The sequence below is a fragment of the Stigmatopora nigra genome, chromosome 6 (genome assembly GCF_051989575.1).
Source record: "Stigmatopora nigra isolate UIUO_SnigA chromosome 6, RoL_Snig_1.1, whole genome shotgun sequence".
In the NCBI taxonomy this organism is placed as follows: domain Eukaryota; kingdom Metazoa; phylum Chordata; class Actinopteri; order Syngnathiformes; family Syngnathidae; genus Stigmatopora; species Stigmatopora nigra.
The window spans coordinates 11,543,505-11,652,017 of NC_135513.1; the positions used below are offsets into that span (position 1 = coordinate 11,543,505).

Here is a 108,513-nt window from a genome sequence, read left to right on the forward strand (position 1 = left end):
CCTTTTCAAAGTCTTCATCTATTAATTATGCACTGGCCTTAGTAGAGAAAGTTCAATGATTAATACTCATGTCATGCACATAAACTTTGCTTCAATGTCAGTTTCCCAGCACACATTTTTTCCTCTTACATGTACAATGTAATATAAAAATATCCCCAAAACAATCCCTTTTTAAATTTCTATAATAAAAAGTGAACTGGCACTACTATTATCACAAAACTGTGATTTTGGATTCAGCACATTACTCAAGTAGACTAATGAGAACACAGTGAAGTAATATAAGCCCTGAAAAATCCTCTATAATTTATAGTTAGAGTAGTATAATATAGTCCAGGCTTTATAGTTGAAGTAGAACTTACTCATCTGAAATACATTTAAATTATACTGATAACTGTTATATGAATACTATATTGCTTCGGATTGTCTTAAACTTTGATCATCTGCTGTGTGGCTCCAGAGCACATTTTTAGGTCAAAATGCCAGCAGCGGGGTTAATGTACATAAAACTTGGGACTTAATTTTATTTTGGATTTATGTCTACAGTCGAGTAGTAATGGGATTTTTATGGAAAAGAAAGGTATTGGATAGAATGTGAGAGTGATGTGAAATGTGTGTCTGATGCCCAATGTGTGCAAGAACCTGGAACAAGCTCATACACGAATGGCAGCTCTCATTTGTCACGAGCTCTTGAATATGTTCCAGTTTCTTCTTGGAGAATTGCAAATCATATTTTCCTCAAGAATTTTGCCTATTCCAACCACCTCGTCGCCTGCCTTAATGTAGGACTGCATTGAAAAATGTCTTTGTTCATAGTACTATTTTCTGAAATCCAAATCAGAAACATTATGTTTGCATTAGTTTGACACCTAGTTTGGAACTCCAATCTTATTTTAAACTACTAATTGAAAAGCAGTCCTAGTTTGAAACTCTAATTAAAAGCATACAGCTGCTTGCTATCCTAATTTAAAAAAAAAAAAACAGATTAAAATTTCCTATAGACTTTAGTTTAAAAGTAATTTGCAACCCTAAATATAAGTTTTAACTCATTTTTTACTCCAACCAGTCCAAACCAATGTTGTGTATATATGTTAAGATTGTTGTTTAGTAATGTGCAATTAGTGCATACATTGGAACTAGCAAAGCGTATTTTGTATATGATTAACATCATACACAAACACTGCTTGAATGTCAAATAAGCAGTGTAAATGTCAGTGTAAGTTTAAAAAAACAACTTTGAAATGATTAGGAAATAAAATGTTTGTTTATCAAGTCATAATTGTGCCATGTACCACAGCTTTTCTGAGTAAGCTGTCGACAAAAGCCCATTTTGTCTGACATAAGTTGCTTTTTACTGCAGCCTGGAGAAAAACAAACCTACCTAGGATGAGTGGAGTGCAGCTATCACTCATGCTGAAGCACCACATTGTCACTGATGTGAGAGGGTTGATTCAAGGTCAGAATGTGGACAACTTTTTAATGTCCCAGAAAACTTTTTTTTACTTCCTCCAAGCCTAATCCATCCTGAATGGGTTTAGACCCACAATGCTCCTGGAACTAACTCTACAGTTAATTTATTAGTTGTATCTGCAACCAAAATCCAATCCCCAACCTTGTCTTAAAAAACCTATCCAGAGTTTTCTAGAATCAATGCTTTTCATCTTCAAGTGCAAAATAACTTTGCAGGGATGGAATTAGTAATGATATCGAAAGAAAACCAAAAAATAATTAAAAGATACAAATCTAATACGTAATTTGGGGAAGACCAGTAACAACATATTAACTACATTTTTCATTTTGGGCAGAAAAGAACGTGTTTTTTTCCCCTTAGATATCAATATTCTACTCCAGAATTTACATATTGCAGCCCTTTAAAAAGCATAAAATCAGTCAGAATTATTGTTCTCAGACTTGATTGACTTATCCAAAGTAGTTTTTCAAATGCCATAATTTTTACAGGCTTGCACACACACAAACATGCATATGCACATACGGACTAAATGTGTTGATTCCAATCAGGCTTATCTCCTGCTGAATAATTGAAGAGTCATTAATTAGAGTGCTCACTGGTCCCCGCATCAGTATTTTCCTCCAAAGAGGGTTAATGGCTGAGCTGCCTGATAACATTGCACACTGAAGGTTTGAGAGGGGATGTTAATACGACACACTGGAAAGGTAATGTGCTAAATGTGCATTTGGGTGTTTGGATGATTTTGGTGAAGACATTGTGCCAGCCAGCCATCTTTCACCGTTCTTGTTCCCTGTGTTGCATAATGTGTGTTCAAAGAAAAAATATGTGAAGGTATGCAACAAGATATTTAAAATTGTATGACAGTGGTACCTCAACTTTCGAACATCTCTACATCCGAAATACGTATTTGCTTACGAAAAGTTTTGTCTAAAGATATGTAAGAAAAACCATCTACTTTTGAACATCAGTACATCCAAAATACGTTTTTGATTACGAAAAGCTTCAATGAGAAGATTTTGTCTAAAGATATGTTAGAAAAACCATCTACTTTCGAATGTCTCTACATCCAAAATATGTTATTGGTTATAAAAAGCTTCAACGAGTAACTTTTGTCTAAACATGGGAAAGAAAAACCATGAAACGCAAAGTTCCAGATGCTAAATGCGACTCTGCTTACGAAAAAATTCAAGATACGAGTTCACTTCTGGAAGGAATAAATTTTGTAATCGAGGTGCCACTGTATAAAAAGCAGTGAGATGCGTAAAAGCAATTTGAAGGGATACGTCAATGCTTTGTGGGCTTTTAGTCGCAACTATGTCATATCTTCTAAGGCAAAAATTGATATGCTTTAGGCCTCTGTTTGCTCTCCATTAGCATTGGCATGAGTGCATAGCAGATGGTCCGGGTTCTCATGTGACATTCGTGTTTGAGTGTCAGGTGAGGCGCAAAATCAACGCAGAACACTTGGGCAATCCAAGTCTGCTAATGGGATTTAAAAAAATAAAAAATCACACTATCCACAACCATGGCTGGTCATAATAATGCCTACAAACTATGACATTATATGAAATTTCATGTAGTGTATTTCCATCTTATTCTGATGCTCAAATTTTGAGAGAAAACACTACACAGCTACTCCACTTGTTGAGAAAAAGAGATTAGAAAACTGCATCTTTATATTGATAGAAGAAAGTCACAGTATGTCATTCATATGAATTACAATACCATACTATATACAACCATATATAGTACCGGGCGTTCTGCGAATATATTTATATATATATTGTATATGTTTGGTGAAAATACAGGAAATCATGCAAATATAACACTTTATTTCAGTTATTCACCTCTAATTCTCTTCATAATATTCAGAATAACAATAATTACAATTGGCCATTGCACAATTCCCAACCGCCTAAAGTAAAATGAATACCACATTTCTCACTCTGTGCCAAACAAACACAGAGAGCTACGTACACAGAGGCTCAGTAGAAAAAAAACCAATACATTTTTTCCTACATTTTTGTACAAAATTCACAGATTTTTAAGTCAAGGCTGTAGCCAAACATCTGCAGAAAGAAACTGCATGTTATGTGACAGATTTTATTTTTTAAGAGGGTAAAAATGAGTTGAATTTTATGAGAATGGAGAGGGATTGAAATGGTAAAAGCAGCATAACATTGCAACTGCATGGGGGCCTTTCTCTCTCAGATCGTTGTCTTGGTTAATACGCACATTAGCAGATTAGCAGTGCCCTTGAATATATAATCTATTCACGGCACATGGCACACAAAGACTATGCAAACAATTTATCTCACTTATAAAACATTAAAGCAAAGACATGTCATTAATGCAATGCAAATGCATGTAATATTCATAAATCATCATTAACATAAAACCACCCAAATGCCTTCTTCCTATTGTGCACAACTATGGAAATACTATTGACACAAAAACCATAATAAATACATAGATACATAGTATCTAAAATAATAAAGCTGATAGGCTGCCCATGTAATACAATTGCATTTAAATTGTCCTGAATTAGTGGATTATTAATATATATATATATATATATATATATATATATATATATATATATATATATATATATATATATATATATATATATATATATATATATATATATATATATATATATATATATATATATATATATATATATATATATATTGGTAAATTTTGTATTAGTTTTAGAATGGGGTTGAAATCTTTCAAGAAAATATTAAAAAAATTGAAAATAGGAATTTTTCTGCATTATTAGAGAAGAAATTGGACTTACTTTACTTTTACTGAAAGATAAAATGTTGTAATAGTATCAGGGGTTTTCTATGTGATCAATTCTGACAAGGACGGTAGGTTATGGCGTGAGAAATGACGTCGCCTGGGAGGATTGTCATTCTAATAGCGGCGCAGTAGCGTGCTACCAAACCAGCTCATTAGGCCTCCACAATTTGGTGCATAGAGCTGGATAGATGAGCAGATAAGAGGCTTAGCAATTCATAGAACGATATCCACAATCTTTAGAAATGTCTCTCGCTTATTAAGATGGCGGCAATGTGAAGTGGACACCGAAATTGGACGCTGAGATTCTTAAGCCGAGCGGGATCATTTTGAAAATGGCTCTTGAAAATAAAGGTTAACTCCTCAACGGGATTGAGCACTTGGGTATCAATTGAAATCAACTTTTAAAAGGGGAGTAAATTGACTCCTGAAAATGAATAAAATACAACAAAACCACCTCACTTAAAACCCAAATCAGATATAATGCATCTTTTCAACCATGGCTTCTATCTATATGAATCTATCGACCCATGGATGTACTAAAATGCGTACTTTTAGTTACTCTGGTATGCTATTTACCAAGCGATCACTGAACTGAATAAAATAGCCCACTAGTGCCTAGTTTAGCAGGTTTTTGGTTCGGCTATGAAGTTTAAGGAGACAGCTTGTGCATTTAAATCTCTTCAATTGAGCATCAACCATTGAGACAGTCTAAGATTGTCACTAACATTCAGAAAACCATTTCTCTACTAATGAAGCCTTCCATTTCATAGTAAAAAAAAACAAAAATACTCCCACCAAAATGGACATGAGTATCCCAAGGCAATATTCACCATACTGGACTGTGGCCCACCATGAGATGCAATTAATGTGATCTTGTACCCTTATCTGCTTCCAAGCGACCTTGACTCTTACTCACTACCTCAGGCAACTACTGCCACTACCTGTAATCAATTGATCTGCTGGGAATATGCAAATGAAATCCCAACAAAGCATTCCAGATGTTTTTTTTGTGTTGTTGTTGCTGGAATAACAACAAAATAAGGAATGCTTGAAGCGAAATATGTACCGAAGCTTAAATTCTGAGTAGGGAGTCTAACATCTGACTGACTGAATTAAATAGAAAACAAGCAAAACATAGAACAGAAAATCAGTAGAATACAAAGCAAATGTAATAAAAATATTATAATAAACTATCAAATTGAGTGCCATAGCTTATTCGTTATGGTTAAAAATGTGAGTGAAATTCTAGAAGACATTTTTTTCACCTCATAATAACGCTAACTATTAATTCAGTTTGTCAGGAAGCGGTAAAGTATTTCATATATAGTCTATACAAGGAGTATTAAATGAAAATATTCCCAGTATGTGTGATATTATATCGATGTCAGATACTCTAATTGTCGTCTGAAATGAGACATTGGTTATTATTATCATGCTGATTGTGTTTACATGTGTGAATGTGAAACGACAACATGTAATTATATCTAGAAATGTGTGCGTCAACGTCAGTGTATATGTGAGTTTGATTGAAAAGCCCTTCTATCTGAAGGGCAGATAAATTAATGAGCTCCCTGTCTTCTTCACACCCACCCAATCAATTGCAAACCACACTTCCACAAGATTTGCCTCCTTAACAAGCACTATATCAATTGCAGGGCATATTTTCTATGCATCTGAATCCATATTATATAAAAGGAATGATAGATTGAGAAGCTCAAATGGTAGCATTTGCTTTAACATTCAATGTTTCATTTCATTATCAAATTCCAAATCTAGTACTTTGCAGCAGTTTATAGAAAAGACCTCAAGTGCTTTAAAAAAAAGTCAGAAATGCAATTGTAATTCATAGCAATGCCCATTGAGATTCACACTAGTTTTAATGATCTTAAAACTAAAGTCAATTAAACAGAAACTATTTTCTCTGGTCGTTAACCAATGAGATGTTAATTCTAGTTATTTAATAAAAAGCACCAAATCGAGAAATGTTTTATAAGGTCTTAAATTTGTGGAAATTTTGGACTATTTGGCGCAAATGGCTATAAAAAATGTTCCCAAAATTCATCATGAAAAGTCTATTTATGAACTGCAATGGACTATAAATCGTGTGGGTAAACATTGTGTTATGGGATATTTATACAACAAAACATGCATCTTATTAGTTAATAAAAAATCATAGATTAGGATAGGTTTATAGTCTGAAAATTAGGTTAATAATATACATAGAAGCTACTTTATAAATCATAAAACAAAGCCCATTAATCAAAAATTACTTTAGAAGATGGTAAGATGAAGAGAATGTTGATATATAAGCTTGTTTCATTGGTCCTAAAACAAATACTGAACATGTGCTACTTTCATACATCTAGAATCTCATTTTTAAAGTTCTAAACCAAAGCTCAAAAGGTGATGATGCACTTACCAAACTATTATTCATAGGCCACATTTGGATTGGAGAGATGACATGGGAAATGTGTCCAAATTTTTAGAGCTGAAAATGACAAACAAGCAAACATGATGGTCGGATGAAGGAGGTGAGGAGGATTCAAATTGAAGTAGGTAAGAGAACTTTTCAAAACTTGTGTTTCTACAGATGTTTGGCTCAATTCTGCCTTTGCAAAACGCAATGTTTTGGCACTTTTAAGACCATAAGTGTCTGTAAACGTGAATAGAAATATGCAGTCAACATTTGACGTAGGCAGGTGTAAATGCAGTACGCTTGTACAATATGTGTCGTCACACCTCGTCATTGTAGTGCCGTTACAGTGCAACTACTGTATAATCTAGTCAAGCACAAAGAGTTCTTTCTCTACGTACAGCACATGTGTATGTGTGTATATGTGTGTGTGTCACAGTTGACCTCCGGTACAAACTTATCTGTTTTTGATTGTGGATTTTGTCGGCATTTAGGCGAAAGCAAATCCATAGTCAATTGTCCTCAACAGCATACTGAGAAAATCCCATCATCCACTGTAAGTAGAGCAGGGATAATAGTCAGGGCAGGGCAGGCAGGCAGGCAACCTGCGTAATATTCGTTAACATCTTACTGTAAACCTTTCTGGACAGGCAGAGTCAATCGAGCAGAAAAAAAAAAAACAAGTAAAGGCACAAATAGCTTAGAATTTCCCAGAATGCTAAAAGAGAATTTTGGAAGTCTTAAGTCTTAAATAAAGGAAATTCATTTAGAAACTCATCTCTGATCTCATTAGGCCAATGACTATTGATATACAAACTAGTATTTATGTTCTAAGACCAAAGATCATATAGACAAGAGCTAGAAGCAATTAATTTTGATATTAAAAGCAAGCTTCAATGGTCTTAAAACAACAATGATTCAATTAGAATCTACAAATTGGGGTTTGATTAAAAAAGGTTAATGGTAATATCTTTTTTAAAGGCATAAACAAGGAGGAATTAGCTATTAAACCAATTGATACAGGACATTTAATTTTGTATTATCCTAAATGAAGAAGCCCGCATGGTAACATTGAAGAAAGCAACTCTACTGTAACATATGTGCTCAATAGAAAAGACATTTATCTTTACAATTCAGTAAGCAATAGGCCAAGCATGTAAACGTAATGTTAATGGCAATGCCTTTTGCCTACTCAAATGAACAATATAGGAAACAAACAGACTATGCAATCCATTAATGGAATCGAGTTCAGAGAGAGTAACAATTTTTTCTTCTGTTACAGTTCTTGATATTTGATTTTGCCTGTCCAGATAAAAGGCAAATTTGAAAGAAATCTGTGCAGCAAATTTTGAGCCAAATCTGTTAACATTTTTTCAGTTTTTAAAGTTGTTTTGTCAAGCATTTGATCAATTTGTACAAAAATTAACATAGAAAGTAAATGGATGATTATATTCCCATTCTGTTAAATAAATTGACCAAAATTCCAAAAGATCTGCATCAGATTTTTTCTATCCAAATCTTTTCCAAGGTCTCCCTTGAAAAAGCAGGATTGTTCCACCCTGTTCCACCCTGTCACATTGAGACAAGTCAATACTTGAAATCACAGCAATTCTCTAAAGTAAACCATCATAGTATTTTACATGTTGACAACAGAAACTGCAAATGCTGCCAATGCGGTACCGATCCCTTAAAACACATCATTTTAGTGGTATTCACAGTATTAGGTTGTTGTGGTCCATTGAAATCTGTTGGGGGGTAATCTGAAAAAAAGGGAGACATAATCTTCCCTGGCTTAAAATGTTCCTCAAAGTCATACTAAGCCAGTTTATGTCAATGTTTTACATCTTGAAAAAAAGAAGAGAAAATCAGCCTTCACAGTAAACCTTGTGTTTCAAATAAAATGGAGGGCAAGGAGGCCTCACTGATGTTTCCATCCAATCATCACAGGGTGATGACAACAACCCCAAAGGAGGCATTCAAGGTCCCTTAATCCTGGTGGGACCTTGGTGTTTTCAATAAGTGGAGAGTTTAGAAAGTACACAAGTATTGTACCCGGCCATACTCAAGTACTAATTGGTGCCGTAAATGATATTATAGTTCCTTTACTAATAAAACTGTCTAGGGTTTCCAGGCCCAAAGCAATCCACTAATAAAAGTTTACAACTAAAAATAATGTTGACTCAAAAGTTAAAGGTAATTTTACAAAGGGAACAAAGGGGTGCTAAAAGATTAAGAGTTCCTTTGGAGTAGATGACGCTTATGTCTAGATCAGATCAGATTATGTCGAGATGATAGTGACAAAAAAATGTCAAATTATAGCAAATTCAAGGCCTGTCATTTTTTGATTTGTATTAACAAAATAAATTAGAAAGAATTCAAGATTATCAACATTATTTATCCGAGTCGCTTTGACTGGCAACAGTTTTTTTGTGTTTTTGTGTGTGTTTTTTTTGTATAGCACTGATTTATTTTGTAGGAGAAAGGTTGATCTTGAACACTTTTTCAAGTTATCAATTCATAAATTCTACCAAAACATTTTTTCTTGATAATAAATATATTAACGCAGGATTTACAACTCCCCTGTGGACTGTTCACAGAGCAAGCTTTCGGCCTTGGAGAAGTCTTGCCTCAGATTAGATGGTGGCGTTTCATATTGTATGTCACAAAGTGACAAACGAGCGTCCATATTTGTTGAAAAGGTAAGGCTTACTTTGGCGGTGGCTATTGGCTCTAAGGGGAGGTTTGAGGGGGGGTTGTGGGGTCCTGATGGCTGGTGTTGGGAGGACTCCAGTGAGGACCTCCTGGCCAACCTGGATTACAAAACATTCATAAATTTCCCAGCATTTGTACTACAAAGTGAGCATGCTAAACAAAACAGAATGTTTACAAAAAGCTAATATGCCACCCATTGTGAATAAATCTGATGAAAATAATAGACAAATTGGGGGGATGTCACTTTTTCAGGAAAAGACAAAAATCAAGGTAAGGGAAAAACAAAAGTAAATGTGTTTCATATTCAATGCATAACTAGAAATTTGGAGACCTATTAAATACTGGAGTTGTTTTTAGTGGGTCAAATAGGGATGAGTACTTTAACAGATTATTTTTTGCCAATATCACATGGAAGTAATTTGGGGCAAATGTTTTACAGATAAATAATTTTTTAACAACTTATTTTTTATTTAATATAGTGCACTGATTTGAACAGTAGCTGTTATACTTCAAAAGAGACAGTTGGTTAGTTATAATCTAAATTCATTTTCACTCAATTAAGCAAACAAATTGCTGTAGTTTTTGATGGGATAGAAATCATCATACCCGTAAATTTATCCTACCATTGGCTGGCCACCAATTCAGTATGTCTCCCGCCTCTCAGCTGGGATAGGCTCCAGCACCCCAAGTGACCCTGGTGAGGATAAAGCAGTTCATAAAATGAGGTGAGATGAGGCACAACAACAGGCTCGGTGAATCGGAACAGAAAAAGTGACAATCCCCCCGAAAGCCAAAGTGATATTTAAGCATCCCTGAAAGCACTTTGGTCCGCAGCAGGTTTCTGGTATGTTGGAGGTAGAGTGATCCATACCTGTCAACCTCGAACCATTTGTGATCTTACCAAATTTTGTTTTCGCCCTTACATATATGTATAAATACATGGAAAATCTTACCACTTTACTTTTTTGTAAAAAATCACGAACAACAAGTGAAAATGAAAGTAAACATAAACAAGGGAACAGGAAACGGAAATCACATGGTGAAAGTGTTACAAAACGAAATGTTTATCATGATCTTTTTTTTTTAGCCAATCAGAGGCGCCGGTACATATATCACTTGGCAGACATGCGTTTCCGGGAAGAAACAATGGCGGATGGTGAAAAATGGCTAGAAAGTGCCTTAATTTATTTTTTTTTCTCAAAATCACCGTTTAGCGTACCATTTTCATGTGTACAGCGTACCAATATAAAAATGGGCTTTCAGTTGTACCAATTACGGCGAGAACGTACCAGTTGACAGGTATGGTGATCCCTTCGGCTTTCATGCCACTTGCGTTCATTTTTTACTCTGCTGTGCTTCAACTTGACAGGTTACCTTTTCCCCAAGTTGATACATGTTCAGGTGGAAAAATAAACATCTTTTTTTGTTTTAAATTGAATTTAAATTCAGGTGCTTTATCTAATATAACAGGACATCGATCTAGTTTACTGTCTTATCATTATTTATTAGAATTAGGCATCATAGCGACATGAATGATCATTAATTGTGAGCATTTGTTGTCTTGGTAATTGTGCTCAGAAGTGTGGAGGGATTTCTTTCAAATAGGATGCATGAATAATGAATTAATAGCCAAATTTGATCTTTTTTTTTTGATTATTTTGAAGCTTTTCCGTCAAATTCCAGGTTTTGTTCTCTCTATTTATGTGTGAACTAGTTAAGATCTTTAAATTAAGAAGATTATTTGCCTATGTCATCTTTCCGGGTGCAGCAGGACATAAAAAATGGAAAGTTATGATATTATTTTCTGGCCAAATTCATTGTTTTTATACAAACAGCTATACCCAGTGTATACCGAAAAAAATACCCAACCCAAGACCCCCAAACCAATCCCCCCCTCTCACACACACGCACGACAAGTACATGCAGTATGTCTCCCAAATCAATACCCATAATTAACTATCAGCAAGGAGAATCTCCCTGATAACTATCACCTGCCATCGTCTAGTTGTCACCGCATAAGAGTGAGCGACTACTCTAACAAACCGCCTAATTCTTCATCCCGTTCGCTTATTATCTCACTAAATGGTGCTTGTGGAAGAGGAGCAGGTGTTGGCGTTGCAGCGTAGCGATTGTTGTGTGAACTACGGTTTCACAGAATTAGAAGGGAAGCAAGAGCAAGAAAAAGGACAGCTGTTGGCAGAGAGATTGCTTGGCTTCACTGGCCTCTTGGTAATGAGGTAGTTTGTAACCCAAAAAAGAAGAAAAAAAAAACACTTTTGTTTAGCTCATAGGTGTCAAGCTTAAGTACTGGGACTAGATCTCACCCACTGGATCAGTTTAGCGATCTGTCTAGATAATACTTGCACTTAATGAATCTTGTTAAATAGGGATGTTATTATTCTGGCAAAAAAAAAAAAAGATCTACGCCTTGGTTATGTTTTTTTGCGGCTTTTAACTGTTTTTTTTAACCAAAACACTGTTTTGCCAAATTTCCATGTCCTTTGAATTTCAAATGTAATTTGTTCTCGATAATTAGAGTAACATTAATATATGCATATACACTATATTAAAAAGCAGCTATTTGTCCAAGTCCTGCCATGATTAGAGAAGCCCTGCCAGTCATGGAGATCCATACAAAAAGGCTTTGTAATTCATTACACGTCACCATATGGTGGCAAATTATTGTTTCTATGCGATGGCACAGAAACTGAGAAAAGGCCAGAAATCTGAAAATAGCTGAATTTGCCTTTTGTCGTGAATAGGCAACATTTTACTGTAAAAATGATTAGGTGATGAGTGTATTCCTTTATAAGGTTTTCACGGTGACCCTTAACTACCATCAGACCATAATGAAATGAGTTTGATACCCCTGATGAGTTTTCATTGAACCCTGCGAGGACCAAAGTGCCCAGTAGGAGGCAGGTGAATTCTTTAAAAATGTTTAACAAAAAAATAATATACACCCTTTCATCCCATGGGGAACTCAGAAGAAATCTGTCCTGCTACATCACACACATTGTTAGTCTGCTGTTGTCATCCAACTTTGTGTTTGATGCTAATTGAAACATATTACAGCTTCTGCTGGGCGGAAACTCCTTTCCAATAATCCAAAATGTCATGAAGGTCCTCGTCCTTGGCAAACTGCACCTTCTTGCGCAGGGCGTGTCCCGCCGCGATGTAAGAAGCTTCCTCTCGGGGGTTCTTCTTGTATGGGCGAAATCGCTCCCAGATTCGGAGTGTGCTCTCTGACGAGTACTCGGGACTGGAGGAGTACCCCGAATTGTAGTGGTGATGATGGCGGGCAGGTGACAGCTGAGAGTAGGCGCTGGAATCCCTCTTAGAGCGTCCTAGCGGTTTAAGGAAGGACGCCTTCTGGCCAGGTGAGGGTGACTCACTACCACCCTCGTAGTAGAGCGCAGGGAAGGAATGGCGGTGTTCGGAACTGTGGTAATCGGGTTGAACCTCAAGATGGTGTTGGTGCTGTTGCAGACCGTGACCAGATGCCCCACCTCGACCTCCACTTCCATTGCTACATGCCATGCCACCACCATTCATGCTTACACCGCCACCTCCATTAACGCTCCCCATACCATTACAGCCCCCTACTCCACTACCTACTGGGCTGCTTCTTTCTGATGGGTACTTGGGAGGGTCACTACGCTTTTCAGCAACATCCACATTAAAAACCCGGCCACTTTTGGCCGTTCCCCCGGTAGCAGGGACTCCACAACGGTTCTTGGTCACACTGGTGTCGGCACTCAATTGCCTCTGAAGGGGACGCACCGCATTGGCGGGTGGTGGGTCACGGTACGGAGGAGAAAGGAACCCACCTCCACTGATACCGGGTCGCTCTGACAGTGGCATCACCAAGGGCACTGGAGCCATGGAGGGAGGAAGAGCTTTCTGGTGTAGTTGAGGATGAGCTTGAGGGTGTGGAGGAGTTTGAGCTTGTGGAAGGGATTTGGGGTGAATCTTCGGGGAAGAGGCCATGATTTGATCTTCTGGACCAAGGGGCAGTAGGTTCCGTGGCTGGGATGCCATGCAACCAGTTTGCGTCGAAGCCAGGGCATTTGCATTCTCCACGTTATTAGAGGTGTCCAGTTTGAGGGCATCAATACAGTTGTTGATTATCTGGTTCACTTTGTCCACTTCCTTGGCAATGGTGGAGATCTCAGATGCAGACCCGCGCCCATCGTCATCCGAATCCTCCACCATGTCCGCTGCTTTTTCAGTTCCGCCACCTCTCATGTCCAACACTACCTCCCCACCTGCACCCACCGCTACCATTTCCCCCTCTCGGCTTTCCCCGGCTAATCCTGCAGTCCTCACATCCATGTAGCTCCCTTTGGCACCCATAGCCTCGGAAAATGCACTGGCCATTTTCTCCATCTGTGGTAAAGTGGAGAGGCGGGAGGATGTGGTGTTGGCTGAGCCGTGGAGCATTCCCGTACTGGAGGAGGCTGATGGGGGAAGCTTGCTGCCCGCTGTCCCTCCATGGTGGTGCTGATGGTGGGTTTGATCTTGGAGGCGTTGCATTGCAGCTGGGTCGTTGGCCACCGCGGCTGCCGCCTCCGGTCCATACCTGAGGGTTGACGATATTCCACTTCATGATTTTTATTTATAAAAATCCAATTTTGATTCTATAATGTGATATCATATCAGATTTTTTTAATTACTTTTGTACAAATGGTTGTCTATGGTTATTTGGAATCTCCATATATTATCAGTGTATTCTAGCTATAATTTACACAATATGCAAACATGGAGTTATTTGAATTTGTAAAATGTGTAACTGGTGATGAAGATAACAATGATTGTCACTGTCGCTTGAATGGTTCTCTTCAAGCCACTGATTATGTAGTGGTAGAAGATTTGTTTGACTTTGGCACAGGCAGTGAAGGATCAGTGAGACTCTGAATGTGTATGTGCCCTGTAACTGAATGATGACCAGTCTAGTGTGCAGTTCACCTTTTTTCTAAAATTCAACTGGGATAATCTCCAGCACCGCATGACAGAAAAATGCACTTGTTTCTGGAATTTCCTTTAAAACCATTAGCTTCTGTTTGGTTTAGAAAAGAAAACTACAACCAATATACATGCTTACTTCTGTGTGAGGGCTCTGCAAATTATACTGATCATCATTTTCAAATTTCCACCGAGCACTGACTTTTCAGTCTTAAATATTATGCATTCTTTCATACCTCATTTCCAGAATAGTTTTTTTCACACTCAAAGCTTTTTCTTTCTCCTCCTGGATACGTCGCCGTCTGAGGCAATAGTAGACACAGCCCAGGACGATGACCATGCCAAAGAGACATCCCAGAATAGTCATGATGTAGTGCGTGGTGGTGGATGGATTGCTGCGATGATCCACTAGACCCATAGCCCGTGTGGTGAAAGACAGGCAAGTGTGGTTGTAGCGTTGAGATTTCCCAACAGAAGCAACACAGTAGGTGTAGTTGGTGTGTGGCCGCAGCTTATCCAACATTACTACCTCCTTCTTGTTCTTCAATGGCATGACGTCTGTCACAAATGTATGATTGTACTGTGACATCACATACATTTTGCTGTAGGGTCGTGGTATCTGCACCACCACAACAGCACTGAAGAGTGACACAGTTTGGAGCTTCATTGAGAACTGGTGGTTATAGGTAGGATCAGGAGTGGATAAAATGTTTGGTTGAGGGTATAAGCCTGCATCTGGGTTATCCAAACCCATGCCAGACCCGTCTAATTCAGGCCCAACTGATGAAATACCTGGAATAATCACGCCATCTTGACACCGAGTGGAAAGAATAACTCGGGCATTCCTCCCATGTCCCGGGGAGGGTCCGAGAAGGGGGTAACCATTGAGTTCACGTGGAGTCTCACACTGGAGGCGGTCGTATGTGTGCGTTACATTATTGAAGGCTTCCAACCAGGTGAGAAAGCTGTAGAGCTCACAACCGCAGTGGAAAGGATTCCCGGCCAGCTCGCACACGAGGAGGCGGTTAAGAATAGTGAAGGTGGATGGATCCAGACGTGCTAGCTTGTTGGATGACAGGTCCAGGCTACTGAGGCTGGGGCTTTCCCAGAAGGCATTGTTGGAAATGACCTCGATGAGATTGTGTTGAAGGAAGAGGCACTGCATCCGACCCAGGCCTCGTAGCATGCCCTCTGTCAGGTTAGTCAGCTTGTTGTAACCAAGCTGGAGAACCTGAGAGAAACATAACCCAGAAATTACACATTTTTACAACATTAATGACACAATATTCATAAAAAGAATTATGTCAAACCTGAAGGTTCGCCTGTCCAGCAAAAGCTCCATCCTCAATGTAGCTGATCTCATTCTTTGTGAGGTTGAGGTCAGTAAGATTGGTGAATCGGTACATGGAGGTGAGAAGTACGGCCTTCAGCTTATTCTCATTCAGCCTTAGATCATGAACCTGTGAAATGAGTCCAATTATTGCCCATGAACTAAATGTGTTCTTCTTATTCAGTGATTTATGGATCTTCAATAGGTCCTAACAGAGCTTGTCTACTACTACTACTTGAGTTTGACCCTGGCCTAAACACAGCTGGGACTACCAATTGTATTTATAATTGGCGGTGCTCCATAAAGAGCGTCTGACCTTGCCCAAACCCCAGCTTTCTAATTTCTGGCTGGTAAGGCTTAAAGTCCTTGAATTAACTAGACATAATTGTATCACACATTTTTGGGGGTGGTTAAAAAGACATTTACCTAAAACAAAAAAAATATATATATAGTATTGGAGGATAGAAGAGAACTTTACTGACCGTGCTGTTGATGTGTTGGGGTATGGTTTCATATGGAGGCTGATTTTGACTGCAAATTGCCAGCCAAACATAGCCTTTGTCACCCTCAATAAGCCAGCAGTCCCCGCTGACCACAACGGGCAGTCGTAGGAACAGTAAAGCCGGAAGAAGTAGAAGATAGAGGGCCATCGTAAGGACAGAAGCACAGAAACAAAGATGAAGCTCAGCAGATTTTGCTGGGACTGCAGTGAGACACGATAGAGGTTTGTTGTGGTCTTCACGATGATCAGATATCGAGTTCCAGCATTGCCCCCATTTTAGGTGCTCCACATCGAAATGTTCTGGAGATGGTTCCACCAGCTGCTATTCATATCTCCAGCGCAGGTTCTTACGACCAACTTTGAGAGTCTTCAGCTGGTGAGCAGAAACTAAGGGAACATAACCAAAGAAAAATCCCATTAAAGTTAAGCATTTCCTGAAATAATGACAAATAATGATATAGCCAATATGTGCAAATGTGAATATAATACATATATATATATATATATATATATATATTTCCAGGGTCAGGGAAGTGAACCACTACATCATCAGGCGGCATGACTAAATATATTATTCATAATATGTAGTATATATAAAATTATTCAAATTAATGGAGTTCCATAGTTTCAAGCAATAGTGAGCGGAAAAAAGAATGAAACAAAAAATAATCCTCATATGCTAAATCCTTAGGAGTAATGCCAAATCCATTAGTGGCTACAAACGTGCAATTAAATCTCAATAAAGCCTTCAGGTAAAATCATTTTAATAGAAATTTGCCCTTTTATGAAGCACAAATCTCCTATAAAGGATCACAGACAAAGGTTTACATCCTTCATGGGAATAAAAATGCAACTGAAGAAGACTACAAGACATCATTTTTGACACCCCCCAAAAAAAATCTCAATCTAGGAGGACGGGCTAAATGGCAAGCAGAGAAGTATTCTTGTAATTTGCATGTTTTAACAGGACGCTTGCTGACATTTGGTTGTTTACCTATCTCGTGGGGATAAACCACGGATTAGCCACTAATCCGCTATAAAATATGATGAGCCTCATCTGGGTGTTGCAGGCTCCTTTAATAGTTTAGATGGCTTCCCGCAGTGGCATTGAATGACAGAAGGACGCGATGACGTCCCAGGGCTTTTAAGAATACTCAAAAAAACAAAACAAAATGACAGCTGATTCCAAATGATAATGTCGGATGTCTTTGGGTTTGTTATTTATTTGTAGCCTTACTGCTATACTTTAACATATTTCATCAAGGTCAATGACAACATTACCCTTAGAACGTTTACATGCTAAATTATACAACAGAGACTTACTAAAACAAGTCCAATTGAGCTAACTCAGAAAATTCTATTCATATAATGTATTTTTTTCTTTACTGTTTGGCCCAGTTGTGCATTTTTGAATAAAAAAACTAAAATCAATCAAATCCTTCAACCCAAACGTTTAACCCAAGCGTAGTCTACACCTTGTTATCAATTTATCAGTTTCATTTCATGATGACTGGATGAAACAATTCAATGTCAAGCAGAAAATATTGAGCTAGTGAGTGACATCATAAGTTGTTTTCCTTCCCCCTGATATGATAAAAGTGACATTTATTCCGCCTCGCTACCATGAATGATGAGTCCATTAAGCGCTCACTTGTTTACTGACTGACGTTTGCTCACCATGACGGTCATTAGTTTACTTGCATATCCAATCCATTCCACTGTAATGATGCTGACGGTATCCAGGAGTTATTTATTTATTTTTTTTAATCGCAGATGTTTTCTTTCTTGCAGCTTTGCATTGATTTTAGCCAACTTATCTGGCAGGATGTCAGCGAATCACAACTTGATGTGTTTTGTGCTACTCCCCCGCTGCTATTTGACCACACTTTTCTTGTCTAAATGAGCATCTCTTTGTATATAATCATTGTCAATCACGGTAGTAGTTTAATTAAAAGTTGTTGAAGTATTTATTTTTCACCTCACTCCCAAAAGTAGTTGTCAAGAGCATTTGATACAAGAAATATGTTTTTCTTTTGGGAAAACTGCTTGATAATTAGAATGTCAGATCTTATGAAGTATATTTTTTTGCTGACATGTGTCATCCATTCATTTTGCAAACAGCTGTCTTTATTGATGCCTATTTTAGAAGTCATATTGTATAGAGAGCTGGCAAAAATCTAAGTACCAAGGGAAATTTTTGACTCTATTACACGTCTGATAAAAACATGGTAGCTATGGCAATTTGAACTAAGTACTTCATCTTCCATTAGCACACCAATGTAGACAGGTAAAAAGGCAATGGTAAGAACTCAATCTGAAACCCATTAAAGATACCCTTATAGAAAGGAAGGAGATGAGTCATGGTAGCCAAAGAAAAAACATCAATATCGATATTTTTATGCTACAATTTGGCATCTCTAAACTTGTATTTACCAATATAACAGAAAATATATTGCTCAGCCCAAAACTGCAGGATTAACTCATCTTTTAGATTTCACTATATCCGACCTTGCCTTACTGAATTGTCTGAACTGTGAGATTCCACTGATATGACAATTTCTATTTATAACACTGCTAAACAACATATTAATTTCAATTGGATAAAAATGCATTTTGAAGTGTGCAAATAGAAAATGCACAAGTGAGGATGCCCTTTTATGACACGGATGTGGCTTCTGTTCCAAATGAACCAATTAAATTTAAATACATTTTAAATGAGAGTCAGGATACATCTGCCACCGTTTTGATGTGCCTCTGATAAATCAGATGAAGTTCATCTGTTCAAACAAAGTGCTACACAAGGGCAATAAATTAACCAAATGTTCACAAAACAAAGGTATTATAGCTAAGAAAATCAAATTAAAAAACTGGAATGTAAATCACAAAAGGGAAAAGCAACATTAACTGGGGGAAAAAAAATATGGCTACAAACAAGTCAACATCTGGCTCAGTTTTTCTTTCATATTCCATATCACAAAATCATAGAATTTAGACCAGGATCTGTTGATTTTTTTATATCCAATAACAAAGACGGTATTGTTTTTCAGGCAGAGTGAAATCAAATGAAGCCATTTTTTATGTTAATGAGATAATATGACACCCAAACCCTGAAAAACAAGAACCTGCTTCCTCATAAATGCTACAGAGGAAAGAAAGCAACTGTTTATAGACAAAAAAAAACATCCTAAATTAAATTTAAACTGCAATCTGTGCATTTATGCAAGTATGAGTACATTATTTTACCCAATCCAAACTTTTGCCACAGTTAAAATATGCAACTTTTTACATCAAGGCCAAAGACACAAGTAAATATAGTCCATCAAAGCACTTACTAAAATCCAATCAAATGTATATCAGCACGTTTTTTAGGAGGAATCTTTTGTTAACACGTTATTTTGTCTTTATTAAGACTTAGAAGCTCCCCCACTTCATAAGGCACTCAATCCCAGGAGATGGCACATGGGAATTCTGCCGAGTTCTCAGTTTCTTCCTGTCAACCCACTTGGTTCAAAGCAAAGTGTACGCACGCCATAAACGACATGTCGAGAACGGAGAACGCTCTGAGAAGGCGTGAAAGTGGTAAAAACGAGCCGGGAAAAGGAGCACGAAATTGGTTTTGAAGTTATAGCGTGAAAGCTTTTTGTGGAAAAGGATCACACGTACGGAGTGGAGTACTAACATGCTCGAATTCAAGCAACTTTCTGTTGTCAGCAGCTGTCATAATGAAAGACATATCAATCAAGAAGGTATTCAGTAAAGTCTGCATTGATGTGAAAAATAAACAAAACAGCAATACAACCTATATGTTATGTTACAAGATTGCAAACAGGAAATTCCGTTCTAAATTGTAGACTGTTATTTCCCAATAGGCAAAAGTCTGAAATTAACCGTAAAGGGAGTCCTCTCTACGTCACAAAAAAAGCATTGGAGCCGCCATTAATCACAGATGAAGGGAGTTGTGCCACTGCCTCAAATACATATCTATATCTATATAATCACAGTTGTACGCAGTAAAGGCGGTGCTGTGAATTGGGAAGAAAAAAGCGAAAGCAATTAATAAGGCCTTCACTTTCCCCAAGCTTTGAATTATTAACAGCAAAAAAAAAAATAGTGAAGTGATGATTTGCATATTTATACCAACAGGGACTCTGATTAGCATATTTGTCAGCATCATCACATGCAATTTTAAGCACCGCTGTTTCTCAATGGATATAATTTCATCGTACTTGCGTATAGGAGGCGGCATGGTGGAAGAGTGGTTAGCACATATCCGTCAATTCGAGAATCCTGTATAGAGTTTCTCACTGTTGGTTGAACACTACATTTTAAGTATGAACTTGAATGGTTTTCATCTCCTCCTGCCCTGCAATTGCTCTACATACTTGGCTGGGATAGGCTTCAGCACCCCCGCAAAGCTTGTGAAGAAAAACGGGATGGAAAATGAATGAATTCAGGATTTGAGCTCAGAAGTTCAGAATTTGCAATTTAATCAATTGAAATATATAAATTGGAAGGTTTTTTCAATTATATAACGATAAAGTCTTAAAGGTACAGTATGTATAAATGTAGATAAGATATACATATGTATGTAGATGTGTGTGTAAAGGCTCCTTGTTCATTAACAATCAGTTATTGTTTTCCCATAGAATAACAATAGTAACACCATAATATAAAGCCTGCAGGAAAGCCATTTAAAAAACTAATAGGTTCATTCAATTACATGTTTGTACTTGATAAAATGGTATAAATTAGGAAAAAAGGACTTATGTGAATAGGTACATAAGGGTTTGCCAGATAAATAAATGTATGACAGAATAATTGAGCTGTATGGAAAAGTCTTACCTGGATCCTTCCTTCATTACCAAGCTTGATATTTCAGTAAAACTAACATGCACAAGCAATTTCTGCTTTAATTATGTTATCGGCTAATGTGAAATGCCAATCGATTCCAGTAGAATCAAAGGCCAAATATGTGTCATGATCAAGAAATGTGGGTAAGTGATTATCACATCAGGAACAATTCTTAGACCCAAATTGATACAAATGTGTACAGAATGGCAACTAAGGCATCACCAGATGATAAAAAGTAAAATATAATATGTCTGAAGGTCATGCCAGTCCTACTTCCACCCTCTTTGCTTTTTCAATTTTGCTATTTTCTCACCGTATAGGTGTGAGATCTTCTTTGGGAAAGTAGCTCTCTCTCTCTCTATAAGCAGAAAATGCCAAAAGCAAGCAGCAGGGATCAAAGGAGCAAGAAGGAGCAAAAAGGGGTGGAGGAAAGGCGCCGTTGTAGCCTTAATTTATCGGTTTTAATTACTCCACTCCGCCTCAGAAGAACTTTGAATTTCTTTTTGAGGTTGACCTTTGCATAGAAATGAGAGCGAAGGGGATGATGAAGAGGAGCCGAGGAATGAACTCCACTTTAATCTTTAAACAGGCCTTGCAGAAGATCAAGAAACAACAGACTGTCTCCCTGATGAAAGTGGATTGCAGTGTTCAGGCCATATTTCCTAATATCCATGTCCAAATTTGACCATCATTTTACTATGGGAATTATTCATCTCAAATCTGGCATATAAAACCACAAATCCCATTTTGAACCATTGTAAAACTAGAAAACAGTCATATGTTCATGTTCTTCTTTGGCTGTTCAGTTGACTAGTATTTGAGCTGGCCATCAAGACCCCTGAGAAGCACTTTCACAACCTTTCAAGGGATATAAGATGAATGACTTGAAAGACCTGGTCTTTGTTCTCCAGGATATGAGAGCTACTTTGATGTTGTCCATTGGGAGATGATGACATGACATGGAAACAAATGAGGGAATAGTCATGTCTCTCGCCTCAATCTCCTCTAAAAGATAATTTAAGATGCAACTGCATTGAAATTTTAAAAAAATAATGCGAATGGATATACATGTATCCACTTTCTAAAGCCCCTATCCTGTGTAGGATTCCGAGGGAGAAAAACTTAACTACAGAACACTTTAGACAAAAAAATTAACTCATTCTAGACTATTCAATACTCAATCATAGTGCACAAGAAGCCTGAAATGCACCAACAAAAGCCCAGCAGCACTTAATTTAGAGCTTGAATCTCTGACCAACGGGATTATAGCTGATTTACATTTTATGCTAGGAAAAAAAAAAGCCCTTCTACCAATCTGAACACTGATGATACACAAAGTCCCACAGTAGGTGAGCAAATAACCTCCGTTAGCATCCACTTATTTGAACCTTTTCTGTCTGGATATTCAGCCAGAGGCCGTTAACCACCTCAGCTTCTCAAACACTCCATTAAGTAGGGAGCAGACGTGCTGTCCTCAGGGAGGACCGCATCCAAATAAGGAATCCGTCAACTTGACAACAGGAAAGAGTGAAATGGTGGTGCAAAGACGAAGGCTATCTGGATTGTGTTGATTCTGCAGTGGCTTGGAATTAACGAAAAAGGCGTATAGAACACACAAAAACAGCTAGTGAACAGTGCAGGAAAACAAATAATGAACTAACATGGTTCCACAATGGCGCACAATCTCTAACAATTGAGATATGACTTTTTAATTTGAATAAATCCATCCATTTAAAAGTTAAAAGTGGGTGTGCATATAACAGTAACAAGTTGTGGCATGCTTAGATGCCAAATGAGGTGATAAATTGTTAAAATGTAGTCTTTTGTCATTATGTTCATCTGAAGTATGTACTTCACTACAGCTATGCAACAATCCTATTAATTCTGTAATAAAAAAACTTAAAAATGTGGCAAGAATATGAATCTTAGAATTGTTTCTTTGGTTAAAGAAGGCTAAATGATGAAGGTTGCTTATCATAATTTCTGAGAATTTTCTGGCATTTCCATTCTTTCCAATGGCACAAAGTACTTTGAGTTACAAGTATTAACACGGAACAAATAAAGGTATTATCCAGAGGTACAGCAATATTGCTCGATGTCCAAGCAAGAGTGGTGGTGTTCCTTTTGTAGCACAATCACCACAGTCTTCTCAACCATGGTTACAGTGATATCATGTTTTACGGATTTCGGTGGTTCTAAATTGGCGAGCGTGACTGAGTCACATGTTCCCTTTGCTTTTAATTTCCCTGGAGGAGTTCATATCCGTGAAAGAGAAAGAGAGAGAAGGACAGAGAGACAAAGATAGAAAGAGAAAAACATAGACAGGGATAGAGAAAGAAAACAACCTTGCTAACTGATACACACAAAGTGCAAAACTGAGCAGCAGTCAACGGGACAAAGCCGGAATGTGCTCGTTCTGAGTTGCCCCATAAAAACAGGAAAGTTTTAATAGCCACGATTAAGCAGATGAGGATTTAATTTGCAGAGTGGAGTTGTCCACATTGTGGTCGTTGTTTAGAGCAATTCTCGGCAGAGCCTCTAAACATCAGGCAGGAAATAAACGCAAATTGCAGAACAAATATAACGCATGATGCAAAGTTTCATCATGATACCATGTGTCTATTGACGGGTTTGGCAGAAAGTGCTTTTCCCCCCCGCTTCATAGGAAGTATAATAAAATGAACATGGATATTTGTTCATTTAGAAGTCTTCCGTTCCATTTATCCTCACAAGAGTCGTGTCATGATAGGGAATAGTTAAGGAAATATAAGTAGAATATTTTAAAGTAGATTAAACTATATGAAGCTAAAATATTTTAAAGGTAAAGGCATTTATTACAGTTTATAAAATAATCAGTGATTATTTTAAGGCAACCATTGCCTCTTAAGTTTATCCTCAATAAAAGGCTGACCCACATTCATATCTATGGAGAATTAAGCGTATTTAATTATGCAATTGTAAAACATCCATCAACAAAAAACAATAAAAAAGATGACCAAAATTGCAACACATAACAATGCAAAATTAAACTACACCTATGAATTTAATATAAGACTTTTCCAAATGCAAAAAAATGCAATGTACTAATATACTTCAATAATGATACCAAAAAAAAAAAACCATTAACATAAAACTTTTCAGGAAAGTAGTCCCTAATAAACTCCTATAACAATTTATTACTTGCTTATATTATCCCTCAATGACAAACAAGTACTATATATTCATGTACGAATTATTCACTTGCTTACTCTCTAATGTATTTTACTCGGATGGCGACATGACAAGCTTACACATGCCAAAAAGAGTCCATCCAAATGGCCTTGTTTAAAACAGAGCAGACTTTCTCATCACATGCGATCCAAGTAATGGGATGCGACGTTTGAACTTTAGACGCACTCTCCACCACGTCACCAAGAAGATGAAGAATCCCAGGCCACGGAAAAGGCGGCGTTCGAACCCTGCGTGTTGATTATTAAAAGCGATGCACTGCAGGGTGCACACAGCAGGAAATATGGAGATCGTGATACAAATAGGGCAACGCGTGCATTTCGAATACTATTTGTTCCAATTAAAATCAAACCTGTTCAATTTATTCATACATCCGCACTGTTGGACAAAACAATAAAGTTCATCATGCCTCTGGTTTAACTTAATGACTCTTATTTATTTATTTTTACTGAGTTCTATTGTGAGAGGCCACAATTACTCTAAAAACAACTAATAAGAGTAGTTGAATCAGCAATGCAGTATTCTCCTGTTTTGAATCAACTTCTATATTTACATGAGCTGTAGATGTTTTGACTCTTTCTCATTGATTTGAATAGTATTTCTATTCATCAAGGTGACTGGTATAATGAGTTATTGGTCAGAGGAGCAATCAAATCCATCATATCTTACATTTTAAATGCAAAAAGGATACAATATCCTAATTCCTGAAGAGTATTTAGTCCATCATATCCATTCTGGCTGGCTGTGATTGGATGATCAAGCCTAGCACCAGCCAACAAATTATTATTTATTTAAACTACCGTATTTTCAGGACTATAAGGCACACTTAAGTCTTAAATTTTCTCCAAAATAGACAGGTCGCCTTATAATCCAGTGTGCTTTATATATGGAAACAAAATTAAAATGTGTCATTCATTGAGGGCCCGCCTTATAGTGATGAAAATACGGTAATTTTATTTTTACGATTTTAAGTTCCCCCTTGCATCCTTCAAATTTCCCAAAGAAGACCCTTGGAGATTAAAAAAAATATAGACACCCCTTGTACAGGGTTTAGTAAGAAACTTTAATTAAATTTATTCAAAACTGAGCATGAATATAGGCTTAGGGTTTCTAATTAAAGGTTGTATACCATCTCGTAAAGTTATGGACTTTAGGTTTTAAATTAGTAAGTGCATTTGTGCATAGTATAGCAAAACACCATAAAAATAAAACTTGTTTCTTCCTTATTCGGACTAATCGTCACACTGCGCTAAACACTGCAAACTATCCTTTTTGCTGTAATGAGGCACAAACGGATGTTGACTTTGACTTTGTATGGCGAACCATCTCGGTAATGAGCTCGCACTAACGAGCTTGAAGCCAGCCGATGCTGTGCTGCCGCTCTGGTGTTACTACACTAGTCATCAAACAGAAAGATGCTATGACACCCGGCTTTACACCACACTCAGTGTGTGTGTGTGTGTGCATGGAAACTCATCTAGTGCAAAAGAAATAAATAATTGTACTGTTTAACTAATATCAAGGCAAAACAATTTGGTGCACCCAAACTAATGATGTAACTTATTTTAGTTTTGGAAATTGATTAAATGTATTTTATTCCTAAATGTACATTGAAAATATGCAACACAGTTGTTAGTTAGAGTTTTTAAGAACCAAAAAAATGCACCCCATAGGTGAGTAAGATTACCTTTTTTTTCCACGGTATAGAAAATATCTAAAGATAAAAAGAAGGAAAAATAATGAGGGCGGTAGGGGGTCACTGGCCTGTTAACTTCATCTTATTTGAAGTGAGAGCACTTAGACCTAAGGCTTTAAAAATTCAAGACACAGTTATCCTAAAGTAGAGCTGCTTGCACCATGTGGAAACGGGCAAAAATTTCAAACTGTTAACTGATATTACCCACGGCTTTGAACACTATGTCTTATATTACAAATTGGTACATTTATGGATTTTACATAACATAATAAAATACTTGTCTTAGGTGTAAATATTACAATAAAGAGACCAGTGGTTCATAATCCAGTGCTTCTTATATATATATATATATAAAAATTATTAGGTGCGACTTAAAGTCCGAAATGTACAATAGTTGAGGCACCATTCACTACCAGAATTAAATACATGCATTACATATAAAACTTCACTATGTTGCAGATAATGGACTGAAAATTGAAGGTATCCCAGTGGGCTAAAATACTAAGAATGTGATTGAATTCATCTAAACTTGTTGACCTTGAGAAAGGCAAGACACAGAAGAGGATTGGCAAAAGAGCATCTCATTAATCCCAGAAGAAGACGACGCGCATGTCTACCTTTAACTTGGAAAATAGCATCTGTCGGGCATGCTGAGAAGCATCTGTTCATCGTAGGAGAAAGCCAGAGGCGTGTTTGAAAAGTCAATTTGGTTCTTCTTCTACCTGATTCCTTGTCTAAAATGCTGGATCCCAAAGCATGGTAGTGACCCTTCACAAAGTAGGACAACACGAGGCTGCCGGCACTACTTGGGCAGAAGGTTGAGGAGAGCCAAGATGGCTAGAACGGTTGCCGTGTTGTCACAATGCTGGCTGGCCTTAGGCTCTCTGCACAAGAGGCGGATGGTTGTCAGCCAGTTTTCATACTTCTTTGTAAAACATCCACAAAGGCAAATAGTGTGGAAAAACAGATCAGGGAGCTTTAAAAAGAGAATTTTTTAGTCTAAAGACAGGACGTTTGTGCGCCCACAGGCACTGCCAGATTGGGGAAAAAAAGAATATTCTGCTATATTTTTCTGCTGTTGTAAATGTATTCTCTAAAAGTATGTATATATAATGTAAAAGAATATTTAGAACTAAAAAGGAGAACCGGCGGTCTTACAACTGTGAGGCAGACGTGAGAACCAGTTGTGCAACGTGCTGCCTCAGTTGAGGAAAATTAATGTCAACATTTTCTCTGTAAGTAACTACTAAGACAGCTGAAAAGCAGCCATTGATGGAAAATGGTAGGCGGCTAGTCACAAAGCAAAAGTTCAAGGTGATATCACCTAACCGTCTTTTTATGCCCGCCCACAAAATCCTGCTCTGATAGATAAAAAAACAGTTTCTTGCCATAACTCAAAGAACTCAATTTTACTCATTTTATGCACTTATCTTCCAAAATACTTCATGTATTTAAAAACAAACCATCAAAATGACTGGCGTGTCGTTCTAAGGACAAAAATCAAGAAACTGTAAAACCCAAGGAATTCTCACCAAAAAAGGGGGAATTTTACAAAGAACAAAGTATCCGAAAGTTTGCATTATACAACAGAAAATTGCTAAAATAAACAGTAAAACATTGTTTTGGCCTAAACACAACTAAATTATGGGGATTCAATGCACTACTCATCTAAGATTCTAGTTTATGTACATTGAATCTGGCACAAAGTAGACAAATGTTTTTTTTCATAGCCTAAAAATATGACAGGCAAGGCTTTTCCTGAGCGACAGCCATCGACAAATCGCTGGACAGATTTGACACAAAATCTTTCCCCACTCAAACCAGAGGAGGAACAAAAGCCCGTGAGATGGAAAAGTGACACGTCCAACAATGGTGGCACACAGCGTGAAAGCACTTGAGCGCCAAAATGAGTCACCAAGGAGAGAAATAAACTTTACCGCAGCAGCTCTCTGCCAAAAGAGCGTTTGAGTTAAAATTCATACCAACACCCCTGAAGCAAAGTGCTTATTCCTTTGGCGACTTACAACACGTTTTTACTGTACAGTCACTATTGTCTAATAACTGATGGAATTTGCATACATTTCCATAAGTTGGAGAAAAAGATAATTCATGCTAAAATCCAAACAACAACAATCCAACCCATCAGAATCAAAATTCCCAAGCAACAGATTGACAGGTAAAGTCTACTTCAATCCCTAAGGTAAGAGTTTTCTCACCTGTCCCACTCTCACTCTGAACTCCATCCCTTCGAGACCCTGAACTCCATCCCTACGAGACCCCATCCGTCTCATCGCAACCCTTCAGCCAAGCAACTTGTTAGTGCGGCTTTCTGGAGACGCTTCAAACGTGGGCATGTTGCCGTGTCTAAAAATAGCAACCAATCTGCAACCTTACCTAATGAGCCGGAGCCACTTCAGACCTGTCAACAACCAGCTGCTCTGTGTACGTGTGCACAAAGATGGCTGACCACACTGTTTTGATCACATATGCTTGGGAGCTAAAAATAGACCACCTGCTGCTCTATATCTTGCATATAGAAATATACTGCATTTAATCTGACCGACAAGGCAACTGCTGTCCCACTTTTACTAAAATATGTCAAACATCTGGATCAAAAAACATGTGTTGCATCACTGGAAAGATGGATTTAAAGTAAGTTAACATTGCAATGGCAATGCTGGTCTTTATACTAGATAGAAAGGAGTTCTAAAACTCACTCATTCATTAATTTTTTTGTACCACTTATCCTCACAAGGGTGCTGGAGCCTATCTCAGCTGACTGAATCGGAGGACTCACTAAATTGGTGTACAGCCAATTGCTGGGCACAAGTAGACGGATGACCAATCATAGCTAAGGGCAATTTAGAGTGTTATACTAACCTACCTGTATATTTTTCAGATGTGGGAGGAAACTGGAGTACCCAGAGAAAACCCATGCAAGCTCGAGAGAGAACATACAAACTCCATAGAGGAAGATCCGAAACTCGGCTTGAACCTCGATCTTATAACTGTCCTACTAACCACTGACACACAACCCATTCGTACAACCCTTGAAACTCACTATAATATTCACTATACAAATGATGAAGTTATTTCACTATTATGTCATTTCCCATGTTATTTTCAAACTAAACCACAGGCCCCTATAGATAGTTAACCTGCGAGTAGGTAGAAAAAATATATATAAAAATATTTTTGGGGGTCAATATGAGGGGGATAGGACTTTTTAATTTAGGGTAAGCACATATTTTCCAGACTCTCTGCAAATCTGCAGCTGTGAAAGCAGCATGTGGTTCAAGATGCAGCATTATTTTACAACTCACTGCTTGTAAGATATTATGGCTTTAGCGCACGTAATGCATTAACTCTGAGAGCCCAAGGCTGTTTTCAAGGTAATTTTACTGTCTTACAGTTGTTATCTTTGTCATTCTTAAAGGACAAGGCTAGAAGTAAAAAGTGTCATTTTCACCCAACAGCAGGCAACATTAATCATTCTAGGATGAAGAACGACCCGTCACAATGCAATGAGGAAATTTATCAGACCTCAAATAAATAAATAGGGAGTTGGCTCAAGCGGTACAGTACTACATTATGCAGTTCTTGACATCTGCTCACTATGAAAATGTATTGGGATTTATTTTTTTTTTACAGAAAAAGCAAAACAGAAAAGTATATTAATTGAATTACATAAGGTCCATTTTTCATTTAATTTTCACACCCGTTATTTGCTCAACTCTTACTACATATTTCACTGTTTTAGCATTTAGATGTATTATCTAGTTTTAAATGACTAATAACGACTTTTTTAAAATTCTGTAGGTTGCCAGGTACTAAAAAAATGACTAAATTCCATCCCCAGTTATTGTATAACATGATATACCCGACCAAAAAAAGTAATCAAGTCCTTCCCAGAATACAAGAGTAGATTTAATTTATAATGTCTTTGACTATATTTTAACTTAATATTACTTTTAGTTAGTTCTTCTTGATGCAGTCTTTTGCTTTCCTTCCTAGGGAAATCATTTTCCTGGTGACTCATTTTCTCCTCATTATGCTGGCATCCCCTACAATCTCTCTCCAGGAAACTTGTGACGTATTTCACGGTAGGCGGCCTCCAGTCATAAATCATCTTTTCTTTTGGATGCATCCAAGGTCACGTGATCCTCCCGCCCCCTTTTAGTTGCACAAGTCGGCACGCCATTTTTGTCATAATTCGAGATTCGACCTGACGCGTTCAAGACATTTCAATTGGGCGCGGGTATCGGATGGCCGCCCGCTACTCAATTGCTTTCTCTTGCTGACATTTGGACATCGCTTATGATTTATGATGCGTACGGTGACAATCAAGCATTAAAACTACAACATCAGGCGAAAATGTCAGATTTTGTTGTTGCATTCGGTCTGATTCCCATGGCATGCCATTTCTAAAAGCACCATTGCAGTTATAATTATTAGGAGTAATTATAATAGAGTACATACACAAGAGGTAAATACATTTACTATTAATCAGTTTTGTCACACTTTAAATAAAATCAGTATTTTCTCTTCATTTAATGCATTGCTTTATTCTGTTAAATAATATATTATATTAATAAAGAATCATACTAAAAAATAATAAGGAGAAAAAGTAATAATCTAATAAATAATCTAAGTACTATATGTGTTGCCGGGAAATTTGAGACATCTAACTTAAAATAATAATATAATATAGGAATTTTGACGTAAAAAATCAAAGCATATCCACTTAAATTCATTAAACACAGGTTTGAAACCATGCAAAATATCTTGCATTAACTCATTGGCTAACAGTAAAGACTCCTTGAAATAATATTAGCATTTCATTATCATAATCATTACTACTATTGTGTAGTGCAGAAACTACAATTACCATGATAATAACTATGTTCCCATAATGCTGATATGACATAGACAAAGTGAGTATAATTAACAACAGTAGCAATACTAACACTTGACTGTTCAAGACCATCGCCAAGGCAACAATGTCCATCTCTGGTGTCACCTGACTGTTATTACTTTTCTGAGACCAAGCTTCATTAACCTTGCTGATGATGGGGGAAACAAAAATAACCGGAAGTCGTTCTGGTCATGGCGACGAGCGTCTATAATCGCTTACCCAAGCATGCACCCATAGATACACATGCACCCAACCCTGACACATAAGGTGAGGCAACTATCCACCAGCTCACTTTCAAATTTATGTCGACACCGTCACATGGACGAAGGTGCGAGTCGGCCGTTAGCCTCTCGTCCTTCACACTGCCGTCCAGATAAAACTTCGAGAAGCTGCAAGACAGCTTGACATGCGCCGGCGGCCAAACCCACCCGGCAAGTCGGTGGCGTCACGCTTCCCCTGGCAGCTTTCACCGCACTGGATAAACAACAACATCGGGCTATAAATAGCTTCCTCACCTTGCGTTTTCCCATTAATGGCTCAGTGCCTGATTGCACTTTGAAAGGCCTGTCAGTCAAAGTTCAGGATCGATTGGGAGCACACCAAGCCATTGAATGGCGTTAAATTTGGTATATTCATGCAGCAAATGGCTACAGATAAATGGAAAAAGACGTTTAAAATTGAAAAAAATACCTTCACTTGGTTGTTAGGAACTATGTAAACTCTAAAGTTCACTCTCCATGTTTATAGTCTCCTCTTGAATGCATAAGCAATCAGATTCAGACACATTTAGAAGCCCACAGACAATTTAAACTTTCAAAACTTCCATAGAATATAAAATAACACAAATTTATCCATTGCTGCCTCCCTACTTGCTACATTACTATGATTTTGAAAACAATCACAGTAGGGGGGGAATGCTTTTTATCTTCTCCAATAATGAAAAGCTTGTGCACAGTAGTTATGCAGAGGAACAAAAATATTGACATTACAATGACTGTAATTGGGAGTGAGCAACTCTCTGATTACAATGAGGCATGACTACAATTTTCTGTTTTTTTGTTTACCATACCAAGTTTGGGTTTTTCAAACTCTGTTTCCAAGGCTAAAGAAGGCGGGAGCTGGGTGAAGGCTTACCCACTGTCTGTATTCATGGCCAAAGGGGAAAAAAATAAATAATTGCTGAATGTGCTTGTCGCTGGAGGTTTAGAAAACTTGACCTTACAGATGAAGTGGCCCTCACCTTGTTCCTGGCTAACCGCAACAGCAGCAAATAATCACAGTACTCCTTGTCCACGCAAGAACAGTTTCCCTTCCACTTTTAATGATCCTTTTATATCTATAATAGCATATATCATATTTTCTGCACTTTAACAATCACCTACTCTGAATATAGATATGTTCATTAATATGTGCTTTCCCTTATCAAATAAATCAAATTCAAACTCAACCAAAAGAATTCAAATTTCTCAAAAGTGCGCCTTATATGATGAACAATATGTAAGGATTAATATTGGTTAACTCCAACTAGTGGATATATAACAACTCCTAACCTCTACTACAATTACTACTACTCCATCTAGTACAACTATAACACAATCCCCCGCGACTACTACCACCAATATTACTACTACTATTACTGCACTTTATAATCCAGTGTGCTTTATGTAGGAAACAAATTTTAAGACAGGCCATTCATTGAAGAGGCGGATTATAGTGCGTGGAATACGGTATATACCTCCATATTCCTTAATTTTATTATTGTTATTATTGCTATTATTACTCTTGTTATTATTAATATTGTCATTCATATTATTATTGTTGTTGTTCTTGTTGTTGTTCTTGTTGTTAGTTATTATTATTGTTGTTGTTGTTCTTGTTGTTAGTTATAATAATTGTTGTTATTGTTATTATTATTGTTGTTGTTATTGTTGTTATTATTATTGTTGCAGTTATTGTTGTTGTTGTTGTTGTTGTTATTATTAATACATACAGATAGACAGTGGGTGGGCTGTGACATTTAAAGAGGTTTAATGATTTAGATCCCTGAAGTACACTGCCATTGTTAGATAAGCCCTATGAGATGGATTGGTCCAAACCCAATCACCGCATATTGACTAATGAAATGAAATGCATTGATTTGGCCACGGACTCAAACAGCACACCTCTGGGTGCATTAAAGCTGTCGGTAATTATGCGTATGCCAATTTTTGGAATCAATATTTGTTCCCTCTAACTGCAGACATCAGGAGCCACAAAGGGGCAACTCCATTTAGCTGTGCTAACCCTTCTTCGTTAGTCTTAAAGCATGTGGTGTCCATCATCCTGTCAGCAGGCAAATCAAGCAGCAACAGCATTTTGTGACATATTCCAACAAGTGTGAGCCACTCAAGTTAACTAAGCCCTCAAAGTATCTTTATAATATGTCATATGCTGAAATTGTTTATGAAATTATTCATTTCCGTATGATATAATATGGACATTTGGCAGGTATAGCGTTTAAAACTAACATTTATTCAGAAAAAAAGGGAAAAGCAACTTTCAGAATTGCATTTATCTTTTAATATATTTCCCAAATATATGTGTGTCATCAAAGGTTTTTTGTTAAAGGTTGTAATGTAATGTTGCATTTTAGTTCAAATATTTTTCTATATTTTATTCACACTTATTTTTTTACATGGGCTTATTGCGTGATTTAACATTTTGGACATATTGTTTTATTTTTCTTGTGCTTAATGTAAAAAATATCAATTGTTTTACATCTGTTTAACACATTTTTGGAATTATTTGAGTAGATTACTTATTTTATTGCTTTGTAATATTTTCGTTTTGCCTTGTTTACTTTACTTATTCTATTCTTCATTGGTTCTCTCTTATTTTACAGCTTCTGTTTTACCAATGACATCCAAAATATACCTTATCAGTACTAAACGGCCATCTTTTACACCACAAGGTTAGACAGAAGGTTTCTCTTCTCCTGGCAAATCAATAAACAAAAAAAACGAGTTTGTTTCAATCCATAGGGAAACAGATCGGGATGGCAATTATCCTCAAGCACAATGTTGTTTTGCTGTCACCTTTGAACAACAAACAGCTTGTTTTTTACTTCTCAAACAATAATGGTACACTCAAGTTGAGAAAATATACATGACGACTTTTCACTGCAACAGAAATCTTTGCCCACATTAAAGAATAACAAAAAATATAGAAGACAATCAGAAAATTGAATATCTATATGCATAAAATGCTACTGTTTTTGCAATAGCCCGAAATTGGCAACCAACAAAGACAAGTATGAATTGAAATCCTACAAAAAACTTCACTTAATCAATTTAGGGAATCTTTCTTTGAGTATTGACAAAATATACTTTAAAAATTGGCTGAACAGTTAATCAACTTTTCTTCTGGGATTGACAGACTATTTCTATTTCTTTGATTTCCTCATGGAAGAATTTAAAGAGCGCTGGCCAAACTAGCAAAGGCTAAAAAGACGAAGAAGAAGAAGAAGAAGAAGAAGAAGAAGAAGAAGAAGAAGAAGAAGAAGAAGATTAGACGTAATGAAAGACGAGTGCCACTGAAGGGTCATTGAACAAAGATGTGCCCCAGTGAAACAGCTTCAATCCATCAAACGTTGATGGCTCGACAGCCGCGTGACCTTTCCTTTTCTCGTACCTGACTCATCACCGATGGCGACGAGATGTGCCACAGAATCAGAATCTCATACATCATTTGTGCTAAATACCTTCCATAACAACATACTAATTGATGGCTACCGATCAGGCAAAAAAACTACTAAAAAAAGACGAGAATTCTGCAATACTTTGCACCACCACATACGAAAATAAAGCAAAACATGCCGAGATGTGTAAATAAAAAGACACAAATCTATTATGTATGACTTCTCCAAGTTCAGCTCATATCTGAGCAACTGAAATTTCTATTGTCAAAAATAAACAGGGTTATGTTGGAAAACAAAATAAATACTTTATAGCAGACATCTTCAAATCAGTCCTTAGGGGCAAACTCAGTGTCTTTGTCCAACTGATCCCACACAGACAGTTTACCAAAGAGGGTTCTGCTCAAACAAAGCACCATCTGACTGCAATTAACTGGTCACGCTTTTAAGACAGCTGATTTGTGGAAAATGTGTCCTCCTGTTCAGTTGGAATGAAATTTTTACAGCCCTTTTGCGGAATGGTTTGGAGACTGCTGGGTTAGAGTATGTGTAATGGAAATTTACCAGATTAGAGGTGTAACATGGGGCAGAAAAGGTGGAATTGGAGAGTGTCATTGGCCAAAAATGGAAAGGATCAAAACCATAAAAAATCCCAAAAATGGAAAGACTCAAAACCCTAAAAATTGCCAAAAATTGAAAGAATCAAAACCATAAAAATTGCCAAAAATGGAAAGAATCAAACCCATAAAAATTGCCAAAAATGGAAAGAATCAAAACCATAAAAATTGCCAAAAATGGGGAAATCATTCTGTGAGAGCTCTTAAAGACATACAACCAACTATGCATACTCATACCATTAAGAGTGTTAAAAAAGCCTGCTAAATGGGATTTTGGGATGTGGGAGGAACCCAAAGTACCCAAAGAAAATCCACATAGGCATGGGGAAAATGCAAATTGTCACATTTGCAAAACCTATGCACACATTAAAAAATAAATAAAACTACTTTCCAATCTGCATAATACTTAATCATGAAGCTGAACATTTTCTCTTCCACAAGAGTAAAAAAAAGGAAAAGATTAAAAATGACTTCACTTTCATAGAAGGAATAATAAGCAGGTGTAACAATGGAAAAATATATTAAGTTGGAAAAATTCCTTTTTGGGCAATGGCGTCAGAAAAAGTGGGCAAATCATTAAAAATGAGCGGAGGTGGCTGGCTGCACTCCTTGCGGGAGCCCATTAGAGCGGATCGGCTTTGGAGGGGAGCACTGCTCTACTCCCCGGGTGTGGTAACCCCCCATGAGACCCCCTACACAGCCACTGCATTCCAGATGATAGCATCTTTGCATTTTAACCACTCATTCAAGCTTTGAAAATTGAACACATCACAGTAGAATGTGAGCATTTTATCTTCCCCAATTACTGTTAGTCGCTCAAGTATTTCACATAAACTCAACATATTAGATGTGAGAATAAAGCTTGTCAAAATTGATGCTTTATGTTGTTAAATTAATTCAAAAAGAAAAGATTCAAATGTCTAACAAGAAAAGTTAACTGCAGAAGTGAATTTGTGTAAGAACAAAACAATACACCCCAAAATATCAAAACCATAAATTGCAAGTATTGGACGAGGGATGAGGGAAAAATTCCGAGATTATTTCTCAGGAATAAAATCATTTTATCTTCCTAAGAGCAGGATACATGGAACAATTTAAATGTTGGTGGATTTAGGCAAAAAAAAAGTTTTAACTTTGCGTCATTTTCCAAGCAGCTCTGAGTCTGATTGTTTTCTTTCTGCCTCAGAATCCCTCGTGTTTATTCTCCGTCTCTTTCAAGTCGTCCTTGGTGTATCTTATCTTTCCCAGCTCTGGGATCTCTCGCCTTTCCTCGCACTTTGTTGTCTCCATTTTAGACTCCCTAATCTCCCGCTTTACCCCCATCCATCTTTGGTATTAGCTCAAGCGTCACTCAACGCACTCAAAACCAGCTCTGCAGTTTTGTTTCCAATTTTTTTTTACACGCGGCAACTACGAAAATTCAGCACGGCTCAGCCGTCTATAATTTGACCAATATTGAGTATGAATAAATACTCCAACCTTAAGCCAGTCATAGAGCTATGATGAGAAGAATGAGCAATGAAATTGTCAGTTGTCCATTGCCAATTAACTATCCAAAAAAATCAATAATAAGTACAGCAAACCGAACTACCAAATAGAAAAAACACAAGAAAAATCTAAAAATTACAGAGCAAAATAAGAAAAGGGGGAACAACACAGCTAGTTGTCAAGTGAAAATGTTAAAAAATTTAGGAGGAAACTGGAAAAAGTGAAGTTAAAAATGACTGAAAAGTGACTAACAAAAACACAGCACCAAAAAACTATTGCTAAAATAAACTAAAATATTAAAACAAAACAAAAACTATGTAAAAAAGGGCAAAATTCAGAAAGAGGAAAATGTGAACGTACAAAAAATGAAATAACACCTAATGACTCAATTTATAACATGACAGATGAAGGAATTGCTAAATTTAAGCAACATAACGCAAATTTTTACTGCAACAGCATAATGGGAAGCAGCTTAACATATACCAATGAAATGCTATCACAAGATAATTATTAAAATTAAACAAAACCATACCAAACAACAGCACAATGCCATTTGTAAAAGTAGCAATAATTTTATATAATGCCTCAAGGACTGATAATATATTCAAGGATGATACCTGACATGTTTCTTTAATAACCTTTAGAAGGCGTTTCCCCCATCTTCGAAAATGATGATCATTGGTAATGTCATCCCTTTTGGCTTTGCTTAATTATGCGGCAGAGCGCCCTAGTTCAAGTTTCCCCCAATATTAGCACCACGCGCACATCCAATGATACACACAGACTGTTCTGTGAGCCTCCGTGGGAGTTTGATAGCTTTTCGCTTGAATAGCAGCAGTCAGTGTTTACCCGCTCTACCTCACTGCTGCTTAATTGCGGTAACGAAGGCTTGCTTTGCTCATTTTTAAGCATGAAGAAAATGACTTGAGCTTTTAATCTTACAGGGAAAAAAAGGCAAAAGTGTGATAAATTTACCTCCCTCGACCTTTTACTGCAGTTAAACTTTTTTCCCCCTAAAACAAGACAAATATGTCATTCTCTCACAGGATTTATAATTTAGTACTGTACACAATCATAACTGGGACTTTAAATTTTTAATTACTACTAAAACATCTTTCACATACATGCTAAATGTGGAAAGATAAATCCATTTAGAGTGTTTAACTAGTTTAGCCTGCATATTTTTCTCGAATGGGGGAGTAAACCGGAAAACCCGGAGAAAACCCACACAAGAATAGGAAAATTCCACATGGAACTGTGTTAGGCATCTTACCTTGTTTGAAGAACTTGACACTAGCCAATCAGGGAGTAGCAAACACCTGCAGCAGAAAGGAAAAAAAATAGAAAAGTTAAATTTGGGCAATTTTTCATTTTTTATATGTACTATATTGATTTTGCAGCACAGTTTCGCCTGTGATGTAAAGTCTTTGCTTTATTGACTTAGTTATCTCAGCTTGTTAGCGCCGGCATCTTTACGATGGCACTCTGGCCCATTGCCCAGCCGCCAACGTCCTCGGTTCCAGAATGCCGTTAAGCTAATGACAAATGGCCCGCCAGTGTTGCACATTGTATACAATCCCCTAATGAAGTGTCTCTTTTAATGTCCAAATATAGGCTTTGTCCTCAGTCCACATTTAGTGTTCGGAAATTCTCCCAGAGTAACCCCCGTGCACCCCCTTGCAGAGTCTTAATCACAATCAAAGTTATAACTGTTTACTCGGAAATGGGCATTTGAAATCACCTTAGGCAATAAATCACAGGCTGCTTCCCCAATCAAACAACTAATGGCACACCTATAAACACATATGTACTTGGTAATCAAACAAGAACAAGGCATTAGAAAATGTTATCATGGCAGATGAGCTACATGCTGTTTTATGGAGGTTCTTCCGGAACTCATACTGTGTTGACAAAACAATATATTTTTGTCTTGGAAAAAGCCATTATGGATAAATTCCTCGACTAATAATTTTGAGACATTTGAAACTAATCATGTTCTACCTTATAAATAACAATCATGTAGAATGAGCATGTTTTTGTCAGTTCAGAGATCAACGGTTCAATTCCGGGCTTCAGCTTTCCCCGTGTGGATTCCTATACCCACATGGGGTATCTCTGTGTACTCCCACATAACAAAAACATGCATGGTAGGCAGATTCAGCGCTTCCAATTTTCCTTAGATACAAGTGTATGTGTGTGTGCTGGGTGTTGTCTATAAGTGCCCTGCGGTTGGCTGACAACCAAGTCATAGTGTACCAAGCCAAGCTGGAATAGCATGTACACCCATAGACCTTGTAAGGATAAGCAGAACAGAAAATGAATGAATTCATAGTATATATACTGTTACAAAAAAATATTAGCTTGTAACACCAAGTTCACAATAACATTGTAAAATTAGCCCAGACTGGCTCACAGAGTTCTACGATTACCAACTAATTACTCTTCTACAAAGACACAAATATAAAATTATTGGAAATGGTAGGTTACGACCAACGGGCAATGCAGTCTAGGGTGTACTCTACAAACCTGACAAGGACAAGCTGTTTTGAAAATGAATGAAGGGTTGGAAATGTCTGACCTTGGATAAAACAAGCATAACAAGAAGAGCCACAACTACTTGAGTGGGTACTTGACAAGCCTGTAAAAAGTTGTAACAATCATTTATCAAGCACTGCAGTGTTTCCATGTTTAAAATGAATATGAAGCTTTCTCGTTACCACAATCATCGCGGTTCCAATATCCCTGATTAGTTGCAACATTATTTCCTAAAAATAAAATAATGCGCTGAAAATAATTCTAAGGAAATGTCAGAATAGGTTTCCCAAAGGCTAGTTAAAAACCACTAAGCCAATTGATGGTAAAATTCCACTCTCACATTTGTAGCCAATTTATCAGTCCAAGGATTGCCATACATCAAGTTTGTGAAAGAGTTACAAGACGTCCGGTCCAATTGGATCTGACTCCACTTCCATTTTAGAGCCTGAGTGTCAAAGCCAGGCCAGATGACCGGTTAACAAAAGGTCTGTCCAATAAAACGGGGAGGCTCACGAGTTCAATTTTCCTCCTACAACGGGTGCTCAAACTCAGACAGAGGCTTCTTCACATACTAGCAAAGGCTAAACTGAGCTGACAGGCAGAGCAACAACAAGAATCACTCTATGATGACACATCACCAAAATAAAAGATATGGTTTCCATGTTTTTTATGCATTATAGTATGGTTCATTTTCACATGGATTGGCATTTTATAGTGAGTTGACTCTAAACTTCCTAAATATCAGATAGGGTAATTTAACTTTTTAACAGTGGCGGACCATCAGGGCCTTCAAGACCTTCTCTGCTGACCTAAGGAGCATGAGAAAGTGAGCTTCAAGTTTTTTCCATTCAAGAAAGCAAAAAAAAAATAACTTTCCTGGGGGAATTTGTAAAAATGTATGCATGAAAGAGTTGACATCAACAGTCTCTCACTCTCACACACACACACATTCAAGGCGACAGCAGTTCATTATGTCCTTATTTGGTTTGATTCTGTAGCACCTTGCATCAAACAGTCACTTCATTAAAAGCCAACCTGGGAGGCCTTAAAGAAAAAGCACAGAGCGTATCAGGCTTGGCTGTCAGTGACCCATCGGATCAAAGGAGCCCTCATGCGAAAGGCGAGATGGCGACGGAGATTTGTTTGGAGAAAAAAAACACAAGAAAGAATAGCAATCCTCTGATGTGTTCTCCAATCCATATTTCTTCTTGGTTGCTTCCTGTTCTGTGGTTTTGAAATCCCGGAAGACCTTCATATCGCATTCTTCGCCAGCCAACCAAGGGATGAGAAAGAGAGAGAGAGAGAAAGGGACTGGATACAAAATGAATTCCCATTAAGGCAAAGAGCTTTGCGATGGTAATCAAAGATTGATCGAGAGGCGATAAAAGCGTAGGGTGCTCATCTTGATTGTTCACTTCAAGAGGGAGTGTGTAAGAAGACAAACTTTGTATGCCTTTCTTCTTTGCAGAAACAGAATGGAAACATCCATCTGTAGTTGGGATTACAGGGATTGAATGCTGAAAGGACAGATTACACAGACAAAGTGATAATAAATGTAGAGAGTGACTTATGTAGATTGAGATTTGTTTGTTTTGTTCAAATTCAATCTGAAGACGGACTTCTATTGTTATTATTTTGGGGGGTAAGAGGTACAAAAACACTCATTAAAGTTACATCTGACTGTTATCAAGGCCCATCATTGTGAATGTCACTCTGAATGCTCCCAATATGCTAATATCTTTTTTCCATTCTTTTTTATTTAACATTTGCATTTTCCATGGCCATCTGTGATTGGCTTTCATATGAGCAATGCTCCTGTTTTTTTTTTCCTGACTGGACGTGACCTGATTGTAAAAAAAATCCCAGTCTTTTGCTGTCGTTGGCTATTTGTTGCACGCCGCTAAAATTCTCAGAGCATTAATTAAAAAGGACCAGCATCAGATCTTTTTATTCTTTGTATTTTCGTCTTTTGCTGGTTCAAGTGCAAACAGATGGCGGCGGTGGGATAAAGTGTCACTTCACATTTTGGGGCAACTAATTTATTTTGAAATATATTTTTTTGGTGTTTTTTCCCATCAAGAAAATCTTGAATTCGATCCACATACCTCCTATCACTTTAAACATTTTCTCCTTTATTAAAGGCTCAAGATATGTCTGATTTGTATACTTATATACTTTCTACAACCATATTTTATAGAGTAATTTATACTAGGTACTGTCTACTACTTTCATGAAAACATGTATTTAAACTAAGCTGAAAAGTCTTGTTTTATCATCCAATATGTTGGTTTCATCTAAGAACCAAATGTGTTTTAATTTTTAAAAAAAACGTAATTGTTTCAACTTCAATGGGAGTCCGCCTTCTCATCCTACCCCCCAACAAGATAAAAAAGTTGCCAGCAAAGCATTTGAAAGGCACAAAATGCTTTCGACAGCATGATTGTGCTTCGATCGTGAAGCGATGCCGACCAACGTAAAAGCAGTGAAGTTCAGTGGGATGGTAGACCAGATGTGACCCAGTGCCCCCCATCAATTTGTGTTCATTCACCTTCATTGATTCTTCTCCTTTCATCTTCCTTGCATGGCTTTCCTCTTCCACTTGTCCTCTCCTATCACACATTTTTCCTGTCTTATGCGAGCAACACCCTGGTCTTTAATCTTTTCCTTGGTCTCTTCTCTTCTCATCTCATCACGCCCCGTTACCCACACTTCCCGCAATTTAAGTGAGGATGAAGCGAAAAGGATGCCAACGTCATAAGGCTTGGTTGGCCACTAATTTGAAACCCTACTTTAAAATTCTGACCTGATTTGAAATCCTTACTCAAGAGTTGAAGTCCAAACCTGTCCAAACCAAAGACTGAATTGCTAATTTAGTGCTTAAAAACAACTTGAAAGCCAAACTTTTAGCAAAGATTGCAGTTATTTTATTGGTGTGCAAGTAAAAAAAATGATTCTACTCTCTATTAAGTGGCGCAGTGGTCAAGTGGTTAGCACATTGGCCTCACAGTTCCTTGATTGAGGGTTCAATCCCACGTTCTGACCCTTTTGAGTGGAATTACATGTTCTTTCTGGACATGCGTGATTTTCTCTGGATACTCCAGTTTCCTCCATCTGACAAAACATGGCAGCAATTGTCTGTGTCTTTGATGACTCTGTTTTTGACAAGATTATTCAGAGAGCCATTGGAAATACATGATCAGATCCCCATGTAAGGAAATTAGTTTTCATTCTATTGTTTGGATGTAAATAAAAGGCATCTTCCTCTTCTTCTGTCTTCATTTCTAACCTGCTTCAAGATGGCGTTCTGCTTTGTCAGGAGATCATTACTTCCAGTGAATGCAATGCGGTCGATACATGCTCCCTTAGACGCGCATGCAATTTCCATTCAAAGCACATCATGCATAAAGAGGACAAGCTCACCCACACGCTGGCTTACGGGTGTTACTCTTCATTGTTCTTCAGGTAATATGCATGCCTCATTTGCATGAAACACCTGACTGCCAATCCTGGTAAACCTGAATCTTTACACGCCCTACCATGAACCGTGACAAGCAGTTCTTCACAGAACTGCTTTGACCACATTAGCATAAGAACACTATCTGTTACATATTTCATAAAACATTACTGTGGCCTGCAGGTTATATACTAACCTTGTTTAACTAAACTAAATTGGAACATATCCATTGGAAAAATCCCCAAATTCAAGCATTCATTGGTTAAAAACTTAAAAATAAAATTTGACCAATGAACTGCGGCCCAAAATCCACATTTGTGTTTATATAATTGCAAACTTAACCCTTAATTACTTCCAACTAAGTTACAAAACTTTAAAGTTACTGTTTATGATTCATATTTAACAGATGAAGCCCTATAATTGGCTGCCTGGCCACTAGCATTATAACCCGGTGGCCTTTAGAGTTTGAAATCCCACCTGACTCTTCATTTCTTCACTTTTTTTTTAATCATCTTTATTCTCCAACCCTGAGCTAAGCTGGTGATGGAAACTGGTTGCGTCCCGACGACTTCCAATTAGCAGCCCGTCCAAATAAATTAAAAGTCATCTGCCATGCCAAGCAGCCAATTAGTCAGCCTAAAAGAAGCGACCCAGTCCAAGAGCGTTGGCCTCTAGAGGAACGAGGTCATGACAGAAGGGGGGCTCACTTGGGAGTAGAAGGTTGCTTGGGGAAGAGTTCTCCTAGAGAAAATAGTGTGGCGTAATGTGTGGGAATATTTGAATAATGACCAGGATTAATTCGTCACACTGGTACTGGCCTCAAGTGGCTAAGAGCACAATCATTTAAATCCTTCTGATGTTAAAAATAATATGTTTTAGTAGTATAAATCAAACTAAGGTTTAGCTTTCGAGGCTGATTTTGTGATTTAAAATAAGATTTCAATTTTGGATTTAAAGACAGAGTTGTAGATAAAGGTTACAAGCTAAAGTTTACTGATTTTCAACAACCTAAATCCTTCTTTTGAATGCTGACCCAGGATATTAAACTGTAGACTTGACACAAACTTGACACTCCTGCTTTAACAATACTAACTAAAACACTAATCCTAGTTTGAAACATTCAATTGAGCTCTGGCCTCCAACTCTAAACATCTTTAAACCACTTTAAAACCCTAATGTGAAACACAGGAATAATATACAACCTGACTTCTAAACTAAAACATCTGATTTCAAACTCTAACATTGCCTTAATTTGAAAAAACATCTCATCTTTCGTCCAAAATCTACATGTCAAACCCTAAACTTAGTCTCTGAACACATTTCCAGTTTCAAATTCAATCCAAACCTTGAAATACTCCAAACTCTATCTTCAAAATCTAACCTGTAACCCTAAATCAAACCAATAACTTTGTTTTAACATCCCAATTTCAACACTTTCACTTCTTTCTGACGCATAGGTTTGCATGCCGTCATTTGAATGACGTGTCGTGCTGATTTTAGCACTAGTTGGACTTTGTTGCTCCACAATTTGAACATTAGACCACTGGCGTCAAAGCACACTGGAAGGAAAGCAGGCTGTGCTCGGCGCCATGGAAACCAGTATCTTGCGTAGCATCTGTCACCATGGCTACGCTTGAACCATGTTGTGAACTACTTGGAGGGCTGTTTTAATCACAAGCAACGTGAACATTTAAATGAAACAAAAAAACTAGGCAAAAGTATAAAAAAAACATATCATCTCAGTAATGGAGTTGAATCTAGTCATTATTAATAAACTGAGTCATCCAATTTGTCAAACTATTGTGTTGAAAGTTTGTTTTTCGAGAGACGGGCATGAAAAAAACGGTAAAACTTTTCCACACTTTACTTTTTAAACTTCTACTTCTTTGTCATAGTTTCCCTTTTGTCGTCGTACCTGGAATGCAACATAAGAAAGACGATGTAAAGGATGTGAATTAATGCTCTCCAAAGTAGCAGAGTCGAAATGAATAAGGAATTATCTATTTAGTGTCTCATTTAATGTGGCGGTGTTCGTGTCGTGTGTCCTCGAGGCTTGTTAATGACCAATATTAATGAAGCTCCCTATCTTGCGGTCCACACACACACGTTTTAATGGAGAAAGCATATGTCCCTGTCTGGATTTAATTGTACTGTATCTTTTTAAACACACACACACACACACACATACATTTAAAAGTACATAAAGGACCAGAGATATTCCGATGCCATGAAAAGTGTATTGGGTACTTATATTGGATAAAATTTAACTAATCTAATCTAAATCAGGATTAAAATTGTCAGAAAATGGTAAAACCAGGTTTAGCATTAAAACTACCCTTCTACAATCAACTGTAAAAATAAATATTACTGTAATATTGTATTGTTATACTGTAAAAATAGGCTCCAGCGCCGCCTATGACCCCTGTGAGGATAAGCGCTATGGTAAATTAATGCACGGCTCATAGTAGGTTGCTGTTTGGTCTGATTTTGAAATATTAGCCACAGGCTTTTTCACAGCGAAAAATTTGCTTATATCAACAATAATGTGAGAAGCTTGTCGTTAATCATTGAATAGGATCCTGGTTGAATTCCTAAATGAGCTGTTAATCAAGCTCCCCAACCCGTATGATTAACTAACGTGTGTAAATACAGGTACACCTCTGGCTTGATGAATTATTCAGAGAAAACTATTGGTTTATGGGCCTTTCGTTATCCTTTTTGTCATCTTACCAGCCTTATCTGGTCAAAGATTTATCAATTAGACATGGTTGGAGGTACACATTAGTTAGATTCTCATGCTCTTGGTTTTTTAATGAACGTCCACCGATGTTGATTTACAGGGCCTTAAATTTCCATGACAGTTTTGATGTACTTGCCTAGAATACTAATTTTAGCCTGACAAACAAGTAGCAAAACATCGAGGGTCTCAAATTCATACCTGCCAAACACCTCTTGCAGTGTGTCATTCGTAGAGTGCCAATTTGGGGTGTGAGGCCAGCTTTTCTTGCCTCATAGTGTGACAAGCCCTACACACACATCCAATTTGTTACTATATATCGACCAATAGTCTAACTCTATGACTTGTGTGACCCACACTTGACTACCACAGTTCTGCATACCCACAAACTGAGTGAAAAAAGACCCCCAAGAAACAGTATATTTGTTTTGGGTGGTGGTTACAGAAGTATCAACCATCAAAAGATGGTGTGTGTGCTCGCTGCAACAAGTTCGGTTAAATATTATCGCAAATACGTGCCTGTGTGTGTATGTCTATAAAGTGGTGGACTGCAGAGTGTGATCCATCCTGATCTCATGTGGACCGTGGGGCTTGGTAAGCTTTTCCATTGTAGCTGGCACATAACTAACACTGCGGTTTTATGGGCTTGTGTGTGTGTGTGTTTGTGTGTCTTTATCTCTTTGCCACTAGAAGAAACTGAGTCTGTGAGGTCCCAAGAGAAAGAGAAAAATAAATGAGATAAAGACTCAATGGGAAACTGCTGCAATGTATACAAAAGGCAGTAAGGTTCAGCTACCACTAAGAATCAGTAGGGTTTTTTTTTGTAATATTCTACAGCAATGCTATTGTTATCTTTGAAGACGAGTTGTACTAAGTCTTGATTAGAATTCTGTCACTATCTATGTTAAATAGGGTGAAAAATATTAGCGTAATGTGTGGTGAAGTCAGTAATCAGTGTAGTGGTGCATTCGGCTGAATTTGGCAAAAAGCAACGTGAGATCAGTTGGCCCTCAGTTAAAGTGTGAAAGTGAGTGTGGATGGTTGTCCATCTCTGTTAAGCACCGTGCAATTGACTGGGATTGATTTGATTTGGAGTAGTCCGCCTTTTGCCCTTAGTCAGATGGGATAGGCTCTAACAAGTGTTGTTGAAGAGGGTCTATGCATCTGTCTTGATACTATCAAGCCTTGCCAGCAATGTGATCCTGTCTGATTCAATGATTCATCGTGTAGTCGCATCTTGACAGCCTCAAGTGTCTAACTACTTTGTCGCCATCTGAGGAAAAAGGTGGCAGCTGTAGACGTGACCAGGTAGCAACTAGTGTCTGGTTGAATACAAGGTCAAAGTGCAAAGAGATTGTTGTAGGGAGGTCATATTTTGACATTTTGGTGAATAGTCGCTTAATTTTTTAATTAAATGAAGATAAAAAAATGTCAAGAAAAGATTCTTTTTGACAGTAATGAATGCTTTTGGTTTTCCATAAACTGATACTGAAGTGCCTTTTACGGTTTCACAACCAAAAGGTATTCCGCTACTGGTTAACACACATACAGTTCAATAACATAAGTTCAATCTTTTCTATTTCAGTCTATTGTCTCACTAGTTTCCCGGAAGATTACAATCCGAGGTATACTAGAGTCTAACCGCAAAGTCACACATTCCATTCAAAGAAAACGGAACTGAATGCAGAATTGCTGCCTATTAAAGTGCAAAACAAAAAGCGCCCCACAGCTATACTATCATAGTCAGGTGAAAACAATCCAAAATCACTTGCATTTTGCTCTTCCATTGCTGAAAACTAGCCAAATCCTTCACTCTCTCAGGGATTTTTTTTAATTGCTATGGGTTAGAACACAAAATGTTTAAAAAAATATGCATCAGACCATTTCTGTAATGCCAATAAGTATTTTGCGACATATTTCTGTGTGGTATCAACCAAAAACAAGGGCTGGTCTGTAGTATACAATAAAGGGGTATCTATCCATCAGCTCTATCTACACAGCAGCCTGGCTTCAACCAATGCACCCTAAAATAACTCAATGTCTAATGTCGCCTTGGTCTCCAGCGAACTTTCAAAATGCCATCACACATCCTGAAGTCGACATGAAGGCGAGCGAGAAGGGAAAAGGCTTGCTTGTCTTTGAAGGTGTCGCTTGAGGAGGTTGTCTAGATACCAATGGAACACACTCGGGACCCATTCAGACTGACGACGTCAAAAAGACAAAGCAGACAAAGGAAGAAGGGGGACAGGAATTGTCAAACACACAAGAGACTTACAAAGATAGAAAAGGTTGAGTTGGGACTTTAATGGACAAGGAGAACAAAAGGTAGAACCCAAGAATGAGAAGTCAAACTTGGCTTGTTTGCATGAACAATTTTTAGACTTTTAGAAATCATTGCGCAGTATTATTGAGTGAATTTTAATATGTATGGCAAGATTTTGTAAGTGTGTTGTTTCATATGGTTTCTGAAGTCAATCCAAAGCAAATATTGTAATTTTAATTATTTGAATGGTGTTCTAACTGGAGTACTGTATTAAATAATATTGGTACATCATATCATACCACATTAGAAATACATAAAATCAAATTGCACCATACTTTGAAGGAATCATTTTGGAAATGAAGTTAATAGCAACATATCATGCTCAAATTGAAGCAAATGATGCTCATGTTTCCTACTCCAATCACTTCTTAACACAATTCTAGTACCTATACGATACTATTGCAACCAAATTACAATATAGCGAATTGTACTGTACTTAACCAGAGGGCTTTTAATGTAATAAAATGGAAATGATTCATAGCATGTACCATAACGAGTCAAATTTATCTCATCACTAAAGTACTAAAATCATTTCACATCATTCTTGGGTGGAAATGTATCGTTAATAGAGTGAAATATTACCCCATCATTAATGTGTGTTATCAAGATACAGATCTAGTAACTGCTTAGTATATGGCTATCCCTTCTTTATATTCCTACCCTCATCCTTTCCTTGACCATCTTTGCACTTCTCTTTTGTCTCTGTCTTTTCCTCTTCAGTCCGGCTGCCGCATCCCTGAACCTTTTCAATAATAAAGCGGCTCATCCGTCTCTGGCACATTCCCGCAGGATTCACTCACGGGTCCGCTTTAATGAGATTAGCATGGCTAATGCCTCTGCTCGGTAGCTTGGCCTCTCGCTCCGGGACGGGGGGAGGTTGTCCCCCCCCTCCACCCCTATTTCATACAAGCCCCCACACCAATCGCAGTCAGCATTACAGCAGCACAACTAACACGACGCAGTGGAGACAGCATGGCGGCATCCATTCCCATGAGGTGGGCCTTGATTTAACTCAACGGATATTTTTGTTTGTCATATATTAATGAGAATTAGACAAATCAAGGACTAACCAAAATAGCTTGAACAAAAGAAAAATAACTTTTACACACAAATTGGTATTAATCGTAATGGCAAAAATAATGCAAATAAAGACTAATACTGTTAAATTGGGTAAGGGGTAACAATTTTTCTGTTAAAATCCCAAAAACTGCCTTGCATATGTAGTCATCAAAATACAGATACAAATAATTAAGACTTTGTATCATTTCAAATTGAATCAATCTTTAATTTAGCAATTTAATTCATCTATTTGTCTGCTTTTTTAAATTATTGGGTAGTTTTGCTTCTTACGTTAATTGGAAATAGTCTTGCAGCAAATTTAATTTACTTCCCATTTCCCTACTGCTTTAACAGCAGTCCATCTATGCATAGAATTAGGTTGGCCTCAATTACGCATACCTGTGTAAATCACTAGATTGTATCACCAGAAGTTAAATACGTATGTAATAATCATTAATATTACGATAAGAGAATTTTCTAGTTGTTGAAACCTATTACAGCGACGATCATTTACTCTAACCCTTTGGGGCGGATATATAAAATCCATCTCTCATTGAATATTCATGCGCAGCTATGCATGTTATTGGTATAAATCATCAAGCTAAGTATTAAATCGCATTATAATTCTCAGATGAAAGGTTTACTCTGGGTAGGGTAACAACATTCCAAATTAATCCAAAATAATTGAAATACAAATATAAACAGTATTACAATCAAAATGACTAATTAGCACAAGACATGACAAACTATCAATAAAAGAAACAAATTAAAAAAAGCACACGTAGGCAGAATACGTGACTTGTTAAAAGGTGTACCAACTACTTAAATCTAAACTATTTAGTCATGATTAGACTGCATATTATCAATCACTAGTGGCCTTATCCCTGGAGAATTAGCACCCAACTATTCACAAACGTCTTTCTCAGTTTCAATTTACCACCAGCAAAGCATATTTCATATATAAAAAACCCACAAAAGACACAATACAGATTCTATACGGACATTTCTGTTACAACAGATCTCCTAGATTTTTATGTCTCGACCAATCACTGCCAAACAGTAGTTTTCTACCTGTCTTTAAATCCTAAACTGCCTCCCCAGAAGCAAAACAAGGCATGAATTAACTACAGTTTGTCCTGATGATGTCAAATTCATATTTTGCATTTTTAAATGTCGTATTTTAAACCAAAGTTTGCACTTTTTCTGCACATGTCGGGTTTAGATGGAGGCAGTTGCCTTTCTATGCAGAAAACTAGATGAGAGTGAATTCACTGCTGTTTCTTATCCTTTCAGTTCAAAGGTGCTGGATTTGAAGTATTTAATCGGCAGGTGTTCATTTCCTGTTGTGACTTCTACAGAAGCCCGTTTAGCCAGGAAAAGATTGGAATGAAATTTAAGAGTAAAGTCACAAAAATGTTTCATCTGACAGGCAGCACTCAGCGACAGAGAGAAAGAGAAAAAAAAAACAATAATAAATTAAGTGCCTGCTTGTCTGATTTTTGCTTCTTCACATTGAGTCGTGTGATCTTAATGAGTCTTTAAAGTCCCAAATTAGCTTGGTTCTCATTAATAACAGTGAAAGAATGACAAAGAATGACAAAAAATGTCATAGACAGCTGTCAGTGAATGTTACTGGGAAAAAAAACGTTCATATGACAAAAAAATGTGGATTATGGATTGTGTTAATCTCTCTCAGAAAAAAAACAATTGATTTTCAACAAAATCTAATCATACAAAGACTATCTAGGATCTAAATTCCTACCAGGACATATTCCCAGAATCAAAACCATTTGTTATTTCACCCAAAAATCCTTGATAAATGATTTTAAGAAAAATTGACAGCACTTAAGCCTATCACTAGAGATAGATGGTAAAAAATAAATGCATGTGTGAACATTAGGGTCATTATTTAGTCATTATTACTACTAAATTACTCACCTTTTGCTTCGGAATCTGCTTGAATCTGATGTTCACTCTTCAATAACAGACTTCACTACGAAGAACCTCCATTGGCATGCTTTGCCACTCCTTTTCCGTTCAAAAATGTCTTCTTTTCTTTCAGCAGAAGCGAGAAAGAGAGTCTCAGAAGCTGTCGGGGAAGAGTGAGGAAAAAGAAAAGGAGACAGAGGAGCAGTTATTAATAAAAGTTTGATGGCCGCCATGCTATTGAAGCACTAGGCTGGAAGCTGAAGATAAAATCAAATCAATTGTAGAGTGAAATTAAGCAGAGAGTGCAAGCGACCCACGTCTAATTGAAAAGAGGCTCCTGGTCAAATAGGTCCTAATATTTATCCAGGAATCCCAAAAAGCAGATTAGGCACGGCAAATTAGACGCTAACAGATAATACAAGCTGTAGGTCTGCCTCACTGAGGATATGGAGATAAAAGTGGGGCCTACCGGTAGACCTCATTTGACTTATCCTGTCAAATAACATCAACCCGTGTAAAACGTACTAACATAATTTGATCAAGATGCTGAGATTGATCCTGGGGGCAATACACAGCAGAAATCCATAACTCAGTGAATCACAAGAGTTGAAAACAGTAAACACGAGTGCACAACTGTCATGCCTCGTATATAACTATAGTACTGCTTTGAAATAAAAGCTTGTATGTCATTCAATAGAAGAAGTAAATCACATACCTGTCTATGAATATGTCTTTCATATATTTTATACTGTTTTTGATCATTTCAAATTGTCGTATAACAACTTTTGCACGTTTTTTTGTAAAACTGATCTTGTTTTAACCATTTTGTCACGTGTAACAGACTAAATCCTCATTATTGATTGCTATTCTATCATTCTTTAAGCATGATCTGTGCCTGCATCCCCCTTTCAAAGGTCTACCTTTTCACTATATTAATATAGTGTGTCAGAAAGCAATGTACTCAGACCGTCAAGCTGACAGTATCATACAATCTTGAATTTAGTGCATACAAAAGAGGGAACTATGTCCACGTTGGGGAAAATTTTAGATTTTTAAGTTTGCCTTATATGAGCAAATATGTCCCACGTTGCATTTGTACAGTTTAACATTAAATATGTGGAATTGCAATCATTAATAAGGAGAGCAATTAGGCAAGGTTGACAGGTATGAAATCATGCGTCATTCAGCAATGTTTTAGCCACAAACCTTCAGGAAAAAAGAAAATCAGGTAACCTACTTTTAATATAAAGACCCTTGAGTTATGCAGCCTTGTCAAACACTTACTATAATGAAATAATTCCTTGTCAATAATTCACAAAACTCACCAAAAGGCTAGTAATTCTATGCAAAGTATACAAAAGAAATGTCACATACATTCACGCATATAAGGAAATAATACTTAGATGTTCACCTTCCAATATAAAAGAAACTAGTCTGAGTCGACTCCCCCTTTAACTGATGAGATAACATACCATATCATCTCCATTTCTGTCAGCGCCCCCCATCACCACCCCCCCTGTCCGAACCTTTCTGCTCCTGCCTGTCTTCCCGTCTGTCATCTCATGCTAACCTCATGACGACAGTTGATCCGTGCAAACATTTTCCCACGGGCTGCAAAAAAAAAAAAAGCCGGAAATAGTTTCTCTCTCGCTCGGGAGAATGTCAATGGCGGCACGTACGAAGGTCAACGGTGACGTGAACGTTTTTTTTCTTTATTTTATGCCATCTGCATTTATATCCTAAAAGTAAAGGTTAGGGTGGCCAGGAGCATAAGCATGACAAAGAGTGGGTATAGAAGAAGGCGGGACTACAATCATGAGTAAATGTCAGCTTACTGACCACAAAAACACTATGAGGCAGTGGTCAGGCAAATGCGGCAACCAGAAAAAAAAAGGCCCTGGGGGAGGAGGGAAAAATATGGAAAATCTATCTTGCATAATAGAAATAAACAAAAGGTCTACAAGTAAACCAGAGTGACACAAAAAAAACATGGAAAAAATGTAAGGGTGAGGACTTATTTTGTCTGTTGTTCATTATGGGCACAATTCCAAAAGTGCACAATGGAAATTATTTGAAAAAATATAAAGGTTTATTCTGTTTTTTTGGATTTTTGAAAAAGTCAATGTTACTGTTATTTTTTAGATTCTAAATCGCATCAGCCAAAGAATACATGACAAAGAGGAAAAATATAAAAGTTGCACACAAGTTTGGCAGGGCAATTTTTTTAAACGGAAAAAAACAGACAAACATGGCAACAACAGGAAAATGGAGAAAAACAGGCTATGTAGGCATCTGTTAGCATGGCACTTTTCAGATATCTATAGCCTTAAAAACAACATAACAGGCTGTTGTTGGCCAGATAGAGGAAAAAAACATTTGTCCCAGGCCCAAAAACTATGAAAAAAGTGTAACTTATAGTCCGTAAAATACACTAATCTTACTGTATAATGCACACAATTTCACAGAGAATTGCATATTAATGCCTGTTATTTTTCTCTTTATGTTCAATCATAATTTGCATTCCAGTAATGCATTGTAACCATTACCACAAAGGGAGCCATATGCCCTCTGTGGTGTTTCTAATTGTGTAAGAACATAAATGTAGGAAGCTTAAAAGCATTTAGTCTTAAGTCTTTATGTTTAGTTTGAAAATGGATTTTTTATTGCTGCTCCTTGTGCTTTTTATATGTTCAAGTTTTTGCTCTCAAGTCCAAGAAAAGTTGTTTTTTTCCCAAACAATTGATGGAAAAACTCATGAACCGGGTCACTTTGAACTTCAGACCTTTTCTCACAAGCAAAAGTAGTGCAAAATGTGTTATGTGCAAACACATTTCGTGTGTATTCAATGTGAGGGAGCCATGGTTAAAGGGAAACATATTCTTCTTGTCAGTATGTGTCACATCATTAATTTACTTTCTGCCTAGATATAAATGATAATCCACAGGGTACAAAAAAAAAGAAAAAGGGCAACAATGTATTTGATCATTTACAGACGTTCAATGCAAATGCTCAAAAAGCTTGTCAGTTATTGATGATCAGCACCATTGTGAACAATAACCAAGCAAAATAACCTCAAATGCAACAATACAGCAGATTTTCCAACAAAAGCCAAAGAAGAGGACATAAAAAGGGTATCTGGCAGGTGCATGACAGGAAAAAAATAATCCTACCCCAAAAATGAAACAAGCTTCTGTGCAATGAAACAAACAAATGACGTGCAAAGAAAGAAAGCATCGCTTCGATCGGGCCAAAACAAATGAGCCAAAATGATGTTTTGATCCAGCGCTGCACTCGGCAGTCAACTGGAGACCAACATCCATCACGGGGAAGGAGATGGATATTATGGGATGGAAGCAGGGGTGTGGAAAAACGTTTTTTTCCCCCCACAAAATATCTCAAAGATGAAATAGTGAGGGAATAGATAGCTAAAAATATTCAAATACTTGTTGAAATGTGTGGTTATACTTTTAAACAAAAAAATGGATATTTGCATTGTAGATTGCTTTTGATATTTATAAAAACTCTACGAAAAAAAAGTAACCACAACAATACAATCCTAAATACAGACAAATTCAAATTAGACTCATTAATTATGTAACCAATGCTAATTAAAGCTGTAAACTTCAAAAAAGTCATTTTGTTTAGTTTGTTCCATTTGCACGACAAAATGTAAAATGCCAAAATACACCTATACATTTTTATCTATTTATTCCTCTTTTTCTCGTTATATTTGCTTATTTATCTCTTTAATTTTCTCACTCTTGTGATTCCATCATCATTTGATAACAATGTAAAATACATTAGACTTAATCAATTGTTATCTTGGAGAGTTTTCTTTATATCTGCAAAATTTTTCAAAGACTAAACTATGCAACAGTTATAGTTTGTCACACACACACACACACACACACACACACACACACACACACACACACACACACACACACACACACACACACAAGCCAACAAACATGAGGTAAGTGTGAGTCAAGCATTGTTATTATGCAGGCATGCTGCCTGAGTGTGACCATTCAAATCCCTTTTGGTCCAATTAAGCGCCTTGGTGTTGTTGTTTTGTCAAAGACTTTCACCTGCGATGACAGCTTATCCACTCCTGATGCCAAATATGTACAGTTTTTTCGTCATTTCAATATGCAAAGTGTTTATTTTCATCCCGTCACCTGCTGTGCTCTTATTATGGGACACCACCAGATCCAACTTTACTACCATAAGAAGTTGTCAACATAGATAAGTAGTCAATATGAATAAGTGGTCACATAAATAAGTAATCAAATATAAAAAAAATAGTATCAAATCAACATAATACATGAAATTTATTGTTAACTGAGGAGGATGGATATCTTTCAAGCATTTTTACTATTTTCTATGATTAAATTAAATATTTTTTGGGTCAATGAACCAAAATTAGCAATTTTATCAGTGTTCAAAAACCCCAATTTACGATACTTATTCTGTTTATGCGGTTATTTTCTTTATGTTTCAAGTCAATTTCTTTCTAGAGAATCACTGCATATGAAGATTTTTGTGATATAATCTAATAAGCAATGTTGGTCATAAAATTCAACCAAGTCTTCCGATCCAATGACATAAATAATCTCGGTGTTTTCAGGGAATGTTTTGTCTCGACTAAATCAATTTCCCCAAATGAGAACGAATTAGTCTGTCTTGTTTCTAGTGAGTCGATTTACTTGCGTAAGTGAACAAGTCATCTGAGTTTGTTTCCAAGGACTCCGCTATTTTAAGCCAGTCCTCCATTTCCAACAGAATCATTCTGATGACTCCACAAACTCGAGCCTGTCGTCTGACTAAACTGAATTCGCTGAATCTGTGCTCTTTTGTGGACTGTTCTAAGCAGCTCTTGGAAGCGTCCAATGAGTCATCTAATACTGGTCAATCACCTGATTCAACCAAATGATCAGAATCATAAACTATGTTCTTGTTAGGTCAAGATACCCCATGTAATTAAATCATTTTAATCTGTAATGTTTCAAAAAAGAAAATCTAATCATCTTAGTCCACAATATCTAATCTACTGACTCATTTTCATTGGCTAATTTAACCGACTGAACTAACTAATCTGCATCCACTATCTCTTAAACTATCATATATCCAGCTACGAACTCACATCTGAAATAAATCCTTCTATTTTACAGAAATGTTTCTTTTTATTTCAGTACTTTTTCCTCAGTGTCCTCTTGAATGAAATGAAAGAACAATTATTTACCACTACCCATAAAATTTGTATGATTTAGACTGCAAAGTCTGTGAATGCTATTTTACATCCTTTTACAGCTTTTATCACTGAAAAAACTCCTCCACTGTGTCATCATCTATTCTTTTGTGCTTTATCCATTTTTTGGGGGGTAATTTTCGCACCTCTCAGGAAATAACAGCCACTTGAGTGAGAAGCGCGGAGCACATTTAGAATGCATCTCACTCTTGTCGTCGTTGTCATGCTTGGCCTGTGTCCAGACACGGTTTGTCTGGGCCGTGACTCATCACAGCTCGTCACATTTAAGTCAAACGGGAGCGCTGAAGGTCAAGCATGTTTGATTTTTTGCAGTTTCAACGTGTTCTAGACTGTGTCGTGACACCACAAATCAAATTGGTAAAAAATAGCCAACTCCAATTAAAGAATTGGACTTTTATAACAATTGACAAATAGTCGCCAGTCTTTAAACAAAGATGATAAATAACCCTGGGAAAATCTAAGACTAAAAACATAGTCTCACGACTCTATGCCTGCCACTTATAATTGGACCTGACACTGCACTATAGAGAATCTATGAACGTGATCAATGAGACAGTGACAAATGAACATTGTTAGCTTAGGCCACCAGTGACTGTAATTAGCACACCATCTTATATTAGAAAGAGCTCCAGTGCAATCTACAAAAAACTTTTTACATGAATTCCTCTTAAAAAGTGAGTAGGTTTGCCTCCAAAAGACCCATAGGCCCAATCCTACTGGCCACAGATTATGCTCCAGCACCCCCATTCAACAAAATCACCATCTGGCATGATTAAGTCACCACTGACTGCTTTGTTTTATTCATTCCTGTTTTCCCCTCATCATGAAAAAAGTATCAAGATGCTGAATATTTGTTTCTTTTCTGATAAAAATACACATTTCTTTAGGTTAGTTTGTTTTTATGAGTATTCAGTAGTTATGTTTGTATTTTTTAAGTCAAGAAGTGTCAACAAAAATGTCAAAATCTTTTTTTCATTTTTATAAAAGCTCAAAATGAAAAAGTCTTATTGTTCGAAGCCGCTTTGCTGCATAGCTCAAATATCTGTGAAATAGTCGCTGGCCAAGCATGTTGGCACACTTCCCTTGAGCCCCAAGCCAAAACGTTGGCAGGGGGCAGCGGGTTAGGTGGCGGATGTGGTGGGCGTCGAGATGGCAAAGACTACGGGGCATCCCAAAAAAACAGCAACAAAAGAGAAGAGGGTGTGACGAGTGGGCAAGCAAGCTCAGAACGCTAGCCCACAAATACCAGGAGGTCACTATGTTGACATTTGCAACCTTTAAAACTCCATTTCCTGTCAACCATCCTTCTGACAACATTCAGCATCTAAGAGCACACGAGTCTTTGATGCCATCGTCAAACACTGCATAACAAAAGTTTTTTTTTTTATGCAAGTCATTTCAAATAAGTGCTTTGGAGGATGCCAGTTTTTGTGAGTGCAATCATTTCATAGAAATTTGCATTCTTCTAATATTTATGTACAAGAAGGGAGTTAAGTGGGGGTGCACAGTATGTGAATGGCATACACACAAACGCAAACAATTATGATAATCTTGTGTGCCGGCAGTCAAAAGTCAAACAATTCAATTAGATGGTAAATGAATGATATTAACATATTAGTCCAAAAGACTGAAAACAAGAGCTCTCAGCTACTGCTGACAAGAACAAACAAGATTTACTCTAAACTGGCAACCAGCATTGAAAAATAAAGGACTTCTATCCCATTTATGCCTTGTATGAGTATATCATCTTAAAAAAAAAAATACCGAACACCCAGTTTGGGACACCATTAATCCCCAAAAAAGACTATAAACTGAATTTTAATTGACTTAAAACTGTTGCCTGAACACCAAAAATAGAACTGATCTATTATAAGAGACCATTTAACAATGTACCTAATGAGTCTTAATAAATATGCTCAATTGGTAGTCTATGTAGTTTTCCAACAAGTTGTTGCACCAATATGTAAACGTATTTAGCATTCAGTTGTTCTCTAACCTCAGACACTAACACACACATGTCCATATAGCAAGGATTCATTACTTAATACACTCAGCACACACACACACACAAACAGAGGCATACATAAACAATGGCTGAATCCTCAATGGTTATGCTGACACCACACACAGGTACAAACATCCTATTTGCATTTTGCTGATTCCTGCATCTCCAGTGACTTCGACTTTCAAGTAGCCTACACACACTTTTAATTCACACATATACACACACACCTGAGGTTGCATCTTGCTTTTCTTTGTCTCGTATCTTGGGTTAGAGGAGCCAAAATCATCAGTATGTACACTATAAGTAAGTAAAGTAGAGTCAGCTATATTTGTAGTGTGCTACTACAATGGGAAATTTGTCACATTTAATTTACACTGATCTTTTTTCATGCTAATATATGAACCTAGTGATGAGTGTTCACTGCCCGTGTCTATAAGACAGTCGTGAATGCCCAACTCCAATTTTTAATCCATAATTTAACATTATTCCCTTAGAGGTTCATAGGCTATTTTAGTTCTATCTTAGATTTGTCATTAGATTTATGGCCTTCATTTATTTTCTTCACCGTTTGTGCTGAGCTACTGGGCAGGAGAAGGATCGTAAAAAATTTGCTCCTGGAGTCTTGGGTCCACCCACTGAGTTCAGATAACAGCTATGCTTCATTCCCCTTCGTTTCTTTTAGCCGTCACATGAAATAAATCGGGCTTTGCGTTTGTGTGATGGTGGACACTGTTAGCGGAACATATTGCCAAGCGATAACCTCAAGGAACCTTACACACACCAATGGATAAAGAAGTAAGGAATTAAAAAGAAGTTTACTCAGTGCTGCACTTTTGTTTCGATGGGAGCCACAGTATTAAATCTTTCATAGATTATCAGCATCCTAAATAATGCCTTATGCATTTGTCACTATAGTCGATATCTAATAAAAGGTTGCATCCTCCATGGTTGGACTTAAGTGGATAATATTTTAAAAGCTTTTAGATTCCATATTTCCTCAGTCAGTACAGAGATCGGGTATTCAAAATCATATTTGCAGCCTATGATGTCAAAGTTGATCATCATTAGGTCATTTTGTTTTAAATCAAAAGCTGCTTGGTTACTTTTGTGGTCAAAAGTTTTAATACACTTGTAAAGAACATAATGTCATGGATCTCTTGAGTTTCCAGTTTTTTCTACAACTCAAAAGATTCAACCAGAAGTTTGGGGATGGCTTCCAAAAGTGCCTAATTGAAGTGAAAATAGCCAAGGGACATGTTACCAAATACTAGCACTTCTGTATGTATATTTTTAACCCAGCAGATCTGATCATGTTTTCGGTCAACCCATAATAAAGTAATTAAAAGAACCAAACTTTATGAATGTTTTTCATGACAAAGTAGTATCTGTTCCAATCACACTATCAGAGAAAAATCAGAGTTCTAGAAATAACTGGAAACTAAAAAGAGCCATGACATTATGTTCTTCACAAGTGTATGTAAACTTTCAACTACAATTGTATGTGACCTATTCACATTTTTTTTACTTCTACATTCCACATATGCTCATCTGTCACTATAATAATTATGTAGCTATTCAAAATATAGAACCATATGCTTGCATGGGATTTCCATAGGTGTCCACTGGCCTTGGTCCAAAACACAACAACAAAAACAACACTTAGAGTGTCTTGACGGGCAATAAATTAAAAATTAAACAGTCTGGCAGCAAATCTGAGACCTCCCCAATGTCTTCTGACACTATGTTAAACAGGCTTTCATTTTTAAGGGACTTTTCTACACGCTAGATACTAAAAACACATTCAAAGTTTCAAATCTTCTTATTTAACTGATGACACTAGCAGGAAAAACATAGGCTCAATTTCTTGTTTGAGGAAACTTGAACAGGGACATAAGGTTGGGGGAATTAAAGGTTTCTTGAGTAATTAGATGTCTAAATGATTGAGTTTATGAGAGTATGTGTTGGCTTTGGGAAAATCTGTGGTGACTTGTTGCAGGACGAATATGTGTGAAGTTTGTCATTGGGAAAAAACAAGAAGGAAGCACCCATGTGGTGATTTTGGACCAAACATGATGGCCAAACCTTATGAAATATTGATAGTGGCATCCAGGAGAGACAGAATGTGTGAGTGAGTGAGTGAGTGAGTGAGTGCCAGGCAGTTGGAAATCAAAGCAATATCAACACACACCAGAGTGGAAAAGCCAAGGGGATAAGCAAAAAGAATTAAAATATACAGAAAGGGGAGAAGATGTAAAAAGCAGAGGCAGAGAATTGGTGAAGTTCATCAGATAAACATGATGGCTGCTGACACTCACGCTGAAATATTTAAGCCACATAATGATCATGAATATAGATTAGTTGACAGTTAAAGAGCAAAAAAAAAGTGAGGATTAGCAAACTAGATAAAGAGAATAGTTCATAGCAGAGACCGAACTTAAAAATGGTTGTTGAAAACAAGGCAAAACTCTACACAAGGGGATCGAACCCAGATCCACAGAACTGCGAGGCCAACGCACTAACACACTCATCCATTATGTCACTTCAACAAATTATCTGAAGTATAATTTGAAACCCAATAAACCATGTTTGAAACCCAAACCTCCTTTTAAATGGTTACCCGGACTAGAAGCCCCAATTTAAGCCCCCATGTTTGCAAGCATTGAAGACAGAGTGCATTTCAAAGCTTGTTAAAGTTTTTCCTTCTGAACTTGACTCCCTTTTTCCCCCTTATTCTCGCATACTTCATAGTTGGGGAGATTCAATCCCAGCCCAGCAAAGCCTGTTGAAGACAAGCTGCACTTCATGCAAGGCTGAATACTGCACCCTGGACTGTCAATTACCAGAATCTCTACTGAGCCAGAACCCCACTTGGTTGAATCTGCTATCCACTATATGTGCGTGTGTATATGGGTGCATGTTCACGTGCATGTGTGTTTGTGGTGGTAGTGTGGTGTGATTTTTCCTTTAGGCCAAGCTCATTTTTGCCCATTTTTCCATCTGTGCTGACATCCATCAGCTTCCCCTCCCATCAACCTGCTGCTGTTGCATCCATGATTTAAAGAAAAGACTAGAAAAATCAAGCTCAAGGTGCTTCGGCCCTGTTTTAATGGTGCAGAAAATGAAATGAAGTCAAAGTTAGGGAAGAGAAAAATGATGCTGATATGAAATGATGAAGGGGAAGCGAACCTGTTGATGGTCATCGTCCAGCTTTTAAAAAAGACATTTTGAATAGGAAAAGTACAAATTCAACATAATTAATTCCAGAGACTGGCATTATTCATTTTAACATGTGTTCCTGTTCTCTGTTGAAACGAAAAAAAAGTCTATTGATTTGAAAGCTCCTCAAAGAAGGTAAGAAAAAATGAGTCAAGGGGAGCAGGAGGATGATGATTATCATCATGCGGTGGACAAAACCAAAACAAATTCATTTTATCTCCACAAAATCCTGCTGGGAATGTAATTTCTGCACACACACACACACACACACACACACACACACACACACACACACACACACACACACACACACACACACATCAGCATGCAGGAGGCAAGGTTTTTATGGATGAGCTGATCTGCAAATGTGATGCACACTCACATTCGACTGTCTGCATGCTGCTTTTGGGCTAATGTGACTTTGCAAAATTAGGTCTCTTTTTAAAATGCCTATTATTTCACACACACACGCACGTGCCCTCAAGTGTACGTGGGTGGCTAATTGTAATGACTGGCTACCGAGAGGCGAGAAGACTTGAGCAAAACTTCTGTTTTCTACAACCCAAATGCAAGAGAAATGCAACACACACACACACACACATACACACACACACACGTCATCTTCCCACGCAGCAGCCTGAATAATTGAGGCGCCATTTAAAGTGAATGTCGGTGGAAAGCGTCTATGAAAGCGTACGTCTGTGTGGATTTCGCTCAGCCATCTGCTGTGCTCTGAGCACAAGACGGGGCATACTATTGTTAAAATTTCAAGTAGAAATCGGAGAAAAAAAATTGAAACATTAATCAGTAAAACAATATATTTCATGCAGCTGTAAAAATTGCCTGAGATAAAGTGGCACACTGTCTGTTCTAACATGCCTTTTATTCTGCTTCTATTCATGATAAAATCCCTACTAAATGCGACTTCTGTAATACAAGTTATATAAAGGGCCAGGAAGGCGTTCATATCCAAAAGAAAACAACATAATGCCATTAAAAGACTTCAAAATGATCATATATAAAGCTTAATTTTCTTCAAATAATCCTATTTAATGTCCCATATGTCCAGGGAACAGTTGTTGTACTTCATATATTGAATATTTCTCTAATAAATTAACGTTAGTGTTCAAAATAAGCACAATCAGGCTCAAAAGTAATAGATTACACTAATAAACAATATACATAATGCCACAAAAATCATCTTTGACTATAAAAGTCAATCTCCCATTAAAAAATCCTGCAAATTTTGTCTAAAAAAAGTTATATTTTCTTCCACAATAATGTGACATGACAGATAAACACTAATAATTGTGACTAATCTACATAGCTGGAAAGTCTACTTAAAAAGAATGTCTCAAAAATGCTATAGTTGTCCTGTCAAAATTTGATGTCCCTTGTAGCTGTTTTTAAATGAATATAACGCATAAGAGAAAAAAAAACATTACTTTCTTTAATGATGCTTTGGCAACTCCCCACTCTAAAAAAACAGCAGAATTGGAAGCCAATTATTATCCAACAAAAGCCTCTCTTCATATTTTATTTTTTCTTAAAATGTCATTGCTTTTGAGTAGTCTTTAATCACTTAGTAAAGTTCATCTCATTTTTTTTCTGCATGCACGTCATTTTCCCGGATCAAAACTTCATCAAACGTTGCTACACGTTGTCTCCCAGTGGACGTCGGCAGGGACTATTTTTGGGATGACGGATGCGGGCTTTCAAGTATGTGACGAAAACGGGAAAAAAAATCTTTCGGACGCTGCAAACAATACCGAAAAAAATAACATGACACAATGTATCATTTGATATCTCAATTCTTACAGTACTATAGGTCGAAATTTTGGGCCAAAAGCTACTATTAAAATTACTGAATTAACTTATGCTTACTATAGTATTGAAAATTATTATAATATTGCTAATTCACTGTCATCATGAGCTAAAATTAGCCAGTGAATCCTTAATAATATACATAATACTCTGAATAAATATAGCTTGTTTCTATTTAAAGATACTGGCCTCTGATTGGTTTATTTTGGTTTTCAGGTCTGTGCTTTGTGGGTGACTTAATCTAGGATTAAAAAACACAATGTATGAAATATGAAGTTTTCTCAAGTATATACTCAAGTTAAACAAAAAAATAAGTTGAAGTATGTGTATGTGAAGTTTGCATGTGTTCCCTGGGATTGCATGGGTTTTCTTCAGGTACTCCAGTTTCCTCCCACATTTCAAAAACCTTTCTTGCAGCTTGGATGGAGTTGCAAATTCTTTCAGGAAACAGGTTTAATGAAATATCAAGGTCTATTAACTCGGTAATAAGGGGAATTCTGGAGGAGGAGATGTCACACTAAGGGTGGTTATTGGGTGTTATAGAGGCTATGCTTGTTTTAAATTTGAAGAGCTGAAACTAATACTTCCATAGCAAGAATTAACTGGAAAACATTATCTTCCTACTTGAATTTTGTAGTCCATTGTGGATTGACAATCAAGATAATAATCATAAAATTCCCAGTTTGCCAGTTTAAAATGTTATTTGTAGCCCTGCCTGTACTATTAAGTAAGGTTTCCTCCATTCAGACGACTTGTATATTTCCATTATTTTCCCTCAAACTCAACATGCAACATGTTGACTATGAATAAAGCGAGCAATACACAGTGAACGCCGTCCGTCTACAGATTGAGTGTGACACCGGGCGACCACTTGGAGCCCATGATTATCAGACCGTGGCGAAGTTGCAAAGGCTCGCCATCCAAGACCCCTTCGAGACGCAAATCTCATCTCTATCCCATCAATGATATTTTGGCCGTGACACAAACATGATTGCATATTCGCAGACACCTCGGCTATCAAAAAATATCTCACATTGTTTTTCAATCAAGGTTTTTTTTTTTACCTGAATCAATTGGTTCTTGCTGATCCGAGATTTCAGGAGAACGAACTAAAAAACCCAGAACACGTAGACTTTTCTCTCCATGTCTCTTAACTGTCTTTGAACCAAAGTCATTTGAAATCTAAAAGGTCTTTCCTAGGGTATGTATGAATAATTTTAATCAACTCTGTCATGTTAAGAAGACCAACGAACATGTCTTCATTTGTCCTCAATGAGGTCACATCATTACTAAGGGCTAATTCACACCAGAAAGGTCAATAATTTGCTTCCTTTGGTCAAAACCAAAGTACAATACTCCCATTTTTCATTATGATAATTTTCCCATAACAAAAAACATACCTGTCAATCTCAGCCAATTGCTCCCCTTAATAATAATTGGACTTCCCCTTATTAAACAACATATTTACTCACATAAGGCGCAGTTAAAGTCTTAAATTTTTCCCAATGTGGATGGAATTTAGTATGTACTAAATTCACTAGACTGTCTGGTTACATTGCTTGCTGATGCGCTATATCCACATAGTGAAAAAGTGAAAGGGGTGTATTGGAGCTGAAATGGGTTCGGTTTTACAAAAACGTACGTTAAAAAATTCTTGCACGAAAGTTATTCGGCGTACATGATTTGAAATGATCAAAAAACGTATAAAATATGGAAAAATGTATACTAAATTGACAGGTATCCAATTATTCCAAGTTTTCCAGGATTTAACAAACCCATGCAAGTGCAAAACATTTTTGAGTCATTTGGCAAAAAGGCCTGGCTTTTTGGTATGCCTTTTTTCTCCCCACCAGAATTGGCACCAAAAACTAATTGGATCTATCTTTAATTAAAATCTTAAAAGGTTCTTTCACGTAAAGTGACAAATTATTCCCAATTGGAGAAAGGAACCTAGAGAAGTCAAAGGGTAACTAGCTAGAAGACCCGCAATGATGTCAGCATTTTACCATCCACTGATTGGTTATTTTGATTCATGATACGTATATCCCTCCAAAATATTGATTTGAAATTCTTTTTCAAGGCTGACTTTTTAAGAAAAAATGTGCGCCATGAGTATTGGTTGGACACTACATAACTCGATTGGCTTTTTTTCAAGCCTGGAAATAATTTATTATTGCTTTTTCGTGCTTTGGTATGACAAATACAGATTGCTAAATATCAGCAAATCAAGAAAAGATGGATTTTAATTATCGGCATTGCTTTGTTGTTTGAATCTGTCATGGTTTTTTGATAAATATTGATTGTAAACTGCTTCATAAGTACTGTAAAGTATCTTTGTATGATTTGTGGAATTGTGACAATATTCAGATTCTCAATTCACCACTTGCAACTATTTTACGAATTACTTTATGTCGATTTGTCTAAAGTTCTAAAAACTGACCTGCCCACACATTTGAGTATGTAAACATTTTAAATAATTTGGACGTTTCGAGAGTGGGAAAAAAAACGTCTTATTTCCATTTACAAGCTTCTTAGATTAGATGAAATGAAAGTTTTATGGTCCCCCTTGGAGAAATTGGGCCACATTTATGGTGAGGATTCAAGAGAGTAAATTGAAATTGTCCGTGGAAAACAGCCCACATGATTACAAGGAGAAGAAGACATTAACATTACGTACATTGGTCTGTTTGCTTTATGGTTGGATGCGTGAAAGGTTATTCACGTCAAGGTTTGGATTTTATTTTAGCTGCTATTTTATTACAGGTGTCTTATTTTTTTCCCATTCTTATCTTATAGTATATTCATTTATTCATTTTCCATTGAAAATCTAAAAAGCAGACAAGGACATCTTGGAAGATGGGGACATAATTTGAATGAAAATAAAATTAATTTTAAAAAAAGATAGAAATTGAAAGCAGCATAAAAATCAGGAGAAGCAAATGGGATAGTTGACAGGGAGAAAGACCTGGGAGGAAAACGATCAAATTAGAAGAAGATAAAAATACTGAAAACAAATTGAAGGAGGAAAAACAAGTAATTTGAAGGATATGGAAGTCAAAAGGAGGTTGTGAAGAAAAATGTTCAAGAGGAACTGTAAAGGTGAAAGGAATAGGATGAAGTTGAAGTCATCAAGAGTGCCTTTTATTCTGCTTCTATTTATGATAAAATCCCTACTAAATGCGACTTCTGTAATACAAGTTATATAAAGGGCCAGTAAGTCGTTCATATCCAAAAAACACAACATAATGCCATTAAAAGACTTCAAAATGATCATTTATAAAGCTTATTTTTTTCAAATAATGCTATTTAATGTCCCATATGTCCAGGGAACAGTTGCTGTACTTCATATATTGAATATTTATCTAATAAATGAATAAAAGTGTTCAGAATAAGCTCAATCAGGCTCAAAAGTGATACATTACACTAATAAAAAATATGCAAGATGCCACGAAAATCATCCTTGACCATAAAAGACATGGAAAACATAGAAGGGAAAGCAAAGGAAAAGGAAGAGTCCAATAAAAATGGGAAAAGAAATCAATTGAGTTGAAAACAATGTAAAACAAATGTTTGTGAAAAACAGGCAAAATGAAAGCATAACTTTCAGAAGAAAACTCAATAACGTCAATAGAACGACAATATTAATCATACAAATGTACAAGAGAAGCAAACAAGTACTTTAAAAATGTCATGTGGAACTTGTAATGACCAAAAAAGACTCAAGAGATACAGAAAAAAAGTTAAGCTGCGAAGGACATAAGGACAAAACCAGCTCAGAATTAAACCAGTTAGAAGAAAGTTAGCAGAAATTGTGAGTGACGACCAACATGAAGGTTGTCCTAAACTTCCGTTGGCAAAGCAATGGCAGAAAAGCCACCGCAGGGAAAAAAGCCGAAAAGAATTTAAATGATCAACCCCACCAAGGGATTTTAACACAAAACATGTCGAGAGGAAAAAAAAAAAAAACGTGGCCACACTCACACTGAACTTCCCAGCGCTCGATTGGATTTGTCTACAAGTAGAATTATTCATGATAAAATATTCTTCTTTCAAGCTGCCAGATTCATCTGACAGCCAAAAAGGAATGTGAGAATAGTGACAAATGTGAGCCTTTTCCAGTTTTTTTTGTCTGCCAACACACACATAAAAAATGGAGTACAAAATACTACAAAAGCACTTGTGTGTGGGTTAGTGTGTAGTCCAAAAGCCACAACAATACTATGCACAAAAAACGTGTCATCAATGCCTAGGGGACATTTTTTTACTCAAGAGTTTAGAAAACATCCATTTTTCCCCGCTGGCACACATCCATACTCACGTTGAAATGGAAAATACACAACTTTATGGGTGTTTTGTATTTTTTTTATGTTTTACAAGTTACCCTCGGGCGAGAAATACAGTAGAAGAGAATTGGGGTTGCAAAGGCGGTAAAGTTTTGGGGATTAAATAATGTTAGAACGGTATATTAGGGAGGTGAGAGTAGAAAAATGAAGCTAAGGGAAAGAAATATGGATTGCAGAGAGGAACACAAGGAAGGAGAACAACAAAAAAGTAGAAGGAATGACCAGAATGTTGAGTAATGCAGGGGTATATGAATTTTAAGCAATATAATTGTTTTCTTCTTAATTAAAAGTGATGTAATGTATAAAGATCATACACATTTTTGTCAAATCATATCTAAAATGCCCCCCCTTTTGTTTCAAAGGCTCAGAGATTAAAGGATTTCCCACTATCATTTATTTATAGTTGTTTGGGCTTTAAAGGGGTTAAATTGATTGCAATATCGTTCTATATATAAAATTTGACTGCATGAAAAAATAATGCAAAGCACTTTTGACTTTCAGAAAAATGTCAAATGTAAAAATATAATAATCCGAAAAACAAACATGAAAATTATCTAATCTACTCATTTCCCACTTAATGACCAAATCTGAACCCCCTTGCAACATTTCCCTCATCTACCAGTTAAAAAGTGTAATATATACCAAATAAATTCCCTCATACACTAATAACATCCCCTCTAGTCCACCAGCATCTCCTCCTTCCATCTCTCAAACCCCCTGCAACCCCCCTACAGACCCTCCCTCCCCCCTGACTCCAGGCCACCCCCTCCACTAAAGCAACTTCACCAGCCCAACACGAAAAACCAAATCCATCACCAAGCATAAGACAACTCTCCAGTCATGTGACCAAGAAGCGCTGGAGGAAAAGGGCGCACAGAAGCAATCAATCAAGTCACTTGAGGGTCCGCCCCCCTCTAGCCCCACATCCCCACATCCCCCTACCCCAGCTGTCAATCAATCGGCACGCAGACGCGAGTCACAGGTGCACACACATGCGCCCCCTCCCGAGCAATACCGCAATCTTAAAATGCATGCACGTGCGTCTTCTTGGCGTGCATCTTAATCACGCTCACACACCCATGCGGACCCCCCCGATCCCCATAAGACCACATGAACCAACACCACCATCCCTTTAAAAGAACAACCAGAGTCACATTTTTACGAATATGGCCGAGACCCCAAGAAAAAGTGCGGAAATACTAATTACTAACAATGTGATGCGGTTTTACCTTGTCTGTTGGGGGGTCCGTCCGTCATGCAGTTGGTCAGGATAGGATCCACAGCGGAGGATGGGGTTCGGTGCGTTCCAGCGGCGGAGGAAGGCGAGAGTGAAGGAAGGAGGAGTGATGGGAGAGGCGGTGTGATGATGCTGGAAAGGGAGGGGGGAGAGAGAGGTTGGAGAGGGGGGTTAAGGATGGAGGGTGCTGGTGAATCGAGGCTAAAAGCCTCTTGCCGTACTCGCATCAACGATAGCGATACAGAGTCAAGCATTGGAAAATGAAAAAATGAGGAGCTGCTTTTATTCAGCTGGAAGCGTTAAATGAGGGGAAAAATGGCATGGTGTGTTTAAAAATGTAAGAATCCTAAAATGAGATGAAGATTGGATTGGATAACTTTATTATACGTATGTCGAGGCACACTCGTATGTCGGGGCACAGTGAAAGCTAGTCTGAATAATAATTAAGAAGATACCTTTTCATACCCTGCTCAAAGGGGAAATGTGGGAGGGAAATGGATGCATGGTAAAGTCGAATGAAAAAGTGAGCGGATGAAAAATCGGCATGAGAAGGATGGGAAATAAGAGAAAAAGCAGAAAAAGTGAAATGAGGAAGCGATGAGAACTGACAATTGAATGATGGAAACCGGAAAGCCCTGATAAAGGGAGAACGGAAATGAGGAAAAGGCAAAGCAGAGGAATGGAAAAAAGGGGAATATGATAAGAGAAATAAATGAGAAAGACAGAAGAATGGGGTCGGTAAAAGAAGTGAAAAGTTGATGGAGGAAATATGGAGACGGTATGATGTGAACAAAGAAGAGGACTGATGGAAAAATGCTATGACAGAAGGAAGAAAATGAGATGGGGATGATGACAAAAGTAAATGAGGAAGAGGTGACGATCATTGAAATGGAAAGAGATGATGAGGGAACATTCAAAAAAAAGGGAAGCAGTAATGACTGATTCATGGAAACGAGGAAGAGACAACAAACAACAAAATTAAAGCAGCGGGGAGGAAATGAGGTAAAGCGCATGACAAAAACAAAGAAAAAGAACATGCATAAAAACAAAAATATCAACAGATGCAAGTGAAAAGGATAATGGAGGAAGGAAGTGGTGATCAGGTAAATGATAGAAATATGACAATTCAATTGAGACTCTGCGTGACCGGACGTTTGGTCACTGGTCTTTGGGTCTCCGATCTTTTGGTCCCTTTTGGTCACCGGTCAAATGTACTTAGATATTAAACAGTACTTAGATTAAACTCTATCTCTTAGATATCAACCTCTTTCTCATAAATATAAATTTGAGAGCTGGCTTCAACAATAACTATCTGTCTTCATTTGACCGGCGACCAAACGTCCGGCGACCAAACTTCCGTCGACCAAACGTCCGTCGACCAAACGTCCGTCGACCAAACGTCCGTCGACCAAACGTCCGGCGACCAAACGTCCGGCGACCAAACGTCCGGCGACCAAACGTCCGGCGACCAAACGTCCGGCGACCAAACATCCGGCGACCAAACGTCCGGCGACCAAACGTCCGTGCACTCTGCGTTACTATTCATTGTTTGAATGCTTCCCCCAAATATTGCTGCAGTCATTCTGTTCTCTAATTGCCTGGCCAAAAAAAAAAAAAAAAACCTAGACTTTGGCCACTACTGTAGTACTTGGATCCTGCACGCATCTGGTTGACAATCCAAGCACGTTCACTCACATACACACTGAGAAGAAGCAGTATGGCGAGGGAGATCTAACTGGGCAGTTGACGTCATTGGTGACGGTTTCGGACGAAGGCCGGCCATTTGTTGATGTGCAGTTTGCTCACGCACTCACGCACGCACGCACGCCGTTGGTTCGCACTCTCGCAGAATCAGAAAAAAAAACATGCATGGTGATGAAGCACCTCTGGAACGCAGCCTTGATTCTGAAACTTGAATTCTACAAGTGCCAAACAAACATCCAGAGAAAGGTAGGGAGACACTTTAAAGCAATATAAAGACTGGGAATATAGTGCAAGATGTTATTTGTTTTGGTTTCTAGTCTCTTCCTGGTTGTTTACAGTCATCTGTCCTTCTAACTTTCTGGTTTCTATCCTAATCTCTTGCAAGTTTCCTCAATTTTTTCTCATTTTATATCACCTCATCCTTGTTTCTTGTCATCCTCACCTTGCGTACGTCCTTCTTTTTCATCTGTACCGTTTTTTAGTATTGCTTCTGCTACTTTCATCACTTTTTTTTGCTTCCGAAAACTACCCCCAGGGTCTTGTCATCATTTTTTGGAAGTTACGCACCATCAAGTTCATGAAACAAGGACAAAACACCCCAAAGTTTTTTTTTTTTTTTTTTAAACTTGAGATCCCTGTCATCTCACTTGAAAAAAACCTTTTTTGATGATTTTCTGCACAGTGCGATAGCTATTGGACACGCTTTTAAAAAAATCGTATTTGCAAGGACGACGCAAAGTCACTGGGATGGAAAAATGCACACAAGATATGAAAAGATCAGGAAAAAGTGGCTTTAAACCTCATGGAGTGAAGAGTCATTTCACCCATATCAGTCAATGACTATTCTATAATAGACACTTGATAATTATACTGAAGCAGTAAAAACGGGGAAAGATTTCCACAAGGACGATAACCTAATAAAAAATAAATAAATCTGCAGGTATGGGAGGGGTTTAACATGATTTACAAAATGATAAAGAAAAAGGAAACAAGAGTTGATAATGTAACAATGACGTCAACAAAGCAGGGATGATAGAAGGAATGAAAAAGTGGATTAAACTGGAATGAAAACGAGAAAACAAAATGAAGTCAGAATAGGAAAAAAAAGGTAATCATTAAGGGATGAAAATGGGAAAGAGCAGATGAGTGAAGCTTGAAATGAGGAAGAAGTAGCAGAAAAAGGATAGAAACGGGGATAGAAACATGATTATGTTGGAAGCAGACGGAGATGAACGAAGGATTGCAATGAGGAAGTGGCTAAAAAGATGCAAGCTCAGCAAAATGGAGGTGGAGTATGAATGAACGTTTACAAGAGTGTGGTTGTAGGAATGTGTGTATACATATATGTGTGTGTGTGTATAAGCCTGAGAGAGAAAAAGAAAGAGAGAGAGAGAGAGAGATGAATGGCACCATTAAACGCCACGGACAGCTCTACGATTGGGTGCACTTCTCATTGACAGACCCTCCAAAAAAAAGTCACTCCATTAAGTGTGCTTAGTTCACTTCCATGTCCAGAATACTTCCACTATTCATTTTTTAATATCCTGCCTTTCAGGTCATGTGAAGTGATTAGTGTCAAATACCTTGTCAATCAAAAAAAAAAACTAATGTGGTCATTTACACTTAAATTCACATCTACAAGCTATGATAGAAACTTTAATGGAGCTGATAGGATCACATTTGGTCAGATTTGGGGACTGTTTTATTTTCAATTCACATTTAAATATTATATCTATTATTTTTGTTTATAGATCAGGATTGTAAAAAGTAGGACTCACAGATCAGGTCAGGGATTTGAGGTTATGTATCAAATCCTTTTTTTCCAAGCAGAGTCCAAAGTTTATTCCAGAAAGGGCTGCAGAATTTGTTTGTAAACTGATCCAACAATGTTTGTCTGAAACAAGCAACACCTGACAGTAATCAATCATAGAATCTTCATCGGTTGGAAGGAAAACCTGCACCCACTGCAATACTGTAGGACTGGATTGCACACTAAATTAAAAAGAAGTGTTCTTATGAGCATGAAATACCACATGCAACTACATAATGGTTGTTGGCAAACAAAATGTATACTTAAACAAACCTTGAAGGCATTTTTCTTTTCAATCCAAGACAATTTAGCGTCACGACTCAAGCCTGCAATGCATTGATTTTAGATGCAGACCAAGGCAAGCCCACTCAACTACTGCGCTGCCTCTACGTTATTCACCCCACTGGAGTGCAATCATTTTGAGAGTGGGACACTTTACAGACAGACATATCTACCTTCTCTAGAGGACATGATGAATTCATTTTTTTTTTAAATTGCTCTTTCCTCAGTTGCTGTCTTTTTGTTTGAAATCAAGAAAAAGTCCAGCAAAATAACCCCAAAAAAAACTACAAAAATTGAGAAAATTATTAAAAACATGACCTAATAACCAAATTGTACTCACTTAAATAATTAAATAAAAGTTGTTTTAAGTAATGCATAAATAGCTCTGTTTGTGTGGTATTAATTTAACCTGGAATAATTAAAATAAGATGATTTAGAGTTGGAAGGAGGTGTTAGGGTGGTCTCTTCGATGGGAAAAAATGGTGGGATGGGCCAAAAAGGTGAGGGGGCAGGGGGAGCAACATGCACAGAATCTCAAGCAAGGCTCCAGTTGTGGTCGTCATGGTAACAGCAGGGAGGCAAGTACTCTCTCTCTCCTCGGACTGATGATTGTCTCTATGCTTTGACACTAGCCTATGTGTACCCATAAGTCTGCTTGTCTAGCTGTGAATCACTATGTGGTGGTGGGGGTCTTATTTGAGGGTCAGATTTTTTTGATATAGTGTGCATACTTTTTGGCATCCATATACAGATAACAAGTGTCACTTGTATAAATCCCTATTTATAAGAGTGTCAGCATTTTAGGATACGTGTTTCAGGGTGATCTTCTTCAGGATGAAGCATGTGTTTATGAGGCCACATACACTTGTAAACAAGGCAGGCAGTTGGTGGATCAGTGAGCCATCAAGCTGTAAACACACAAACAAAATCACAGACAAATCCATCTTCAAGCCTGTGTATGCACACAAACTTGTGTGCAATGGTTAAGCTATATCTTGTAGTAGTATATTCAAATGTTATGTTACTATATTTCAGTATTTTTAATACTAATCAAAGAGGAAACATTATATATATAAGTCGCATTGAAGTATGTTAAATTTTTTCAAGGGAAATTTTGTATTATTTCACAAACCCAAAACAATTGTTAATTGTGTATGCAGTTTAAGAATATTTCATTTGAAAAACGATGAATAATCTAGTTAGGTTTCCATCATCCATTGTGATTATATTAAAAATTATACTGTAACACCGATGGAGCTCAGCATACTGTCGCCATCTAGCGTCTTCTTGTGGTGTTACGTAATCGGCCTTTCTTGAGCTTTTTACACCAAATTCCACCATGAAAAATACTTCACCATCACGACCAACGTTAAAAAATATCTGAGCACCATAGAAAGCTGAAAAGGTCGCTGTCACTTGTGAAAACAGTTTCCTCCCAGGTGTAAGACCCCCCCTTTAAGGGTGATGGATGACCCTCTACAAAGGAATTGACTTTGCCGCTTTAACTTTATGCATTTTGTCATTGACATAGTGCTCATAGTCAGATGTAAAAATCATCATACATTTTATTAGCTGGGCATCTTTCAAGGCACATAAGGTCACCCAACAGTCGACTCAATACAAAAATAAAACAGAAAACGTAAGGGTCACTCACCCCCGTGACCCTAATGAGGATAAATCGGTTGAGAAAATCAAATGAGATGAGATCAACTCTGAGTTCTGAGATTCTTTTGGCCGAGATTATTTCATATTTTAATGATCGTGATCCTGATTTTCTTGCAGGTGCTTCAGGGACACCATCTAGTCAGTGGGTACAGCAAGCAGTGAAGGGTCTTGAACCTGATTTTTAATGACACTAATTAGTAATACACTCATGAATTGATGCTGCATAACTGACTGACCTGGATGGATCTTCCTCTATGGAGAAACTTCCTTTAAGCTTCACACTGTTCATCTTTCCGTCTAACAGTCCATAGCTCAGAGTCACCTGACACATGAACACTTTCCTTAAATACATTTGCCTTGTGTAAAGGTTTTTTGCATGTATTTTTCCTGCAGTTGCTTCAGCTTTGTTAAATCGTAGCACAAACCTGATGCGGAATGCTGCTGCGCTGAATCAGCATGAGATTCTCCAAATGAGAGTGAAACAAGGGGCAGTGGACCATGGGGACCCCCACACGCTGCTCCACGATGAAACCAACCGTGCAATCGTCAGGCAGGCGGATTTTTTCTGATGTCTCCAGAAAGTGAGAGCCCCTAAATGTGTGTAAACATATAAACACAAACACACACACACAAGTATATATTTACAGTTTGCATAATAGGGGGTTCTGTTCTACTTCTGACAGATGTGAAGCATGAATCATGATGGGATAGTTAGTGCATGAATACCGAGCCCAGGGGGACATCTTGTTGGCCAGACGTCGACTCAAACAAAAGCCTGCTCCTCCAGTGGCAAACCAGAACTTCACTTCTTTCTAAATACATGCACACACACACACACACACAAATGTGCATATGTTTGTTTTTGTCATTTCAAAAGATTAACATGCCATTATAACATATACTATAGCATTTCTTATCCAAATCTCACCACAAAATACCATCCATAAATCTGCACAAAAAAGCATCCTTAGGTGTTTTTTTTCAGTGATGCCTTGAGATATGAGTAAAAATGGCTCAGCATCCAAACACGAAACTGAAAGATTTTATATTGAGAATTGGTTTAGTTTGCCTAAACTATGGCAATATATGCTCGCATTCTTTTTTCTTTTCAGTGCACATTTTTAACATTTTTGTTTTTGTAATTTTGGGTTATAATTATAAATGCTGTACATATTATAAAGATGTCTCACGTTACCGTGGTGTTTCCCTTCATGAGCTCAAGTGCTGTGATTGGTTTGTCCAGACTGGGCTTGCCCACATAAATGCCATCATCCTGTGGGAAGGTGGAGAGCATGGTGAGGAGTGCCTTGCCATTGACGTAGTTGTCATCATCCACGTGGCAAAACCACCTGGGAAGTTTACCAGAACAAACTGTTAAAATGGATTTTGGTTTATGGACTAATTCATGAGGAAATGTCAGTTTTAAAGGTTTTAATCCATTTTCTTATAACAGGTCACATAAATGTGTGGCTCACCTCTTGTCAGACTCCAAAAAGCCATCGTACTCTGCTGCCATCTTGCAGACCAGAGCCTGCTGGCTGTGGTCTGGCTGACAGCCCGTCACAACCAGGTTGTAGCCTGAAATCATTGTCACATGTTAACATCATTAAAGGGTTTATGACCTCTCGGTGATTGACAGAATTAGTCATAAATATAAAAATGATTGGGTTTTTTTTCACTGATAATGTCAGCATTTTCCCTTTGGCTTATCACAATTAGCTGTGCTAAAAATTGTCATGTGGATTAATTAATTTATTTGGGGTAGAATGTATTGAGGGTCATGAATTCATTGTTATACCTTTAGCAATCAGGTGGTCATCTTCTTTGTCTGTAAAAATGAATGTCTGCAGGAAGAAAGCAGCAAAAAGATAGAATGAAATATAACATAAAGCTTCATATTTTTATGAGATGATGCCACAGCATTTGAAGTGAAAGAAGAGTGAGCTTGCTTTTGTAATCTGCTTCTCAACTTCCTGTTCTGCACTTCCACTTCATGTATTGTTAAGAAGCTCCACTTCCCGTCACCCCTTCCTGTGCGTGCATACGTGTGGGTGTGTTGCACGTTGACTATTTAAAATAATGAAGATGTTGGCATGGCAATGTTTCACTTTTTTCATTTTTTATTAATAATTATGAATATAATTGTATCCTAATATATTTGAGTCTATATAATTATCTTATATTTTGGTCTATATGTCAACAAATATTAATGAAGTGACTACATTCTCATTTAATGCTTAAATGTAAATGAATTAAAGGATACTATCTAACACTCGATCTCAAAACTGCCTTAACCAAGGCTGGTTTCTTTAATAAAGACTACAAATTCTTAATCAAATTCAAATACAGGACATTCAGAGCTTTTTAATGATACCAAATTTATTTAGCAATATTCCAATTACTTCACATAGATTGGGCAATTTCAAAATAAATGGAATTGGACAAAAAAAAATTTCCTGGTAGTCAAGAGGATGTGGCAATTATATCGGCATTAATATCAGGTCTTATTGCACTTTGCTGTATTTTTTTCATAATAGTATTGATTCGTATAATTCTACTCATTTAAAATACAGAACTATTTATTTTAATTAGAGTTATTTGGAGTTGTTTTTTTTCTGTTTACTGCCCTAAATTAAAAGATATCAATTTTAAATAAATGTGAGCTAAATACTTCATGTACTAAGAGTAGTATTTAAACCCTTGTTTTATAGTGATACAAATTCTACTCTATATCTTTTATGTTACATGTGCTGTTTTGAAGAGCGTTTCAGGTCCCTTAGAGATGTTTGTGTTGTTGTGTTTGTCGTTGTTTTTTGTTTAATAAACATGCATAAAATAAAATAAACTGAGAAACACTCACGTGCGTCTTGGTTGTGGAGATCCAAGTATCCAAAAGGAGGGCAAGTCGTGTCCCATGGAACTTTCCGGTGGTCTTGACGGCGATGAAGATGTCATCCAGCCGCAGCTGGTAGCCTGCGTGGTCCAGAGGCCCCGCGGTGATGGCACAGTTCCAGGGTGGCCGATGGAGCGCTTCGGGTGCCGGACGTGGACGACGAAAAGCCGTAGGCAACAGCAGACGCCCAGCGTCCCAGTGAGAATGCGCGTAAAAAAGCACAAACAGGGCGAGGATGAAGAGTGACAACCTGCGACTAAGGATGCATCTTTTCTTCATGGCACAGGTGATGACGAGAATTAAACTTAATTAAGTTATAAAAACAGATAAATCGAGTGAATCATCGCGAGAACTTCTTCCTCTTTCACCATGGGGTTCCTAGACAATGACGTCAACATACACATAACTAATGTGTCAAACAAACATATTTATGGTATGTTGATTAGAGAAAATAAAGGCACTTCTTAAAATGCAACATTATTTTCATTTAATTTTCATGAAAGGGGTTGTTTAAAGTACGGTTCAAATGAGAGAAGGGGTCATTTATCTTGCAGATGTAACAAATTTGTGAAATCAATTGAATGACTAGTTGATATATAAAACTGCACCAATATAAATTCATTTAAAACGGTTTGGTTTGATTGGGATCACTGCTTTGATAACTGAATTCAATTGAAATGTGTCATTCACATTTCACCAAAAATTCTATTGCTTTCATTTTTCATACTGAGTCAAATCTTTATTTGAGCAGAACATTGCACAATACTACCATTTGGCCAATAGGAGTCAGTATGAACACCAAATACACGCTCCACCATGAATGAATAAGACAAAACCAAATGTAAATAATTCAACTAATATCAGAAAAAAAATCACTTTCAGGTCCTGTCCAATAACAAAAGTACAAAAATAGGCACCCCCAAGCCAACATGGAGGGAAAACATTCCCTACAAATCGAAACAGATGACACAACAGAAGAGTTATTTTCGTCAATGAGCGCCCTCCTGTGGTCCAGCCCCGCCCCTCCCGACCTGTCACAACAAACAAACGTCGAGAAAGAGATCCACAAAAGACGGACGCCAAACGCCAAACCGCCCCTGGTCCTGCAGCGATGGCCCACCACGCTAACATCTCAGTAACCGAAAGCCAGTTCCGTTGTCCGATCTGCTTGGACATACTCCGGGACCCGGTGTCCATCCCGTGTGGACACACCTACTGCATGGCGTGTATCAACGGCTACTGGGACCAGGCCGAGCCGCCGGATCACTTCAGCTGCCCACAGTGCCGAGAGGCTTTTAACCCTCGACCGGTGCTCCGACGAAACACGGTGTTAGCCGAAGTTGTGGCCAAACTCAAGCCCAGAGATGGCTTCGGATCGGAGATCTGCCCGTCCGAACATTACCACGGCGTCGCTGGCCAGGTGCCGTGCGACTTTTGCCCACCGGAGAGTAAGTTGACGGCGAGCAAGTCTTGCCTAGTGTGCCTGGCCTCCTTCTGCGAGTCGCATGTGTTGCCTCACCGGGAAGTGGAAACATTGCGGCGGCACAAGCTGGTGGAGGCCGTGGAGTGTCCTGCCGAGCGTCTATGCGGGCAACACCGCCTTGGATTGCAGCCAAGAACCGGGGGAGTCGAACCGGAGGATGGCGTGATGGATTGGACCGGATATTGTCTCCTGTGTGAAGCCGATCAGGAGGAGGTGAACCCCGGGGAGGCTCAAAGAGCCCGGAAACAGGTATATAATAGGGATGTCCCGATACTAACTTTTTTGATTTCTGATCTAATTCGATTTTTCCCAAGATATGTTTTCCGATCCCACGACCATATTTTTAGACCAGTAAAATAATAATAATAATAATTATCGACCACGTATTGATAAGAGATGTAACCCCACTCAGCTGACCTGTTTGGTTTGCCGGTAAAAACACGACAGTACTACAAACTGGATCAAATCCCATGTCCGAATTGTTCGCATTTGGCATCCAGGTTCAGCTTCAGAAGTCCCAGAGGAAAGTTCAGAGCAAAATCCGAAGCTGCCAGCAAGATCTGGAGGAACTCCAGCAGAGTTTGGAGTCACTAAAGGTGCATATTCAGTATCTGAACATTAAACATGGGTTCCAGTCTGATATTCTTGTAATGATATATTCACCCTGTGCATGTCAGGTCTCAGTTTCAGCCATTTTGGAGGACAGCGATGCACTTTTTGCCGACATGGCGATACGACTGGAGAAGACCAAAGCCGAGGTGCGGATGCGTGTGGTGGCTCGTGAGCGAGTTTTGGTCAGTCGAGCTGAGCAAGATGCGGAAACACTGGAAAAAGATCTGGAAGATCTAAGGAGGCGTGACCAGGAGATTGGACAACTTTTGCTTACTGAAGACAACGGACACTTTCTACATGTATGAGCACACAACATGACATAAAACACGAGATATCGGTAAATACATTACTCGTTTCCATGTGCTTGCCGCCCCACAAGGAGGCGCCGCTTCTGTGTCTTCCAATTCCAGCCACAACACGGCCTTTGGTGGCCTCCAACACCCCAGCGGAGTCTTTCAGTGGGGCTAGGAAAGTCCTGGGGAGACTACGGAGCCGCCTGGAGGACGCCTGTCGTGAGGAGCTGGACTCCATTAGCAGAACAGGTATAACTGCTGAATTTTATCATCCAGTCCATCTTATATAATGAAATGCATTTTAAGATAAGCCATTCATTGAAGATGCGTCTTATAGTGCAGAAAATACAGTAGTTAATGCTTGACATCCCATTTGTTGGTGGTCGTTTTTGCTCTTGTAGATTCCGTTAATATGGCTGAGGAAAACGTGAAGCCTCAACATTCCCCTGCACGCTTGCGCCAAGATGAAACTCAGGGTATGTGTTGCATTCTTCTTCACACCACTTGAAGTGTTTTTCAGTAATTGCCTGACTTTTTTCTGTGTCCGCATTTGTAGTGTTTCCCTCGCCATTTTCTCTGCCACCTTTGCCTCTACAGCCAGCTGACCAAAGAATGAGGGATGTCTTCCTCAGGTGTAAGTTCTCCTTTTCTTGAGTTTGGGTTGAGTTTTTTTCTGTGTTTTTAGTTCAAAAATCATTTTGTAAAATCTAAAAATATACTTTAAAAAAGCTCAAATGAACATTCTTTTAGATCTATAAAAAACAGAATATTCAGGGCTGTTAATCCAGATCTGTTAATCCATTTATTCCAAACAGGTTTCTTCTTGTCTGTTCACATCATCTGTGCTTTATTTCAGTTTCCTGCCATCTGTCCTTGGACGAGGACACGGCCCACCCTACCCTGTTTCTGTTTGACGGTGGGCAGGGGGCCCATTGTGGTGAGGAGCTTCAGTCATACCCGACTCACCCCCAGCGCTTCGACTCAGTTGCTCAGGTTTTATGTCGTGAGGGCCAGTTTGGCGATGCCAGTTATTGGGAGGTAGAATGGCGTGGTGGCGGATGGATCGACATTGGCGCTACCTACAAGTAAGATTGCAATATGGCCGAGCATTTTTTTATAAACAATGTATCCTAATTATATTTTCCACCCTTCTGATAGGCGGATTGGACGCAAAGGGGGTGGAAAACCGTGCCTGCTGGGCCGCAACGAGAATTCTTGGAGGCTCCGCTGTACACACGCCGGCTACGCAGCCTGGCACGACAATCGCAAGACCACTGTGGCCGCACCACCATGCCCACGTATCGGGGTCTTCCTAGAGCGCCACAAAGGGGCGCTCTCCTTTTACAGTGTGTCTGACAGCATGGTGCTTCTGCACACATTCAGGTGTCCCTTCTTACAACCCATCTACCCGGCCTTCCGTTTGGACCTGGACTCGACCCTTCGCCTCTGCCCTCAAGAGGTACCCTCATTGGGTTACTGAACAGCAGCTATGATGAATGTCATTCTTATTTTCAAAAATACCATCAACCCCCTGTATGAAAATATCGTTATGATCTTGTATATTTAATTGCAAACCTTTTTGGTTTAATGAATTGAAAAGGAGAAAGCATTGCATCCAGTGCTAAACATAAAACCCTACTCCCATTATTTATATTAGTTCTTAGTTGCTACCAAATATTGTATTTTAAGTGGCCTTTGTTGAATGTACTAGAGTTTAAGAAAGATTATAAAAAGATAAATAACTGACAAGGTAAGGAGAATTTAATACTTGAGATACTGAGATCATATGACCGATATGCCTTTAAACTAAATGAAATGGAACTTATCTTGGAATATGCAACTATTACATTAGCATCTATACATCCACTTCATTACATATTGTATCTCATAAGATTTTAAATAAATAGGACTGTGTAATGTCATAATCAATGGCTTTGTTTTAAAGGCATTAAGTTAAAAAATATTTGATTATTGTGGTTGTAGTTTACAGTGGCATATTGAAAGCCAAAGTTTGCAATTATTAAAACATGCCATAAAGTGCATTAGCTACACTGAACTGCCTTATTGTCATTATGTTTCTCTTAAGTTTGTTGGCTTTTTCAACATTAACATTGACATGACCTAATAAAGAAATCCATCATAAATGCCTTATGTTGATTGATGCTTATTTATTCTAAATTCTTATTAATAGGCCATGTACTTGAACTAGTTTGACTATACACAGTGGAATCTATTTTGTTTTTCTGTAATTTACTGTAGAAAAACATGTATACAATATGATACAATAAAAATTCAAATACAACTCCCTATTTTACATGTATAACTTTAGATCACAAACTAAATCAACTTAAATACTTTTTCAATTCAAACATTCTCTTGTGAGAATTCGATTGTTTTTCTTTCTTTAAAGATTAAGAAAATTAAACCCAAATTCTGCCATAAAAAAAAAACAAAAAAAAATACTTGTGGATCATTGAATAGCCTGTCAAACAAAACGGAGGGTTAACAACAACCATTGAAGGAGTTGCCACGTGACACTCCGAATATAAACACTTGTCACATGACTTTCGGTTTTAGTTTGAGCCAACATGGCGTCGGGCGGCTGGTGGCTGCTTCCCCTCGTATTCCTCCTCTTTAGTGAAACTTCAGTGTGCGCACCAGTCGATCGGCAAGAAAAACAATATGAAGATAAGTGCGGCTATCAGGTATGACGTTTTTTCACACTTTTCATTGATGTCATTGTCTGTTTAAGTCTATAGAGATATGGCAAACAACGTTTACTTGTAGGAAAATAGATTTATAAAATAAAATAAATAAAAAAAACTATATATAATCTGTATTCATATTTTTTTGGCATAATACTAAAATAGTGCACATACACCTAGTTAATAACGGTATTTCATGGGAGATATAAATATATATATATATATATATATATATATATATATATATATATATATATATATATATATATATATATATATATATATATATATATATATATATATATATATATATATATATATATATATATATTCTCATCACATTAAATGGGTGACCTTTCTTTTTAAATTCGATGGAATTAACGAATTAATAATTAATTTAATGTATTGAATAATGGTGGTAGAGATAGGGTAAACAGAGGAGGGCAAAGTCAACATTGACTATCCAATCACAAATGAATGAATGAAAATTTAATCAATCAAAAGGATTCACTGTATTGTTTTTTTTCCCTTTGTGTGTGTGTGTGTGTGTAGTCATGTCACACAACCAAGGCATCTATGCTGAACGTCCACCTGGTTCCCCACACGCATGACGACGTTGGCTGGCTCAAGACTGTGGACCAGTATTACTATGGAGGTCAGAACACACTCCAATACGCCTGTTCAGAGTGAAAAAAATATCCATGTATAAGCCACACTTGAATATAAGTCACAGTCCCAGTTGAACTACAAAAAAAAGACTTATAGTCCGGAAAATACGGTAATCTTTTTCTTGGTTTTCATGCCATCCTTGTCCCTGCATAGACCGTAACGACATCCAGCATGCCGGCGTGCAGTACATCCTGGACTCTGTCGTGGATCAGCTTCTTAAAAATCCTGACCGGAGGTTCATCTACGTGGAAATGGCCTTCTTTTATCGATGGTGGAAGCGCCAGACCTCTGACATGCAGGAGTCGGTCAAGCTGCTCGTCAACCAAGGTACGTGTCTACCTACCATTCCCATGACCATCCCGACCTCTCCAACTACCCCCTGCCTCCCATCTTGCCTCTCCTACCTCCTTCCAGGCCGGCTGGAATTCATCAATGGCGGCTGGTGCATGAGCGACGAAGCCACAACCCACTACAGTGCTGTTATCGACCAGATGACCTTGGGCCTCAGGTTCCTTAACGAGACATTTGGGGCTTGTGGCAGGCCACGAGTGGCTTGGCATATTGACCCTTTTGGACATGCTCGTGAACACGCCTCCATCTTTGCGCAGGTGTACCTCCTCCTGAGCTTCCTTCTGTTTTTTTTTTTCTAGCTGCATTGTCATCAATTGAAAAATGTGCATGGATTAAGGTCTCTATTTGAGCAAAAAGTACATTTCATAAAGTCAATATTGGTCCTTTTGCAGATGGGTTACGACGGCTTTTTCCTCGGGCGGGTGGACTACCAGGACCGGTCCCGGCGGATGATGGCTAAGGAGCAGGAGCTGCTGTGGAGGGCATCTGACAGTCTCCCCCCGCCAGTGGCGGACCTCTTCACTGGTAATGGATCCAATTCGCAGCCCACGCCCCAGATTTTTGCATGTAGTCACAGGCATAATCAATGACTCCCTTGTATTATATGATGAAAAAAAAATTTTAACACCCATGTCTGTCAGGTATTCTTCCCAATGGATACAACCCTCCAATGGACTTCTGCTGGGACCAGTCCTGTGATGACCCACCTATCAAGGACGATCCTGAACTGGAGGACTACAATGTGCATAGCCTGGTTCAACGCTTCCTCAACATCGCAAACAGTCAGGTGTGTTCACAGAAAGTCCTATGCACAAATAGATTTATTTTTTCTCATAAATTTAAGATTATGATGATTCCTCAGGCTCAGGTCTACAAGTCCAATCACATTATCATGACCATGGGCTCAGACTTTCAATATGAAAACGCCAACTTGTGGTATAAGAACCTGGACAAGCTTATCCACTACGTCAATGCCCGGCAGTCTAACGGAAGCCGGGTCAATGTCCTCTACTCCACGCCGTCTTGCTACCTCCAAGAGCTGAACAGGGCCAACTTGTCCTGGTAGGACCCAAAAACTACTCCACAAGTGGCGACAGTGTAAATAAAATCTTTCTGGGTCTCCAACACAGGGCTTTAAAAACAGATGACTTCTTCCCATATGCGGACGACGCCCACAACTTCTGGACAGGCTATTTCAGCAGTCGACCGGCGTTAAAACGCTACGAGAGGCTTAGCAATAGCAACTTGCAGGTGCGTACGCTCACAAGTTTGTAAACTCAAGAAGAAAACCAGAAAAAATGTGCTTTCTTTAGACATGTACGCAGCTGGAAGTTCTGGGTGGCCAAAAGTCTACAATGGGACCCTTTGGGAAAGGCGATAGTCTCACCTTCAGTAAGTTATCATTATTTGATTAGATTGTGTCCAATCTGATGACCGCATTTGTTCCAGAGAAGGCAATGGCAGTAGCTCAGCACCACGATGCTGTGTCCGGCACTGAGAAGCAGCACGTGGCCAATGACTACGCCAGAAGACTTGCTGAGGGTTGGGAACATTGCAAGGTAGTACTCTAAACTAGGGTTGTGTCAATATGTCAAAATTTTGATATCTTGCAATACCAATCATATTACATCTCAAGCAATCCAGAAGTTGCACAGTGATATATTTTCCAACTATACGTATTTGAATAAAAATTCTCAATTGGGTTCCTTTCTGGGAAATATTTTATGCACCCTGATGCTCTAAATGTGAACATTATAAGCTTTCCCACAGTTTTTCTCCTGTTATTTTTTTGCCACACCAATTTTTCCTTAACTAAATGCATTGACTGTTCTTCCCATCTTCAGGTTGTAGTGAGCAACAGTCTCGCTTCTTTGACCGGCTCGACATACAAGCGAGTTTACTGCGACAATCTCAACATCAGCGTCTGTCCAATCACTGAATCAAGCAAAAAGGTCAAAAATCACATTTAAACCATCTATCTAGCTGACAAAAATTCTAATGCCCCACTTTCTTCCACAGTTTTCCGTAAACATCTTCAACCCCCTCGCTCGGCCCATCTCGTGGCCCATCAGGCTTCCGGTCAACGGTTCCAAGTACGCGATATCCGATGCTGACGGCAAGTCTGTGTCCTGCGAGGTGGTGCCGGTATCGCCATCTACACGGGACGTGAGGAGCAATCGTGGCTTTGCTATCAACGAGCTCCTCTTCCATGCCCGAGCCCCCCCATTAGGCTTTACTACCTACTCAGTGTCCCTCCTCCAAGAGGGCACTCCAGTGGCCTCCACGCAAAATGGTGCACCCAAATCCATTGGGAACAAGGTATAGAATCATAGTCAAATCATGGTAAATCCTCCATCACTCTCAGTTTTACTGGATTGTTAAAAAAGTTCCTGTTTTTTGGGGTCACCCTGTATAGTTCTGTTTTTGTCTTGTTGTTTGACTTTGCTGTCTTCATGGCTCCTGACTCATTTCCTTCCCTATGGAGCAGCATCAAGTTTATTAGTCAGGCACCATTTAGTTTAAGACCATAAAAGGAACAGGTGGAAAATTTGGAAATGTGGCTACAAGGTACTACTGCCACTTGCTCAATGTGAAACGAGTACTCCAAATGACCTTAACAATGTTCCCTTTTTCAAGTATCTGATACCTGTGAGATTCTTATAACACCATGCAAGACCAAACAAATTATTTTCTGACCTGTCCAGTATCTACGAGTGATGTTTGACCCGGAGACCGGTCTCCTGAGTGGCTTGGACAACTTGGAGACCAAGCAGAGCATCAGCCTTACACAGAACTTCTACTGGTTAGTCTCCAAAGCTCATCATCAATACTGCAAGATTAATTTATTAATACTATGCATGTGACATCAACACAGGTATAACGCCAGTGACGGCAACAACTTAAAGAGCAACCAGCCCTCAGGGGCTTACATCTTCCGACCCAACTCCTCCACACCGTTTGTCATTAGCAAGATAGCCAAAACCGAGACTATTCAGGTAACAATTGTTTCACATTTGGAAAAAGCCCAAACTAGTTGGATTCAGCAACATTAAATATGACTCTCCTCAGACATCGACGATGCAGGAGGTGAGGCAATGGTTTGCACCTTGGGCCTCTCAAGTGGTTCGTCTTCATACAGACAGTCGTGTCCTGGAACTGGAATGGACTGTGGGCCCAATTCCAATTGAGTATGTTTTCTTCAGATTTAGGCCCATTTTGGTTAAATCCAGTAAACATGGTGTATTTCCTTCTTATGAACAGCGATGACTTGGGGAAAGAGGTTATCACTCGTCTAGACACGGACATCAAGTCAGCAGGAATATTTTACACTGACTCCAATGGGAGAGAAGTTCTTCAGAGGAAGTATGTAGTCAAATTTCAGACAATAATTCTTGTCTTTTACTCTAGAAGTTCTTTTATGCCTATTGTTGGAGGAAAAAACTGATCAAACGATACGCCGCTATCACATTAATACATGTTTTATTTTCCGATTGCAACTAATATTGTTGGATGCCTGCAGGAAAGACTTTCGACCCACTTGGCACCTAAAACAGTCGGAGCCCATTGCTGGGAACTACTACCCCATTAACTCCCGTGCTTTTATCAAGGTTTGGGCTTTAAATTATTAAATTTGATTTAACACCTAAAAGTTCCCAGTCATTGCCCAGCTTTAATGCATTGGTATCTATTGGTTTTCTCAGATCTAAACTCTGTTTTTCCACCAATACTCTTCTTCTACTGTCTATATTTGACGTAGATGCTGATACATATAGATCATTTATCCCACTTTGCATCAAAATGTTCAACATGAGTCTCACATGCATTAAAACTCAGTAATAGGTTTGTATGCATTTTTCTAGGATGACAAAAACCAACTCACAGTGGTAACGGATCGCTCTGTGGGTGGAGGCAGTATCCACAATGGATCTCTGGAGATTATGGTTAGTTTTTAACACATGCATTTATCAATCTGTGAACACACAAACAAGTAAAATTCACATTTAGATGCACATACAACAGAATTGTATGTATGTGAATGAAAATGCACATAAACAAATACACACAGATGAAAACATGTAAACCAACACATACTGGCAGAAATTCATAGGAAAATACAAATATTTAACCACACAAAAACTTTTCCTGTTAAATAACAAACATAATTTAAAAAAATAAACTCTCAAGACAACGTAAAAACATGTAGTATTGCATTTTTGTTACATTCACACCACTAAAAAATACAAAAACTGACAGATAACAAGAACAAAACAAACACAAGCAACATTCAACAAGTGGCAACACAAAAAACCAAACATATAATATGTACGTTCCCCCAACAGCTCCACCGGCGGCTGCTATACGACGACGTCCGCGGGGTGGGCGAACCCCTCAACGAGTCCACCGAGATTTTCCCGGATGGTTTGGTCGTGCGTGGACGCCTTCTGCTCACTCTGGAAAGCCCATTCAGTGCCGCAGACACGCACCGCCTACTCGCTGAGCAGGAAGTACTGCAACCACTATTGACCTTTACTGAGAGTGATCAGCACCCCAATACAATACTGGAGGTAAGAAACACGTGTATTTGGGCCACAAACTGATAAACAACAGGTCCCCTTAAAATGTGCTACTACTTTAGTTCTCAGGTTTACAGTCAACATTACCCACTGCTGTCCACCTGTTGACTTTAAGCCAGTGGGACGACGAACTTGTCTTGCTCAGGCTGGAACATCAGTTCCAGAATGGCGAGAGCAAAACCAATTCGGAGCCAGTCACAGTCAACTTGCAGGTTAGTTATTTACTGGAGCTGACATTATGAATGTATTTACTCAGCAGTTATCTTTGGGTACTTTGGATTCCAAATTTCAATTTGGTTTCACACAGAAGCTGTTTTCCACCCTGGATGTGGTGGGGATCTCTGAACTTAATCTCTCAGCCAATCAGTGGAAGCAAGAGATGGAGCGTTTTAAATGGATGCTGCAGAAAGGTATGATGTACTGTCACTTGGATTTCTTGTTTAACATGTTTTTCGCCTTACTATTATTTTCTAGTTTTTTTTTTTTCATCACATTGTAATAGTTGTGTAAAACATACACTTCATATTCCAATATATAATCTGTCATCACAGTATTTGGCCATTTGAAGTGCACTTATTTACTTTTCTTTGTACATTTTAGTGGCATTTTTTCAAATATCAAATTATTTTAGTATTTTTTTCAAATATTTTGCCTTATTTTCAATGCCATTTTAAACAGACAACTTCTAAGATCCCAAACTCAGTTGTTAAGTGAGTTTTTTTTATACTTCTAAAAATGTGTTTGTTTTTCCCTGCAGGGGAAAAAGTACCAGTGAAAACATTTAAAGACCCCTCCACATGGGAGATAAGCCTGCACCCGATGGAAATCCGAACCTTCTTGCTCAGAGTCAAACACCGATAGCCAATTGTAGTCTGAGGAAAGGTGGCAGCAGTTTTTCTTTGCAATTCTTGAGCCTTCAAAATGGGCAAAAAGCCCATCTGGACACTGAAAGGAAAGCATGAGCTACCATATTCCTCCTAATCTGATGACTGATTTTATATTCATTTTATGATCATGTTTTTGACTAAAGAATAAACGCCAATCATTTTTAATGCTCAGTTGTCAAACAAATTACACTTTAGGCTACAGAACACTCTTGAATGAAATTGTTTAGTTAGGGGATATACAGCATATTCACTAGAACACCCGCACAATGAAATTAACCGAAAATATTCTAGTGTAATTCAAATCAATGAGTTCTTAAAAAAAAAAAAAGGAATCAGTACTTCTGTATTTTAATCCAACTTCAGAAAAACTACCTTTTGAATGGCATTTTTGTATACTGACCGGTGTAAATACAGTTTTTGAAATCTTTCTAAATGTTAGCTTTGAGAGTTTTAATGTATACAAAAACACAAACACTAAAACAATGTCAACTAATATGTCGGGTTTATTGATCTGTTTCAGCAGTCAAAGATCATATGTCCCCGCAAAAATAAATGTTTGTTTGATAATGAACTGTTCTTTTGATAACCGATTTAAAATAACTAAAAAAATAAAATAAAATAAACAAGTTATTCCATTTTTTCTTCAGCGGTCTATTCAGGTACATGAGAGTATGAGCATTCTTCACCATGTGTGCAATTGCCCTGGAATAAAAAAAAAATCAAAGTGAATTCATTTAATAATTTCAGATAACGTTTCAAACCAAATGAACCTATGGCATACATTATGAATACTTTGCAAAATATACCTGTTTGAACTTCTTGCAAGGTAATTCTTTGAGCTCTGATGAGTGTGTGATCTGGTTCTTGCGCTTGTTTTGGTTCTTCATCCGTTTCTGCTGCAGGTTGTCAGCAATCCCGCCGCTATTGGGTCGCATAAAAAGCCATCAAATTCATGTTAATGATTATTTGCTAAAAACAACATTGATCCCTTTGTTAAATATCTAGTCATGGCATATCTTTATTACCCAGCTTTAGCTCTGGCTTTAGGTCCCCAAAAAGCATGCGGGTTCTCCTGGAAGCGAGTCAGGTGGCGCTGCCGGGATTTAGGATTGGCATCGTCTCGGACGGTGAAACAAGCTTCGAAGCTTGAAATGAAGAGACAGTGATTAAAATGGCCGAAGTGCTACCCAGTTGGTGCCGTTTCTCACCTGGGTTCAGTGGACAGAATCTTAAATGCGGGTGTCATCTCTGATAGTTTCTCCCGTTTTACAGGGTTGCTCTTCTCCTGCAAGAAGAACACAAGTAACAATAGTAAAATAAATGTCAATTTTCTATCTGCCAACATATTGGGAAAATTTACCAAGAATGCAAAATACAGTATTTTACTTGCAATGCTTCAAAACAGGTGAATTCCTTAATTGGGTTTGAGTATGGTTAAAAATAAGTTAGTTGATTGTTTTCCCATGACTCAGATAAAGGAATAATTACTTCTCAGAGTGGAAAATGCACAAATATGTTAGATAAAGATAGAAAATGTGCTTTGGCTAAATAAAAGGTTAAAAAACAATGAACTGGAAAGCTGAGTACCCAACATCGCATGATATCCCAGATGGTGGCAGGCGGCGCATCTGTCTTTATGGCATTTTTACAGGCGTGTGAAAGAGAAACTCTGTGACCCGCATGCAACAGAGCAGACCTGAAAACAATATAAAATTTGGTCAATAAGGCGGATGCTGTTACCAAATTTTGAGCAAAATTTAATGAACTTGAAAGGGTATGTGATGCCAATTAAATGGCTAGCTAATTATCAACATTGACTTTGTTTTACTCCTCGAGGAAATGTATTGAAAGCTAGGGCATACTTTTACATATTCACCTAATTCTCCCTCCTAACATCACATAATAGCATTTCTTTACAGGCTTTTTTTAATGTGATGCTGCATTTGTGTACCTGAACTGAAGCAGGGGTGGCGTGTTGCAGTGTATAGTGCTGCTCAGATTGTCAACAGTGTAGTAAAGAGGTGTGTCCTCCAGTTCCTGCGCAACAGAAATTATATAAAGTCTCACATGAACAGACAGTTGGCATATGTTCAAAAAATTAATAAAAACTTACCTCAGTCACCATGCTTAGTACCCCCTCAATTCGCTTGGATGTCCCAAAACGAGTCGGGTTGCCAGATATTGCTGAAAGAACCTTCTGCACAAATGACTGGTCGTGGATAGATTCTCCCCATATTGGACCGGCAAGCTGGGTAGAAGGCACAAAGACACAAAATAAAGCATCATAATGTGTCGGTATTGGCGTTGGTGGTATTTGATGCATGAGGCTGGTTTTATACGCTATATAAGATGCCATTTGGAATTAAAAACAATGGTTTGATGACAAGTTAGGACACTTGCAACTGTGAAATAAATGGAATGTAGTTAATACAAGAAGTGCCCTGAGGTATGTAGATAAAAGCAGTCATATAGAAAAGAAACATGTCTTAACTGATGTTTGAATGAAAGTGTTCTATTAAATGAATGTAATGCCTTACATATGGAACTTTTGCTATTAATGTTTCCCAGTACAAGTCATGTTTTTTTTTAATTATACATTGGAATAATACAATGTGTTTACCTGATGTCTTTGTCCACAGTGCTCACATGTTGTTCCCACCGGTGGTCCAGTTGCTGGAGAGTACTTCATACTGAAACGGATAAATAACACTTAGCCACAGAATGACAAGATCAAGTCCAAAGAATCCACGTCTCACTGTTTTCCATTGTTAGTCCTCCTGCCCATTTTCTGTAAGTGGAAAGACCCACAGCCAACGCAGTTGTAGACTAAAGACTGTTTGCTGCAAAACAAAAGTTCCATTTTAACTCAGTCTGTTTAAGCGTTATCCTGATTTTTAACTATACTTTTTCAGTAATGTCACATAAAATGATGTGATAGGCCAAACATTTACATACCTGGCTGAGTTCTTGACAATGGCCTGACCTGTGAAGACACGAACAAACACTCGAATGTAGAAGTCCACGCTGACGGACAAGAGCGGCTGAATGTAACGCTGGTACACGTTAGCTCGCTGGTCCAGACTGTGCAGAATGATGCGCAGAGCCTGTAGATAACAAAATGGAAAACCAAAACAGTATATTTTATGCAAAAAAAAACATAAAATCAACATTTTTCATTACAATTCGGGAGTCTATTTGAACATTTTATTATTATTAAGCTCTATGCATGCTTCCTTGCAAAAATCAGGTAGTAGGATAAACTATATGAATTAAATATTGAGCGTAAAAACTCACAATTTTTTTTAAGTGACTCACCTGCTCGTGACAGTACTTTGTTTTGATGGAAACTGACCCATATTTGCTGTAACACGTCTCTCCGCTGTTACCGGCTAGCACTGCCATATCAGTGCAGGTGATGCACAACAGGCCTGAGAGGCAAACATATATTATTATACAGTCATTTACTGTTATTTTGAAGTCAAACAAAAGACTACACCTACCCCCTTCATTGACAGACTGCACTGCAGCATCCAAGAATGCAGAAGGGCTACCATAGGGATCCAGATCAATGACATCATAGCGATCTTTCTTCCCTCGCATCTCGTACATTAACAGGCTGTATACAACAAATAAAAATACATACAGTTTGCCTTTTCTTCATGGTCCAAAATACATATAAAAAGACATTCAAATGTCTGCTTGCAATGATGCATTATTTTTGCTGGCTACAAAAAGTAACTGAGCCAAGCAATTAAGGTCACTCCTAAATTGAGGTGTATTGCAAAGTCACAATCCTCCTAAGTAAATTCATATAAATAAAAATGGTGGATCATGGAATAAGTCGTCTTACCTAGCGTCCTTGCAGCTAGCTTGGAGAATCTCACCCACATTGTTGTATTCTGCGTTTCTGGCTATAAGGGCAGCAGCTTTGTGGGAGAAGTCATTGGCTGTGACTCTTCTAAGGCCGGGCACTTCCAATGCAAAACGCACAGAGCGCAGACCGGATGCCGCCAAACCCTCCAGCACGGAAAGACCACGCTGCCATCATAAAATGGCAGAGATTCATACACAGTAAGAGCAAATTAGTTAAAATCTCAATCTCAAATTCAATTCCCAAATTATCATGGCAAAGATTATGCAAGTTAGGTCTGGGAGAGTCATTATTTGGGGAAGTTATTATTCAAATGATCTATTATTGGATGTGTACAATGATATAGCCAATTGTAGTATGATTTAATAGGATGTATTTAATATTTGCACCAGATAGTGATGACAACAGAGGGACTTCACTATGGTTACCTCGCATTTTTCCCCTGCCACTGCCGTGCAAACTGCTTCTTCCTCAATGTTAGTCTTCTCGTTATGCAGGTCAGATTCGCTGGTATCATCTGGCAATGTCACCAGCACTTGCTCCTTCTCACCAGGAACCAGAACTTTTATGCCACGCTGAGCCAATACTTCTCTGGAGTACTCTGTGATCACTGCACATCTGAGGAAAGAGAACACATGCATTCTCTTAGACATTTATTACAAAAAAATATATACTGCCATATACACTAATTGAACTCACGTTAAATCTCTATTAAACTCCTGAACCGGGTTGTAAAACACCTCATTGGCACTGGGGAACAAGATGGTGGCTTTACCCTCCTTTACTACAGTCTCCCCAGGCAGAAGTCCAACAGGAGGAGACTCATCCTGGACCACATCTGGCTTCGTGATGGCAACATCGGGGTCCTTAGAGGTATTTTTCGGGATTTCCATTGCGAAACCCACACGCCACAGACGGGTTGCAGGGGGCGGATATAGTCGGGCTAAGGAGACAATGCGTGGGAATAGCTCGGCAGCCTGCACCAGCATGAAGATACAACCTGGGGGTAAAAAAGAGAATAAATAAAAAGTGATATAACTACGGTAAAAGCAATAGAAAAGGTTACATTTACTAAGTTGTCAAAAATCTGATTGGTCGGCATATTTGCAATGACCTGCAGTTTTGATTAGGTTGAACACAATTATTTTAATCTAATATCACAATACGGGATTGGAGATTTGTATGATTGTGGTGAAATCATCACATAGTTCAAACTGTGAGAAAACAATTGGGTTACATTAAAAACAAGGACATGGAAAAACATGAATTGAAAATAAATGTATCCTCTTCATGAATAACATTCATATGCACGATTGCATTCATTTTTTGATGGAACGATACCACTTGCAATTAAGTGTCTAAAAACATTGCACAAAGCATTCCTAACGTAAAAAGAATACAGAATTAGTAAATCCAATTTACATTCAAAATGTTTTATCAAGAAAATGCATTCCTCATAATAGCTCATCGCTGCTGTAAACGACTCCAAATACATCTCACCTTTTAGTCTCCTATTACTGACACTTTTGTCGTTGATCTGAACTGAAAATGGATGATATTTTTATCTGTTTTGCCTACTTGGAACAGCAGAGATTACCGCTCTCACGTTAGCGATAGGGCGCTGCCATGTTAGTAGGCTGGTCTACGGATGCTCACGAGTCAGAAGCGCATCTCCTCCCGAAAAATCACGTTGACGTCTGGGTAACAATGTACCGTGAGGATACGCCCCCTCACCGCTCTCCTCTTCCCGGGTCCACCTCTTCTCTACCCCGGCCTACTTTCAGTTTGAGGAGCCTGGAAAACGCATTAGCCTGCTCACACGAATGATCTAATTTCCTCAATTCCACCATGGTGAATAACTCAACACACTGGGGTAAAATAGAATAAATATTGACTGTAATCTGAGTTGAAGGGGAGGCCATAATAAGAAAAAATGTCATCTATAACTGATTGCCAATGATAGTCTTTAATGACACTCAGTCAGTGAATAAAATTACTGTACAAAGGTTAAGGTTTTTCCTACGTGTACAGATAGTGTCCGGCACAACGCTGCAGCAGGTTTGGTGATAGTTTTAGTTTAGTTTGCTTTGGTGGTCTTAAATCAAGAAAACTGCATGATTCTCATCTCATTTGCAACATCTTCCCATACCCTGACAACATCTCTTGATTGGGGACAATTGCATTTCCTCTCACAACATCCAAAACAGTATACTCCAAATTATAATCTATAGCTTGACTTGTCCATGAATGTCATTCAAGTCCCTTTCTTGTCTGGCAGTCTGATCGATGATTCTGTCATCTGTCTCCAACCTGGGAAGCACCGCTTCTCCTGTACAGTATAATGCCCCCCAGCCACGCCCCCCACCCCCTGTATAGCACGCGTGTGTACGTGCATGCCTTCATGATGCTGCTGCGTCGAGTCCAACTAATGAATGGCTGCCTGCGGCGCGGCGGAGGGACACACCAACACCACCACCTCCACCACCACAATCCCAACCACGGTCACCATTAGCGAGCTTCCCGGGCGCCGCTGCAGCTCGTCCGCAAACGACTTCCAGCGGCCGAGGGGGTGAGTGACTTCTTCTATGCAGCCCATCAGCAAAAACGCACACGCGGGAGGGGAAAACGTCGTTTTGGGCCGCAGTGTGATGCCCCTTGTGGAACTCTCCTCTTTCCTTTTTCACCCCCGGTGGTCTTCTCTTTTCGGGGGTTGGCGAAAAGGCTATGAAGCGGATGGTAGGTGACGCTTAAAATCGGGGGTGGGGTTGGAAAAGAAGCCATTGTTTTTAATTGTTTTACACGGCTAAGTGAAGTTGAGCTAGCTACAGCGCGTGGGGGATGGGTGAGGGAAAAGTGTGCAAACTTTATGAGCACCGACCGATTCACCGCGGCGAGGTAGCCCCCCTCACGTACCCCCGCCTCGACCCTCTTCGGTCGGCCAGTGACTTCCATGGTTGCGGCGCTCTTCTTCCTGCTATTAAACGAATATACGCGCTTCTTAAAGGGTAGAAAGCGTCAAATATATCACAATAAACAACTGGAACAGACGTTAGTTAACAATTCCCATGCGATCGGTGAAGAATCATTCCGATCGGGACTCCCCTGAGCTGTCTTCCCCATCCGCCTTCCTCGCCATGCCGTTGGACTCGTCCGTCTGTGTCCCGGAATGACCTGTTGATGTCTCGGTTCAAGATCTCATCCGTTGAAACGAAATACAACATTTATTCATGTGGATCGTTCTCATTTATTGTTTTTATTCCCTTTTGAAAATCCATTTCAAGTACTCGATATGAAAATGAAAAGATCCAGACAACAACAATAGTGCAGAACCTAAGCTTGGCTGTTTTAAATGCCATTTCCACGGCTATTTTCCTACTGTTAAGGTTTGATTAAACATCAGTGCGAAATAAAGGAGTGAGGGATTTTTTTTGGTGGGTGGCCCTCTTCGTTTTTGTCTCTTCGCAGCCCCCTCCTTTCCCTCTTTACCTCCCCTCCTCTCTCGCTCTCCCTACCGCCGGCCCGGGCCAGCCTAGGACTCCCAAATCCCGCTGCAGGCTGGCACACGGCGGGGCACCGTCAGCTCTCTCCCCCCGCGTGTCCTCAGGTAGAGAGCCGCTTCTTGGTGGCTCTCCTTCCCACTCTTTCGCCGTCTCCTCCTCCCTCATCTTTGGGCGAGACGTCGACACTGCTCGACTCCCACAAGTGAGACGATTTCTGCCTTTTTAACGATCTGGATTTTGGGGTTAAGTTTTCTTTCTTTGCTCTCGTCGCGCTCCTCCGGCAGAGGGGGCGGGGAGACTTGAGTGTAGCCGAATTTCGGTGCTCTTGTGGCGGGGACTGGGGCGATCGCGCCGCCCTGGAGCGTCGGTTTGAACCAGCATTCACATCTCCATTGTGGTAATGTGAGCAATTTAGGAAGCTTTAGGAAATGTGTTTAAAGGTGTGGTGGCAGCGGTGTTAGCCGTAGCTTTAGCTCGCTACGTGCTAACACAGGCCACCTTTTAATATTAAAGCAGGAAACTCATTTGAGTGATTTAGGAGCTTTTCTGAAGTAGATCTGTCTATGGTATCAACAGTTTGTGGTGGTACAGATATGTGTTTGGTCACCTTTTGACATGGTAAGGTCTCTGATGGGAATAAGGGGGCTTGGTTCAGAGGTCAAGTGATGGCAATTAAGTCCTGATGTTTCCTGGATGTTAGAGTGACCCCCATTGAACTGTAGCCAGCGGGGAATGACTGCAAGTAGGCAGCCGGGTGTCATCAGAGGACATCTTTCTAGACCAGATCTGAGTAGAAAATTGACTAAAATACATTTATTGTGATTCTTTTACAAGTTGGGAAAGTATCAGCTGTAAATTATTGGGCTGGTATTTGCAAATGACATATTTTGCCTCAGTCTGTGCTCATTGAATACTAGGGAAATCTAAACTTATTTAATATGCACAGTTGGAAAAAACTACATTTCTGAGGATTTTTGAAATTGTGAGTTAAATATGTATTTCAAACAGTCAGAATAGTTTTACTTTACCAGTGTATATGTATGTAAGGTACTATATTGTTCAGGATAATACTGCAATGTATCACAGTTTAAGCTGTGAGCGGAAAGCTGTGATTTGAGTCTGTCGCTTAAGACAACACCGTGATTATTTTTATAAGAAAGTTACATGCAACAATCAAGTCGCTGATATTGTAGTGTTTCATTCTAGCTACTTCCGCGAAGGCCTAATGGGATCAGTAAAAGTTTCTGTCTCTGTGACCTGCTACTGTCTGTCCACCAATTCAGATTGTAGTCTGTTTTGCCCTGTCAACTGGAATAGGATCTCTGACCTTGAAAATGATTACAATGTTAAAGATGGATGAATGAATGTAGCATGATTTGACACTGCCCACTGTTATTTTCTTTAAATTTGCTCTTATCTGATTTTTTATAATGTGGCAAAAATAGTCTGAATTGTTGTGGTCCATTGGTGAAATGCTGAGAAGAGTCTGTATACGTATATGTTCTACAAAAAGATAAAGATAATAACTAGGCAAGTGAATGATACTCTTAACTATGTTAAGTTGATTTTGGGTTTACCCTCGGAATGTTTGCACTGTCACCTTTTTGACAAAGTTTAGACATTCAGTGTTTAATGGGGCACGAGAGGGCCCCCAAGTTCAAAGTTCAAGTCACAGCAATTAACTCCCTTTTTTATTTTGGGGATGTTGTGGTGACCCCCATTGACCTGTAACTGGGTGTTCTTGGATGACATCTCAATGATCCCCACAGACATGTTTGGGAATGTGTCTTTTGTCTTGACTGTTCTTCTCAATGTGTGTTATCAGCATGCTTGACTTTAATTTATTAGGCACAATGGCTTGTCGTCATGGCAACTGTCTGCTTATTATTCATGCTGGTGCACATCTTTACACCTGGAAGTGGTGCAGCCGACTTGACTATCGCTGGAGGCCACGTAAAGTGCAAAATGTCACCAGAGATATGGAATGGTTGATTTTCATCACTTGTGTGGATTTTTCTGATTAGTTTTAAGTGTCAAAACAAAGACATTTCTGTACGCTATACCAATATAAACACTGGCCATTCCAACAAAGGCATTGTTTTTCTGGACTCTTAGCTAAATAACTGTATAGACAAAGGACCATTGGAAAAGTCTTTATTTAAATCTTAACTATGAACAATTCCTCATATTTTTTGCTAATGAAGGACTTTTCCTTGACGACAGAATCTGACACAGGAGCATGAATAAATAATGACACATATGAGACATTATAATCACTAAATTTTGTTTGTAAAAATTGATTTTTTTCAAAAGAGAAACTCGATAGATGCTCTCTAGCATGCTTATGAGTAAAAATTGACATTGAAGACATTTTCCATATTCTCATTGTAAAGTCATCATGATGCAACCGCACACCAAATGTTCATATATATACTAAATAAATAAATGAAATCAGTGTGCAAGTCTGTGGCACCCTAAAACTTAGCATAAAGTTATTTAATTATATAATGCAGCACTCAAGCTAAAAATAGAAGTCTTTCGTCTCTTTAGTCTGTTCTTTATTTCAACCGTCTGCTCATCACGTGTCAAAAGCTGCACTACAGTATACAAATTAATGATGAACGACTGCTGGCGGACCTCCAAAGTGCTCAAAGAGTTTACTGCTAATTACATTTTTCTTCCTCTCATCAATTTAGACTGTTTTTCAAGGAAATCTATTCCACATTTTGCAGCCATTGGGGAATTTCTCTAGTCAGTACAGCATACAACATTTAAGGTGCCGATCTGGCTCTTGCACTGGATATCTTCACATGTACAGTTGGAAATTTCCAATCCGTCAATATAATGGGTAATGGAAACCGATACTAGACAGCTTTGGCCTCAATTCTACCAGAAATTATCCCCAAAAATACAATAAGAATATTTTATGATCATAATTGATAGTCATCCGCCATGGAAGTAGTGGTGGATCCATTAATTATCTCATCCCCACTGTATTTTTCTAACTTTCCCACTATCAGTATCCACATCACTCCAATCAGAGATAAGTAAGTCATTCTCAAACTGAATCTGTTAATAAGGACGGATTATTTTGTGTTTATTGGTCCCCCTTTTTCTTCACAGTTCACTATAGCATTGAAAAATAGACAAGTTATATAACCGACTCTTATTTGACCGAGTGATGTGGAGGGAAGTAGGCCACGAAGCATGAGAAGGCTCACAATTAGACTGTGGATGCCTTTCAATGAGGTAAAATAAGAAGCTAGACTCTGGAATTTGACTGCGATTAGGGGAATATAAAAATAAGATAGCAAGTCTCACATCTATTTTTTTTTGCTTCTTACAGACCCCGTAGTGCTGGGCACAGCGTTATGGCTCAGACGCTACAGATGGCGATCCCCAACTTTGGCAACAATGTCCTGGAATGTCTGAATGAGCAGCGTCTGCAGGGTCTGTACTGCGACGTCTCTGTGGTGGTCAAGGGACACGCCTTCAAGGTTCAGTTTATAATTCTAAACCACAAATACGTTTTTTTATTTAAGGGGATTGGAATCTCGATTTGATGATTTGATTCTAAATACATAGTCTGTCTGAAGATTAATGCTAAAAACATTGGCAAAAACTGAGATTGAGTGCTGAATCCCTGATTTTTGCCGCTTTTTTTTCTTTTAAAATTCGACTCAGTGAATTATTCTTTTTAAAAAATGTTAGCTTTTGAAGTATGAATTGTTAAAGTTGCGCATGACTGCTCCAGAATCTGCCAGTTTTTTTTTGTTTTTTTTTTTACAAAAGTTCACTCAACTAAATCGTTTTTTGACCACATACAGTCAGTCAGGTTTAATTAGTCCCCCAGTGAATGCCGCGCCACTCAATTGTTGCGATAAGAAACTACAATGGCGGAAATCTAGCCTTTTTAAATGTTTCCCAGTGGTGGAAGAATTTCCACACACTAGCCTCCGTCCTAGTTTCAGTGATGTTTAGTAAATAAAGATTCAAAGTGTTGTAATTCATCTTAAAATACTCCATTGCCATAATTTAGCATTTCAACACTAAATTATTTTCAAACATTGTTTAGAAGAAAAAATCTGGGGGAAAAAGACATTTAAGACATTTTTTGAAACCCCTTTTTGTGGCTTTTTTGTATTTTATTTTTTCCAGGGTTTGCTAATGACTAAATAACATTCATCATTTCCCTTCTTAGGCCCACCGTGCAGTATTAGCGGCCAGCTCATCGTACTTCCGAGACCTGTTCAATGCCGGTGGCAAGAGCTCGGTGGTGGAGCTGCCGTCAGCCGTGCAGCCACAGAGCTTCCAGCAAATCCTGGCCTTCTGCTACACGGGCCGCCTGAGCATGAATGTGGGAGACCAGTTCCTGCTCATGTACACGGCAGGATTCTTGCAAATCCAGCAAATCATGGAGAAGGGCACAGAGTTTTTCCTCAAGGTACATGGATGTCATAGTTAATAAGATTGTAAATAGAGTTGGGTACCAAAGCCCATTCAAATTACAAAAAGCACCCAAATGCACATTAAATGTGTCCTTTTTGCTTCCATCAGGTCTCATCTCCAAGCTGCGACTCACAGGGACTTCACACCGAGGAGACAGAACCTCAGAGTCCTGTCACTCAAACGGTCGGAGGGGCCATCAGCACCCCAATTGCCACTACCACTGCCAGGCCTTCCGCTTGCTTGACACCCCTTCCCCTAGTGTCCAAGGTGAAAACGGAGCAGAACGCCACCACACCTCAATCTCAACAGGTGAAATTGGCCTTGTTTACCTACCATTTTTTGCAGTTTTACACAAATTTCTCATTTATTGTACAGGCATATGTATTCCACACATTCTTTTCGTAATCATGCAAGGCATTTTTCGTATAGTTATACCTAGATAGTTTTCTTTATTTCAACTTGCAGTTTTAGAGAATGTTCGAAAATGTAAAAAATAGTTCAAATTAAGTAATTACTAATTTCACATAAGCAACAATGACTACTTCTCAAAAACAACATGACTGCCAAGAGCAGTGCTTTCCCCTCTGGTAGTCAGCAGGGATGAAATAAAACTTTGTACATATAACTTTTTACTGAGTACAAAGAGTACAGAATACATTTCTTTCCTTGGTCCTAAACAGGAGGGATTCCCATACTCAGTAGTCTGTATTCCAGTAGCCAAACGTCTATGGGAAGGAGGCAATGGCGGAGCCGCTTCTGGAGGTGGTAGCGGCGGACAAAGAAAAGCGGCACGCTACTCTTCCTCGTCTTCTTCATCTTCCTCACTCTCCTCAAATGCCGCTGCCCAGGATTCCTCCGGACGAGGGAGTGCTCTTACGTTAGTGGCGGGAGGCACCACCACCACCACTAATAACAACCACAGCAGCAACATTAGTAACAACAACAATAGTAATAATGGCAGTACCCCCGAAGGCACGAGTCCAGGCACACTCAGTCTGTACACCAGTGACTCGCCCATCAGCTACCATGACGATGAAGAAGAAGACGAGATGGCGGATGAGAGCGCCGAAGAGCAGTATAGACAAATCTGCAACATTTACACCATGTATAGCATGCTCAACGCCAACACTACAGGTCAGAAACACATCAAAATTCTTATTAAGTAAGGTTGACAAACGTGCCAATTAAAGACTTGGAACAAAAGCGAGATGGATCGATTCTAATGACTTATAGTATGATGATGAGCACTTTATTTTTTGCACTTTTTTTCTAGTTCTAATTTTCTAATTTGGCTCTCACAGTGCCCGGTGAGAAAGTGGAGGCGTTGCCAGACGCTGCCCCAGACTCTGGGCGACGAGGCGGGCGCCCACGGCAAGAGCTGGCATCTCTGCCTTCGGAGCTTATCAGCCAGATTGGCAATCGCTGCCATCCTAAACTCTACGAGGAAGGCGACCCCGCTGAAAAACTAGAGCTGGTGAGCGGCACCTCTGTTTTCATCTCCCGGGCTCAGCTTATGAACTGCCACGTCAGCGCCGGCACACGACACAAGGTTCTGCTAAGGCGTCTGCTAGCTGCCTTCTTTGACAGGTGAGTCACAGTTTCTTCAAGGTTCAGAATTGTACCCTTAGTGTGGTTTAAATGGTAAGAAAATGGTTGTAGCATGTTTTTTTTGTACTACTGCTATTATTATTCATAAATGTACATATCTGTATTATTCTAATCTTATATTTTAAATGATTTTCGTTTTTTATTGAATATTCAAATTAATTAATTTTACTAATATTTTTGAAACATTTGTGTATATACTTTTTTTCTATTCCAATCTATTTAAGATGTTTTAGAAATTAGAAATTAAATGTACTCAAGGTATACAAACAATCAAGGCCAGGTAAAACATTTCTACAATGCAGAATGTTTTTATTATTACTGATTGCCTTTTATTTTATCAACTGTAAAATAATACAATAAAACAAAATACCCCCCAAAAAATTATTAAATTTTATTATTCAATTTTTGGTATATTTGACATATTTTTGTGATGCTGTGTACTCAGGAGCACCTTGGCTAACAGTTGTGGAACTGGCATCCGCTCCTCCACCAACGATCCGAGTCGCAAGCCGCTGGACAACCGAGTTCTTCACGCGGTTAAATGTGAGTTGCTCGCCACTGATCCGCTAGCATAACACATCATCAAAAACTGTCTTCATAATTTCCCTCCTCTTTACTAGTCTACTGTCAGAATTTTGCGCCAAGTTTCCGGGAGAGTGAAATGAACGCCATCGCCGCCGACATGTGCACCAATGCCCGTCGTGTGGTTCGAAAAAGCTGGATACCTAAACTCAAACTCCTGATGGCTGACAGCGACGCTTACTCCTCTTTCCTGGCCGACAATGTCAAGGCAGAAGCCGACGGGTTGAGTGGAGAGCAAGGTTTCGATACCGCCGCCCTGGAGTTGGCAACGGGGGGAAATGACGGTGGGGCGACGCCTACCGATGCGCTCCAGGACGGCGGAGGAGGGAGAGGAGGAGATGGCAGCACTTTGTTTTGAGTGAGTGAAAGGACAGACAGATGTTTGGACGGACGGTAGGAGGTGGTGCCGCCGCTTTCTTTCTACTTCTGATCTTTTTTTTTTCCTTTTTAGCCCCACTTTCTCCTGCTTTTAGCAGCTCTTTCTCTTACGAGCCCACAAACACAACAAGCATGCATCATAATTCCAGTGACAGGAATTGAGCGTCTCCCACTTGTGTGTAGCATCATCAAAGTTCTTTTACCAACAAAATCAATCCTTTATTAACCCCTTCTTCATATGAATGTACCCAGATTTTTTAAAAGGTTTGCCCCAAAGAACGACTTGAGTTCTGATACTGTTTATTTTTTTTACTTTTTTTTTATATGTTACTCCCATAAAATGTCAACAGGATTTTAAGGAAATAAGTTTAGGGAGAGTAGGAATTATGCTTTTATGTAGCCTGAGAACGACAACTATTTTGACCCCCGCCAAAATCAGACTTCTATGTATTTCAATGTTAAAATCAAACTAAATGCGCGCGTTATTTGTGTTGAGTTGGCCCCAAACAACAACTTTCATTTACCAGAACTGCAGCATGGCTATTTTGCAGTATATAGTTGTACTCAAATTAATCATTGACTGGTAAAATTGCCTAGTATGCTGGCAGTAGTTCCGCTTTTAACTACACCCAAGACTGGTTGCCAGTCAGCCATAGGGCACACAAAGAGACAGACAATCATTCACAAGCCCAATCATACCACCACTAAGCGGGAATCGAACCCATGCTTGCCTGCACCGAAGTCAAGCGAAGTGGCTATAAAAAAAGAAGGCTTTAGTCGATAAACCTTGACATCATCCCCTCCCCGGTACACTTTTGGCAGCTGCAGATGATTTGTTGATTTAAATGTGCCATTTCAACCATTTTTCAAGGCAGGGTGAGACTGCCACCCGAGACATAATCCGCATTATCGCTGCCTAATGTGCGTGTGCATATTAATGCAGACCCTCACACATGAACACATTCCCATATCTCCTTTTATGGTTTGTGTCTCAGCCAGAGTGCCATCTACACTCTCCATATGTGTGTGTGTGTGTATATGTCTGGCTGCTGATTGCGCATGCTTGCCACTGCGTAGGTGGCGTGTTTGTTTTTGTCTGCCTTTCACACACTCTTTCTCTCACATACACACACAAAAGCATACACACATGCATTTTATGCCCTAAATTCATGTTTAGATTCATTTAAAATTCATAAGCAAGGCTGACATTCCATCATTTATGTGCTTTAAGTGCACCTAGTTATGGAATGAGGAGAACTTTTCCCCATTTTTGTGTTTATTTTGCCTTTTTTTTTTTTTAAAGGCATCAAAAGATGAGGATGAGGAGGGTCTCTGTCTGTCCTCTTTTCAACCCTCTTTGGCTGGTGACCAATCCAACGCGTGGTTTTGACTAGACTGAGGGAATTCTAATGCCAGACTGTAGGAAAGGAGGAGGTGAACAAGGAGGAGAAGGAGGGGTGTGTGTCTGTGTGTGTATGTGTGTGTGTGTGTGTTAAATAATCTCCCAGGACAGACGAAGAGGCACTGCGGCAGTCACAATCCAGACAAAAGAGACGCAAAGAGGGAACAGCCTCAAACGTAAACGCCTGCATTTTTGTTTACGTAACCTCTGCAGTCGTGTTTTTTTTTCTTATTCTCAAAGTGACGCTCCGAGGGGCAGTAAAACGACAAAGGATTGCACTGAAAAGATTAACGGAGCGTAAAAGGCATCTAATTTGATGCTGATGATGATGAAGAAAAAGGGCCAAGTTTACAGATTTATTGGTTGCGGTCAAAAACATTCCAGTGTTAGTTTTTCAATGCGTTAAAAATGGGGGAAAATAATGTGAGTAGCTTGACATTTCAAAGAATAAATGGCTATGAAAAATCATTTTTAAGAAGCTAAAATCAATGCTTTTTGGGGGTCGCCGGTTTTCATATACAGTCATACCTTGAGATGCAAGCTTAATGAGCTCGTTTGTCGATTTACTCTTATCTCAAATCAACTTTTCCCATAGAGATGAACTAAATACAAATTAGTTTGTTCCCCACCCCTGAAAAAAACAGCCAAAAAACAGGATATTCCATGGCATCTACTAACAGAGTAACAAATAACTTGTGGTTATGATATTTAATTATAAAATAAGGGCATTATTCATTCCAATGGATGGGAGAGAGAGGGAGACTTAAAGTAGCATAAAGTAGAAGAAAAAGCTTAAAATCCGGATGAGTTTGACCCATATGATCAAAGTCCCGATTTGGTGGAGATGCAAAAAAAAAAAAATAAGTACATTAGTCGTGTAGTGGGTAACCCAATTTTTGCATGAAAGAGGCAGCAAAATACTATAATTTAAGATGTTTCTTTGACAAGATGGCAGCCTGTGATTTTCACCCAGAGCAGAAGGTCCTCACATCTCAAAATTTCCAAATAAACCTGATTAGAAGCATATACGTATATACTGTACTTTTAGTTTAAGAAATACCCTAAATTTATATGCGTTTTTCAGTTCTAATGTGATGTTTCTGACACTTTTTCACAGAGATCCCGCACAATCAGAAAAGAACATATAAAGTCACCCTCAACGTAGTTTTTAGAAGTGAGGAAACTGCAACTGGGAGGAAAGTTGTCACCACACATCTTGCTTCACAACGCGTCAAGCCGTAAAGGCTGTTTGAAAGGTACATACACGTACATGCAAGTATAAATACTGGCTGTGTAACAGCAACATTCCTTGTAGTTTTTGCCTAAATGTCCCTTCGATTTTTTTGTTGATTTGACCATTTTCACACCCAAACTAAAAAAAATTACGTAAAACCTTGCGCCGAAAAAGAGTTTTGTTTGTTAACTTTTCACTAGAAGTCTTCCTTATGTTTAGGTTTTTTTCCATTTGAACGTTTAGTTGTCAAAAGCGGGATCCTGCTAAAAAGTAATGCTTATATGAAGTAGTTGCTGAGACAGATTTTAGGTTTATCATAGTTTAGAGGATGAAAATACATATTTTTGCATCATTTTAGGACTGGGGTGCTGGGTAAGGGTGTTTTTTTATAGTTTTATTTTTGCAACTTTGGTGATTGCAGTCATGAGAAAGCAGGCAGGCGGACTTCTAAAAAAACAGGAAGCTGTGAAGCATCTATATGTTTTTAAAAAGGACATTCTTCTCATTTAAGTGATTTTTTAAAACTCAGATTATGACCTTTATTTTCATAAATGACGTATGACTGATGACTTTTATGAAAATGTATATTTTTTTCCTCACTAAATCAGACATATCTGCAAAATGTGACGACTATAGTGTTGAAATTAGACACATAATAATGTTTAATAATTTGTTGCAAATATGACTGCATTCTGGCAACACATTACTTTTTTTCTTTGCAAAATTGACTTTACACTTGACTTTTTTCCCCACGCATTCATTGTGTGGTTATAAAATGTACAAGCTTTATGACTTTCTCCAAATTAGAATGAGTTTTAGCAGAGATACATATATATATTTTTATTAGTATAATAACTTTTAGAGGAAAAATCTTGTCATGACATTTCTGACTATATGACTTTATTCAACATTTCACTACTTCATAGTATTATGAAGTATTTTTTTGTAATACCATAAGCAAGGAATCACATCTTCAAACATAGTGTCATCAAATTTTACATTGTTGCAAAGGTACGAAAATAGACAGGATTTTATATTATTTTATTTCTTCCTTAATGAGTTTGTTACACAAAAAACATTTTCCCACATATTATTCCCCACAAAAATACACCTTTTTTGTTCTTCTCCCCCATTTTTTTACATTAATCCCATAAAACCCGATTTAAATATCATGCTAATAAGCGTAATCAAAATTTGGGACAAAACTGTGAGGCGTCTGAATGTTTATAAAACCAACTAAAAAAATAAAATAAAAGCAATCATTATTTCCAAAGTGAGTTTACTTGAAGGCGGTGCTGCTTCTAGAATGTTTTCCTTCGCCGCGACGTCCCTTTTTAGCTGTGATTGTAATCATTTAAAAAAAAAAGTCTTGATCACTGTATTTACATGCGCACCTTAAAATATTAATAACGCTCACACAATCCGATAAACTCCAAAACACGCCCCCCAAAACCAAAAAACTGAAATTCTACGCCCGTCCATCTGTCCGGAGAAGCTTAAGTGATAAATGAAAGCACAGTTGGGAAAGTTTTGGGGTTAATTTCCTTTTGTAAAAGAAAAAAAAGCACCTTTGGGTTAGCGCTCAATGGCATTGTAGCCCCTTTGCACCTTTCTGAGCATGCTCACTTTGTTGGTGGTTTTTATACATTTTTTTGAAATCATAGTTTTTTAGAAATCTTTTTGTACTTTTTTTTAATACATTGTTTCTCCTTTTATGACATTTGTTTACTGTAAAATGCACGCTCGTGACTCGAGGAGTGAATAACGAAAAAAAAAAAGCTGGAAATTGTCCATCTCTCTTTGTTTGTTTTTTTGCCCCAATGTTTAAGAAAAATTGACTTTTTTGTTGATTGTTTCATAGGGGGGTAAAAATGTACAAATGGCCTATCTGCAGCTTTGAGAAATAATTGTTGAAGGAATAATCCACCCCGCAAAAAATCGCTACGTTTGACTGAAAATGTTCAGCTTTTGTCAAATCAACTGAGCGATTGATAAAGAAAAAATATCATTTGATTATCTAAAAAGAGGTCTACATTACATTTTTTTAAAGCACCAACTGTATTACTCATTATTGGCAGATGAAAATCTAGACTTGATTCTTCTGTGGAGGAATATCAATATTTTCTTTTTCTGCATACCCCAAAAGGATGGTAAATTTTCATATAAACAAAAAATGTAATTATCAACCCTCTTAAAATTAACTAGGATATTCTTTTTAACTTAAAAGGGACGTACACCCCATTTTTTGTTGCAAGAGCATATTTTACACAGCCCCACTAATGAAAATACCAGATTCATTTTAATGTTTCTTTATAGAATAAGATTATAAATGGAATAATACAGTACACAAACTATTTTCTTTGCAAATCTGGATTGGATTTAACCAAAAATTGACCACTTACATTTGTTCTGAAAACAAACACACACATTCCAGTTTGTGGAATTTTATTTGATCGTCTTTAAAATTTTGATGTAAAATTGATGGGGTGGATTTTTCTTGTGTTCGGGTCCCCGGTGGCGATGTGGTGAATGTCCTATAAAAACCAACAAACCTGTAAAAACTTGGGAATGCCAAAAGCAAACTTTAACCATACACAAACCACACACAATACCATACTCAAGTTAGATCCAAACCTCTGAAGAAGCCAGAGCGCACGCATGCCGCCGCAGCCTCAAGGTGTGCGCGCACTTGGCTTTGCGCATTGATGCAGTTTTTGGTTTTCCTATAAAACGGAAAAAAAGTTTACCTCGAAAGCTCTCAACCATTTTGTGATGCGATGGCAGTCAACATATCACTTTGCGGCGTCCTTGCTTTTCCCCCAAAAAGTTTTGAAATGTATTATAGATGCCAATATACTCCAGTATTTTGATTATTTAAATATTCTGCGCATTATTGCATGACTCAATTAGATTTTGGATTGCCCCATTAATGTTTTTTCCCCAAAGATTTCGATTTTATAA

At 38.3% G+C, this 108,513-nt stretch overlaps 6 protein-coding genes and 1 long non-coding RNA gene across 11 annotated transcripts; 4 read left to right on the forward strand and 3 right to left on the reverse strand.

Annotated features, from left to right (window-relative positions):
- Positions 1 to 11,918: 11,918 nt before the first annotated feature.
- On the reverse strand, positions 11,919 to 72,142 carry LOC144198456 (protein phosphatase 1 regulatory subunit 29-like). Its single transcript, XM_077719481.1, has 8 exons — positions 72,083 to 72,142; positions 68,593 to 68,732; positions 50,713 to 50,863; positions 37,940 to 37,985; positions 16,179 to 16,585; positions 15,677 to 15,826; positions 14,603 to 15,597; positions 11,919 to 13,983 (listed from the first exon to the last, which is right to left on the reverse strand). Exons 5-8 carry the CDS (start codon positions 16,344 to 16,346, stop codon positions 12,471 to 12,473), a joined length of 2,826 nt encoding a protein of 941 aa, XP_077575607.1. The 5' UTR covers positions 16,347 to 16,585; positions 37,940 to 37,985; positions 50,713 to 50,863; positions 68,593 to 68,732; positions 72,083 to 72,142; the 3' UTR covers positions 11,919 to 12,470.
- LOC144198459 (uncharacterized) lies at positions 70,462 to 75,008 on the forward strand. Its single transcript, XR_013326716.1, has 3 exons — positions 70,462 to 70,550; positions 74,179 to 74,658; positions 74,745 to 75,008. It is a non-coding gene; the product is annotated as an uncharacterized LOC144198459 (long non-coding RNA).
- On the reverse strand, positions 74,032 to 77,327 carry LOC144198457 (beta-1,3-N-acetylglucosaminyltransferase manic fringe-like). The gene is made up of 8 exons (XM_077719482.1): positions 76,922 to 77,327; positions 75,860 to 75,905; positions 75,537 to 75,639; positions 75,257 to 75,410; positions 74,788 to 74,873; positions 74,487 to 74,652; positions 74,298 to 74,383; positions 74,032 to 74,235 (listed from the first exon to the last, which is right to left on the reverse strand). Exons 1-8 carry the CDS (start codon positions 77,231 to 77,233, stop codon positions 74,184 to 74,186), a joined length of 1,005 nt encoding a protein of 334 aa, XP_077575608.1. The 5' UTR covers positions 77,234 to 77,327; the 3' UTR covers positions 74,032 to 74,183.
- A 622-nt stretch (positions 77,328 to 77,949) lies between these two features.
- Positions 77,950 to 81,486, forward strand: LOC144198596 (E3 ubiquitin/ISG15 ligase TRIM25-like). Its single transcript, XM_077719705.1, has 8 exons — positions 77,950 to 78,686; positions 78,938 to 79,033; positions 79,115 to 79,348; positions 79,429 to 79,591; positions 79,744 to 79,818; positions 79,899 to 79,976; positions 80,199 to 80,427; positions 80,501 to 81,486. The coding sequence occupies exons 1-8, from the start codon at positions 78,066 to 78,068 to the stop codon at positions 80,820 to 80,822; spliced, it is 1,818 nt and encodes a 605-aa protein (XP_077575831.1). The 5' UTR covers positions 77,950 to 78,065; the 3' UTR covers positions 80,823 to 81,486.
- Positions 81,487 to 81,917: 431 nt separating this feature from the next.
- On the forward strand, positions 81,918 to 88,828 carry man2b1 (mannosidase, alpha, class 2B, member 1). The gene is made up of 22 exons (XM_077719782.1): positions 81,918 to 82,047; positions 82,600 to 82,702; positions 82,870 to 83,043; positions 83,131 to 83,324; positions 83,460 to 83,592; positions 83,709 to 83,854; positions 83,930 to 84,129; positions 84,198 to 84,318; positions 84,381 to 84,459; positions 84,517 to 84,626; positions 84,912 to 85,019; positions 85,087 to 85,386; positions 85,773 to 85,870; positions 85,943 to 86,063; positions 86,137 to 86,255; positions 86,329 to 86,430; positions 86,588 to 86,675; positions 86,928 to 87,008; positions 87,408 to 87,632; positions 87,704 to 87,853; positions 87,949 to 88,051; positions 88,399 to 88,828. The coding sequence occupies exons 1-22, from the start codon at positions 81,931 to 81,933 to the stop codon at positions 88,500 to 88,502; spliced, it is 2,976 nt and encodes a 991-aa protein (XP_077575908.1). The 5' UTR covers positions 81,918 to 81,930; the 3' UTR covers positions 88,503 to 88,828.
- A 185-nt stretch (positions 88,829 to 89,013) lies between these two features.
- trmt1 (tRNA methyltransferase 1) lies at positions 89,014 to 94,730 on the reverse strand. Its single transcript, XM_077719266.1, has 16 exons — positions 93,900 to 94,730; positions 93,099 to 93,399; positions 92,828 to 93,017; positions 92,379 to 92,566; positions 92,029 to 92,144; positions 91,844 to 91,956; positions 91,484 to 91,632; positions 91,285 to 91,368; positions 91,149 to 91,218; positions 90,642 to 90,776; positions 90,480 to 90,565; positions 90,116 to 90,224; positions 89,737 to 89,813; positions 89,554 to 89,673; positions 89,335 to 89,449; positions 89,014 to 89,230 (listed from the first exon to the last, which is right to left on the reverse strand). The coding sequence occupies exons 2-16, from the start codon at positions 93,386 to 93,388 to the stop codon at positions 89,180 to 89,182; spliced, it is 1,893 nt and encodes a 630-aa protein (XP_077575392.1). The 5' UTR covers positions 93,389 to 93,399; positions 93,900 to 94,730; the 3' UTR covers positions 89,014 to 89,179.
- A 42-nt stretch (positions 94,731 to 94,772) lies between these two features.
- Positions 94,773 to 106,001, forward strand: nacc1b (nucleus accumbens associated 1, BEN and BTB (POZ) domain containing b). Of its 5 annotated transcripts, XM_077719268.1 has the most exons (9): positions 94,773 to 94,968; positions 99,246 to 99,396; positions 100,101 to 100,343; positions 100,457 to 100,657; positions 101,029 to 101,482; positions 101,650 to 101,935; positions 102,402 to 102,499; positions 102,577 to 102,896; positions 105,436 to 106,001. In XM_077719268.1, the coding sequence occupies exons 1-8, from the start codon at positions 94,832 to 94,834 to the stop codon at positions 102,894 to 102,896; spliced, it is 1,890 nt and encodes a 629-aa protein (XP_077575394.1). In that variant the 5' UTR covers positions 94,773 to 94,831; the 3' UTR covers positions 105,436 to 106,001. The 5 variants fall into 5 exon arrangements, with proteins under 5 accessions (XP_077575394.1, XP_077575393.1, XP_077575395.1 ...); XM_077719267.1 differs by lacking the exon at positions 105,436 to 106,001 and having other exon boundaries at positions 102,577 to 104,786; XM_077719269.1 differs by lacking the exons at positions 94,773 to 94,968; positions 105,436 to 106,001 and adding an exon at positions 94,983 to 95,135 and having other exon boundaries at positions 102,577 to 104,786.
- The last annotated feature ends 2,512 nt before the right edge of the window (positions 106,002 to 108,513 follow it).

Excerpts from the sequence above, each read along its gene's own strand:
- LOC144198456 (XM_077719481.1), bottom strand. The coding sequence starts at position 16,346 with ATGGCCCTCTATCTTCTACTTCTTCCGGCTTTACTGTTCCTACGACTG. Across the intron at positions 15,598-15,676 it reads CTGGACAGGCGAACCTTCAG|GTTCTCCAGCTTGGTTACAA; the intron begins GTTTGACATAAT and ends TGTTTCTCTCAG. Across the intron at positions 13,984-14,602 it reads AAAACTATTCTGGAAATGAG|GTATGGACCGGAGGCGGCAG; the intron begins GTATGAAAGAAT and ends GTCAACCCTCAG.
- nacc1b (XM_077719268.1), top strand. The coding sequence starts at position 94,832 with ATGGCTGCCTGCGGCGCGGCGGAGGGACACACCAACACCACCACCTCC. Across the intron at positions 100,344-100,456 it reads GCACAGAGTTTTTCCTCAAG|GTCTCATCTCCAAGCTGCGA; the intron begins GTACATGGATGT and ends TGCTTCCATCAG. Across the intron at positions 102,500-102,576 it reads AGTTCTTCACGCGGTTAAAT|TCTACTGTCAGAATTTTGCG; the intron begins GTGAGTTGCTCG and ends CCTCTTTACTAG.
- trmt1 (XM_077719266.1), bottom strand. The coding sequence starts at position 93,388 with ATGCTGGTGCAGGCTGCCGAGCTATTCCCACGCATTGTCTCCTTAGCC. Across the intron at positions 89,814-90,115 it reads GGGATATCATGCGATGTTGG|GAGAAGAGCAACCCTGTAAA; the intron begins GTACTCAGCTTT and ends TTCTTCTTGCAG. Across the intron at positions 89,231-89,334 it reads CTTGCAAGAAGTTCAAACAG|GGCAATTGCACACATGGTGA; the intron begins GTATATTTTGCA and ends TTTTTATTCCAG.
- man2b1 (XM_077719782.1), top strand. The coding sequence starts at position 81,931 with ATGGCGTCGGGCGGCTGGTGGCTGCTTCCCCTCGTATTCCTCCTCTTT. Across the intron at positions 84,460-84,516 it reads AGGCGATAGTCTCACCTTCA|AGAAGGCAATGGCAGTAGCT; the intron begins GTAAGTTATCAT and ends CATTTGTTCCAG. Across the intron at positions 85,871-85,942 it reads CTTACACAGAACTTCTACTG|GTATAACGCCAGTGACGGCA; the intron begins GTTAGTCTCCAA and ends ACATCAACACAG.
- LOC144198457 (XM_077719482.1), bottom strand. The coding sequence starts at position 77,233 with ATGAAGAAAAGATGCATCCTTAGTCGCAGGTTGTCACTCTTCATCCTC. Across the intron at positions 75,640-75,859 it reads TGACCACCTGATTGCTAAAG|GCTACAACCTGGTTGTGACG; the intron begins GTATAACAATGA and ends CAATGATTTCAG. Across the intron at positions 74,236-74,297 it reads ATAGAGGAAGATCCATCCAG|GTTCAAGACCCTTCACTGCT; the intron begins GTCAGTCAGTTA and ends ATTAAAAATCAG.
- LOC144198596 (XM_077719705.1), top strand. The coding sequence starts at position 78,066 with ATGGCCCACCACGCTAACATCTCAGTAACCGAAAGCCAGTTCCGTTGT. Across the intron at positions 79,034-79,114 it reads AGAGTTTGGAGTCACTAAAG|GTCTCAGTTTCAGCCATTTT; the intron begins GTGCATATTCAG and ends TGTGCATGTCAG. Across the intron at positions 80,428-80,500 it reads GACATTGGCGCTACCTACAA|GCGGATTGGACGCAAAGGGG; the intron begins GTAAGATTGCAA and ends CCCTTCTGATAG.